Genomic DNA, 104,888 nt, shown 5'->3' with positions numbered 1-104,888 from the left:
TAGATTGTAATTTTTGACTTCCTTTTCAATTATAATATTCTTCTACATCGGTTTTTACTTTGTTCTGTAGTTTGTTTAATTTATTTTCTATTACAGAAAAGAGGTAACTAGAGATATTTAAAAAATTAACTTTAACCTAAAACTTTTTTACCATGTTTAACCTGGATGTATAGTTAATTACCTGATTACACACACACACACAAAATATATATATATATATATATATACATATATATATATATATAATTAGCAACTTGTTTAAGTAGCTTAAAAGTCTAATGATTAATGACTAGATTTCCAACCATCCCACTCTTTATACATCAGTATAAAAATATTTACACAACTCCTAAATATCACAATTGTAAGTATTTATGTATGTATTCTGATTTAAAGATTATTTATGTAATGTTATAAATGGTATATATATGTCACCTAATTAATTAGATGTATACATTTTCTATTTCCAAAAAAAAAAAAAATTGTAATAAAGCTTATGTATGACATTAATTAAATAATTAATTTATTAAGAAACTAATAGTAATTAAAATGGGTTAATTTTATTATTTAATTTTTACATATATAACTCAATTTCTTAACGAAAATATACAATATAATTTAAATCTATATTCTCATAAAAAGAATAAAAGTATTCACCAGCCAAGTAATTGTTAATATATATATATATATATATACTAATTAGTTTACTAATCTCAAATTAATTTTAATTTAAATTACTTCTAATCATTTTCTTATTGTAGTGTTCAGAACCAATCTGTTGGGTGATCATAATATTATATAACATATGTTGCTTGGTAGGAAGCTCTTAAATTGGGTTATCTTAAACCAATGGGTTACTTGAATTAGTTTTATATGCACATACAAACACATATATACATACACACACGCAGACAGAGACCTAGAAAACTCTATATGTATGTATACACACACACACACACATATATATATATATACATATATATAGATATATATACTTGACTTGCAATAATTGGTTTCCTAATAGACCACACCACCCTTCATAATCTTAATTAGGTTATCAAATTGGGGAGTAGTTTAAACCTTGAAAAAACGACAAGACCTCCATATGCAAACTATATATATAAAACTAATAATTCTGAGATTACTTTAATGTGCAAACACAGCTTTGAACTCAAAACATAATTTGTCTTTTACCTGTTTTGAATTAAGAAAACCCATTAACTGGAGGCACTCATAATATATTTATATATATATGTGTGTGTGTGTGTATTTATGTATATGTATATGTATATGTAGAGACTTCAGTATATGTATAGTTTAAGGTAAGACCGACCCTATAGCATCTAATGAACTTGGATATTTTGGAAAGGGCGTCTTGGTTCCAAAGCTTTAGAAAATGCCTCAACTCTTTATTCTATGACCAAGCCCCACATGCATGCATATATATATATATATATGTATCTATCTGTGTGGGATTAATTCTATATATATATATATATATATATATGGTTGTATTTGCATTAAGCTAGCTAGATTCCCATCATTCAGTCAAGATTAGGTATGTGATGAATCTCTGGAGACATTGCTTTCCAAGTGGCAGCTAATTTTGTGAGTAAGTTTACACCCAATTTCTAATTTATTCTCCCCCCCCACCCCCTTAAATTATGGCAAAAAAAAATTAAAAAAGAAAAATCATATGAATTAGAAGAATAAGTTTTAAATAAAAAAAAAAACAAAAAAAATTAATCACCCTAAATATATATATATATATATGTTATAAAAAAATTAAGATATCGTCATGCACATTCTGCGCCAACAGACACTCGTAATTGGATCTGAAGGTCTATCGATAGAGAGAAATGATCATTTGCCAATCAATAAATACATTTATTTCTTTCGCGACAGACGTATTGGATCGGAATTTGTCAATTTTGCAATAACAAATGCTTAATTATACGAATGAAGTCGAAGTACATATTAGATAGTTTCTAATTATATTTGCAATACAAAATAAAATACATTTCAAGGGTTTTTTTGTATTAAATATGAAAATATCAAAACAAGCTTTTGGTTTTTTATATAAATAAATTTATGTTAACTATAATATAATACAAATAACTTTTAAATAACGATATATATATATATATATATATATATATAAACTATATGTTATAACTCACGATCTCTTATAACAAAAACCCATTAAACTTAATTAGATTTAATATCAAATGCAAACATGCTTTGTATATAAAATATACAAAAACTTATGTGTAGATACAATCTAAAGTAGCTAGCTAGATCCCTATATAAATGCTCTAATCAAGATCAAATTTAATTCAAAGGTAAAGAAGTTTTAGTTAATTATTTTAGAAAGATAGAAAGAGTCGTCACCTCACATGACTTAAAAAGCTAATCTCCACCCAAACCCTCCTCCACCTATTATATATATATATATATATATATATATAATTAAAGAAGTAGGTAGTGTCACTTGGAATACATGGAGGGACTTATTGAGTCACACACCAATATTGTTAATTTGGATTTTTTTGGCTAAAAAAATTAAAAAGTTCTTTGAACGTATCCAACAAAGGGATTTTGAACTTGAAAACTATGTCATTTTCTTTTTGGATCCTTCCAAAAGTTAAATTGGGTTTTCTATAAACAAACAAAAGATGATTGGAAAGTTAATGGACTTCTCATATGATAAGGGATCATCTCTCTCTCTCTCTATATATATATATATATATACACACACACACACACAAATATATTATTGGGTCATGTCTATATATCCATATATATATATGTAATGTATAAACTATTTTAAGGGTAAAATTGATTAGAAAAACTCTTTGAATAATTTAAAATTTCCCCAATATACACTCGTTGATTAATTGATTAATTAATTAATTAATTAATTAATTAATTAATCTTAATCTTTAAGTTTAAATAACCCGATTGGTCTAATTTGCCTTGATTAACCATAACTTGGTGGGCCATTATTCTGATTCGGGCGATCTTATAACGATAATATCACCATCATTTCAATCAAACCCACATAGAAATCATGATTATATACACTCTTTTTATATATATATATATATTATAATATTTTTAAAATAGTTTATAAAATTATAAATAAATTGGGTATAATATTTTATTTTTAAAATTTATTGTATTTTTTTACAGAAATTTTTCTATAAATAAAAAAAAAAAAAAAAAAAAATCGAATATTTAATTTATACTCAATAGATTTGTGTATAATTTTTTTTCAAATTTAAAAAAATAAAATAAAATAAAATGGAGAAGAAGTTGATGGAAGTGGGGTCAATGCGGCTGAAGTTGTAAAATGTGGTCCCCATGTCGGGCAAACGTGGGTGGGTCCCACATGAGTTTTGTTCCTACCAATTAGATTTATGTTCACATGTGTCATATAGTCTCTCATTTTGGACTTACATTCGCTTGCTTATACATACATACATATATATATATATATATATATTTAGATGTGTATGTATGTGTAATTTAACTTGGAACTAAGAAATAAATAAAAATATTTACTTTGTCTTCGTTTTGTTTTTGGTCATATTCATGATTTTGATCAAGAAGTCATCCCAATTTTTGATTACCTTAAGATCTAAGTTTGGAATATTTTATAGTATAAGATAATAATATATATATTATATTATATTATATATTTAAAAAAAAAAAAACCCAATTGGGTATTTTCAAATTAGCTATGAAATTAAAATAAAAATTTCCTCAAAATTTTATTTTTTTAGGGTATAATTAGTTAAAATAATTTTACCCCATTCAACCTTTTCTATCATTAATTATCTTTAGAAGAAAATTGATTAATTGTTATTTAAATTTATTAATATGGATTATAAACATATAGAGACACATTTACATATGTTAGCCAATACTATTTAGCATTGATTACACAGTATTTTGAGTTGATATATACCAAAATCACTGTAACATATATATATATATTTATTTACTTTACGAAGAAGACAAGTACAAAACTTAAAATTAAAACCCTAATGTGACTTTACATGTGACATTTATGTGTCAATTTTGTTGAATTATTAGGCCAAACCTATTGATAATGCAATTAAAACAAAGTTCAAGGATTAGGTGAAGCCAACAATTAGTACTATCAAAAGAAGCTTTTTTTTTTTTTTTTTTTTTTTTTTTAAGTCAGGTCACCACACTTCAAATTATTTGGTCCCCAAATTAACCACAAGATAAACCCTAGATTTTGATTTTGATTTTGATTTTGATTTTGATTTTGAAGTACTTATAACACTTTTTAGCCTTTGTATATGAACATGACTACTCATGTCTATTTTTTTTTTTTTTTTTTGAAAATCACTTCAATCTTTTTTATTTATTTCTTGAGTGAGACCAACTCCCTTGACACCCATAAATAATGGTCCAATCCAAACAAGACTTTAGTTATTAATTAATTTCTAACCCTAATTCCCAAAAAGAAATCATTGGATCCCCCAAAATAAAGCAAACAACAACAAAAAAAAGTAGGTTAAGTTTAGTTATTTATAATAATTAATAAAGAGTTCATTCTATCATGTGAACTAATGGAAATCCTAATCTTAATCTAAGTCCTAAATCTATGTCATAATTATTTTCAAGACCTCCTATAAAAACCCATGTTAGGAACTTAATTAGTTAAAATGATTTGGGTCCTACCCACATACATTTTTAATTAAAAACAAACTATAATTATTCAAGAGTTCAAATGATCGATTAAAAAATTTCATATATATCATTTTTTATTCTCTTTTTTTCTTTTTAAATAAAAATATATAAATTAAACTAATTATATTTATAACAATTTTCTATCTCATATATATTTTTGAAATACATAATAAAATTTTTCAAAATTTTAAAAATAAATTGGAAACAAAAAAAATAATAAATCCCTAAGAAAGACAAGAATATAGAGATAGACCCACATGGGTATTATGTCAAGTAAAGAAAGCTTGACTTTTGTGTTGTGTTAATCCCCATGTCATGTTAGCTAAAGAGAAGGGATATATGTATATACATATATATATATATATGTTTGTATGTGTGTGTGTGTTTTAATGTGTGCATTAAAAATTGCCACATGGTTGTCTTAGTAATCATGATTAATTATCGAATCAAACGGTCTAAAAAATTTTGAGCTTTTCAAAGATGAAAAGAGGGTGAGAGATTTAGAAACTTGGGAAAGTTTTAAGTCAATTATTATTAATAATTCGAATTAAAATTTTGATTGGCTAAATTATTTAGTTAAATAATTTAATTTGTAATATTTATGATGAAATTTTGTAATGATATGATTCTAGACATTTATTTTATTTAATTGTGATATTATGAGTATGATTTGTTCATTTAATTTGTAATAGATTTATTGTAGATGTAAATTATTCACCCTAAAAAAATTGAATGATCAAATTAAATAATTTGCCATTAATTGGTTAATATTATATTGGTAAATCAAATTAATTTTTATTAATATTTTTACCATCATTTATTGTATTCCATTACTAATTTATGTTTATTTGTTTTTAAATTTATTTAAGTAAATTTATAATAAAATTGATGAATAATAATTAGTAAATTTTGGTATAACAATTATATAAATTTTTGACGGTATTTTAGATTTAAATCTTGATTTTTATCTGTTACGAGATTAATATATATTACTTTATATTAAAAATAAATAATTGATGATAGGATCATAATCTATATCTTAAGATATTTTTATCTAATTAAAGGAAAAGTTTTGACTAAACATTGAAATAGCCCTTTTGAGCACATAACACTATCTAACTATAGAAATTTTCTAATTAAAACCCCTCAAAAAAAAAAAAAAAGCATAGAGACAAGGTAGGGTCATGTTTGGAGTTTTGATGAAGACTTGGTGTGTATATATATATATATATATGTATGTATATACTTTGTGTAATAATAATAATAATAATAATAATAAATAGACATGCTAACACGACAATAATATCATAACAATAACAATAAAGATAGTTTAGTAATTAAAATTTTTACGTTTTATTTAAAAATTACGAATTCAAATCTTATTAATGACATAAAATTCATCATTTAACAAAAATATTATGAATTAAAACTTTTATATTTTACTTAAAAATTACGAGTTCAAATCTTGATAACATATAGTTCGTTATTTTATGATAATATTATAGATTAATATATTATAAGTTGATGGATATTTATCAGTCACACTTAATTTAATAATTTTATAATCAATATAAATAAAAATTTAACTCTTAATATATTAGTCGAACTGCAATGATTAAATTAAGTTAAGTTTTAGTCAATATATTATATTTTTATATAAAAAAAATTAATAATAATTAAGTTAAAATATTTATAATAAATTAAAAAAATAACAATAAACAGATATGTATTTAATTAATAATGTTGTCTTGTGTAAATTAATATAGTGATTTATTTGTTAAAGAAAATTAATAATATATATATATATTTTGGAAGTGGGGGGAGATTAAGAAAGGTAATTATTAGTATTAATAATATTATTAAGATGATTAAAAATAATTATCTCGTAGTTAGTAAGATTCGCAGAGATATGAAGCAAAGAAAGAAATATTTAAATAATTAGTAAAAGTTTTTTTAAAAATAATAATAATAATAATAAAAGGCTTCAACGTAAATCACGCAAACATCTGAACAAATTGTTCATCATCATCATCAACACGTAATGGTGGGGACCCAATCCCATAGTTGTAAACACCTGAACATTCACTCATCCATTATATATATATATATATATATGTATCTATCTATCATCTCTACCTTATAGCCTATATATATATATATATAAGTACTCATCAGTATACATACATCTATACGTATATAAATTTACCCATCAGTACATACACATCTAAATATGCATATATATGTTGAATGCAAGTGCATATATATATATATATCAGTATACATACATCTATACGTATATAAATTTACCCATCAGTACATACACATCTAAATATGCATATATATGTTGAATGCAAGTGCATATATATATATATATAAATATGTGTGTGTGTATGTTTTTGAGGTTCATTGCCTTTTTTTTTTTTTGTCACCGTAACCCTTCAATTTGACTTTTGAGGGTTTAAAAGTATATACACTTTGACCTTGCTTGCTTGGATTAGAAGGTCTTGAATTCAATAATTGTTTTGAAGTTTAAATTTCTTTGTAATTTTAAAATTTAAGAACGTTTTTATAATTTGTTCGAAAATACATATAAAATTTCGTTAACAGTTAAACATGTTAAATAAGTAAAAACAATCAAAAATCAAACAGATTACATAACTGATATTTTAATATTTTAACTGATAAAACTCGAAAATAAATCTAATTGAACTGATATTCTTGTACGAGTTTTTTGCTCTTAGTGGTAAAGCTGTACGGGCATGCTAACTAGGTTGAAAAAAAATCAAAATTAAAAATACGGACGAAATTTCGTTAAACAGATCAATTTTTAATTAGAAATAACAAAAAATCGAACATGTTATAGAATTGATATTTTTTTATATATTACGTTGTATAAAAAAGTAAATAAATTCAACCTCGGCCATAAAAAAATATTTTTATGTTTGTGAAAATAAGTTGAGGATGTTATTCTTTGGTTATAATGTGAAATTAAAATGTAGATCTTGAAGGTAGATACGATGTTGACACGTGTGGGCCATGATCAAACTGATTTGTGGGTCTTACCGTGCTAGATCTCTTCTCCCCACCTTTTGTTTTATTTATTTATTATTTTATTTTCAAACTTATGCTTTTGCATGCATGAATTGTTTGACTTTGTTGGGTATTTTGTTGCGTAGAGATGAGGCTTCACCGTAACCTCATTGGACCTCGCTCCACTCAATCTAACCAAAAGCTTTAATCCAAGATTTCATTACGCCAATTAACATTAATTAATCAAGGATTAATATTATAATCAAGTTTAAATTACATAATTAACCACCCAAACCTTTTGAGACTTGCCATCGTGTCTGGTGGAATACTAATTCCTTATTAAATTATTTTCGTTTTAATTTCAGCAAATTACATTATGTCACAGACTAATCCTCACGTGACAAATTCACTTAAAATACATTAATTAATTATAAATTATCAACTTAATATTACGAATTATTTGAAATAAGTTAATTAATTAGACAGATTATGTTTTATTATAACTAATTTCTAGTTATCATAATTTTTAAATTCTAAATAAAACTATAATATAAATGTTAAATACATGGTTGATTAAAATAATAATAATATACTAATTATAATATATAATCAATCACAATTTTGTTTAGAAAAAGTCAATCACATTAATAAGGAGTACTTGATTAATAATTAATTATTTGTATTTAAATTAAAAATTTGTTTTTTCTACTTTTTAAAGTGAAACCCATTACCCAAAACAAGAAGATATGATATTACACAAAAGTGAGATTCAAAATCACTCGATATATGTATATATATATATATATTAAAATGATTAATTAAGAGGAAATTATTTTATTTTATTTTAATTAATTAAGAATTAGTTGATCAATCAACTTTGTGGAAGACTTGTGATTAGCTAATATATGTTTAATTAATCGAGTAAACCGAACCAAGTTGGTCCATTTTTAGTTTAATTAATTTTCTAACCTAATCTAATTAATGCGTCGAAGCTACCGAGTTATAGCAAACCAATTAACTTCCAATTAAAGGAATCAAGGATTCTCTCCCACTTTTTTTTTTTTTTTTTAAAAAAAGAAAATAATAATTTAGAATCTTAATTTAGAATCAATAAATTAATTTTGAATTTATGGAACTAGCCTCACTAAAAGTATATATTATAATTTAAAATGAATATCTTATTGTAAAAATTAATATCGTGACAAATATATTTATAAAATATATGTGCAAATTAATGTGACAACTAATGTAAATGGAAAAGTCTATGTATTTTAGATATTGTACATCAATTTATATGGGTATAGATTATTTGAAAAGTAACCCACATGCATATATAACCTTGTCATATTCTTTATTCATGAAAAATCAAAAGATTATAATAGTAACACCCATATATACATCTGTGTATATATATATATATATATATATATATGTATATATGTATGTGTATGTGATGTCATGAGGTGATACTTTGATGAGTAAGTCCACTTGTTCAACGGTTGCTATGAATTTTGATGCAGCCCAACTGTCAAGTTCATTGAATTTTTGAACATAAACAAAATTAATCTCTATTTATTATATTACATATATATATATATATAAAAAGAGGGTCCATGAAGAAAAACAAGTACGTAGACAGAACTTCAATCCCTGCACCATACTCGCATCACATGCAGCACATTCTCCATCCTCGACCTCCATTTTTATTCCAGAATCCAAAAATATTATTATTTAATTATAAAATAATTATCACCAAAATCCAATCATGATCTAATACACTATAATTAATTATTAAAATTAAATATATACAAAAAAAATTAAAAAGGAAGTTAGCCCGAGACAAGTGCAATCCTATGGGTCCCCAAATGTTCTTGGTTTATTTTTCCTAAAACACCACTTTCGCTCTCTTCTTGGGATGTCCGCATCCATCTTACTTTCTCTCTGTATTATATATATACATACATATATCTACAGTAATAATGATCTCTTTTTAACCTGTATATATACCCCCGCTCATGAAACAACTCTCTTGGCATTAATCTCACTTCTTCTTCTTCTTCTTCTTCTTCTTCTTCTTCTTCTTCTTCTTCTTCTTCTTCTTCTTCTCTGTCTCCGTGGCCCTTTGCTTGTTCTTCTCTCGGAGCTACTGTTTAGTTTGTATATATATATATATATAGAGAGAGAGGGAGAGTGGGAGATATGGCAGAGCTGGAGTACAGTACTAGTAGCAGGCCAAGCAGTAACAACCCAACACGCTTAAAACTCTTTGGCTTCAACGTGCAAGAAGACGAGGAAGTTGCGGAATCGGTTCAGACCCAATCAGGGTCGCCGGAGCCAGGTGGATTTCCGGTCACCGGCGATCGGAAATACGAGTGCCAGTACTGCTGCCGGGAATTCGCCAACTCCCAAGCCCTCGGCGGCCACCAAAACGCACACAAGAAAGAGCGCCAGCAGCTCAAGCGAGCACAGCTACAAGCCACCCGAAACGCCGCCGTTTCCTACGGTAGAAACCCCATGATCTCCGCCTTCTCTCCTCCGCCTCACCTCCTCGCTGCCCCGGCCGGTTCAGTGGTGGTTCCAGCCGCCGCAGCTGGCGCACCATGGGTGTACCTCCCACGTGCCGCTTCCTCCCAGTTCCACGTGTCACATGGGTGCGTGATCCCAACCGCGGGCGGCGGCGGGAGAGGTGTTTCCGGGTTGGCGTACGGTGCGGGAGTGGCGGATCCGGGTCACAGGTTTAACGTAGTGGGAGTAGGTTCGCAAGTGGTTCCGGGGCGGGTTAGTGGGTTGGCCGTGGAGGGTCCGTCACTGAGTAGGTTTTCGAAAGGGGAGGGTGGGCCCAGTTTTGACGATGCATTGGGGTTGGACTTACATCTGAGTCTTGCACCAGCTGGGTCTTGAGTACTGGGGGGGTAAAATGGTAAATCCACTGTGTTGATTTACCTTAGACGCAGGCTAATATTGTACATTTTCAATTTTTATTTATTTATTTATTTTTCTCTAAAACAAAACCAAAAAAAAAAAAAAAAAAAAACTGATTTTAATTTCACTCGCACATATGTCAGATCTTCTTTTCTTTTCTCTCTTTTTTTTAATTCTTAAAATTTTCCAGCATTTTCTTCAACTGGAAAAAAATTCCTTATATATACATATTTTATATATATATATATATATATATATAGATTAGTAAACAATATTTTTAAAAATTGAAAGTGGCTTGTCTGACTTAGTAGAATCCTAGGTAACCAGCTGAAGGAATATGTTACAGAGATGTGTGTGTGTGTGTGTGTATGAGACTATACGTATACGTTTTGTGTGTTTGTGTGTGTGTGTGTGTGTGTGTGTGTATATGTATGGCTAGATATATCAGTTACAGTTTTACAGATCAGAACCCCAGAAAGTGGTTTATGCACTGAAAATATATATATATGATGAGGAGAGAGATGCTGCCCCAAGTTTAGGGGAGAGTCCTTAACCCTAACTAGCTTCTTGTCAATATATATATATATATATATATATATGTATGTATGTATGTATGTTCATCAGCCAGTTGTTGAAAGACTATAAGCTAATTAAAGAAAGCAAAGAAAAGCATAATTATAAAAATGGCCCAGTAGGGTTATGACATTATAACATCAACCACTTCTTATTGCCTTTGTCTTTTTTGGCACCATTTACATATTATAATTAATCAATCAAATCACAACATATATATACATATATATATGTATACACACATATATACATATATGTAATTCATCACAGCTCAGATTTCATTAACAGTTAAGAAAGGAGAAAAAGATGATTAGGACCAATTAATCAAACCAATTAATAATTAAATATAGTACATTTTCTTTTTGGAGTTATATATATATATATATATATGATATAGCATGTATAGGGTTTATAGTCCCCTAAAACCCCAACTAAGCCTTGATGGTGTTTCTTGTCACCAAAGCTTAAGATCCCTCTTGATAATGATAAGATACTTACTCGATGTGGGACCAAATATGTTATGGAAACATAACCGGTTCGAGATAATGACTCGCCTATAGATATACTTACATGCAACGGTGGTCTCAAAATATATAGTTTATGTGTACTGGAGTATATACTTCCTGAGTGTATACGTATCTGTTTCCCACAAGACCCTTGATGTTAAATTATCAAAATACATACCCTCTGTATAAACATATGTATAAGTATTACATACATATATATATATAATTGCATTACGAGCATCAAGTAAACAAGCAGCGAAGAGAGAAATAGAAGGAAAGATTTGTTGAGAAACAGCAGCAAGACAAGTGGAGGGAGCTACCTAATAATAGTACTTCATAGAAGTTAGTTGAACTTGACATTGACTGAAAAGTATACATACATAGAAAATGTAAATATATATGTATATATATATAATAGACTTAACCAAGAAATCATTAATTGCATCAGACCCAGAGAAAAAAAATCATGGAAAGAAAAGGTGCACGTTAAAGTAGTGTACGTATATATACACACACACACACCAAAATTGTCAATCTTTAGGGTTTGCGGCAGCAACTTTCAGAGACAAATTATTGAAACAGTCAAAAGGGTTGATGAGAGACAACTCCAAAATATCTTTTTTCGGTGCAAAACAGGAGATACATATATGTTTATACATATATATATATATATATGTGTGTGTGTGCGTATATACGTCTGCGTGCGTCAAAAAATCGGTGCACGATCTCTTCCGTATATACCTATATCATTTATGAGCATGACTTTTTTAAGCTTTCTATTTTTCTTCTTCCCTAAATTTTCTAATTTTAACCATGGTTTTGAGATGGAAAGAAATTTTTGTGTTCAAGATTTGCTAAATGGGATGCTACACGTATAATTGCTTTATAACAAACGTATATACAATGTGAATGTGAATGGTGTTGGTTGAGTAGTGTGTGTGTGTGTATATATATATATTTATATATATATTTATGTATGTACATATATAGTCGACAAAGATTGAAGAGTATTCTACAAAAAGAAACACAAAATAGATGATTGTATGCTTTTTGGCTTTTGCTTTACTCTTCAAAACTTTGTGCTAAAATTAATTTTACTTCTAGTCTTTAATAATAAACATACTTAAAATTCAGAGTTTGATTATTTAGAACAAGTTCTCGTATATTTTCATAAATGATTTATTCTTAATCAATAACTTTGATTCTTATAAGTAATGTTTAAACGTAAAATTTTGAATACATCACTCGAATTTCACAAAAACTTATCTAAATACAATTTCATCAACTTACCGAAAAAAAGAAAATTATATGGTTAACAAAATATCGGAGTAGGTTTTGGTGGGCATGTATTACGGTGATTAGGTTTGAAAACTTGCATATTAAAATGGTTTTCTTTTCTAGTCGATATAATTTGTTCAAAAAATTATCTAAATTTTTTTTTATATTAAAATTTAAAATCTAACTTTCAGAAAAAGATCAATACATAGTACGGTCAATATATACTATATTTTATTTAAAATTAAAAAAAAAAGATTTTCTTGTTAAAATTTTTCGAATAATTACACGAATTAAAACTCGATTTCCCACAACATAAGATTAGGCGGGTTTGATTGGACCCTCAATCCCTTGCTTCATCAATGGCATTATAAATTGATGTAGACACAAGCTTATAAACTTTCTTCTTTATAGTGGGACTCATCCTCCAACCAAAGCTACTTTTTTTTTTTTCTTTTTTAGTTTTATATTTTAATTAATTATTGTTAATTAATTAATTAGTTAAACTAATTAATTAATTAATTAGTTAAACTAATTACATTTTCTTATAATTAATTACCATGATCCAATCAAAATTAAGAAATTGGCAAAGTCTTGTAGGCATAATTGGGCGTGCCATGTTGAATTTAGGACCACAATATTTTGTTTAGTAGATATTGTTGTCTATATATATACAATTGCTATGTATCTATACATCCCCACCAATATATTGGCTAGAGCTTGAGGGACAAGAATTTTGTTGTTGGCACAACTTTATCTTTTTTTCTTAGAATCAAATTAAGCATGCAATTCCATTGGTTACCTTTTGATTTGTTTAAAGTTTAGTAAGTTAATTAAGCAATAGGTAATTAACATAAATTATATAATTAATTAAATTAATTATATATGTGGGTTTTAGTGGGTACATATACATCATATATAATTCATTAATTAATTAGTAATGATTACCGATATTAAAATGATTATGTTTTCATTGTTCAATAATCTAATTTCCTTTACTCAAAACTCTCTTTTTCTCCTTTAATTCACAAACCATATTTCTTTGGTAAATAATTTTGGTAATTAATATAAAATTTCTAGAAAAAATAAATAAATAATTGCGGGGAAAATACGTTCTTAAAATTATTCAAATAAAAATAATAATAATAATAATAATAATTTCTCAACCATAAATATAAAAATCCTCTCCAAATTTTCTTTAAAATTTTGAGTATTTAATTTTAAAAAATATAGAATACAAGATGATTAAATTCGACATGTTGATATTGGTGGTCCATATTTAGTACCATATAGTTGTCCTTGGTTGTTGGTAATAATTAATCTGTATACATATATATATTTATATATTTAGGCTAAAATAGTGATTTAATAATTGTATTCTTGATTTTTATTTAAATTAATTTCTATACTTTTAGAATTTTCAATTTACCCTTTTTTTATTAACAACTATTAAATTTGATGTTATATGTCAATTTGACAATGATATTTTCAAATTAGTTATGTATAAATAAATATCATATTAAATATCACATGATATCTGATATGACATTTAAAAAATTAGATTTTGACAAATTTAAACCGATCCATAAATTTAAAAAACTAATAATTTAAACAAAAGCCTAAAATCTCTATTTCCTCCTCGTCACTCCACACATAATCAATCATCTTCTCGTCTCTAAGAAGCTTAAGGTTATGTCTGTAACGACCCCAGAAACTTTAAAGGAGATAAATTATAAATTTAGTGCGGAAGCAAAATAAATAATTAGGTTTTATATTCCTTACACAATAATTGAAAGTATCAAATAGAGCTTACGGGCATAACCCTTTTAAAAGAACAACTAATAACCAAAGAAATAAATTAAAAGCAAATAAACTGAACGTACTACTCACAACCCTATTGTGAATCGGGTTCTGGATCCTGATCCTCTTGATCTGAAATGATTAATGAAAGAGTGAGCTACACTACATAAGTAAGAATATTACGCTACTCACCGACACAGAAATGAAGGTTGGTAGAAATCATAAAAATAATTAGTGGATCTCTTAATTAAACAAATTTGTTTATCATAAATAAAATTATTTACTGCCTAATTACCGTAGTGAGATTTATAAAAATAATCTACAGAGTCAATAACATAACATATATCATAATTTTATATGCAATCAGTTGGAACAACAATTTTCTCTTTATCAGCTTACTGGTATCTATTGGGATCTGTAGGGATGTCTCCATTACACGTGAACTCTTTCTTTTAATATTTTTAATTAATGGGTCGTCCCCATACTCTGTCCGGTATAAGCGCCAAATTATCAAATCTCGATACTCCGTCCGATATGAGGGGTGAAACTAGCCGTCCCCATACCCTATCCAGTATGAGCGCCAAATTACCGAATCTCAATAACCCGTCCAGTATGAGGCAACGTTTATGATAGTTTTCTCTATGTACCCGATCCGTCCACCATCTCCCAGGATATCCAGTAAGGCTATCGTTTCATCCATCCACTTAACCAAATAATTTTTCATTTACCTTTAATTTTCAGTGTCCTAATTCAACCGTAATCCCATGAGACAAACAAAATATGTATCAAATGAATACAATCGCATCCCATTTTTTCAATTTAACTGTAATCTCATAAGGCAAGCAATACATTCATTCAAACTATAAAATTAATCAATCAGGTATTATTATGCATTCAAACTGTAAAATCAATCAACATGATCAATAGTGAATAACTTCCAGTTCTGTTTCCATTAGTAACCTGTAATTAATTATGAATATTTTTTCAATTATACAAAATATTGTATTATTATTAATTAGACTTCAATTCTATAACAGAAAATAAGGTGAGAGATTCTACACAAATTGATGTTCGAAATGCTAAACTTTTGATTGCACCTATTGGCGGTCCTTGAGTTTTCTGAATTTTCTTTTGGAGATTAAAACGCGTTTGAAGTGCCTAAAAATATCTCAAAAAATCCAAAATCAGTGTTAGGAACCCTTTTTGGCCAATGGTAGAAGAATTACGCAGAACGAAAATCGGAAAGGGTCTCATCGGAGGCGATTTTTGTAATTTTCCGCAGCGGCATAGCCGGGACTTGTCCGCAGTTTCCGGCCAATCCACTGGTCATTTTGCTCAGATTTAACCATGATGGTGTTTAAAATTAAATTTCGAGCAAAGGAGTGTTTACCTCTTTTGACGGTCAGAAGTGGCTCTGGTACGGCGGCGGGCGGCTTCCTTTTTGGGGCTAGCTCTTCTTCTTCGGCAGGGGTGTCTGGCGGCTAGGGTTAGGGTTTGGTATGAATATGGTCATTTATATCCATCTCATTTTAATCTGTACCGTCTATTGTGTTTGATCTGAACCGTCCGATTACGATTAACTAGAAGTGAATCTGAGACATCCATCACGATTTAATCTGAACCGTCTGATCTCATTTAAATAGGAAGTGGATATGGACCATTTATCGCATTTAATCGTGGTCGTCCAATCGCGTCTGAGGAGGGATCCTTTTTGGCCAATTTCAAAATTTTAGCATAGCAGATCCGCTGTGCTCCAACGACGGTATTGCCGCCCGCGGCGATGGTTTGCTTCGAGTCGACTGTTTTTAGTCAGTTTTGTTCTAATTCCTATGAGAAAACATGTTAAGGGCCATCAGTTGACCGAAAAAAGTAGAAAAACTAAAACTTACCTTCTTCTATGCTGTTCAGGATCTAGGTCTCCTCAATTTCAGGTCGTTTCAGTTTCTATTGTCAGAGAAATTTGGACTTGTCATATGTTTGCACTTATAAGTATAAGAAAAGGTTCCTCGACTTCATTCATCTAATTTTTTGGATTAGTAGGAAAGAAAGGAATATGAGAGTCTTTAAGGACATTTGCTCTGTTTTGATAGTACTAGGTTTTACTGGTCTGTAATCTATTTTGTTTACAAGGCATCTATGCTTGATGACATAGATGTTGTGACCCTTGTAGACTTCCTGGCCTCTGATCTCTTGTAATTTTTTGTATGTGGATTGCACTCTCTTGTGCCATTCAGTAGTTTTTTCTCATCTGGAAAAAAAATTGTGAAAAATGACTAGTAGATTTCTTATGCAACATTTCCTTTTTGTTTTGTCAAATACATTTCATGATTGTTTATCATTGCCCTTTCTGCAATTTATGCCGCCTGGGAAAGGGGCTTGGTGTTGACTTCTTCCATTGCATGAAATGCAATTGTTGTCTAGCAATGAAGCTGGTGGACCACAAATGCCGAGAAAAGGGTCTAGAAACAAACTGCCCCATCTGCTGTGATTTTTTATTCACATCAAGTGCATCTGTAAGAGCACTTCCATGTGGCCATTTCATGCACTCAGCTTGCTTTCAGGTCCATTAAGTATTGAATTTTTTCTTCTTCTATTTGTGGTTTTGCTATTCTTTTAGTTTTCGTCTTGATGCTACTGGAACAATGTTCGTAATGCTTGATGGTAACTTAACTTCTGCTTGCATTTTGTTGTTACAGGCATACACATGCAGTCACTACATCTGCCCCATCTGTAGCAAATCTTTAGGAGATATAGCAGTAAGAAAAAAATTCTACGTGCTAAACTAACTGTAATGTCAATTTTCAGCAAATAATCCTCTTCTAGGGTCTTGTCAAGGAAATTTGATTATTTGTTGTTGTTCCATGTACAAACTAGGTCCATACGCGCGGAAACAAATCTGGACCGTCCGATCGTGGGCACGCGGATTACCAGTGTGGCCTCCCACGTGGCACCGCATTAGCATCCCTTACCACGTGGCCCTCTCCAGTTCGTCGGGGCTGTTGATTTGGCGTTATACGTGGCGTAATTTTTTTAAATTACGTTTTAACCCTTACTTTCTGATTTTTCTTTCAAAAATACCTTCAGAACTCAAATTTTCACATTTTTTTCCAAAATTGTCTTCAATTTCATCCTTTATTTTTACATTAAATCAGAATTAAAAAATTAAAAAAATTATATTTATTCATTAATTTTAATTACAACTAAAATTTGTTAGCGCATTACAATGCCTATTATGGCTGAAGCAGAAATTACGCCTAAATATGGGGTTGAGTTTCTGGTTATGCTTGATCTTGACAGCCAAAAATTGCTAACATGCCACAAGAATTCATTTACCTAAATCCAATAGTAATGATTGAATCGTATAATATCTTAAACCCACTGTTAAATCTCATAAATTTTGGTTGTTATAACGGTTGATGTTGTTGTTGCTTATTATAAACTCTAAACATGTAGTGATGGTGCTGTTCTCTCACTGTTTTAACCGCATGTAAGGGTTGAACTTCAAATATTTATTGGGAATGATATTGGTGTTGTTGTTGTAGGTTGCGAAAGACTAGCTCTCGACTACCATATAAAAAAGAAAATAGGCAGCAGGCCGATTGGTCCTAGTGAATAATAGTTGCAACGCAGTTATTGTTGCTACTTTATCATTCTAGAATGTAGGGGAGTCGTAGTTTTGGGAGATAGCCGGTTCAAGGGAGGATGGGTCCAGGACGATCCAAAGGGAAGAATGTAAATACATGATTAGAGAGACTAAGGAGGTTTAAAGCAATTTAAGGTGGGGTTTAAAGACATTTAACTTTCTATTATTGGTTCAAACTGTTTTATGTATATTTTTAAATATCACGTGATATTCATTTATATATGAATTAATCAGAATGTATCACGTGTTATCAAATTTGATAAATAACATCAAACAGTGGTATCAATTTATAATAGAGAATGATGAATCAAAATTAAAAAAATTAATTTGATCTAAAAATAAGATATATGCTAATTTCAATAAATGTTGAAATTAAATAGACTAAAATATTGTTTTAACCTATATATATATATTCAGAGACACATATGTATATATGTGTATGACATGGTGAGAAAAATCATATTATAATTACTTCATTAATTATAACACAGTGTGTGAATATTCCAGTGAAGTGGAGACACGAGCCTTTGAAATTGGAATAATTTAATTTATGAATTTCTTTGGCCATTAATTAATCTGATTGTTGAAAATTCAAATGACTAATTATTAATTAATGTTCATGACTGAAAAAAAGTGTACGGGCCGGGTCCTGTTTACCCAAAAGGCCAAGTGGGCCCTACCGTCCTAAGTACTACTCTTACCACTTTCTCGTAATAAAAAACTATACACACACACACACACACACACACACACACATATATATATATATATATATATATACATATATGTACTTGTATACATTGATATACTTGTTTATTGGGCCGAAAAGGCTGGATCCGGGTCGGGTTCGTTTAATTCCAATTGAATTAGGCAGTTCATGGGAGGAATCTGATATTTGGAAAGAAAGCCCAATATGGTCTGAGTTAACTCAAATGGATTATAATTCTTTTAAAAATATAATATACATATTTTATATATTTGATATATTTATATATATATATAATTTTTTGTTAATTTTTTAAAAAATAGTTCAATCCATATAATTCAATTACTTAAATAGTTTTAATCTTCGGTAAAAATCGTGTAATTATTTTAATTTTGATATGGGTTAATCCATTCTAATCCGATTTTAGACAATTTGAAATTAATTTTGTGTCGGGTTATAATTTCGGTAGGTTTACGAATAAAATTAATTTTAATTTCGAGGCTAATGGTTCAATTTGTTTAACCCAATTTAATCCGGCAATAGATAGGCTTAGGCTCGGCCTATTAACAGAGTTGACGGATTTGGGCCAATTTTGAAATTATTGGACCGAATAAGATTTGTTAAAAAAAAAATTTAATTAATTAATTAATTAAATTGATTTTAATATCGTGAAATAAAATATGTTTGATATTATTATATGGATTGCATATAATTAGTGTGTGGTGTATATTTCTTGGTCTCATTGTGCATGTACACTTTGTCTTCCATACAAAATTATGTGGTTTAAAACCATGTGACAAGTTGGTGAAGATTTCTCAAATGAGAATACTTACATAGAGTGATGAATGTATCATATGACAATATATATATATATAGTGTAATGCCATGTGTCATAATGGGTCGTCACAATCAATGTATACGTACACTTGTATTAAACATGAATTCGACATAGACACAAATCTCATATAAGAATATAAGAGAGTGCTCCAATTAAGCTTATAATCCATATTAAAGTCTTGTATTTATTGAAATTTGTATGTTTCTCCACATATAATTCGTAAATTAAGATTGAGTTTAAAACGATTTTTAAAAAATTTAAATTTAATTAAATAATAAAAAAAAAAGTTCGAACACACCGAATCTAAAACGAATTCATAAATTTAGATTGAATTCAAAACGATCTTTATGAAATTCAAATATAATCAAATAAAAACTCGAACACATCTGAATTTAAGACGAATTCATAAAAATCACATAACGAGTATGCAATATTTGATTCAATTTTGGTTTCTTGTCCTCCCTAATTGAAACTTTAGTCAAATAACTTCTCTTTATATTTGACAAATCAAAACCCTAACTTTGGATAAGATATATATATATATATATACACACGTATTAAATTAAATTTATAATAGACTATTCTTATTTTTTATAATAAAATATATAATATATGGTAGATTTATTATTTTTTATTAATATATTATAATAAAAATAAATAAAACTCCACAATTTAAAAAAAAAAATTCATGTGGAGGACATAATAATTAAAATAACAAATTAATTAATTTAATGACTAAATAGATTCCTGCCTTTGCAGCCTCATCTCTTCGTAAAACCACTCGATGAACTTCTCAGCTCTTTCATCAATCGATCCATCATCATCATTATCTTCATCTTCATCAAAATAATCCAACGGTTCCAAACACTCCCCTGAACTTACACCACCTTCAACGGTGCCCGGCAGACTCTGCACCACCCGATCCGATCTCTCATCCCCTTTACCTCTCCTTATTCCGCCCAAACACCTACAAAGAAACAACGCCGAGTAAGCCTCTCCAACCGTCCTTCTTCTCGCTCTTCCTCGTCTTCCTCCTCTGTTCTGCAACTGGGTTTTGTGAATGAGAGGAGATAACTGGTAGTCACGAAGGAAGCCATTGTTGAATAGCTGAAATCTCTTGAGCTTTCTCGAGGATTTCTTGAGGAATGAGAGTTTTAGGATGATGGGTTTTCTTCTTATTTTGGTGGTGAGAGCAGTTGAGACCTTCTGCAAGATTGGGAGTAGCAGCGCTCTGTTTCTTGCCATTTTCATCTTCTTGGGGGAAAAGAAGGGTGTTTGGGAAGTTTAGTTATCACAGAGGAGACATGAATGGAAAGTAGATTTAGGGTTTTTAAGGATTTGAAAAAGATGGATTGGTGGGAAAGATTAGATGAAGATTCAGGAGCCAACCTGTAAAAAGAGAAATGGTCGGTGGCGTTTTGAACTTATTATACATATATAATATAATATATATATATGTATAAGCTAAGTAGCCGTTGAGTCCCGAGTGGGGTTTTCTTCCTCTTCAACTTTTCTTTCCCTCTACGTATTGAATTTTAAAATTTTAAATGTTTTAAAAATAATAATTTTTTAGGATATGATGGAAGATATTTAAAAATTTATTAAATTTCCTTCGTAAATTAATAAGGTATTTCAACTATAATCTATAAACTTCACATTAATTTTAAAAAAAATTTAAGGCATAACATAAAAATTTAATTTACAAATATGATAATACGGTAGTTTAATAGTCAAAAATTTTAACATTTTATTCAAAAGTCAAAAGCACAAACTTCAATACATACATATAATTCATCGTCTTGTATGTATATTATAGTCGACCTATAATACTTGATTCAATAAGTTCAATAACTTCGCTGATTAATTTGTTTGTAGAATTACGGTAAAATGAGGTCAATAATTCATATTTTTAATGTATTAATACAATTAGAATAATAAAATTAGAATTTATCTCAATAAATTATAATACATTCAAAAAATATTTTTTTAAGTAATTATTTAATTATAGTGCGTGAAAAGTTAACTTATATAATATATTTAGACGCTAAACTAAAAAATTGACAATAATAATAAATTACGTATCTAATTGACATTATTAATTTAAATGAACTAATGAAGTTGTCTTAAAATTTTGGTCTTAGAGGTTATATTAATTTTAACTTAAAAAACAAGTAAAGTATTCAAATACATACATACATTATAGATTATTAAATTATTATTTACATATGTTTTTAGCAATTTTATTAATACCCATTATTTGTATATAACTTTTAAGTTATATAAAAACTATAATAGTTAAGTGTATATATATATTTTATTGTATTGTAAGATTTTATAACCATTATAAGTCTATAAGCCTTGATTAATTATGAGATAATGAAAAAAAAAGGAGGCCAAATTAACGATATTTAAATTTTTTCCACTATAAAACAAACTAAGATGGATACTACTTTCCAAATTAGTTGGGTAATAAATTTAGTATATTATTTCAATATTGAGCAAATTATATGGTTTTAATTTTTATATCAAAGTTTACCTAATATGAAATATAATGTTAGCAATTTACCCAACAATAAATCACATATCTAATGATGTTATTAATTTAATGAACTATGGGATTGTCTTCAAAAACTAGTTTTTTGAAGTTACATTAATTTTAATTATGAATAATAAGTGTTTAAAGACCTATATTATGGATTATTAAATTGTTATTATATATGTTTTTTTTTTGTTATTTTATTAACTTTTAAAATTATAAAAAAATATTTTACAAAATACTAATTATTGTTATAGAATTTTTAAGTTATGTGAAAAATATAATAATTAAATGCAATTTTTATTTGCTTTTAAATATTTTTTAAAATAATTATAAATTTATAAGTCTTGATCAATTATAAGGTAATACAAATTATTAACTTATAAAAGAATAGCAAACTGACGATATTTACAAACTTTTTTTCATCGAAAAATAAATTAAGATAGATATTATCAAATGAATCATTTGAATGGTAAATCTGATATATTATTTCGACATTTAGTAAATTACATGGTTATTATTTTTTTAATGATATTATTTAAAATTTTAAGTATTGGGAAATATAATAAATAATAATTAATATGAAATAAACTTTATAAGTAAACAACGAAGAATCATGCTATCTAAATTATCTTAATAGTAATTTTGGTATATTATCTCTAGGTTTAATAAATGATATAGTTTTAATTTTTAAACAACTATTCACAAAAAAAATGTATCAATGCAGATAATGATACGTCAAATATATCATAAAATTTAAAAAGAATTTTTGCATCAATACTTATAACAATCACAACACTTCTGAATACTTGTTAATAGTAAAATGTATCAATTTAAATGATAATACATTGAATCTACCAGAAAATTCAAATAAAAGTCTTAACTTAATAGTTATAACAATCACAACACTTCGAAATAACAGTTTACAGTAAAATATACCAATTTAAATGATAATACATTGGATTTTCTATAAAATTCAAATAGAAGTTTTGCTTCAATAGTTATAATAATTACAATACTTCGAAATAATTGTTCACATCAAAATATAATAATTTAAATAATGATAAATCATATTATCATAAAATTCAAATAAATATTTTACCTAAATAGTTATAACAATTACAATATTTATAAACAATTATTAATAATGAAATGTATCAATGTAGATGATGAGACACAAGATATACTAGAACATTGAAAGATAAATTTTGACTCAATAGTTATAATAATTATAACTCTTCCGAATAACTGTTCACAATAAAATGTATCAATTTATATTATGATATATCAGATTCATCAAAAAATTTAAAAGAATTTTTGTTTTAATAGTTATAACAATTACAATACTTCGAAATAGTTGTTCATATTAAAATATATCAATTTATACGATGATAAATCAGCTTCTCGAAAAAATCAAATAGAAGCTTTGTTTCAATAGTTATAACAATCACAATATTTCAAAATAGTTGTTCATATTAAAATATACCAATTTTGACGATGATAAATCAGATTCTCAAAAAATTCAAATAGAAGTTTTACCTCAATAGTTATAACAATCACAATAGTTATAAATATTTGTTAACAGTAAAATGTATCAGTTTAGATGATGATACACCGAATCTACTATAACATTGAAAGAACAATTTTGACTCAATAATTATAACAATTACAACTCTTCTAAACAACTGTTCACAATAAAATATACCAATTTAGATGATGATAGATCGGATTCACCATAAAATTTATATAGAAGTTTTGCCTCAATAGTTATGATACTCACAATACCTCTAAACAGCTGCCCGCAGTAAAATGTATCAATTTAAATGATGATACATCAAATCTACCAAAAAAATTTAAATAAAAGTTAAATTTCAACACTTACAACAATCACAATACTTGAAATTATTTTTTCCCTCCTTTTCAATTACACCATCATATTAAATATGATTTTTAATTAGCTTTCATTTTTTAAAATCTCAATGTAGTAAAATATATAATGTTAGTATATATATATGATATATATAACCATTAGATTTCTCAATTGTATATATATGATTGTATATAATTATGTAGTATTCATAAACACATAGGAGAGGTTGATATTTCCAAGGTTGTATACATAAAATAAATCATCTTATTCTTAAAAAAAAAGTTAGTTTAATATTTTTGCAATTTTGTTTTAATATATATACTCTTTTAACTCGCGAATTTAAAAAGGGTTTAGAATCTACGGCTAGGAGAAGAGATCTCCAAATGCGGCCTAATCCAACGGTGGCTACGCCAACCATCACTCAAAAACGACGTATCACCCGGGAAAACCCCAACTCCGGGTCTGTATATGCATATAGCGCATTTTAGCACTATCCTTCGAGGAATACAGAATGACTAAACTGTCCCTGATCTTCTTCTAAAATCCCACCACCCGAACGTTAAAACCGTCCTCTGGCCCTTTTACATCACTGACTCGTATATAAACTAAACGTTTCCCGGCGATTTCATAACATCACCATAAAACACAATACACCGGAGAAGAAACGAAGAAAAATCTCTCCGGAAGATTTTATCGAGAAAACTCCGACGAAAAATCTCGACGAGAGAAATTTAGAAAACTGCTTTGTTTGATCTTCAGCTGAGGTTGCTTGAGGAAGGCAGCGCAAGGGAGTGCCCCGATCAATGGTGTATTCTGGTGAGAAGGAGAAAGTGCGCGAGTTCATGGAGATGGGACCAGCGCGATCGACGCCTCTCCACAATTTCACGTTGCCGTGCTTGAAGTGGGGTAACCAGAGGTACCTTAGGTGCATGAAGGTGGAATCTGCCGCCGCCAGTGATCAACGACTTCGCCGCCGATCTCCTTCGGGGAAATTTGAGGATTCGTCGGTGGTGGCTAATACTCGTCGTAGGGAGCCTCAAAAGAGCGACTACCAGCACAACAACCAGAACCGCCGAATGAAGAAGGTGCCGTCGAGATCGAGAGTTGAAGACGGCGAGGAAGGGATCGACGAAGTGAGGGAGAAGATTATGTTGGATCTGAAAACGGCGGCGGATAAGATGAAAGATGCGATTTTGAGAGAGGAAGTGTCTGACGACGACGGAGAAGATGATGAAGTAGAGGAGAAAGCCAAACGGAAGGAGAAGGAGAAAGATAAGGAAAAGAAGAAGGAAAGAGAGGAATCCCCTGCGGCGGCTGAAGAGGTGAGGCCGTGGAATCTGAGGACCAGGCGGTCAGCGTGTAAGGCGCCGATTGGTGGAGCGGGAAACAACCACCAGAATGCCGACTACGGGAACAATTACAATAAAGGATTGAAGATTGAGGAGAGGAGACTGAATTGTTCGCCGATGAGGACTGAGGTGATGAAGTCGCCGAGGATGAGGGAAAGAGGAGGACTTACAGAAAAGGGGAGGGTGAAGTTCTCGATACCATTAACGAAGATGGAGATCGAGGATGATTACATGGAGTTGGTAGGCCACCGACCACCCCGCCGGCCAAAGAAGCGGCCAAGGATTGTGCAGAAGCTACTGGATGTAAGTTTCTTTTAATCCAAGCATTGAATTGTTTTTCCGGTTGCGGTTTCTGATTCATTATCTTCTTGAAAAGAATTCAAACATGATTTTCTGACTGTATTCATGCTTTTTCGTCGCAGCCGTTGTTTCCCGGGTTATGGTTGACGGAGGTCACTGTTGACACCTACAGGGTGGAGATCGCTGAGAACGGGAAGGTAATATAGCTCTGTTCTATGCCTTGGGTTTGGACCTTTTTCTTGTTTGGTTGCTAATAAAATGCGGGAAAAGAGAATGAATTGAAGCCTGAATCTCATCTGTTTTCTGGTATCTGTGTTATTATTTGTACCTTCTTCTAATGCGGCCGTGTTTTTGTTGCTTATTCTCTTCTCTGTTCTGTCACGGGGAATGTGAAATTCAGAGTAGTGTGTTTTTTTTTTTTGGGACTTTGGCTCTTTTGCTCTCTAACAAATATTATTTTGGCTTAATTTCAAACCGATGGAACCTTAATTTTCTTTGCAAAATTTTTTGCAGAAGTGGTGAGTGGAGACGGTGGCCTACATGGGAAGAAACAAGCTTCTATTTGCTGACTACTGGTAACATTGTGAATGGAGTCAGTGGTACAAACAAACTCAGATACACCATCATTGTGAATTGGGAATTTGATAAATTGTCAAATTTCCTGGTGTAAGCTCAGATACTTGAAAATGTTAATTTCATTTGTCCATTATTTTAATTTTTCAGAATAAATTTTGTACAAAGAAAGGGGATTTGTGTAGGTCTTGCTTAGATGGAGCATAAACTTTTCTTTCTATTTTGTGATTTTTGAGCACATTTTGTTATGTTGCTTTGATATCAATAATCCAATTTCCATCTTTAACTCTCAGATAGAGAAAGCATCAAGCCAGTAATAGTATTACCTAGTTCTCAGCTGTTTTGTACAGTAAATACTTCATTAAAATGAGCTAGATGTGAGATAACTTTTGCTCGTTTGCAAATCTTATCAAGCTATGTTTCTGTATAGCATGTATTTGCTTTCTGCTCTTGTCTACCCATTTTCTTGATGTATATTCAAGCTTAGACAATTCTGCCTATGATTTCTTCCATCCAGCTATCTTTTTGTTTGGTAGTTTTCGGAGGTTACTTCAAAACTCATAGAATGTGGAACACATTGACCTTGAGTCATTAATCCATGCTAACTGTCAATCATTGGCATTAACTCCCTTCTTGTACCTTCCTTCCTACGCATGTTTGTGCATCTAGCATTTTGGAAACTGAGACTGTGTTACATTATTAGGTTGTTCCATTTTACTTCTTGGCTACTGTCATCACATTGACAAGCCGGTGCAGCTTGGCAATTCCATGCAGCTGCTCTTTTTGTTATTAGCTCCCAAGTATATTGATCATAAGCTATTTCGGTCATTAATGAATTTGAGCAATTGCTTTTAGAGGTCCCATATGAGTACATTTTCGCCTGCTCCTACCTTCATGGAAAGTGTGCTCTCTCTTACCTACTTTGTGATTGATAGAATTTTCAAAATTTCACAAAGCAGTTTGTTGCCTGAGAGGAATTAAAGTGTCTGGAAGCTTGGAGACACCCAACCACGCACATGAAATGGTGAATGTAGTGTAGCATTAGCAGATATAGACACAGAGAGACACAACATGGGCATTGGCATTGGCATTGAAGAGTTTCATCTGGCCCATCATGCATGACTGTTGGATTGGATTTGGAATTTGGAATTTGGGATCTGGGTTATGCTTATATGCTTTTGCTGTGTCATCCCTTCCCATTTTTGAGTCTTGTGAAAAACTGAATTGATGGTTTTGATTCTGAAACTGGGTTGGAGACATATTTCATGTCAATTTATATATATATATATATTATCTGGGCACGTTCATATTTTAGTCTCAGTTTCTGGCAAAGTATTTATGTCCTCTATTTCTGTGAAATATACACAGACATGAAGTTTTGAGTGTGTTGGTGACACTTTCACAGGGCCACGGGCTCACTCTGGACAAAGCGCACATCATACCTGTTAGTCGGTCTGACACATCTCGTCCGCTAGCAAATAATGGAGATGACTCGGTATTTTTCTCAGATTTACACACACACACACACACACACACACACACACGCAAATGTATATAAAAGAATATGATGGAATACAAATTGGAAAGCAACCGCCAAGGTTGGTCTCTGACTTGGCATGTTGAACTTTGAATACGTGTCCAGGGACTGGCTTCTTTTGGGACCAACAGGAATCAGCAGTCTGACTTAAACCAAACTTGGGTGGTCTCTTTCTCTGCTTCATCTTCTTCTTTCTGATATGCAGAAATTACAACCTGATTTTACTTACACGTTTAAGTTCATCAAGAGAAATCCCTTAATTATAACTTTGACTTTTATATTTTGAACGAAGCCGCTGGGTGATTAGAAATAGAATGAATTGATCAGAGGGGAAAGACCAAATTCGATTCCCCATGCGTTGGAGGATCTGCGAATGGGATGCTGATGGGTTATTGGATTCCCCCCCGCTCCAGCATGATTCTAGCTTTTATCACACACACATATATATAAATATAATATAATATATACAAATATAATTTAATTAAAGAAAAATATATTACTCTAATTTTTTTTAATATTTATTTTAAAATTTATAAACATGTATGTTGTTATATTTTTATATGTTATTCAAATATTATTATTTTTTTTATAAAATATCAACGGTACAAAATATTATTTAATTAAATTAATTATAACGGATTAAAAAAAATAAATCAATATTTTTAAGAAAAATCTTTTAAAATGTCAACAGTAAATTTTTTATATTTTGAGATTTATATCACGTTTTTGTTGTGGGTTTTTTTAAAAAAAATTTTGAAATTTATATCACATTTTTATTGTGGCTTTTTAGATAATATTTTGGTTCAATTACCCAAAAAATTCGTATATATAATATTTATAAGTTAAGAAATTAAATTAATTAATTAATTAATTAATTTAAATTCATTCGTAATAATTCGTTGACTATGTTTGTAACCTCCACCAATTAAAATAAACTTAATTGACAAAAACTCTCACTTGCCCGATTCGAACACGGGGCCCTAGCTTTACCAGCCAACCTAAGGTCAGTTATTAACTAAATAATTTAGCAGATTATTACTATTAATTAATTAATTAACTAATTAATTCAAATTTTTTATAATTCTATAATTATAGATGATATTATATAATAATGAATAACATAAGACCTAAATAAAATGTGTATAATTGGCGTGAAATTGTAATTTTATTTTATTTATGTTGTATTAAAAATTTTAACCAAATTTAGTGTTGTTGTTTTCATTTTTTGTGCTGGTGATTAGTATCTTATTAGTTACTAATTAATTAAAATTAATATTAAGGTTTATACTCTAATTGTCATTATTTAAAATTTAACGACTATTCCTGTTTGACAACACGTTGAAAAGCCACGGTCAACGGTCAAAGGGGAAAAAGATCCAATTATACAATTGGTGGGTCACCACTTGATTTGGGTGTTGGCCTAAAGATATGCCCGATGACAATAACAACATCCCATATTTATTTTGGATCAAATTTTTGTATATATTATAATTAGTTTAATTAAAAAATTTATTAAAATATAATATGATTTAGTAATTATTGTTCTAATAATATATTAATTCATTCCTTTAATCAAATTTTTAAGTGTAACTGAATCAAGTAATATAATTTGATCATTATCAAATTTTCAACCAGTAAATTTTTTTATCGAGATTTAATTTAATCTAGTTATTATTATTCTACCAATACACTAACGAACTAAATTTTTATTCATGTTTAAATATCTATTCGTTGATATTATACAATATAAAAATTTTTTATAGTAGAATAATTTTTTATTGGTATTTTTTATATGAATTTATGTAATTCTATCTATTCGATGATATTACATTATATAACACGAAAATCTTATATGATAAAATAATTTTTGTTGGTTTTTATTGTATGGATTTATATTATTCGTCTCTACACTTTTTTAATTTTATAATTTCTAGTTATACCAATTACACACTTCCCAATTAATTTTAAAAGCACATTTCATGATTGATCCCACTTTTAATCTTGCTTTGATATTTTGTTTAAAAGAAAATATACTTGAGAAACAAAAGGGTAGATCTTATAGCCGTCAAAAAAATTTATAAGATTAGTATTGACATTTTTATATATTGTCTATAAAATTGTATGAAGCAATTTAATTTATGGCACATGTATTGTTTCCTTGGTTAGTATACATATATATATATATATGTATATTTTAACTACCCATTATAAATTTAAAAATCACATATATATATATATGTAGGCACACATTATTATAGTTGAATGATGACAATCTTAAATTATATTTATGTTTTGAAAATTTGAGACTTATTTCAATAACTTACAAAATTGCCATTCTATTTACTCTTAGTTAAAATATGAAATGAAATTAATATTTTAATACACATTAATAATAGCACACATATTATTTAAAAATATATAAATATTTTAAAATAAAAATTAATAGAAAAATATATAAAAATTATTAAAAGTAATATGACCCTTTTTTTTCATTATAAGAGGAAAACGAGCAAGAAAAGAGCCGAAAAATATCACGATTATGTATTATATATTTTAAGCCGGGAGATCCTGATGATATCTTCAAAATATCACAATTATATATTATACATTTTAGGTCGGGAGATACTGATGATATCTTATGTAAATATGTTTGTAAAAATAATAGAAACTTTTAATGATTAAAAATTCTTTTTCTAAAATCCACTTTCCTTTTTCAAATTGATTTGTCTCACCAAGATTCAAAGACACAACACCAATAAGACATACGGCTAAATCAAAGCAATTATTTTTGTTTAACTTTATTTTTTCTGAAAAAATAAACATCAAAGAGTATATATCATGTTTATATGTCTCCTACTCCTATAACATGTTGATATACATTAATTATACACCATTAGCTTCGACTTCGAACTGTATTTTCGTGTATTTTTATTTGAATGTTATTTTATATTTTATTATAATTTGTATTTGTATATTGTTTAATGGGTAAATGTATAAATTTTTTACTAAAATACATATATATATATGTATAGTGTAAATTAAACACAATAATAATCATAATAATTCATATTGATTCCAGATCTGATCTCTCTTCTTCACTATTCTCATCTCTTCTTTCAATTTACAGACAATGATCACATGCTAATTCATGTACCATATAACATTTCAAGCTAAACCCATCTTTAATTCAAAGATTCACACGAACCCAACTTAAAAATTCAAAGAAAACAATCATGATTTCTTCTTCTTTCTAGCTTTGCCATTACAGAGTGAAGAACCAAATCCAAACAACCTCTCAGTTGCATTAGAAATAAATGGCGGCGCTGGTGGAAAATTCAGGACCGGACTGATACGATTAACCCCATTACCATAAGCTCCACAACCGTTCTTCAATGGCGGCTTTTGACTCGAACTGTACATGAAATAACCATTACCGACAGAGGACTTTGATTTTCTGGTTTGTTTTTGAAAATTTGGTTTCTGGGTCTGAGTTTGTTTCGGAATCGGAACCGACCCAGTTGAGTTGCTACGTGAAAGAAACTGCAGTGATCGGATTAGCCCTCTGGTTCTGATTCGTTCGCAGTTCAGACTGCTGCTTCTCTTGAATTGCCAGAAGGGTTTTGAGGAAGATTTGTTGTCGTCGTCATCGTCGTCGTCGAAATCTCCGGTGAGTAAAAATTCTTTCAGTCTCTTTTTCTCGGTTCTGATTTCAGCTAAAGAAGAACCAGGAGTTTCAAAGGAGTTTCTACCAGGGAAAACAGAGGAGCTGGGTTGATGAAGAAGAAGAACTTGTTCTGTATTTACCACTACCCTTTTCTTGATTTCTACAGGAAGAATTTTGCCATTGGAGAAAAGCTCATCGGCTGAGGATATTTCCGGAGAAAAGCTCGTTGCAATGCCGAAATCGAAATCGGAATCCAGAAGCGACGAATCCAATCGATGATGATCTTCAATGGAGTTTACAGAGACGCCCTCTGGTTGGTCGAGGTCGTGAGAGAACGAGATTCGAGGACTTGAAATTTCAGAAGAATAAACATCGATCGCCATTACTGGTAGTTTAAACCGCCGGGAAAACTTTTCAAAAACTTGCCAAGTTTGGAGAGGAGTTTATATGAAAATCAAAGATGAAACTTTATTAGATTAAATGAAACGAAAAGAGTCAGAAATGGCAGCTTTGGCTTTCTCTTTTTCTGTGGAAACTAAAGAGGGAATAATAATGAATCAGGTTAACGGAAAGAAGAAGAATGATGGAGAGTGAAAACAGAGTTTGGCAGCCATTGATGTTTGAAGTTGTTATCAAAGGGATACAGAAAAGAAAAAGAAAGAGATTGAAAGCTGTAAAATTTCTGCACCGAAAGGCTATAAAAGGATCTTGTCTAGGTGGGTTTCCAGAGAAACCTTCACTTTGTCAATGGAAAATTAGAAATTAGGTGATAGAGACTGTTGTCTCCTACTCTCTCTCTCTCTCTCTCTCTCTCTGTATATATATCTCTATGTGTGTGTGTATATACATAGAGACATGATGATAAGAAGTAAGAGATGAGAATTTGGCAGCACCCTTGTGATCATGGAATATTTTAATTTAGAGGAAACAACAAATTTTCAATCATGGTCTATTTGATTTTGGGTGTTTATCCACATTATTAATTATGAGAATTGAATTTTGCATTAGATCTAAAAGCAACATAATTTGCTACTTCACCAATGTAATAATAATAATAATTTTTTTTTAAAAAAAAGATAAGTTGTATGTTTAGTATATCGTAAATATATCAACTAAATCAATTTAACTGACATTAAATATTTTGTTCATCTACAATTATAATAGGTTCGCAAATACTCAATCTAACTTAATTAATGTTGTAACTCCATCAATATATTAATGAGTTAATTTATTAGTTTTCATTAGTTAAATATTATATAACAATTATTTTAACTTATAATACATCAAAAAAAGTATTTAATTATATATTTTTAGTGAAATTTGAACTTTTAATATTGTGAAAAAAAATTATAAAAATCTTAATTGTGAGATAATAGTTGTAACGTCCTGTGAACTTGAAAGAAAATAAATTATGAATTGAATGCTGAAGCGAAACAATAAATTAAGTTTTGCATTCCTTACAGAATAATTCATGATACTCAATAGGACTACGAAAATGACCATTCTAAAAAAAACTAATAATAAAAAAATAAATAAAAAGTATACAAACTGAACGTTCTACTCGCAACCCTTTTATGGATCGGATTTTGGATCTTGCTCATTTTAATCTCAAATGGTTAATGAATTAGTGAGCTACACTAGCTCAGTAAAAATGTCACACTACTCACCGACACATAAATGAAGGTTGGTAGAAATCATAAAAAAAACTAATTGAACTACTAATTTAAGTAAAATTCGTTTATCATAAATAAAATCATTTACTGCATGCTTACCGGATCGATATTTTCAAAACCGATCTATAGAGTCAATAACATAAACAATATTATAATTTCATTTTCAATTAGTTGGAATAATAAATTTCTTATTTATCAGCCTATTGGTATCCATGGGGATACATATGGATGTATTTACTATGCGTAAACTATTTTTTAACATTTTCAACTAACGGGTCGTCTCTATACCCCGTCCGGTATGAGCACCAATAAATACCATCCCTCAATACCCCATCCGGTATGAGGGTGAAATGGACCGTTCTCATACCCCATCCGGTATGAGTGCCAAATTACCAATCCTTGATATCACATCCGGTATGAGGCAATGTTCACGGTAGAGTTTTATATGTACCCGGTCCGTTCACCATCTCTCATGATATCCAGTAAGAGTACTATTCATCATTTCACTTATTTCAACAATCTCCCGTTTACTTTTAATTTTTAATTTTTTAATTTTAACTGCAAATCACGTAAAATAAGTAATACATGCATTAAAAAAACACAATTGAGTTATCATACTAATTCCAGTGTATTATTATGTATTCAAATTGTAAATTCAATCAATCAGTTAAACATGACAAATAGTAATAAATAACTGGTTCTGACTCAATTAGTAACCTGTAATTAATTATGGATATTTTTTAATTTGTACAAAATACTACATTATTTATAATTAAACGTTAATTCCATAATAAGGAATAGAGTGAAGGATTCTTACTCATTTTTTGCCAATTTTATACTCATTTCTGCGAGAAAACACGTTAAGGGGCTTCTGTTGGTCTAAAAAAATTAAAAAATCAAAGCTTACGGGTGGCAGAGTTTTTCGGTGCGGCGGCTCCGCCGACTCACCTTCGTGGTTGGGTGTTTTACTTCAATCAACCTGTAAAAAAAGGAATAGTGATTATAATAGTAGAAAAATTATACAAAACGGGAATCGGAAAGGGCATCATCGGAGATAGTTTTTGCTTCTCCTTGCGATGGCGCTGCCAGGCTTTGCCCGTAGTTTTTGGCTTATACGCTGGTCCTTTACTCTGATTTGGCCATATGGGTGTTAAAAATAGAATTTCGAGCAAATAATTTTTTTTTACCTCTTTTGGCAGTCAGAAGTAGCTCCGGCGCGACGGCAGGCAGCAACCGACTCCTTTCCCAGCAACTGGCTCTTCTTCTCCGGTGGGGAGGTCTGACGGCTAGGGTTAGAGTTTAGTGTGAATAAGGGTATTTATATTCGTCTCATTTTAATATGAACCGTTCATCGCGTTTGATATAAACTATATGATCGTGTTTAAATAGAAATATAATCTGGACCATTCATTGCGATTTGATCTGAGCTCTTCAATCGTGTTTAAATAGGGAATGGCTCTGGACTGTCCATGCGCGCGGGAACAAATCCGGACCGTCCGATTGCAGGCACACAGATCGCCAGCGTAGCCTCCCGCGTGATACCGTGTCAGCGCGCCTTGCCACGCGACGCATTCCAGTTCATCGTGGTTACTGACTGCGTGTTCTATGTAGTACAATTTTCATAAATTGTATTTTGACATCTCAATTTTCGATTTTTTTTTTTTAAAATACAATCAGAACTCAAATTTTTACTCATTATTTTCAATTTCACTCACAACCTATTTTTCTTCATTTTAACATTAAATAAAAATTTAAAAATTTAAAAATTATATTTATATATTAATTTTAAATATATTAAAATTAATTGAGGATATTACAATAATGAATAATTTACAAATTAGTTATAACTTATTTGTATAAAGAATGAACTATATATACATCAATATCAACTTGGGTGGGATGTATTTGATTTGATTAATAAGTGATATAATATAGATGGTTAGAAACTAACTTGAACATTCAATGACAATTAATATTTTTTTAAAAAATAAATTTATTAAAAAATATAAACATTATTTACAGACTAACAAATCCTCTCGTATTATTAAAATAAATATTTTAATTACGTATAAATCATTTATCTTTTCTATAAAATTTAAATTTAATTTCAATACTCGGTTTAATTTTAACCAAATCGAAAATAATATAAATTGATTCAAACATTTCTAATGTTTTTTTTTTTTATTTTTGTAATTGATTAAACTTAAAAAAATAACCAATAATTAATAAAATGAAAGTTTATTTTGTCTAATGGAAGGAGACCAATAGGCTTTGATAATTGATAATGTCACGCGAGGTGGGACCCGGTTTCTTCTCAATAATAGAGAGATCCTTGTAATGGTGATTATCATTCTTGATAATGCCAATTAATTTGTATTCCTATGCTTACATATATATATACATACATACATACGATACAATAAGTTATTATAATCATAATTTAATTTATTAATATATTAGTAAGACCATATTGATCAAGTTAAAAAAAAATTCAGTCAATTTATTATATATTTAAGTAAAAAAATATACAATTCTTTAATTAGAATAAAAATATGCATACATGTATATATATATATATATATCTATATATCTCTAAATGAATCATTATTGCATTATACATGTAATATTCTAATAACAATTCACAATGACCAATATGTATTGTCCCTAACTTCACCAAATATATTTTAAATAATTTTAAAATTTATCCAATGTAACGACCCCGGAAATATTAAAATGAAATGAGTATTTAAATATATCAAATGCGGAAGCGAGATCAAAATTTCAGTTAACATCCCTTACACGAAAAACCAAAAACGTACTTAAAATATAAAAGATTAAACTAACTAAGAGAGAAACTCGAAAATAAAACTATGAGTATGACTACAGAGTCTCTAGGTATCCCATTCGTCGTCCTCCTGCGGAACGGGCTCGGGAACCATGTCTTCCTGATCTGAAATGGTTAAATAAGGAGTGAGCTACACTAACCCAGTAAGAACATCACGATATCTCACCGTCACGGAGGTAAAGGTGGGTAGAAAAACACAAAAAGACCAATGGAGCATAATTTACAATAAACTCGTTTATTAACATGAAAACCTTTACCATCCACTTACCTCGGTGGAATTTATGAAAACAATATAAGAAAAATAATAACATTATCACAATCATGGAATAATATAAGCTGTAAAACATAGCACTTATCACGCCTTTTGTAATTCAATCATTATACAACATATCCTATTCTCATTTACCAGCCTACTAGTATTCATGGGGGTCCCTAGGGGTCCCGCTACCCGTTAACCTTTAACATTCATAATCAGTTTCCAGGGCCGTCCCCATACCCCGTCCGGTATGGGCGCCAAAACCATAAACCTCAATACCCCGTCCGGTATGAGGGTGAAACGGGCCGTCCCCATACCCCGTCCGGTATGGGCGCCAAAACCATAAGATCTCCATACCCCGTCCGGCATGTGAGACCACAATCCCGGTAGGGTTCCCTACGGACCCGGTCCGTCCACCATCTCCCAGGATATCTAGTCAGGCTGACCCCATCATACAATTATCAGTCTACACAATGTTTCATTTTCCTTTTCCTCAATAAGCATCATCAATTCACATTTGAACAAGCAAATCGTAATTCATGCCGAACAGACAACATACAGTATCAGTTCTTCAGTCATTCAACCCATAATTAATAAAACAGTAATATATGCATTCGAAACTATAAAATGAACACATCAAACCCCATAATGCATTTAAAGCTGTAAAACAGTGTAAAACAGGCCAAATAACAGTAAATCATCAATCACACTAGACTCGGGCTCCATTAGCAACCTTAAGCAATTTCACACATGCGTTAATTCAAGAAATACCGTTTTATCATTTTGAACTTTAATACCGTGATAGGAAATAGGGTGAGGGGTCCTTACTTGTTTTCGAGATCCGAATACGATTCACAGTGCGCCTGCAGGCCGTCCCTAATTTTTCCCTGAATTTTTTTCGGGAAACTGAAACACACTAAGAGTACCTGCACGTGTTCCAAAAAAATCCAAATTAGGCCCAGGGCCTCTTTCGGCCCAAATCGCAACTCCGGCACGGCGGCTCCGCCGTGCTCCGGCGACGGCGCCGCCGCTGGCAGCGGCGAGTCACCTCGGGTTGGCTGTTTTCGGCCGTTTTCGGCCGAATTCGGCCACGCTCGCATTGGTCCTTGTCAGAAAACAACCCTAGGGCCCTCGGGGGGCCAAAAAATCACGGAAAAACGGAGCTTACCGGCGGCGGCGCTCTCGGGTGCAGCGGCTCTCCGGCGAGGTTCGTGTTTTGGTGATTCGGCTCCGGTCAACCTGTAGAGAAAAGAATGGTGATCACGGTGATATAAAAATTGCATCGAACGGAGGCCGGGAAGGGCCTCGTCGGAGGCAAAAACCGAGAGGGGGCGCGGTGGCGCCGCTGGGCTTCGGCCGCGTATTCCGGCCGTTTGGCCGGGATTTCGGTCTCGATTTGGCCATAGGAGGAATCAGCGGGGAAAAACGAGTCGGGGGTATGAAATTTACCTCGATCGGCGGTCGGAAATTTCCCTGGTGCGGCGGCGAGTGGCGGCGGGTGGCGGCGGTCGGCCTCTGGTTCGTCTTCTCCGGCGAGCGGCTGGCGGCTAGGGTTTGTGGTCTGGTGTGGGGGTTCTATTTATAACCCCTTGCCTTTTGATCACAGCCGTTCATTTCGTTTTAATCTGGGCCGTTCGTTTTTGATTGAATCTGGGCCGTCCGATCGCGCGATTGATCTGGGCCGTCGGATCGCACCCACGCGGATCGCCAACGTGGCTCCTTTCGGAGTGACGCGATCTTGCCACGTGGCAGGCCCTGGTTGGCCGGGACTGCTGACCGGGCCTGCTGACGTGGCTGCTGACGTGGCCCCCTTTTTTTTTTTTTTCCTCCTTTCCGGGTGCTACAACTCTCCCCCCCATAAAGAAATTTGGTCCCCAAATTTGCCTCATTACTCTTGATCAAACAGATGAGGATATTGGGCCCTAAATTCTGATTCCAGCTCCCAAGTCGCCTCCCTAGGCGTGTGGTTCTGCCACAAGACTTTTACAAATGATATTTCCCGGTTACGGAGTATTCTGCTTTCTCGGTCCGTGATACTGACCGGTACTTCTTCATAAGACAAGTCCTCTCGGAGTGAAAGCGGTTCATGAGCCACGACATGAGAAGGGTCCGGATTGTACTTGCGCAGCATAGATACATGAAACACATTGTGAACCCGGAAGAGCTCAGGGGGCAGTGCAAGTCTGTAGGCAGTGGTACCAATCTTGTCTAAGATTTCAAAGGGTCCAATGTATCTGGGGTTTAATTTTCCCCTTCTGCCGAACCTACTAATTCCCTTGAAGGGGGTGACTTTAAGAAACACTCGGTCACCTTTCTCAAAGGCCAGGTCTCTCCTCCGGGTATCAGCATAGCTCTTTTGCCTACTCTGAGCCGTCTGGATGTTCTTCTTGATCTTAACTATCTTGGACGTGGTTTCTTCCACCAAATCCGGGCCAAACAATCTTCTATCGCCCACTTCCTCCCAACAAATCGGTGACCTGCACGGACGACCGTATAGCGCCTCGTATGGGGCCATGCCGATGCTTGCTTGGTAACTGTTATTGTAGGCAAACTCTATCAGGGGTAGATGGTCGTCCCAATGGCATCCGGAGTCAAGGACACAAGCTCGGAGCATATCCTCCAGCGTACGGATTGTCCTCTCTGATTGTCCATCGGTTTGGGGGTGGAAGGCAGTACTAAGGGACAGCTTTGTTCCCATAGCTTGCTGGAGACTATTCCAAAACCGAGAAGTGAATCTGGGATCCCTGTCGGATACCACTGTTACTGGGACCCCATGCAGTCTGACTATTTCCCGGACATACATCCTTGCCAATTTGTCCAACGAATCAGTCATTCTGATGGCCAGAAAGTGGGAAGACTTAGTGAGTCGGTCAACAATTACCCATATGGCATCGTGTCCCGATCGTGCCTTGGGTAGTCCCGATACGAAGTCCATGGTGATGTGTTCCCACTTCCATTCTGGAATCGGTAAGGGCTGAAGCAACCCCCCTGGGCGTTGATGTTCTGCTTTGACCTGCTGACATACCAAGCACTTAGATACGAAGTCGGCTATATCTCTCTTCATCCCATTCCACCAGAATCGGGGTCGCATAGTTTGGTACATTTTTGTACTTCCTGGATGCATGGCGAACCTTGAACTATGGGACTCTGTCATGATGTCTCTTTTTAATTCATTGTCGTCTGGGACACACATTCTGTCCTTGAAACGAATCAATCCGTCGGCAGAAATCTGAAATTCTGAGTTCACTCCCTGTTCTGCATCCTTCTTGCGGTTTACTAGGGCGGGGTCGATTGACTGGGCTTCCTTTATTCTTTGGATTAACTCGGGTTGGACTGCTAGGTGGCTCAAACATGTGGCCCTCTTCAGATCTTGCAGTCGAACCTGCTGCGTAGCCCCAATGGACCTGCATTCCGAAACCATCAGATGGGCTAGGGTGCCTGCACTCTTCCTACTGAGGACATCGGCTACTACGTTGCCCTTACCTGGATGGTATAAGATGTCACAATCATAGTCCTTGAGGAGTTCCATCCACCTTCTCTGACGCATGTTGAGATCCTTCTGAGTGAAGATGTGCTTCAAGCTCTTATGATCAGTGTAGATCTGAAAGGTCTCTCCATACAAATAATGGCGCCAGATTTTCAAGGCGTGTATGATTGCGGCAAGCTCCAAATCATGGGTAGGATAGTTCTTCTCATGATTCTTTAGCTGTCTAGACCCATATGCTATAACCTTTCCATGCTGCATCAGGACACAACCCAGGCCCAGATAGGAGGCATCACTATAAACTGTATACTGAGGACATCGGCTACTACGTTGCCCTTACCTGGATGGTATAAGATGTCACAATCATAGTCCTTGAGGAGTTCCATCCACCTTCTCTGACGCATGTTGAGATCCTTCTGAGTGAAGATGTGCTTCAAGCTCTTATGATCGGTGTAGATCTGAAAGGTCTCTCCATACAAATAATGGCGCCAGATTTTCAAGGCGTGTATGATTGCGGCAAGCTCCAAATCATGGGTAGGATAGTTCTTCTCATGATTCTTTAGCTGTCTAGACCCATATGCTATAACCTTTCCATGCTGCATCAGGACACAACCCAGGCCCAGATAGGAGGCATCACTATAAACTGTATACCCTCCTGATCCACTCGGTAGAGCCAGCACGGGTGCAGTAGTCAGTCGCTTCTTCAATTCTGAAAAACTCCTTTCGCAGTTCTCATTCCAATCAAACTTTGCATTCTTCTTTGTGAGTCGGGTTAGAGGGGCCGCTAGACTGGAGAACCCTTCGACAAACCGGCGGTAATAACCCGCCATCCCTAGGAAACTGCGAATTTCCTTAACTGTTGTCAGCCTTTCTCAACCAAGTACCGCTTCAACCTTTTCGGGGTTCACCGACACCCCTTCCTTCGATATAACATGTCCTAGAAAGGCGGTTTGCTCGAGCCAAAATCCACACTTGCTCAACTTTGCATACAACTTCTTTTCCCTGAGTACCTGGAGGACTTGGGCAAGATGATGAGCATGTTCTTCTCTACTTTTTGAGTAGACTAAGATATCATCGTGAACACGATGACAAATTTATCCAAAAACTCTCTGAAGATTCTGTTCATTAGATCCATAAAGATGGCCGGGGCGTTGGTTAGCCCAAACGGCATAACCAGGAACTCATAGTGTCCGTACCTGGTTCGGAATGCCGTCTTGGGGATGTCTTCTGCTCTCACTTTTACCTGATGGTAACCTGATCGTAGATCTATTTTAGAAAAGACCTGTGCACTCTGCAACTGATCGAAAAGGTCATCAATCCGGGGGAGAGGGTACTTGTTTTTAATTGTTACATTGTTTATCCTTCTATAATCAATACACAGTCTCAACGTTCCATCTCCTTTCTTTGCAAAAGTAACCCCGGCACCCCATGGGGAAATGCTGTGTCTAATGAAGCCACTGTTTTGTAGCTCAGTGATTTGTTTCCTTAGCTCTTCCATTTCGATGCGGCTCATTCGGTAAGGAGCTACCGAGATGGGTTGGGTTCCTGGCTGTAAGTCTATGGTGAACTCGACCTCTCTGTCCCCTGGTAGACCGGGCAGTTCATCCGGAAATACGTCTGGAAAGTCTCGGACTACTGGAATCTCTTGGATACAAACTTCCTTCTTGGGTTTACCTAGTTAGGGAAAATACAATATCAACGCACTGGGAATTAAGAAGAAAAGAATTTGTCATTAGGGAGAATCAGTACCGAATAATTTTATTAACTTGTAAATGGCTCCTCGTTGGGAGGATTAAATACAATCTTTTTATTAAAGCAGTCTATGGTGGCGTGATACGTCGCCAACCAATCCATTCCTAGGATTACATCAAAATCCCCTGTGTCTAACCCTATCAGGTCTACCCTCAATTTCCTATCTGCTATCTCCACGGCACATGCCCTGTAGACAACCTCTCCTAGTAATGTCTCCCCCCCAGCGGTAGATACAAACAATAATGAATCAAGTCTATCAGGTGATACACAAATTTTGGAAGCAAGAACATGTGAAATAAAAGAATGTGATGCACCAGTATCAAACAAAATATGAGCAATGTGGCCAGAGATAGTATACATACCATGTACCACGTCCGGGTCTGCATCGGCATCCTTCTGGGTAAGGTTGTAAACTCTGCCCTGGATTGGAGGCCTCCCTTGATTCTGGTTCCTAGGGCACTCCCTTGCATAGTGCTGGGCACTGCCGCATATGCGACAGGTGTTGTTGAGGCGGTAGCAGGGTCGGTCCCCATGATCCCTGCCGCAGTACTGGCAGATCTTCCCACGAGCTGCCCCCATAGCCTGAGGAGGGCCCTGAGCGGCAGGCCTGGGTCTCTTACTGGGTTGGACAGGCATGGCAGGCGCTGGCCTGCGGAGCGGGGCTGAAGGTCGGGAACTTCCCGCTAGCTGAGGGCGGGTGTCGAAGCTCCTTTCTATGATCTGCACCTTTGCCAGGACTGCCGAATATGTCTCGAGCTCCATCACCAACAAGTGCTGTCTGATCGCCGGGCGGAGACCCCACTGGAATTTCCTGGCCTTTCGGCCCTCATCCAACAATGTCTCCGGGGCATGTCGGCCCAGCTCCAGGAACTTGCGGGCATACTCCGACACTGTCATATTACCCTGGACCAACTGAGCAAATTCCATTTCCTTTAAATGTTGGATGTGTTTAGGGAGATACTCCGCATGGAAAGCCGTTAGGAACTGCTCCCAAGTAACTGGTACAGGCAAGGTGGCCCGCTTGAGCTCCCACCAGCGTACTGCTTCCCCTACCAGCATGTAGGAGGCAATGGCAGCCCTCTGCTCAGGAATTACTCCCAAGGTCTCAAATGCTCTCTCAGTCTCCGCCAGCCAGTATTGGGCCTCTTCGAAAGAGGATCCCCCTGAAAAAGTAGAAGGGTTCAGTCTCCTGTACCTCTCTATGAAGCCGGGGTCGATCAAGGAGGGAGCGGGGTCCCGAGGTAGAGGGACTGGGGCCGGCTGAGGGTGAACTGGGGGACCCTGTGGTGGCGCCTGCTGATGGGGTGGGGGCACTAGAATGTGCTGTGGCGGTACCTGTTGGTACTGTGGAGGAACAGGCTCCTGCCGGGGTGGCTCGGGATCAGCCTGCTGTAACGGGGGCTCAACCTGCGCTAGCGGGGGAGGTCCGGGTAACTCCCTTATCTCCTCTTGCCTTCGCTGAGCAGCTACGAGAGCTTCCACCATCTCATATAATCTGTCCAAATCCTCCCGAAGCGAATTATCTTGGGCCGCTCGGTTTAGTGGGGGCCTTCCTCTCCTCATTTCTGTGTACCTGCATTTACAAGGAATGGTTGAGTAACGACCAATCGGTGAGTATTTCTTTAAAGGACTATAGTGTAAGGGATGGGTCCGAGGAAATGCGGCTCTGATACCAACTGTAACGACCCCGGAAATATTAAAATGAAATGAGTATTTAAATATATCAAATGCGGAAGCGAGATCAAAATTTCAGTTAACATCCCTTACACGAAAAACCAAAAACGTACTTAAAATATAAAAGATTAAACTAACTAAGAGAGAAACTCGAAAATAAAACTATGAGTATGACTACAGAGTCTCTAGGTATCCCCTTCGTCGTCCTCCTGCGGAACGGGCTCGGGAACCATGTCTTCCTGATCTGAAATGGTTAAATAAGGAGTGAGCTACACTAGCCCAGTAAGAACATCACGATATCTCACCGTCACGGAGGTAAAGGTGGGTAGAAAAACACAAAAAGACCAATGGAGCATAATTTACAATAAACTCGTTTATTAACATGAAAACCTTTACCATCCACTTACCTCGGTGGAATTTATGAAAACAATATAAGAAAAATAATAACATTATCACAATCATGGAATAATATAAGCTGTAAAACATAGCACTTATCACGCCTTTTGTAATTCAATCATTATACAACATATCCTATTCTCATTTACCAGCCTACTAGTATCCATGGGGGTCCCTAGGGGTCCCGCTACCCGTTAACCTTTAACATTCATAATCAGTTTCCAGGGCCGTCCCCATACCCCGTCCGGTATGGGCGCCAAAACCATAAACCTCAATACCCCGTCCGGTATGAGGGTGAAACGGGCCGTCCCCATACCCCGTCCGGTATGGGCGCCAAAACCATAAGATCTCCATACCCCGTCCGGCATGTGAGACCACAATCCCGGTAGGGTTCCCTACGGACCCGGTCCATCCACCATCTCCCAGGATATCTAGTCAGGCTGACCCCATCATACAATTATCAGTCTACACAATGTTTCATTTTCCTTTTCCTCAATAAGCATCATCAATTCACATTTGAACAAGCAAATCGTAATTCATGCCGAACAGACAACATACAGTATCAGTTCTTCAGTCATTCAACCCATAATTAATAAAACAGTAATATATGCATTCGAAACTATAAAATGAACACATCAAACCCCATAATGCATTTAAAGCTGTAAAACAGTGTAAAACAGGCCAAATAACAGTAAATCATCAATCACACTAGACTCGGGCTCCATTAGCAACCTTAAGCAATTTCACACATGCGTTAATTCAAGAAATACCGTTTTATCATTTTGAACTTTAATACCGTGATAGGAAATAGGGTGAGGGGTCCTTACTTGTTTTCGAGATCCGAATACGATTCACAGTGCGCCTGCAGGCCGTCCCTAATTTTTCCCTGAATTTTTCCCGGGAAACTGAAACACACTAAGAGTACCTGCACGTGTTCCAAAAAAATCCAAATTAGGCCCAGGGCCTCTTTCGGCCCAAATCGCAACTCCGGCACGGCGGCTCCGCCGTGCTCCGGCGACGGCGCCGCCGCTGGCGGCGGCGAGTCGCCTTGGGTTGGCTGTTTTCGGCCGTTTTCGGCCGAATTCGGCCACGCTCGCATTGGTCCTTGTCAGAAAACAACCCTAGGGCCCTCGGGGGGCCAAAAAATCACGGAAAAACGGAGCTTACCGGCGGCGGCGCTCTCGGGTGCAGCGGCTCTCCGGCGAGGTTCGTGTTTTGGTGATTCGGCTCCGGTCAACCTGTAGAGAAAAGAATGGTGATCACGGTGATATAAAAATTGCATCGAACGGAGGCCGGGAAGGGCCTCGTCGGAGGCAAAAACCGAGAGGGGGCGCGGCGGCGTTGCTGGGCTTCGGCCGCGTATTCCGGCCGTTTAGCCGGGATTTCGGCCTCGATTTGGCCATAGGAGGAATCAGCGGGGAAAAACGAGTCGGGGGTATGAAATTTGCCTCGATCGGCGGTCGGAAATTTCCCTGGTGCGGCGGCGAGTGGCGGCGGGTGGCGGCGGTCGGCCTCTGGTTCGTCTTCTCCGGCGAGTGGCTGGCGGCTAGGGTTTGTGGTCTGGTGTGGAGGTTCTATTTATAACCCATTGCCTTTTGATCACAGCCGTTCATTTCGTTTTAATCTGGGCCGTTCGTTTTTGATTGAATCTGGGCCGTCCGATCGCGCGATTGATCTGGGCCGTCGGATCGCACCCACGCGGATCGCCAACGTGGCTCCTTTCGGAGTGACGCGATCTTGCCACGTGGCAGGCCCTGGTTGGCCAGGACTGCTGACCGGGCCTGCTGACGTGGCTGCTGACGTGGCCCCTTTTTTTTTTTTTTTTTTTTTTTTTTTTTTCCTCCTTTCCGGGTGCTACATCCAAAATGTATAATACATCATTATCCTTTATGGGTATTGCCGATTAATATATTTAATAAATTGAATTGTTAATATTAAATAATACGTTTTAAACGAAAGATAATAAAAATATTTAATTTAATGATTATTTTTAATATATTATAATTGATATATATATAATTTTATATGTGATATAAGACGTGATATTTACTTGCATATATTTATAAAATTTATTTAAATATATATATATATCTATTCCTAAACATTGTAGAAATGAATTTTATTAATTTTCATTTGTGGGCACATGTCACATGTTTTATTAATTTTCATTTATACCACGTTGTGTGGTATAAATGATCTCCTAGGAAAATTTTATTGAGCTGTTATTCTCTGCATTTTCAAGTACCATACGTCTTTTCTGTCGGGATTTCTACACCGTCCGATTCTCGTCATATCGTCGCCTTATATTCCGGATTTCTGTTCTACGCGGTCGTCACGTGATAATCACAGATAACAATGGTGAGTCTAAGCGATGTACGTAAGTGAAAATTTCGTATGCAACCAACTCCACAGCAGTCGTAATAATGGTGGCGGGAGAATATAAAAATATAAATATAAGAATACTGTGATAATATATACAGAAATTTACATATTCGAAAATTTTAATATATAAAAATAATATTTAATATTTAACATATATATATATATATAATAATTCTTCATTTAATTTTTAAAATAATTGTACACTTTATAAATTGTGATAATACATAAATATTATTTATTTAATATTTTAAATATAAAAATAAGATTTAATTTTTCTATTACCTCCAATTTATAGGTTATACAATTAATTTTTAAAATTATAATCTAATCTGTTTATAATAATATTACAGAAACAGACAAAATTACCTAAATGGGCTCGGAGTCTCGCACGTGAGTCCGAGTCAAGGCCCAATGAAAGTTTACTCCGTCAACGGGCTTTGACTTCAACCAATCACCGTCAAATAATGAATCGGATTCATCTCAGTCTTACGTCGGATTGACCCGACCCGACCGGACCCAATAGCAGGTCCACTAAGATATTTCCAAAGCAGGAAAAGAAGAAAATCGAGTTGTATGTCCAAATTCCAACCTCGTTGTCAACGGATTCTACTTCCATAGAATCTTTCTATCCCGGTATTTCCCTTCCACAGCCCCGAAACGCATTCAGATTCCATTTATTTATTAGGGTTTCTCTGTGTTTAGATAGTGTGTTCTCTCTAACTTTCAGCTTCGGCTCTCTGACTTTTTAAACCCTAGCTTCTTCTGTCTTTCTCTTCTCGAACTTCCCGTTTTCCAATCAGTGACAATGGTGGTCAAAGACGAGAAATCCGAGAAATCATTGGAGCTGTTTCTGAAGATTGGTTTGGATGAGCGAACTGCGCGAAACACCGTAGCGAATAACAAGGTTACTGCCAATCTGGCGGCCGTCATTCACGAGGTGTGTCTATCTGATTTAATTTTTTCTTTTTAATCTGACATGCAAATGCTCTGTTGTTGAATTGGAATAACTGGTTCTCGGTTGCTTTATTTGTTTCTGGTAGAAATTTGGTTATAGTTCAGTTCAAAGAAGTGGAAGCAGAATTGAATGTAAAAACTTATTGACCTTGGCGAGTTTGTAACTTGGCATTGCGGCTTATTTCTGTCGAGGAATGCATTTCTTCTTCTTGTGATTAATTTCTGCAGTTTGGGGTTTGGTGTAGCTGGCAAGAGGAGTTTTAATGCTGGGAGTATTAGATAATTTGCTTAATTGGGATGCGCCTGGGATAAATTTAGGCTTGAACTCTTTCTATATTTCTTCATTTACTAGTGTTTTTGGTGTTCGAATTTCTTTCAATTTTTTTTCTCCTATGTTTCTCAAGCTTACAAACTGCCCATTTCTAATACCATTTTCTTGTTTCTCTTTTGTTATCCTATTCTGCTGTCTGGATCAGAATGCTTATGCATGTCATAATTGTCTTTGTTATGTTATTTTCAGGCTGCTGTTACAGATGGATGTGACCGCGCCATTGGGAATTTACTTTACACGGTACGATATCAAGTTACTCGTGTCCAGCCATTTATATGCTTTTCCCTTATGAATTAATTATTTGAATTTGGGGAAAGTATTTTGTAAATCCTAAATCTCAACCCCTACTTACTGGTCAAAAGGATTTATTTTTAAGTTAATTTGAGTGTAAACAAATATTTAACAGGTTGCCACGAAGTTTCCAACAAATGCTTTGGTGCATCGCCCAACTGTGCTTGAATATATTATATCCTCTAAGGTTTGCAGCTGCTCTCATTATTTTTAAGTTCTATGCCTTTAGGATTGACTACAACAATAATTTCTTTTGGTTTTTCTATGTTTGCTCTAGTTTACGGTGTTTGTTATCAAAACTGTTTTTGAAGTATCCGAACTAATTATTCTTTTCTGGTAATAATTTGCAGATTAAGACTACAGCTCAGTTGGATGCAGCATTTTCATTTTTTGCAGCTACTGGTTCTGAGAATTATAAGTTGAATGAATTTGAGGAAGCGTGTGGTGTTGGTACAGTAGCAGAACTAATCAATTTGATTTGATGCATCTATATTTTCTCTTTCTGGGTTCTTAGTGGGTTTATTGTGTTTCTGATCACAACATTTTTTGTTTAATTTATAATACATTAATGACTACCAGTTTATAATATAGTCTTTCCATTTACTTGCGTTTTGCCCATTGTACTTTAGAGATATAGACACTGATTACTTCTCTGGGGTTGTAAACAGGAGTTGAAGTCTCAGAGGAGGATATTGAGCAGACTGTTAAGGAAATTTTTGAAGAGAATAAAAGCACAATTTTGGATTTACGTTACCGGACTAATGGTTAGCATTTTCTTCCCCATATTTTTCCCTTTCTTGCATGCAACAAGTTACATCTATGACTTCAGAAAGCATGGTTAGTATGTTCTTACTGTTATATTTTCCCATCTGTTTCAGTCTGTTCTCTGCATTTTATTTTGATAAAGATGATTATTGGCATTTGACTAGTATGTTGCTTCGGTGATTTGTTCACAAGTGTGCAATCTAGAAATATGAAATGACTGTTTAAACTCTTCATTTTAACTGTTCCATTTTGCTCAGTATTCTAACGTGGTGTCTATACTTCTTTGTAGTTGGTGAATTAATTGGGCAAGTTAGAAAAAGGCTTCCATGGGCTGACTCAAAGTTTGTTAAGGTGAATGCTCTTGCTTTTTGATGTGAAAATTCATGTTGAAACAACTGTTATTGGTTGTTTTAAGTGTCTAGAAATTTTTGAAACACTGCTGATTTCTCATCCTTTTTTTTCTCTTACAGCAACTCATAGATGCGAAGTTGTATGAACTTCTTGGTGAGAGAACTGCAGCTGATAATGAGAAGCCTTCAAAAAAGAAAGAGAAGAAAGAAAAGCCTGCCAAAGTTGAAGTGAGTCCTGTGACATGTTATTAATAGTATAAAGCTCTTGCATTATAGTGTTCCATAGTGGATCTGTGATATTCCTCCCATTCTATTCTTCTTGTGTAGGATAAGAAGAGTTCTGAGGATACTCCAGCACAGCCATCTGAAGAAGAGCTTAATCCATACTCAATATTCCCTCTGCCAGAAGAGAATTTCAGGGTAATTAATTCCCTAATTTTTGTTAATCTATGTTAAGATATCTTTTTTTTTTCACCCCCTTGGTGCTTGTGAATTGATACTATTTTTATTTCAAACAAAAATCTTTTTTTTTTCTTCATAAAGTTAATGCATCATTTATGACTAACAATACTTTTCCTGCTCTTTTGTTGAATGATGGACCTCTGTATATAGTTTTATGTAAAAAAGAAAAGGAATAAGTCCAAGATATTCAAAGAGCCACTTAAGGTTATTGATCTAAGACTTGTGATGATATCCCATAAATATGAAAAAAGGGTGCTATTTACTAATGGAGGAAAAAAATGATAGATGAATAATTTATGAGTTGGAGAAAGATTTAGATTAGCCATTGAGAACGTTAATTTCACTTTATCCCTTGGCTATGGTCTCTGCACACGTGTAATTGTCTTTGATGCTTTAAATTCTCATACGCAGCAATATGTTGGCATTATGATGACTCTCTTGTGTATTATCAGGTGCATACTGAAGTTTTTTTCAGTGATGGCTCTGTGCTAAGATGTAGCAATACGAAGGAGATGCTTGACAAGCATCTAAAGGTGACAGGGGGGAAAGTATTCACTCGTTTCCCGCCTGAACCAAATGGATATTTGCATATCGGACATGCGAAGGTAGGATGTGTTATTAAAACCAACTCCTAAGAAGAATTGTATAAAGTTACTGGTAGACCCTATGTTTTTAGGTTTTCGTCTTCCCTCATTCCAGTAGCTTTTTTCAGGCAATGTTTGTTGACTTTGGTCTGGCGAAAGAGAGAGGTGGGTGCTGCTACTTGAGGTGAGAATTTTGATTTTGTGCTTTGATTTAAAATAGAGTTTGTAGATGTTTGTTGTTCAGATTCCCTTTTTTCCGTTAAATCTTAAATAAAAAACATGTTCTAATATATTTATAATATTCTAAAAGCAATAAGCTAATATCTATATAGTTCCATTTATTATTTCCGTGCAGTTCTACCGTGTTGTCATCTGAGTAATCTACTTGACTCCTTACTGCTTGTGACTATAGTGAATGGGTGTTACATTCACAAGTCAATACAATGCAGCATATTTGAGACTGTTAATTTTTAAAATTGTGATTTCACTTCTTCCTTTTCCTCTTGTAGTTTAGCATTTTTTTATAATATAGAAGGAATATGACTCAGAACTTACTTGGTTGTAAAGGTCCAGATTTAGTATTTAGAAAGCCAAATGAGTGAACAATTAGAATTTAGTGGCTGATGTATATTTTTTAATATGATGTTTCTCTTCAGCTGTATTCATTTCTGAATTTTGATTTCTTATTTAGATATGATGACACGAACCCTGAGGCTGAAAAGAAAGAATATATTAATCATATTGAAGAAATTGTTCAGTGGATGGGTTGGGAACCTTTCAAGGTATAACATATGCTACGTGAAACTGTTTTCTTGATCTGGAAAAGCTTTTTAATATGTACTACATTTGTGAACAGATTACTTACACCAGTGACTATTTCCAAGATCTGTATGATTTGGCAGTGGAGTTAATACGAAGAGGCCATGCTTATGTTGACCATCAGGTTTTAATGCGAATCTTGATGATATAGCTATCTATATTATTGCTTTTGTCTTCGCTTTTCCTTTTCCACTTTTCCTTTTTAGAACTTTTATCAAGGGAAAGGAATGAGAAATTATTATTTTTTGAAATAAGAAAGGAATAAGAAATTATCTAGCATGTTTCTAAGTTATTCACAAGAAGCATCCTTATTATTTGCTTGACTGCAAAGCTTCTAGGGTGAACTTTTTTGTATCACAGTCACATTCTAGCATTTTAGCTAGTGGATATTTTAATGCTGATATAGTCCACCCAAATGGCTAATGTTTTCTCAGACCCCTGAAGAGATAAAGGAGTACAGGGAGAAAAAGATGAACAGCCCTTGGAGGGATAGGCCAATTGCAGAGTCATTGAAACTTTTTGACGAAATGAGAAGAGGCATGATCGAAGAAGGCAAAGCCACTCTCAGAATGAAGCAAGATATGCAGAGTGATAATTACAATATGTATGACCTAATAGCCTATCGTATCAAGGTAATTTTCGACGATTTATTATAGAGCAAAGTAGTATCTTTTAGCCCTGTGCTTTGGCCTTATTGTTAGTATATGCATTGTTTTTCATTTTGTGACAATTCAGACCATATATTTTTTTCTTATTATTTCACATAGAACTGTTAGGTTTTTAGAGGACATAAAGACGCGATGCATGGTTCAGATATGAAAGGTTTGTGTTTTGGGTTTTAAGAGAAAGATAGAGATAGAAATAGAGAGGAGGATCAGAAGAGAACAGAAGGGTTTGAACGAATAGAAACAGAGAAAGAAACCGAGAGAGAAAAAGAGATTTCCGAGGGGAAGAGGATAGAATATTTGAGATTTAATCTCCAACAAAAACTTAGGTCCTTCAAGGTTACAAATGAAGAACTTAAATACAAAAATGGTGCATGAATATTTGATGCCAAACACCAAACACCTCCATGGAACGATGTGGAAGCTGTTGGTCCGAAGGGATGCATCATGTTGATTCCCAAACCCTAATCTTAATTAGTCTGAAATGTCCCTCCCGATCTCCATCCACATGTCCAAGCTGAGGAATGGATGTCCAGGATCTTTCCCACCATTTTTCTTTCTGTTCATTATTCACTTATCATTAACCTAATTTTATTATAATGAAAAGACAAAACTACCTCTACACAAACTTTCCCATTTTTACCCATGGTTCCTTACAATATGCATGTGTCTAGGCTTCTAAACAGAGAATTGTATGGCAATAAAACAAGAAATTACTAGATAATAGCCTAAAAAAAATGATTTTATGTGAAATGAGAAGCCAGTGTTTACACTGCAATAAGGCCATACAACAGGAGGTCAGACTGTAATTTGCCTGTTAACATAATTACTGGACATTTTAAACTCTATATATTCTAATTCTCCGTCTTTCCTTTGTACTATGCAGTTTACTCCACATCCACATGCAGGGGACAAGTGGTGTATATATCCAAGTTACGATTATGCTCATTGCATTGTCGATTCTCTTGAAAATATTACGCATTCAGTATGTATTCTTATTTTTTGTTTTTTTTTTTTGCATTTAATCTTCTTTCTATAGCAGCAGATCAAGGACTGCAATTTGTTGCTATGGCTAAATAACTAGCCTGCAGATCCCTTTGGTTATTATGTCCAAAATAATAGCAATCTTCTGATGATTAACTGTGGGTCCAACTTGGTGTTCTTTTTGTTTCATCACCTGTAATGATTATAAGACAGTGGTTCATTGTCTATCAGATTAATCATTTTGCTTGTTTTAGGATACAGAGTTGGATGGAGGATTTTTTAAATTAGTATTTGTTATGGAAGTTCATTTTTATGAGTTTCTGATGAGTCCCTCCTGTGTATGTCTTTCTTATGATTGATTTCATTGCTTTCGTTTTTATTCAAAGAAAATCTCGTCTTTGAGCTTACTGTGTCGTGACTGTTTGAGCTAGGGCTTTTTTATTTGTAGCATACATGTGAGACTTGTTTTAACCAAAGTATATTTTAAAGTCATTCGTTTTCTCTTATTTTTATTACTATAGCATCCTATGTTTGCTTCATCCATGTTGTCTGTTATGCTAGATTGTTACCGTCAATAATTGGTAGAAGATTTGACGACAATAAATTTCCAGATTCTGTTCAGAAGAAGGGGGGGGGGGGGGGGGGGTTGTATGTTTGTGGGGGTTAGGTTGAGTTCTGGTTTCAGAGTCTTTGTTTGTCCTGCTATTGTAGTTTGCTTTAAGAAATATATGCTGGCTATTGTAGGTTGAATACCATTCTCGCTAGCAAGAAGTTATAAAAGTAGTTTTGAGGTGCTTGTATGTAAATTTTATTTTATGATCCATGCTAGGAAGGTTACCCCTTGGTTTTTTTCTGCAACTTGCTGTTGCTTTGGATAAATGACTTTCCTAGCAGGTGGCAATCTTACATGCGATGTTTATTTTTGGTCATCTTTTTCTGAATCTACCATTTCTGAGCATTTATATTAATCATGTGAAGTTTCATTGCTTCTGTTTAACTTGCGTATACTTTTTGTAGCTGTGCACCCTCGAATTTGAGACACGCCGTGCATCATACTATTGGTTATTACATGCATTGGGACTTTACCAACCTTATGTATGGGAATACTCGAGACTCAATATTACAAACACTGTAATGTCAAAGCGTAAGGTGAGGTCATTTTTGGCAATTTTCTATGGAAAGCTGAGATGTTTTTAACATGTTTTGCTATTGAAAAATATAGTAGTTGACTTTACCGTGCCTCTCCAGCTCAATTTCTTGGTGACAAACAAGTACGTTGATGGATGGGATGATCCCCGCCTTATGACCCTTGCTGGGTTACGGCGTAGAGGTGTTACATCAACTGCAATCAATGCCTTTGTTCGGGGGATTGGAATCACTAGAAGGTTGAATTTTGTACGATATTGACATATCATAGGGACAATATTTTTGAATAGTTTTTGGTCACTGTTTTAACAAATACTTGCCATATTATGTTGCAGTGATTGTAGCATGATACGTTTGGACCGGCTTGAGTATCACATTAGGGAAGAACTGAACAAAACAGCAGCTCGCACTTTGGTCGTGCTACATCCTCTCAAGGTGGTTATTTTTGGATTGGATCTTTATATGACATCTTATAGAAGTGCCTGGCTTAATTTTATTTTATTTTTTCTACATTCCTAGGTGGTCATTACAAATCTGGAGTCTGGCACAGTTTTAGATCTTGATGCAAGGCAATGGCCAGATGCTCAGACAGACGTTTCATCTTCTTTTTACAAGGTGACTTAATTAGGAGTTGAATTTACCTCTTTGAAAATAAAGTATGATTCCATAAGTTCGAACAGAATTTGCGTGTTGGCATGTTGTATTTTATTTTAGAAAAAAATGTTGGCATGTTGTATCTTGTGCACTATAGCTTCCTCTCAATTCTCTCTCTCCCTCTTCCTTTCTCCCCACTTGACATCTAATAATTCAGTTTAGTGTTGTAACCATCCAATTTTCTCTCTCTCCACTTGACATCTAATAGTTGTTCAATTTGGTGTTGTAACCAGCTAACAGTTGTGTAATTTAGTGTTGTAAGCATTCCAATGTCAAATAAAATTCTTGATTCTGTTTTCCAAATAAGGGGCCATATAGCATTATCGTTTCGTCATTGTTGGATTTCTTTTCTTGATGCTTTGAATGTCAGGTAATGTGAATGGTGTATTTGTTAAATGCCAATTACAACATCTGGTTGGGCTTAGCATGCGCACTATTTCTTAAAACAGGGTTTCAATATAAATATGATATTTTAAAGCAAATGTTTTTGAGGTTTTATTCTACAACTTTGTGCTTTCCTTGCTGTTGTTCCAGGTTCCCTTTTCCAGAGTTGTATACATTGAGCGTTCTGATTTTCGTATGAAAGATTCAAAAGATTATTATGGTCTTGCTCCCGGTAAATCAGTTCTTCTCAGGTATGCATGGCGTTCCTTATTTATTTGTTATATAAATGAGGAGACCTGGTTCTGTTTTTGGTTATGAGCCTTTCAATGCGCACAGATATGCATACCCCATAAAATGCACAGAGGTTATCCTAGCTGAGGATAATGAAACTGTTGTTGAGATCCGGGCAGAATATGATCCTTTAAAAAAGACAAAGCCAAAGGTTATTTTGTTTCTTACTTTCTTTTCTGTCATACTGGAATTTGATGTTGATAAAAGATTTGTTTTTGGTTGCAAAATATGCTCTCTTTTTTCCCCATAAACGGAGTTTCCATCTTTTGTGCAGGGAGTTCTTCATTGGGTTGCTGAGCCTTCCCCAGGGATTGATCCGCTGAAGGTGGAAGTCAGATTATTTGAGAAACTTTTTAACTCTGAGGTTTGTTTTCTATTGCTTTTTAGGACCGTAATTTTTTCTTTCATCATTTTTTTTGCTTTGAAAACATGATGAGATATAACAATTTCTTGAACTTTGCTTCAGAATCCTTCTGAACTTGATGATTGGCTTGCCGACCTAAACCCACATTCCAAAGAGGTGATACCTGATGCATATGCTGTACCATCAGTCCAAAATGCTGCTGTTGGGGACGGATTTCAGTTTGAAAGGCTAGGTAGGTTTCAGAAACCTTGTCTTTCCTCATAGATGAAAGATTTGAAAGTATATAAAACTTGAATCATGATGGAGTGATATCAAAATCAATCTCTTCTGAGCAGTTGTCTCAATATCTAATTATTCTATTTAAGCTATGGAATTATGGAATCTGAAAGTCAAAAATTTCCTAGAAGGTTATGAGGGTGGAAATCCATTTGAACAACTATTAACTCAATATTGACTAAATTTACGTGGATAGAAAATTTATCTTTTATTTGCATTTTAGGAATCATGTCTAAGCTGATGGATCAAGGATAAAGCTGGTTTTACTCTTAAAGAAAAGGAGCATGGTGTTTGTTTTAGTCATTTTGGCTTACAAGGAGAAAAAAACTAAACTAAATTCTTTTGGCCTTATGAGGCATGAAATGAAGCCTATTTCGTCTTTTGTGCTTTTTACACATATGCATCCATTACAAATTAGAATAAATCCATTTCAGTCCCTACTATATTTGTCATGTTACATTTAGGTCCTAGAATCTTTTTGATAATAATTTTTGGTCCTTAAACTTATGAAAATTTGTATTTTTTTTATACAAATGTGAAACTTTCGACAAGAAATGGAAGAAATCCTTCTTATTTTTCCATATTTTAGTTTTTATTTAAGCCATGCAAATGAAATAACATATATCAGCAAAAAGAGTAGGGCTAAAATAACCATTTTTTGGAAATTATTTTCAAATCCTAATCCTAAATAAAAACGACATATTTTTTGAGTCATTATGGCACTGATGAACAACTAATTTTGTTACTTTTGTAAAAAAATTTATTAAAAAAATTACTTTTGGAACTATGAGTTTAGGGACTGAATTATGATGAAAAAACTTTTGGGACTAAATTGCATTGTAGCTCATAATTCATACATTAAATTGGTAATTTACCTTAAAAGTTGTTAAAATTTTGCCTGTGATGTTTTTAATAATATTTATTAACTTTCTCAACTTATGAACACTTTTGAACCTAACACTCATTATTCGTGTAAAATTTGCCAAACAACCTACAATAACCAAACACATTTTTTATTCTTTCAACATGTTTTACGAGGTTATAATCCTTACAGCCTATACCTTGAAACAAGGCCAAACAAATTGGCCTTAAGAATTCACTTGTGTGCTATCTGTAGTAGGAATAAAAGTTACAGTTTCCTCGGACGTTGTTGAATAATAGGTGAAATAATTATGTAGGCAAATATTGACTGTTCTGTTGGAATTTTGTTGTGAGAATTGCTTTTTGGATGGTTAAATGTATGTGGACTGGCTTGTTAATTTTGTTGTTGGATAGAATACTTTGCCTGTATGGTTGTATTCTATTTCTGGCAACAAGTTTTCCCCAGGTTGGTTGGTTCTGGATACCGTTGCATACTACAAATCACTGGGTTGAAGTCTAACTTTTCGTGCTTCATCTTTGCTCGTCTGTTCTGGCAATATTTACTTCCATGTTTCTTCTGACTTAAGACATATATCTCTGATTTGCATATTGATCTTCGTTATGTTTTTCTCGGCTGCCTGACGTTCTGCTTGCAATTCCAGGCTATTTTGTAGTTGATAAAGACTCCACCTCAGAGAGACTGGTCTTCAATCGAACCGTCACGCTCAAAGATGGATATTCTAAGGGTGGTGGGAAATAGAAATCTATCAGCATACGGAGCTGGGAACAGAAAGGGATGTGCCAGGTGATACAAATTAAAAGTCGATGTTTTATGACTACTTTATACATCTGTAAATTACTATCTTTATTGACCTCAGTTTTTAGATATAAAATCTACTTTGCCCGGCTGTACTTACCTTTTATATCAATTATATAGATAACACTCTTGTAACTTTTTGTTATAACTTATATTATCCTTTGGTTGCCTATCTCGAAATTATCATGTCAAATGCTGTGGGGCTCCTGATGTAGCCACTCCATGATCCCTTTTGAGACTTAGAGAACCCACTGATAATAAATTTTATCATCCGTACAAAGGCTCCTCGTGCATTGCATTGATTGAGTAGGCTCCTTTTCATGGACTTGTGGACCAAAATTTGCTGACTTCTTGGTTGAGTTAAAACTATTTATTTATTTTTTTTTATCTTTAAAGTTTCAACCGACCTCTTGGTGGAATTATGAGTCAGTAGTATTTGACACCTTTTATCCGCATGATCTCTTCTGACTTCCCCTGGTAAACCATTCTAATTTAGGTACCCATCTGTTTTAGGTTAGTGGAATTTTATTCACAGCCCAATGTGTCTTAAACCTTATTCTTCTCAATCTTAGGGGGGGAAACGTGAGTCTCACATGGTTTAAGGCTTTTTTTTTTTATTTTTTTTTATTTTAATTGAATATTCCTTTTTAATCATCTGGGAATTTATAAGATTTAAGTAATATATTTTATAACTCGTGATATATCAGAATAAAATTATATCTACTCTAACCCTTGAAATATTCAACAGATTATATGATTTTATTTTCCAATTAATAAATTATGTTGTATTTCTTTACTTTGTTTATTCTGGAGAATTCAGAAAGAGAAAAAGGAAGAAGCATCATAAAGTAATGCGAATGCAGGGGCCAACGCAAACCAAGGGGTTGCGTCACAAATCTGACCAACATGGTGATGCTTACATCAAATTATGCAGTCAGACCCTATGACCCAATCTTGGCTGGTTGCTATCTTGTGGGGAATCACTCCTACCACGGGCAGCACAAGTCTCTCTCTCTCTCTCTCTATATATATATATATATATATATATATATATACATATAAAATAGTTTCTTCATATTGAGATTTAAGGTTACTGTTATTGGAGCTAAAGAAGGTGATAGGCTTAAAGAAGAAGTAGAGAATTTAGTGAGAGAATTTCTTTGCAAACTCAAGTAAGAGGAAAAAAAGAATGCAAGTCTTGATGTTACAGTAGGTTTAAAGTATATGGGGCATGAGAGGAGATGGTAAAACAATGAACAAATGGCAGGTTTAGATATAAGGTAGCGTTTCGTTTCGTTGGACCTACCCGAGGAGGTTACGAAAGAAAAGAGAGGGTTGAATTGATTCATGCATCATAAATATGATTTGGGTGCTGGTGAGAGTGGTCCCGGGGGAGGGGGGATTGTTGTGTTAAATGAAAAAGTACCAATAAGAGAGGTGAACAAGTACTCTTCCCAAAGGGCAGAAGCATGTTGAGACAGAGAGTTTAGTCTCTTCACGCTTTGAGATTGAAAAGGAAAGCCATTGAATTGATTTGATTGAAAATGTGAGTGATAGGATTGAGTATCTAATGAACTTGGAGACTATATGCTAATGCCCACCTCACATCATACCCTTTTCCTTGTTTTTGTCACATGCACCTCTACTTCCACTTTTCTCTAATAGGATCTTTTTTCTTTTTCTCACTTTTCCAAAAAAAGATAGGGTATAGTTTTATTATTATTTGCCGAAAAGAAAATTATATTCGTTGTTATCCCGACTAAAATAACTTAGTCGTTACAAAATTTTGATCATCGTAAATCCACCAAGACACTAGTTAAGTACTCAGCTTTCAGGGATTAGAGATACGAAAACTTTAGTTTTGATTGATCAGAACCAATTTAAGAACATCCTAATTGCTAGTTCGTGAGAAAAAAAAAAAATGTAAACTAACAACTATAATAGGATTTAAAAACTGTCCTAAAAGATTTATTTCCCCACTAAAATCCAAATAGTAAACTAGTATCATATGCAAATCTGTATGTATGTTAATATAATTGATTAAGGTATATACTCCGGATTGATTCGACCTCAGAGAATTTCTTTTTAAGTTTCTTTTGGGTTGCTTTTTGAGAAACCAATTATATGTAAAGAATTAGATACTTGATTCTTTGAGGAATCAGAAATTCACTACAGCAACTCAATTTGTTTCCTCGACATCATCACATTCAGAATATATATATACATATATATACATATACATACATATGTGCGTGTGTATGTATACTGATGATAACTGGGTTTTTGATCGATCATTCGTGTTACTGGAAAATGGTAGATTAGATTCCATCTTACAACTTACAATTTGTTCCGTTGACTTTTTCTTCACAAGACCCTTTCCTATTATTCTCTTCTTCATTCCTACTCTGCTCTCAACCCTAGCTTTTCACTTCTTTCAAATCTCTCTCAGTCTTGGGAATGGAAGTATCTTATCAATTCACTCCTGAGATCGAACCAGAAAAATTTAGTATTACCCCCATAGCCTAGTCTGCATAACACTGCAAAAAATTCATATCATAAAATTGGTTCATAATTACAGTAATAAGTTTGACCTCGCAAGAACTTCGTTGTGAGCACGAGCTGTAAATTATGCTGGGTTGAAGGATTAATCTTTCAATATTTATAATCTACCCTTTATAGCTCGTGGGTAAATTTTTTTTTTTTTTTTTTTTTGAAAAAAGAATTAAATTCTTTAAATTTTTAGTAAAAATTTATATATTTTATTAATTAAACAAGATATAAACACCAATTATAATATAATATCATATTGAAAACACCTAATTTCTTATAGAAAATACCAATTATCTTATAAATTTTCTTTATTTATTTTTGTTTTGACTTTTCACATTTAATATTTGTTCTTTTTTTAAAGTCTGCAACTGTAGAAGCTTATGAGTTAGGAAGCTTTTTTCTTCATACAAGCTCTCTCTGTATGACCTTAATAGTTTAGATTTTTATATTTTAAAATACCAACATATATATATATATATGTATTACTATAATTTTTTTTTTTACTGAATCTCAGTTTCATACAAAGCTTATATAGGGTACCCTATAATGTTTAATTGTTAATTTGTCCACACACATTTTTGTTTATATATATGTATATATATATATATATACAAATTATTTGATCTTGCAATTTTGTTTTGAGCATTTTGGTTTTATGGCAAGACATGCTTGCTGTGTATTATATTGACTAATAATAATAATAATAATAAATTAATAAATAAATAAATAGAAAAAGATGATATAATAATTGAAGCTTACTATTAAGTAATCAACTCAAACAGTTTAGAGTCTTAAAGAGATCCTTTCTCCAAATTAAAAGCAGGCAGTCCAATTTCTTGCACTTAATTAAATTTTGTTGTGTCATTGTCGGTCATATCTATGACAATCATTACCTTAATTATGCTGCATAACTATAACTATGCATTCACACACACATATATATATATGTGTGTGTGTGTAACATGTAAATATGAAATTTAACATTTATCATTTATCCATTAATTAAGCCAAGATTGAAGAAGTTTCATATTTTACCCATCGAATCTTTTCTAAAGTTATGATTGGATTGGACCATCTGCAAGATATGTGATCATCATTCAACTACTCGTATCTTGGAAAACATATGTATATATGTATGTACACCCCATCTTCTTAATAATTTCAGATATGGTAATTTTCTTCAGGATGGTTAATTTTTCTCTTTCAAAAAATGGTAGAATTCCGAGCAGAAGTGTAAAAGTATTTTCTTCTTGTTGCCATATAAATTATTGGGTTTGTTCTTTTCTTTCTTTCAGAAAAGAATGGCATCTGGGTTTCAAAACGTACCAAATGAATCACATCACCTGCAACTATTTTGATCCCTTCTTTATATACACACGCACACATATGTATATATATATATATATATATATTGTGAAGTTCAAGTACATACTTACATACATACATACATATATAATTGGATGTGACTCCACTTTTGATCCTATAACTTGTCACTTCTCTCCATCATTTCCTTGAAATTGACCCTCACCATTGAATTCTTCTGCTCCTATCTTTTTATTTGCCACTTGAGGGGTCAGTCAAGCACCATTTTTTTGATTTTGATTGATTTATTTCTTCTACAAATTACACACACAACAAACCCACCTCATGCATACACATATACATACACATGCACAAACATTGATGTATATGATTCAGAATTGGGTATGACATGATCATAATAAACACTTCCTTAAACTACAATTCTTTTTAACTAATTTTCTTTTCTTTCTTCAACCAAAAAAAAAAAAAACAAAACCCAATTATAATTTAATCAAACCCAAAAAGAGTTACACGAAGAAACTGGAAATATATATATATATATATAAATATGAATGTTCATATTTTCTGTGTGTCATAATAATGATAATGATAGAAGCATATTAGCTTAGGCCTTTATAAGGTACTTCAGAAAACTATAGCATATAAAATCTAGAGTTTCCACATATTATCCCCAATGTGGATCACCACATACATATACATATACATATACATATACATACACATATATGTATATGTATGATTGTCTTAGTCAAAGATTTATGGTGGGAGTGGACCCTGGATAAATAACAGAGACCATCTACAGAAGAAGGGGTCCTTATCCCCTTCACTCCCTGAACTGCCATATGTCATCCATGTTCCAGAAAGCATCTGCCATGTCATCGTCAATCACCCAACCACCGTCTGCCATCTGGCACTCCGTTGGCGCCAAAACCTCATAATTCCCTGTTGCTGCTGACATGGCATACCCCTGTTCCATCTCGTAGTAATTATTACCTTCTTCTCCGACCTGACTGTAATTGTTGCCGTAGACATTGCTGTAATCGAATTGTTGACACCCCAGATACTGCTGAAGAAACTGTTCATCACTCTGAACTGAACTCAAATTCGAATCTTCAATTTGATGATTTGAATTCTCCGTCATGATTTTTGGCGAGGAGATTGACGAGGAAGCGATTGAAGATGAATTATCGGAAGGAAAATTAGGGAAAGATGAAGAGGATTGATGAGAACTAGGGAAAGATAGCTCTATTTTTGTCGAAGAAGACGAAGACGAAGACGTCTGTTCCATTTTCTGAATCAATCTCGGCATCCAGAAACATCGAACAGCATCGAGAAATCTCTTGCTGTCCGACTCGATATTCAGCTGACGAGCCTGTTTTTGAACCCTAGTTCTCCAGTAATTCTTAATCTCATTATCTGTTCTTCCCGGTAGATGCTGTGCAATTTTTGACCACCTGAGAATGAATTTTCCCCATCAAAAATCTTAAAACTGTGTTCTGTAATTCTTATACACACACACAGACACACATATATATATATACATATACATTATCTGTACTTATAATTATACCTGTTACCCCATTTTGAATGGAGTTCGAGGATCAAGAGCTGCTCTTGCGGAGTAAGATTTCCTCGCTTAATATCTGGTTTCAGATAATTCAGCCATCGCAGTCTGCAACTCTTTCCGGTCCTCTTCAACCCTACAAGTCAATTCAAATTAGAGTAATCATCGATTCGTTGGAGAACATATACACACACACACACACACATATATATACATTATGTGTATGTATAATTATGAATCTGATTATTTGAATGATTCGGATTAAGTATAGAATTTTTACCGGCGCATTTGGCTAACATATTCCAGCGACCTTCACCATGGCGAGAAATGTAATGAGTGAGCAGAGTGTCTTCTTCAAGAGTCCATGGACCTCTCCGCAGCTGATCACTGCTACTGTCTTCTTCATTAGAAATGAACTCCATCTTTACATTGCTACTGGTAGTCTGATCAGCTGCTGCACTTCTCATCATTTTTCCGTTAATGGTTTGTTTGGTGGGTTGTAATGGCGGAAAGGGTTTGAAGTAAATTGAAGGTGGAGAGAATTGATGAGGAAAACAAGATTTATAGGGTGTCCCAAACAAGGTCCAAAGTGGAAATAGGAAAGTAGAAAAAGGGAAGCCAGTTGGAGTTTCCCCTCATGCTATCTCCCTTGCCCTATATATACACACACACACACACATGTATGTATATGTGTGTGTGTATATATATATATATATATATATATATGCAGTTCATGAGAATGGAATTTCATGGTATTGGGTTTGTGTTATTTATTCCACAATTTGCTTCTCTAACTCATGATATCTCCCTGCTTAGGTGGCAAACCTATAGATATGCCCTACTTTATCACTCCCTCTATATACATACCTACAACATTAGTCATACAATAATGAAATGTCATTATAGTTAAATTTCATTTTATTTTTTTATAAAATTTTCTTAAGATTATTATCATTAGGGTATTTTTTTTTTTTGTGTGGTCATTTAAAACATTTTAAAATTAAAATTTTAATATATATATTAAAAAATCAATCATATTTAAGAGTTATGTACTCTTCGAATATCTAATAATTATATATTTTATATGAAACAATTATAAATAATACGGTTTGATAAATTTGTAAGAGTAATAATAAATATGTCATATTTTTTTCGTTAAATACTCAGAAATAAAAGAGTTACAGTTTTACTTGATGACATTGTCGTAATAAAAAATAATAAAAAATTACAACGAACGTTAAAATAAAACATAATCAAAGAATTTAAAGTCAAAAAATTATTTTTAACGTGGTATTACATATAGAATATAGAAATTAAAATAACAAAAAAGAAGTATTTTAATATTGTGATAAATACATGTTAAATATAGATAGAGTTGTATGTATATGTATGTATATATATATATATATATTTCAAAGATTTTTGGATCAAAATTATGATTAAGCTCAAAATCAAATTAGAGAAATGTAAGATTTTTCAATATATAGCTGGAAAACAGTGATGATACAAGTGATGGGGGACTAGAAATTGCAACATTCAAAGTATTTTCTTAATAATCAAATCAAGAAAGGAGAAGCAAAATCAGTCGAAACAAAAGTGGGTCCTGTTCCTTTTTTTTATATCTATAGACTGTGGATACACGTATGTAATATGTAAGACTGGTTTAGGAGATACCCTTGAATTACTGTAACAACACCCATCTGATTATATATATATATATATACATATAGATATATATTATATATTATATGTAGCACATGTATATGTATAAGATAAGGAAACTTAAAAAAGCCTATGGACCAGGAAGAAAGACATGGTTGAAACCGAAATCTCAAGTGTTTCATATTAGGATTCATATAATTAATTAATTTTTATATAATATATTGTGTTTAAATTCTTCTAGATAGATTCACTTTTACAGAAACGTGCTTGACTAAACAAAATATATTATTTGAATTATTAATTAATTAATTATTATATGCATCTAAATGTGGAATTTTGTATTTTATAAGTTGCAAATCAAATAAAAAATGTGGATTTAAAAATGTTATTTAGAAAAAGTTTTTAGGGTCTAAGGGTTTGATAATTACGAGATAATCTTAAAGTGATTACGAGACATTTGTACAATTTATCATTTTATAAATATATTATACGTTAATGATATTTAACTTATAATTACTGATTCAGTTAAATAAATAAATTAATTCGTTAATATGTTGATAATATTATAATGATCAAATTTAATCGAGTCTCAACAAATTTATTACGTTTTATTAATTGAGGTAGCCGTAATAAATTAAATATGCGATCTAACTTTTAAAAAAAATTAAGATAATATGTTAGTACTATTTTTATGTTATGTTATAGTTTATTTTTTAATTTTTTTTAATTAGTTATAAGTAGAATTTAATCCATAATATATATATATATATATGATAAATCGACTTCATTCATATTTTTTATCCGGTATTGATAATTTCTTTTTATATTTATTAATTAAAGAATTATGACATAATTAACTTAAATTAAATATAAAATTGAATTAATTAAAATTATTGAATTATTAATATTTTATTGTATAAAAACTAAAATTTCAATCAAACTACTCGTATATATATATATATATAAATATAAAATATATTACATAATCATATTCGATGTCTTTATTAGTTATATAATCTTGTCTCTCAAGATCCATAATCATGTATATAATAGTTTATAAATATACACACACATATATATATATATATTATACATGTGCACATACACAGACACACACACACACACATATATATATATATATATATATATGTTAAGAGAGGGAAACCAAAATCCTTAAAAATGACAGTGCAGCTAAATTTGACTACATCATACTGTGTTAAGTTCCAATGTATGTCATTAGGTCATAATTTAATATATTTTTTAATTAATTTTTCTAGAAGTAATTAATTATTATTAATTTTGTATAAAAAGAAATTGTGAGAAACAGTCATATTAATTAATTTCTAATTTATTTTTTTCTTTTTTCTCAATTGGGTATTGGATTAATAATTTGAAAATTAAATTTTTAATTAATATATAAGTGTACTTATATTATTAATAAATTAAACATTATTTTAAATTAATTTTTTTTTTTAGTCATGACCTTCGAAATGAAGTTCATGCTGAAGATAATTGGAGTTTGTACGTCTTTCTACTTTTATATTTTCCATTAATGTATAATGTGTTTTGTGCATGCATGTAAATGTGAATTTGAAGTACCATATATATATATATATATAAATGATTGCATGTATTTATATAATGTATGTATACAATGTAACATTTTTATTATTATTATTTTTTTAAAATGAACTAATTGATCGTCCATAGGAGGAGTCTCAAATTGAGACGAAATGAATCTACTACTAAATTTAGAAATACAATTAATTCGTAGAAAAAAAATAAATAATTAAACTCTATATTTTAACAAGGCAAGCTACCTATATAATTTATATTATATATATATATATATGTATATGCTGCATGTGGAACTGTAGAAATAAGTGGAGTCTTGAACTTTTTTCTTTTGGTCTAAATAAATTAGGTGATGGGGGCAAAAAGAAATTCAAAGATGTAGTGATAAAAATTATATATTTTTGAAAAATTGAGGACAATAGGTTTAATTATTTATTATGTACATATATATATATATACAAATATGATTGTTACCCTTAAATTAAATAAAATCAATATTTTAGTCAAACCCAATTGAAATTCCAACCATATCAAATTTTAGTCACATTAATATACATACAAATATATATATATATATAAATTATAGTTATACCTTAACTATTTTTTAATAAAAAATAATCATACAAGTATTAAAGTATTCTTAACTCATGTACTTACAAGTCAAGTACATCATCACCATAAATCTAAAGATCATATAAAAAAATATATAAATATATATATGTGTGTGTGTGTGTATATATATATATATAATCATTATAAAATGATTGTAATATATAAGTCTTGTTAAAACTTAATTCTTTACCTAATCATTAATCAAGGAAAAGACATCATGAGAGGCAATAATTGAAGGGAACATAGAGAGAAAAAAAAGAAAAAAGAAAAAAGAAGAGGGGGATATAATATAAGGTACTTTTTAGTTAAAAGAAAAATTATTGAATGTGAGAAAAAGTTTTGCATATCTAATTGACAATGCTTCGTTATATTCCTATACTTATTTTGTTTATATACAAAGAATTGAATTTTTTCTAAGTTAAAAATTTATACATTTCAATAGTTAATTGATATATATACATTAACAATAACATAATCAATTTTATTAAAATGCTATCAGTTTAAATCCACAGAGAAATATTTCACGTGAGAAATTAGCAGTTCAGACAAACGGTTTGTCCCACATGCAAAATAGTTACAAGATTATGTGTATGTATGAATGAATATATCAGATTTTAAATGGAATTGATTGTGTCTGAGTGAAATATACGTGTCGTTGAATATTATCCTAATTATAAATAATCATTTTGTGTAATTAAGAGGCATCGAGAAACAAAATAAAAGAAAAACAGAGAAAACCCTAAAAGGTTTCTCTCTTTCGTTGATGCTTTCTGCTTTAATCCTACAGTATTGTATAGGTACATAAAAATTCTCTCATTAGCATATTTCTAACACAAATTATTTCAAATCTCTTACTAAAAATAAATATGAGATATATTATAACTCAAATTTTATAAAGAAGGATGGAAGTATTAACTATTCAGTCGAATGATATTTAATACAGTAATTGAATATTATAATAGTACTTAATGATAAATATTTTATTATAATTTCATAATAATTATTTATCGAGTTGTATTATATCATGGTTTTATAAAAATTTTAAAATATCAAGAATCATTTATAAAATTATAATAATTTTTGCATACTTAGATCCTAACTGCGATGAAGTGTATTTATTTTATTATGTAAGTCTAATTTTGATAAATAATCTCTTAAATGTAATGAATACATATAATATTCAAAATTGACGAGGAGCAAATTTAATATCTATATGTAAAAATTGACTCAAACACCACATTATATGTTATTGCTAAAAACTCAAAAAATATCATAAATATATGAAATAACAAATAATTACCTTGTCGGCGGGGGACTCAATTAGCATTAATGGGTATACATCCATAATATATCATCAACTTAAAATTGATTTGAAGGTAGGAGGAGTAGCAAGAAGGTGGGGTTGGTTTAAGTATATATATATATATATATATATATATATTACACAAGAAGTGATGGGTGATTTTGTTGTGATGATTAATGACTAATCAAGTGCCCTAATCATGTGTATATATATCTAATATATATGTCTATGCATACATAATTATTTCGAGCAAAATTTGTAATTTTCTAAATAAATTCATACAACACCAACACCCATTTGTTAATTAAGAGTTTTAGCTACACTAATCATAATATAACACAAAAATTTATGTTTTTTTAAAAAATACAATACATACAGCAGTAGCATGATCTGATCCGAATTTACAATTTCGAAAAAAAAAACTATCGAATTTTTTTAAGTCGGCCATTATTAACGTACAGAAAGAAACGAAGAAAGAAACTAGTAGAGTAAGTATTAAGCTGTGAAGCACTAATTAGCAAATTGATTGATTAAGTTGACTAATTACAATGATTAATGGGTAAAGTTTAGCTTTTGTCTTGACTCCTTGTTCTTGATTCCCCATAATTAACATCAAAGTCAATGCCTTGCTTTAATGAAACAACAAATTTAAACCCATTCAATCAAATTCACTCTCACTATGGATGAAATAATTGTTAGCATATTACTTTTTTAGATTGGGGTATTTTGAAATTTACCATTTGATGCCTATAAATAACTTTAAATATCGATTAAAATTTACAATTTTTTTAGTAGAAAACGCATATAATTATATTGATTGAATAAAATATATTAAAAATAACGTAATTAAATAACTTTCAAAGTAAAAACACACATAGAAATATGTATATTACCTTCAAAACAATTTTAGTATTTTAATATGTTTATTATGTATATACGCTTCAAAAGGATTTTAGTATGTATAACAGAATTGTAGCGACTAAATTAGAATAAATCTCACCAAAATTATTATACATCTCGATAAAATAAATATTTTATAATGATTAAGTTCTTTTAATCGCGTTTAATGAGTTGAAAATCTAACCTATTCCATGGCAAATAATTTTAGGCTTTTAGGGTTCAAATTTTGTGTAACCCATTAGGGAATGGAGCCTATTAAATAAAGTGGTGTGGACTAGGCCCCAATATATGTGCTTTAGCCCAATCAAATTATTATATTAGTTTTGGAAATTTATTTAAAAATTATTTTCTTAATTTTTTTTAAGAAACCCAAAAAAAAATTAGGAATTTTTAATTAATCTTGATAAGAATGAGTTTGTTCCCACCTAATTTTTTTTTTTTCTAAAATCTTAATGGTAATAGCAAATAACATTTGCATATATACATATGTATATGTATGTATATATATAAAATAATAAATCATTTAAATTTATTTACCATGTGAATCAAGTTAGCAATACCATATCTTTTGTTTGGACTATTTTGAGGTTATACATGCTCTTAACAATTTTGACCCAAAATTTTCCAAATGTGGAATTTTCATTCATCAAATTTTGGTATCCCATTTTCAAACTATATGTAGTGTAGGCCTTTTTATTGAGCATTGATTTATCTTTGGGTATAGGGGTATGAAATTATGGGATGAGTAAGTACAAAAATCTTATATAGATTTGGGCATTAATTAATTAAATTATTAGCCCATTCTTTACCATAATGAGGATTTTGATTAACTTTCATGCCCATTGCTATACTAAATTCTCGTAACTTCTTTATTTACGGGATGTTGATTAAATTGGGTCGTACTTAATTAATGGTCTTTTTATGAAACTCATCATGAGTCCGTCGGTGGTATTCAACCATCTTATCTCTTTATGATTTGTGCGATGACAATCTGTACGAAATATGATAATAAATAATATAGATAGATCGATAATTATAAAATTAAGTTTGATCCGAATTAAAGTGGAAATAAAAGTGAATTTTATATCTAAATTAAATTAGATTTATTTATTTATTATTATTAATTCATTATAAGATGAAAATACAAAACTTGTAATTTTAATTTAATTATGTACCAAATTATTAAATTTAATAATTTGATGAGAAAAAGATAATTCTAAACTAAACTTAATTTAATAAATAAAAATTTATACAAAACAAGTAGCATATTTAACTTTTTAAAAAAGAAAATGAATAACAAAGGGTATGGTTTCACACATGTATTTGAACAAACTTAATATTTTTTGAATAAAAATTTATATATTTTATTAATTAGATATCACATATACATCACTAATAAATACATTATAATATGATAAAAAAAATTAATTATGATATAACAAATAAATCTCGATTTTTTTACTAATAATCAAAGTAGAAAATCTTTATATATGTTGTACACTAAAGTGCTACAATCCCATTATTATATATACTCATGAAGTTTTATGGGTTTTTCCTCCAATGGCGGATCAGTTTAGTGAATTAGAATTCCAGACCTTTAAGCATTGTTTCAAAGATACACTGAACCAGACTGTTCTGGAGGAGGTGACTGGTTCAACTCATCACCATCTTCGTGGATCATCCATGAGTTTCTCCCATTCCACCTTCCTCCATAGCCAACTTGCTCAACCTACCATGACCTTCACTGGTACATATCCAGTAAACTCTTCTTTCTCCTATTTTTCTCTCTTATTTCTCATGATCCCGCAACTTCCTAGGAGTCACGGATCTTATAATAATTATAAGCTTGCATGTCTCTGCAAATTTTTTTCAGGTGGGTTTGGGGAAGAAAGAAAGAACGGAAAGGAAGCCATGGGCGGAGTTGGTCAAAACTTGTTACTCGTGAATTTGTGTCCTCCCCCAGGATCTGCAACTGGGTTATTCACCGGAAATGATAGTAAGGTATGTTTTGGTGGTTGCATGAAACATGGTTTGATTATTTATATTGTAATTCTATTTTTCTTTCTTTGTTTTGATGCTGGAATTTGGTAATGATTAATTAGGGTAATTCACAAGGAAGAAAGAGGAAGAAGAAGAGCGAGATGGATTTACAGAAGCCAAAAGAGGTTATTCATGTGAGAGCAAAACGAGGACAAGCTACTGATAGTCACAGTTTAGCAGAGAGGGTATAAATATATATATATATATGTATATACTTACATATGTATGTACACATATTTAATTATGAATTACCCTTGTTAATTTTTCTAGTTTACGTGATAGGTAAGAAGAGAGAAGATAAATGAGAGGCTGAGGTGCTTACAAGACCTGGTTCCAGGTTGCTACAAGGTAAACTTAATTAATTAAGATTAATTACTTGGATATAAATGATTAATTAATAATTAGTAAACGAATTTGATTTAATTATAGTTCATACATATTGCAGACAATGGGAATGGCAGTGATGTTGGATGTGATCATCAATTATGTTCAGTCACTCCAGAATCAAATTGAAGTAATTAAGAAACTAAATCTAAGAATTATTATATAATCAGCTGTTCTAAAGATAAAAATAATTTAATGAATTTTCTTTTTCTCATTTTTCATTGTCTTCTTCCTTTTAGTTTCTCTCAATGAAACTTTCAGCAGCTAGCATGTACTGTGACTTCAACATGATGGAGATGGACTCCATGGAAACAATATTGCAGGTAGTAAGAATCTATACATTAACTTGGTATTAATTATATCTCCCTTATATACCCATGTGAGACTGAATCATGTATATATATATATATATATATGTATGTATGTATGTGAAAATGAGTAAAAGTAGTGTTGCATTGGATTTGCAGGGAGCAAGCACATATGGGTTACAAGAGATGGAGAAGATGATGAAAGAAGGGTATGGAGGAGGAGGAGGATCTTCTTATCTCAATTCAACATGGTCTTTTTGACTTAATATATTTGCAATTTTCTTGTATCTCATAAAATAAATAAAACCCAGAAAAATATATACCAGACAATAGAAAAATGGGGGGAAATATATATATACATATATATATATATATAGATACATATATTGATTATTGATGATATGATTGAAAATAGTTTGGTTGGTCTATTCAGAAATTAATGGTTGGGTGAAAAAAAATTATTTGACTGCAGATTTCAATTACCAGCTAATGGTGATTACAAAGTGGAAGATATATATATCTATATGTATATGTATATATATATATATTATGTTCATGAATGAAAGGCAAAAATGAACTTAATTTACCCATTTTATCTTTTGTAATCAAGTATTTTACAGTTCTCTTTCTTGTGTACATAATTATACAACCAAAACGACGTAGTAATGGATAATATATGATATTATCATATATTTAATTCAATTGAATATAAATATAATTTAAAATTTTATTTATCTCCCTTAGAACAAAAAATAATAAAGTTAAAAAATTATAAATTTAAATATATTATTTCCTCTAAATTTCTTTTAAATGAGAATTATTATTAAATATATTTTTGAAAAATATTTAAAATATTATTTTATTAGAAAAACATTTTTTCTATTTATTTTTCTTTTATGAACTCATAAAATTGAACAAACGCGCACAGTCGTACGCCGAGGCGTGGAAACCAAAACCCATCAACTCCCAACCAAATCACCACATTTGGCTGATCCACCCACCCTTCGTCTCCAATTTCTTCACCAAATGGCACCGATGCTGCAGGCTTTTGCTTGTCCCACTCACCTGGCCCTGCTTCCTAACTCGCGCACCATCTCTTTCTGCCCCAATCTCCGACGTCCGCCGGCAGTCCCTCCGTCCACCTTTCTAACGTACCAGGTTCGACCTTTTCCCACGCTCAAGAGGAACTTCACTACCCGAGCATTGCTTGATCTCAGAGGTGGTAAAGGGTACTTGGCAATAACAGTATTTAATACGAATAGCTTTGTCAATTTTTGGGTTTCTGGATTGTTTGGAAAGCGGAGTTTGATTCTATGTTTATTATTTGTTTGATTGAATTCCCATTTTATATTTGGTTTTATGTAATCAATAATGGATTTGGTTATGGCAATCGACATTTCTTTCAGTGGCAGCTCTGTTGTCTTTTTTTCTCGTCTTCTTGTTGGCTTTTTCCTTGGATCAAAATTTCGTTTTTCTTTGGATTTGATTCATGGGTATTGTAAAGATTAACAATTTATGGACAAACTCATGTAGTATTTATATGTAAAAATGCAAAGTTGAATTGAATTGAACTGAACTCCTTTTCTTTCTACTATTTGCAGAATGAGTGGGTTCCATGAAGAAGAGCTCAAAGTCCGGGACTACGAGCTTGATCAGTACGGTGTTGTTAACAATGCTGTTTATGCGAGTTACTGCCAACATGGTTAGTATTATATCTATATATAAATATAAATTTGAATGTCAATGACTCACTATCACTGCTGTGTCTTAACTTGTATTTATCCTAGAACTTGTGGTTGCTCTGGTGTGTTTTATCTCATTAGGTGTTCATATCCATATTACCACTGTGTAGTTTTCTTTCTTTTAGATGATCGGTTTTTAGTCGAATGGCTTAAATTCTGATGTGCCATCTTTATGTCAAAATTGCTTGGATAGGTGGACTCTTACAATTCAGAGCATCACATTGTTAATCCCACTCAATACAATGAGCTAAAAGAACTAATTTTAGAATGTAGCTAAAGATAGATAGGACTGTGTTTCATGGTGCTTGAGTTTCTGGAAATTTACTAATGGGAAAAGAGAACCTTACTGCCAGATTCTGTGCGTTTTTTTTTTTTTGTACTGACTGTGGATAGCGAGTAATGGAAGCTTCTGCGAACTTCTGAAATTGGTCAGCTAAGTTGAGATTTTTAGGAAATTTATGATCTTGAGAAACAATGATATCTCTGAAAGTCTTCCCACGAAAAGTATTCATATGCATGGGATATTTTACCAGACCTCTTATTAGACATTGGTGCCTCCATATATAACATGATACAGAATTTAACTAATTATATTGTTTTTGTCTTTAAATGGTAAATTCTTTATATATACTTTAAAGGTTGAAAGTCTCATAGTTAAAGGCAAAATGCTCGAACTCATTTCCTTCTGGTTAGTATTTGGAGAGCTCTTCTTTTTATTTCATCTTGAGGGGTTTCATATCAATATCTAAGCATGGTGAATGGAGATAACTGAAGTGTGTGGTACTGAAGTTCCGTTGACTGCTGCTAATAAATGAAGTGGATTAGAGAATTTAAGAGATTTTCCATGGATTTGTTCTATATATTCATGAATTACAGTTGAAACGAAACTCTTTTACGTCCGTTTTGCTAAAAATGAAAAAAAAATTTCACTGAAAACAGTATAAATTTTCCTTCTTTAGATACACTTGATGCAATTATACTGAATTGCTCCCTTGCTCTTGTCTTAATCAGGTCGTAGTGAGTTTCTAGAAAGCATTGGTGTAAACTGTGATGCAGTTGCCCGTTCCGGTGATGCATTAGCAATATCAGAGCTGTCACTTAAATTCCTTGCACCCTTACAAGTATGCCTCTCATTTTTGTCTGAATTATGTATTTATCTACTTGTTTAGTCAAATTTCTGACTCCATGCATTGCATTATCCTTCAAATATCCCTACTAGACTCAGTTTTCTTTGATTTCTAAGTAATGGGTCGGAGATGAATGACTTCTTAATTGAAAGCTATTGACATATTAGTTAGGGAAATTACCCAGATAAGAATGGGAACCAGTTGTATGAATGCCTAAGCTCCCAATATAGCAAACTTCAGTATTTGGATTGTCAAAAGGGAATGGCCTAGGGGTTGGAAGTGAATCATTTTACCCAGATTCGATGAAGTGAATTGCTTTTTCCGAAATTCCAAATATTTAGTTTGCATCTCTTATGAAACTTCAGAGATTTACCAAAAAGCAAAAAGCCTAGGCCTCAATTCATTGTAAAGAGTTGCTTTAAGTTCGAAATCTTGTATATTTTTCTATACAAAAACATGGGTAGTTGTTGAAAAACGAAGAAGTGACTTAACGCCATCCACTTTTACTAAACAGACCATGTTCTCTCACATTTCTACATTCATGCTGCAACTTGTGATAGCAAAATTACTCTTTAAAATCTTTTTTTTATAATGCTTTCTTGCGATTAGAGTGGAGACAAGTTTGTCGTGAAGGTGAGGATCTCCGGCTCCTCAGCTGCACGAATTTACTTCGATCATTTCATTTTCAAGTTGCCAAATCAAGAGGTTTGTTTTCCGTAAACTTAAGACTTCCATCATTCCACTGAAGATCATTGTGTTGGTCTAAAAATGCATCTTGCAGCCTGTTTTGGAAGCAAAGGCTACAGTAGTTTGGCTCGACAAAAACTATCGTCCTGTACGGATACCATCCGAAGTAAGATCAAAATTTGTTCAGTTGATTCGCCACGAGGAATCCAAATGAGTTTACTGCAACCAGACTGAATGTTTCAGAATTTTTTTTCCCTCTAATGTAAAATAAGAGCCGAGGATGAATGAACTCCACATACTTTCCATGAGTTACAGTGATACAATTCTTCTGGTTTGTTCTGTATTCATATGGTTTAGCTCCTTCTGTAAGTTTAAACTGTGATCATGGTGGTCAAATGGGTTTACTGTGACAATGAAGATCAGTTTATTAAAAAAAATTACACTTAATTTATACAAATTTATATTCGTTTAAAATTATTTTTAATTACATTATATTTTTGATAAATTTGAATCACCTTATTAATTAATATATGTATTTATTATTAAAAAAAAGTAAAACAAAATTAATATATTGTGGATAAATACATGTATTATAATTAATAAAATATTATAAATGACGAAGAGTCTTCACAAAATTTACTTCTATTATTTTATTTATCATAAAGTAACAAACAAACAAAAAAAAAATTTTTTTTAAGCGAATATAGGGAAATGGATAACATTTGGAATTTGAATATATGCATATACATACATGTATAAATTCATATATACGTGTGTGTGTGTATGTATGTGTATATATATATATATATATATATATATGAATCTATAAGATCTTCGTTGCATCCAATGCCAAGAACAAAAGTCTATACATACAAGATGCTTCTCTCTGTATCTTCTTTGTAATTTCCGCTTTAAAAAATCAGCATTTACATACTTACGTACTCCTTCATTATATCTAAATATATTATTATTATTACTTTGATTGACTTTATACGCAATTAACTCGGGAAATCTTGATAATGACGAAATTTCTTGTTAGATAAACTAAGATCCTCTCACCTAATTCCGATTAATTTAATTATATCGAGAAACGATTTTTAAATTTTAACAATCACTTAAAATTTATTATTTTATAAGTGTATTGTAGACTGATGGTAATCGATCGATAAATATATTGATCGGTTGATTTCTAACGATCAAATTAGATTTTATTATATTTAATAAAAAGAATTTGCACCCAAAATTTATAAGAAAATTTTGATTTAATTAACAAATGAAAAATTAATTTTGGGTAATTTTATTATATAATCAATTCAAATGTGTCTCGTCTAGGAAATGAAGGGACATTTGTTTAATCAAAATAATAATTCTATTTATTTAGTCTTCTAAAATTTGTGCTTCTAATCCCTAATTGATGGGATTTATTCATACTATATATGTATATGTATATGTATATGTATATGGATACACCTCAATTTTTTACTTACATCTTGTTCTTACTATATGTTCCATTTTAGGAAACCTAGAGAATTAATGGGTGCTAAAAGTCTAAATGAATTATTTAATTTTTAATAAAACCATTAGATTTATAATGTTTTTGTATTAATCAACTAAATACTATATAATATTAAAAATTTTACTTATTTAAATTTATTTATATAACTACAAAAACGAGTAATTATTAGAAATATAAAATTTATTATTTTACTATAATAGTTTAGATCGAGTATCATCGTGACTTAGTAATTTTGGAAATCAAACCATGTCTTGATCGTCAAGATTACATCCATCAAAGATCGCAATCAAAGCCTACAAGGCACGAGCAATCATACTAATGTAGCTTCATGTATTGTGATACTATTTTTTTTTCCGTTATTGGTATATAATAATTTTTAGAATTAAATAAATATTTTAAAAAATTCTAAGTTCTAAGTAATGGTAACGTGTAACTTAAGATTTTATGTAAAAATTAATAACTATATACATTTTAATATGCAATTAGATATACATGTCAAATTCAAATATTACCGACTTAATAATTTTTAAATTCTTATTGGAACTTCAAATTTTAAATTTTAAATTGTTAATAGTATATAACTAAAAATCAGACGTAAAATTCAAAAATTATATTTATTTTAAAGTAAGATGTTCGTGGATTTGCAATCAATGAGATTGCAAATCCGGATTTTCGTATATTTTGTTTTTTGTTTCGTTAATTTTTAAATTTAAATTTTCGTTATATATTATTCTTTTGTTCTTATTTTTTATCAAATTTTATTATTTTTTTAATTTATATTGAAAATTCAATAAGATAAAAAAATAAAAATAAAAATAAAAAGAACAAGAAGTCATGTAACTTCACTAGCACAAGACAGATTCGCGGATAAGAACAATGCACGGGGATATTTACGCCTATAAATTCCCCCTTACCTCCCCCCTCCCCCCAAATCCCCAATTCCCTCGTTTTTCTCATTTGTCACAGTCTCACAGACATGCTGCAAAGTTTGGCCTCTTCGTCGCACGAGGTAGTTCCCGTCTCACGTGCGAACTCTTCGGCCCTACTCGACCCTCGACATTATCTATCGAGCACTCGTCTGCTGTCCAAGCGATTGCTGTTGTTGCCACCACTATTACGTGCCGGTCCGCTCCGAATTACCGCGAGGCATTCGGACATACACTCAATTCTTCTTCATCCTCCAGGAGGGGGCAAAGGGTATTAATACTACTCTTTAAAGCCGAATTTAAATAACTAAGTTAGAGAATATATTATACGTGATAGTAATTTAAATGTAACAATATTATGAACATGTATAAAGATTAGTGTAAAGAGTAAATTTTTTAATTTTGATGTTTCAAAAGTTGTGATATTTAATTCTTTCTTTTCTTCCTTCCCCCTTTTCCATTGAAACGAATTGTATGTATACATGCAGATTCAGTACGAGATTCCATGAAGTTGAGCTCAAGGTTCGGGACTATGAGCTTGACCAGTTTGGTGTTGTTAACAATGCTGTTTATTCCAGTTATTGCCAACATGGTGAGTCTTATATACATATATATATATATATAATAATGATCAGATGAATAAAATTTAATTTGGGATTAATTAATGTTAATTAATCAACTAGGTCGACATGAATTCTCTGAGAGAATTGGCGTAAGCTGCGATGAAGTTGCCCGGTCCGGTGGCGCATTGGCTGTATCCGAACTGTCGTTCAAGTACCTTTCTCCCTTGCGAGTATGCTCTTATCTCTGTCTGTGAATTGATACAATATATACAATATATACGTATATATATATATATATAGACTAACTGTTGTTATATTGCGATTTGCAGAGTGGAGATAGATTTGTTGTGAAGGTGAGAATCACTGGTTTCTCCAGTGTCCGACTCTACTTCGAGCACTTGATCTTCAAGCTCCCAAATCAAGAGGTCTGTTTCTTTTCTCTTTCATTAATCATATTATTAATAAATATCAAATTCTAAATATTAATTAATTAATTAATTAATTAATTAGTATGTTTAATGAAAAATTAACGTGACAGCCTGTTCTGGAAGCAAAGGGTACAGCAGTTTGGCTGGATGAAGATTACCGTCCCGTTCGAATTCCATCAGACGCAATATCCAAACTCCGTCAGTTCCGTCAGTTGCAGGACTCTCATGGACTCAACGGCACCGCCAACACTATGGCAGCTACTCTTTCCTAATTACACATTTACCCCTTAATTTGTAAAAAAAAAAAATTAAGAATGTGTACTTTATGCAATAACCAAACTTTGTTAATTAATTAATTAATTATTTACATATTTCTGAATTTTATCTTTTTAATTTCGGTTAGCTTCAAATCAAATAAATTACAGCTTGGAAAAATTGAATATTTTTGTAAAGTTATTATATATGAAGTGATGGTTAATACAATTATCCCCTTTATGAATAAAATAATTTTAATTTCTTCCAGGGCTTTTAATTATATATATATTAAAATAAAATTTATATAATATAAATATTTAATTACATTTATTTTAGCGATTTTAATTGTTTGTGGAGAGTAGTGTCACCGACGAATCACGTGCCCCGCGATGAAAGACCCGGAATGGCATCGAAACGACACCGTTTTGATACTGTAAGTCCGCGAAGCACCTGATCACGAGACATTTGGCACTAACCAGTTCTGCACACCAGAATCCGGAAACCGAGAGAAACTGCCAGATAAACCGTACTGCGTTTCTTGATTTTATATAACACGGCACTCCGGATCGACTTGAAAACGGTTTAAGCAGAGAAGAAGACAAGAAGTAATAATGGAAGAGGGAAAGAGCGGCGAGGGGAAGAAGGTGATGGTGGCGATAGACGAGAGCGAGTGCAGTCACTACGCTCTGCAATGGGCGCTTGACTTTCTGGGAGATACAATCGCCACTTCTAAACTTATTCTACTCACTGTGCAGCCCCTTGTTGAGTTCGGCTACGTTTATGCTTCCACTTATGGTGCCGCTCGTGAGTGCTCTCCTCTTCCCTTCCTCTAATTTTTAGGCATTTGATCAAATCGTTGCTATATACGCATATATCTGCACACACAAATGCATGCATGTACCGAATTTTTATCGAATCCATTACACGCGGTTAGGAATTTTGCTTGTTTCGATTTCAATGTTAGGAATCGTGTTTGTTTCGATTTCAATGTTAGGTATTGTTCTTGTTTCGTATAGTTTTGAATCTAATTTATGGGAATTTGATGAAATCTAGCTATGTATACACGCACATGTGAGGTGTTATATTGATTTTGTTTAGTTCTCTCAAATATTCTCATCGAACTCTATGAGAGTAAAGTGATCAGTCTTCAAGCTTGTTTCATTTTCGGTCTTATACTCTGTTTTGGGTGGGCGATTTGGAGCTTCTAAATGACCAAATCATGGTGTCAATTTTCTGATGAAGCAGCTGTGGATCTGATTGCGTCTGTGCAAGAAAATCAAAAGAAGGTGGCACTGGCTTTGCTAGAGAAAGCTAAGGAAATCTGTGCCAATCGTGGGGTATGTATATATTTCTTAGCTGATATTTTATTCTGTTTATGATAATTCCATTAGTGAAACAACAATCATATAAAACTGTGATTACACGATTTGATTATTAGTTTTTTTGCTTATCTTTTTCAGAAACCCTTCAAGAACTATTTTCATTTATTTTTCCACTCTTCCAACTCAAAGGAAGAACAAAAAGATTTACATTTATATTTCTTAGTTTTTTTTAGGTGATAATTGTGAAATGTGTAAGTAATTATCTCATTAGGCAGATAGAGAAACAGTACAATCTATTATTTATAATTTAATTCATCCTTCTTTACAATTGACTTAATATCACATATATACAGCAAAAATACTATTGTTTCCTTCTCTGCAGGTTGTTGCGGAGACGATCACAGAATCTGGAAATCCTAAAGATGCCATATGCGAAGCTGTGGAGAAGCTTGATATCCAACTGCTTATAATAGGCAGCCATGGTAAAGGAGCTGTACAAAGGTAATCAATGAGTCTTGACGCCTGCATACTTCAATTCGTTATTTGTTAAAAGATTAAATCTCACATCGACCAAGTATGAGAACATACACTAGTTTATATATCTATTGTTCAATTTTCTCTAACATCATGACTTTATATAAGAAGCAAACATGTCCTTAGAGTCAATTTCATTGCACGCGAACATGACCCACATGAGAAATGGTGACCTATGTTAGTTTATGTGCTTGTTGAACAATTTCTCTTTTTACTTCCTCCTATTAGCAAGTCCTATTATCCTCAAATATATGACCAACTTTTCTTTTTCTTGAATGTCTGAGAGGTCTACCAAGTCTATATATTAAATGGCATCTCTTTCGAGTTAACAATGTTTTATGTTTGAACTATATGAAATTGAGACTCAAGTAAAGTTCTTGTATCCCATAATTGAATTCGGCATTGACAAACTTCAATTGTCAAAACCTGGCCTCTATTGTCTTGGCTTCGAGACATTATAGATTTTTCCTAAGCTCTATATGAATATTTAGGTAACAAAAAAATACAATGTTTTGCCTTGTTGCAAGGAATATATAGTGGAGAAGCATATTTGATTCTTCAAATGCTGAAGATGAAACTTGTTTGAACAGGGTTTTTCTAGGAAGTGTCAGCAATTACTGTGTTCACCATGCCAAGTGCCCCGTCCTGGTGGTGAGAAAGACTGCTTGAATGAATAAAGCTACTTCCAAATAAAAGCAATTGGCCTAATTATTTTCAATCCGCCTCGTTAGGTCAAGCGATTAACAGAACATGTTATGTATTGTAATACTGTATGTTATGTTATGTATGTATATATATATATATATGTAATTAGTGCTTGCTGCAGAGATAGCTCTTGCATCTTTTGTCAAAGCATTTGACCTTACTTAATCTTTGGAATAGACCAATAAACATATGATTTTTAATTATCTGTACATAGGAATAAGTAGTTACCTTAAAAGAAATAAATTATTAATTTAATCTTTAAATTATAGACTTGATTACAATTTGATATTTGAACTTAAATCTTTGAATTATATACAATGTTATAATTAAAATTTATTTTTAAATTATTTTTTTTATAAAATTAACAAAAATTCTTTTTTTTTCCTTACTTCAGTGATAAACAATAACTTAAAAATATTATTATTCTATTTAATTACTTGAATTTGGAGTAAAAATATTTAAAAAAATTTCAAAAAATGTTTATTCAGTCTTTTACTTTGTTAATATTATTATCAATATGTATATCTTACAGAAAATAAAGTAATTGTTTGTATTAAGTTCACTAAATCTTCTGTTATTATAATTTTAAAACTACATAGAAAATAAAATATAAGAAAAGAGAAAGTATTTACATATGTTATTTATGTCAAAGTATTCACAATTTTATGAAAAGCTCATAAATTGGAATAATTATTAAAATATTATATAATTTATTTATTGCTATCATGGGTTTATGGGGGTATTAAAATAAAATAAAATAGGAACTTTCCCATATGGATCTTATTGTAAATTTTAGATATATAGTTAAAATATTTCGGTATATACGAGCAACAAATGTGTTAATGTGCAATCTTAAAAAAAAATACATCTAACATTGTGTATCATCATATATTTTCAATGCATTCACTTAGTAGTTAAGATTTTTATATTTTAATTAACAATTACGAATTCAAATTTTACTGAGAACATAAAACTTATAAATTTGTATATGTATTATGTACGTTATACTGATAAATAATTTATATTACTTAATTTAGCGAAACTAAGAATTAACTTATTAGTGTATTGATGATACTATAATGATCAAATTGTATTTAGTTCCAACAAGTTATGTTGTGTGTTGATAATACTGCGATGATCAAATTAGGTTTAGTTCAAATAAATCGTGTTATATTCAGACGAATGAAAATATTTTATGAAAATTAAATTCTCTTAGTTAGAATAACACAATGAAGCAAAAATTCCGACTTAATTTTTTTTTAAGAAATCGTTGGTATCAAACTATGATAAGTGATTATTAAAACAGTTTACTTAACAAGCTTCCAAAAAAACTTTTAAATAAGTATAAAGACATGCTTAGATCAATGATAAGACACTTTTGATTGACTCGGCCAATGTCAACCCCAAAAGATGAAGATCAGAACAAAGGTAACAGAACACACCAGCCATGACTTAAAAATTTACTCAGGTAGAAGTTTGAAGATGAGACTGAACTCACCATGAGAAATTGTTTGATATTAGGAACCAAGATTTCCACTTGCTGTTCTTCCCCTTATTTTACAATGTATAGAGAATTGCCAAGAACAAAAGCATGTGTGTGTATATCTTTCCTACTTATATATGCATTATACTTAATCGAGTACCTCCGACCCCAAGAAGATGTCGTGATAAGAAACAATACCGGAGAAGAAACTTGGTTCGTGGTCAATATTTTAGTTAATATATATAGAAGCTCATATTTTTGATTGGACTTTCTCAATGAGCAATCGTCTAAGGATTTTCCCAGAAGCTGATTTGGGCACGCTATTTATGAATGTAACCCTTCGTAATTTCTTGAAAGGGGCAACCTGTAACCCAAAAAAGAGATGAATTCAGGGATCAATTCATATATAAGCATCTGACATTCGTACATATCATGCAAGTACTAAAACAGAGGAGTTACCTGTTTAGCTATGAAATTCTGAACATCTTCTTCTGTCAACGAGCTGTAAGGCGAGCGGACAACGTATGCAACTGGAACTTCACCAGCTTCAGCATCAGGAAACCTACAAGGTGAAAATTATACGACACATTTGGATAATCAGAATAAGCATGAGTTTCCCAGAGTTTTAAGTGATTGGAAGTAGTAAATGCCTTGCATGACATACGGAATGACAACTGCGTCTAATATTTCTGGGTGAGAAACAAGCAATCCTTCAAGTTCTGCCGGTGCAACCTGGTAAGAACTTATGAAGCCGATGAGATTTTTCCATAAAGCTTTTTGATGACTTGATTGTAGAAATTCCAGTCAAGTAACATACTCTCAAGTTCAAAGTCTTGAATGTGACTAAAAACAATACATCAACCCTTGGTTACCTGAAAACCTTTGTATTTGATGAGCTCTTTAATTCTGTCAACAACAAATAGGTATCCATCCTCGTTGAAGTATCCAAGATCCCCAGTGTGTACCCAGCCTTTTTTATCGATAGTCAGCTTCGTGGCTTGGGGATTATTATAATATCCTGAAATTTTAGAAACACCACTGTTATTTGTCACCTACATAAGACCGTCGTAGAGAAATCAAAAGGGTCTAACATGTGTGTAGAATTTAGAAAAGCAATAGACTTCTTTTGCTCTTTATTGAGCTAGCAAATCATATGTTTAGATCCTGTATCAGTCAAAATTCGAACTTCCTGATTTACCTTGTGGGTGATTACCTTGATGAAACCCATGGTAATTTTGGATAAGGGAAAAGTAAAATCATTGGATGCTCTTAGGATTCTGATAAACATGTTTTTATGTTCTAATTTGAATAGAGAAGAGCTAAGGACCAGTAGTTTAGATAAATTCCATTGAAGTTCAAAAGAACCATATGCTATGTTTCGGCAACAAAGACTCTGCATAGAGATAGTAATGCTTTTGTTAGCATAAGAATTTTTGGGAAGCTTCAACCTCCCGGTGAGTAATACAAACTTTCTCCCGTTTTTTGGGCTGCCAATGACTTCACGTCACTGGCGCTCTGGGAGAAGGCTAGTATTAGCAGTATGATGTTAAACATGAACCTTATAGATGAATATGAAAGGACAAGAAGTTAACAGGCAATACCTTGCATCATATTAGGTCCTCGAACCCATATTTCCCCCAACTGATGCGGATGAAGAGGCTTTAGAGTATCTACACTGACTATTTGGGATTCAACTCCTGCAACAAGCCGTCCTGCTGAACCAGTATTTAGTTTACCTATTCTTGGATTCTCCAGTGAAATGATGCCACAAGTTTCAGTCATTCCATATCCCTGAAACCACAGGTAGCTCCCAAATCAGAAGGAAACTTGATGTGAGTACAGACGGGTTAAACTATTTAAGAAACCAGCCAAGCCAAGGAGACCATGACTTGGACCCTTAAAGCCTTGGAGGTCATAATTTGCGCTATCCAAAGGAAGCTACAAGTGGCCGAGCACGTTCAGAGAAGGATCCAAACGGCAAAGAATAAGATCCTCGCGATAAAGTCAATATAAGTGAGAATCGAGTTCCAGAGTAACAAAATTACAAAGTTTTAGCTTTCAACTTGTGAGGTGTTCTTTACGATCCTCGTGACAAATTCTATCTAAATGGGAATATCAATCATATTTTCCGATCAAGCAGCGAATGAGAAGCTAAATCCATGGCTCATCTGGTAAATTGATAACAAAAGACCAGTAGCATCACTTCTATCACCCCAAAGACTAACATGAACAGGATCCTACAACTAAACCTCACTGCTTCTCATTGTAATTGACAGGAAGGACCCACTACAAAAACATTCAGCTCAATGAAGATTTAAGTATATGACAAGACACCCGCATAAAAAACAGACAGATGATTTTAAGATTGGATTGGAATGTGCAATTGACAATTCGAAAAATCAGAAAGCCAAGAAGAGAAAACTACCTGCATAACAACCCCATGGCCAACATTCCTTGCACACTCCTCCATCAAATCTTTCCCCAAAGGTGCAGCCCCTGACCCAATTTGCTTCAATGAAGAAATATCATACTTCTTAACTTCATTTTGCTTAGAAAGAGCAAGTATAATCGGAGGCACAACCCACAAATTCGTCACCTTATACTTCTCCACAGTCCTCAAGAGCATATCAAGATCAAATTTTTTCATTGACACAACAGCATTTCCCTTTTGCAGCTGCGAGTAGACGATAATGCATAAGCCAAAGATATGAAACATGGGCAAGACGCACATGAAAACCAGGTGCTTATCTCCATGGATTTCCTGATCCATTGTCATCATCAAAGATGCAGCAATGAAGTTCTTGTGAGTCAATATGACACCTTTGCTAATCCCCGTCGTGCCCGATGAATATAAAAGCGCAGCAACATCTGTTTGCTTAACAGCCACAGCTGGAAAACCGGAGGGAGACCCAGATAACTCAAGCAAATCTTGGAAATGATAGATTTTTGAATCTGATTCGACATGGGGAATCTGCTTAGGATTTTTGGAACCCAAGAAGACAACCGGCAGCTTGAAATCTTTGACTTTATCCCATAACTCAGGAACGGTTATAATAAGCTTCGGATTGGAATCTTTGACTTGTTTCGAAAGCTCAGTGACGGTGTACAGAGGGTTGACGGTGGTGGCTATTGCGCCGATGGCAGTGACGCCGAGGAAGGAGAGAGGGAACTGGATAGAATTAGGGGAGAAGATCAAAACTACGTCTTTTTTCTTGATACCCAGATGGAGAAAACCATGTGAGAGCTTGATGGCGGTGGATTTGAACTGGGAGAAAGACAGAGACTCGCCGGAATCGGCGTCGATGAGGGCAGGTTTGTTCGGGTAAGAGGAAGAGTTTCTGAAGAGAAATGAGACTAATGAGAGATTAGGGTCTTTGGGAAGCACAAGAGGAGGCCTTAAGGACCTGTAAATTCCATCTCTCCCATACCCAGATCTCTCCATTAACGATTCTTGATTGGAAAGTGACAGAGAGCAACAGAGAAATCTTATCCTGTGAGGATGAGGAAGAACCCTTCTTGAAAATCAAAATAAAAAGGGAAGTAGAAGTTGTAAAGTCCTACAATCTCACTTCTAAAGCGACCCCCTCCCCCCCTCCTTATTTTCATCAAGTTCTCATCTTTGCCTCGATGTTGATCGTTCATGAATCATGAAGCTCCATGTTTTTTAACAGAGGAGAAAGATACATAGGTGTAGTGTATGTACATACCTTATCTGTCTAGGAACGTGAAATCAAGTTTTGTTTTCATGTAGAAAAACAAACTTTCTGTTTGTCGATAAAAATGGATTCCTTCAGATAATCTTTTGGTTGAACTTTTTTAGGTAGATCTTCTCTCCAATGCATGAGGGTATTATTGTATTCAAATTATAAGTAGACTTTTGTAATTTTGCTCAACCATGCGAGCTTTTTTCAATATAATTCAACTTTTTGAGATTGAAATTAAGAAGATAGATAGTTTTTATATGTTAATAATATATTTTAATTTTATTTAATTAAAAAATGATTGGACAGATACTTATATCTTTACATACACACTTGCATACATCTATAATTATACTTCCTGTTAAACTTCTCATCTATAATTATATTACTTGTTCAACGAGAACTCTTCTTAAGATTTTTCTAAAAGCTGATTTTTGGTATTACTTTCAATAAATGTCACTTCCTGCAATTTCTTCTGAGAGAACCCGTAGCTCACGAAACTATATATATATAACATATACATATATGTGTGCGCGTGTGTATATATAGGAATGAAATAGTTATTTTGCTCCATCATTTTCATATTTCCCTTGAAATCAGAATGGCAATTTCTTAATTAGAAATGTAAATTGTTATTTTGTAATATTTGATTTAATAATATTAAATTTTTGGTTTTCATTTATATATATATATTTTAATTCTAAAGCTTATAAAAATGATTTAGTATTTTATAAACTTATATACATATATATATATATATATATCTATCGCATAATCAAACTAAAAGATATTAAAAATTAAAATCCTACTAACATAAATTGAGAGCTCTACATATTACATATGCATACATTTATAATCATACAATTTTAAGGTTTCAGATTACTTATATTTTGGATCGTACTTGGTTAATGAGAGCTCTTCTTAAAATTTTTCCAGAAACTGATTTTGGTACACTTTCAATAAATGTCACCTTCTGCAATCTCTTATAAGGGGATACCTGTAACCCACAATACAATATACATACGTACATACACACACATATATGTATGTATGTGTGTACGTACGTTATGCGTATTAGAAAAAGAATTACCACTGAAGAAAAAAACTAAAAATAATTACCTGTTTAGCTATGAAATTTTGAACATCCACTCCTCTCAATGAACTCTTGGGTGCACGAACAACATATGCAACTGGAACTTCACCAGCTTCAAGATCAGGAAACCTACAAGGTACAAATTAATAACCTCATATATCATGCACACACACACATATATATATACGTAGACATTTATGTTTATCATTATCTCTAAATTCTCTGTAGAAAACCAACATACGGGATGACAACCGCATCTAATATTTCAGGGTGGGAAACAAGCAATCCTTCAATCTCTGCTGGAGCAACCTGGTAAAATTTTACAAAAGTATATGATCAGATGAATGTTTCATATAAATAGATATAAACAATAGGAAGTATACCTGAAAACCCTTGTATTTGATGAGTTCTTTGAGTCGATCGACAACAAAAAGACACCCATCATCGTTAAAATATCCAAGATCTCCTGTGTGTAACCATCCTTTTTCATCGATCGTTTGCTTTGTGGCTTCGGGATTATTATGGTACCCTGAAGAACTGATCTTCAATAAAAATCTATACTTTTTAATAAATTTTATTATGTAGTTTCATATACAGTTTTGATTTAAATCAAATCTAACCCTGCATGATGTTAGGACCTCGAAACCAAATTTCTCCCAATTGATTGGGAGGAAGAGGCTTCAGAGTTTCTGGATTGACAATTTGACATTCAACTTCTGAAAGAAGCGATCCTGCTGAACCTGTATTTCGTTTACCTGTACTTAAATCCTCTAATGTAGTTGCTCCACATGTTTCAGTTAATCCATAGCCCTGAATTTAACCATATATGATATAAAACTTGTATAAATAACTTGATGTAATCATATATAAGTACAGCATTCAAAAGACTTCAAATTTATAGCTTTTATCCATTATTTATATGTTAAAACACTTTTTATGAGAAGTAAATTTTTTTAAACTTAAACAATAACATTTAGAAACAAGTAAAGATAATGCAAATCAGCATAAGAATTGACAAAACTTATACAATTCAGAACTCAATGAGAGTCAAAATAATAAATGAACAGATGATAAAATAGAGAGAAAGATACAAAATTTGATCCAGCACTCGAAATAAAATAAGAACATAATTAATCGATGTTGATTACCCAAAACCTTAAACCAATATTAAAATGATACATATATAGTTTATATATATGGAGAAGATATATACACACATGATCTTGGGTAAAGGGTCAATTAGTTTCAGGCATTACTATGGAGTTTTCACCTTCAAAAGGTGATCACTCATAATTAAGTCTAAACAAGCCACTGCAACTCATGGGAATCTGCAACTTCTAATACTATTAGGGCTAACCTTACCATGGCAAATCATGTGGTGCTAATATGCTTTGATTTTAAATATATTTTGATAATATTCTTATATATTTTAAAAATATTTTTGAAAAATTTTAATACTTTGTGTATTTTTATTTTTCATTATAGTAAAAAAAAAAAATTTCTAGATCTTATTCGTAAGCATAAACATCTCAATGGGATCGATTTTGTATCTTTTTAAATTTTTTTTCATTATGATTGCGTGCATATTTGAAATTAATTTTTCTCCACCTGTTGATATACATATGAATATATAGATACGTGTACAGACACTAAAGCAATTATACTCCAATAATGTCAAGCAAAAAAGAAAAAGCTACTCCACTAATGGGCTTATGGATTTACCTGTCCCACCATGACTCCACCACCAAGATTTTTCGCACACTCCTCCTGCAAATCCTTCCCCAGTGGCGCCGCTCCTGATCCAATCCGCTTCAACGACGATAAATCATACTTCTTCGCCACACTCTGTTTTGCCAAAGCCAGAACAATCGGCGGCACAACCGATATATTTTCAACCCGATACTTCTCTATACTCCTCAACATTCCCTCAAACTCAAACTTCCTCATCACCACCACCACATTCCCTACTCGAAGATGCGAGTACAATATCACCGACAACCCAGTCACATGAAACATCGGCAATGCGCACAGTGTCACCAGATGGGTATCTCCTCGGAGTTCTTGATCCATGGAAACCATTAGAGACTCGGCGATGAAGTTCTTGTGGGTCAATATGACGCCCTTGCTTGTTCCCGTCGTGCCCGATGAGTACATGAGCGCGGCAACGTCTGTTTGTTTGATGGAAACTGATGGAAAATCTGCGACTGACCCGGATAAGTTGATTAGCTCATGGAAATGGAGGATTCTTAGGTTTGATTCGATTTGACGAGTCTGTTCCGCTTTTTTAGGATCGCCCAAGAAGAGAAGTGGGAGATTCAAGTGTTTCACCTTGTCGGATAAGTCCGGCACGGTAATGACGAGTTTCGGGTTGGAATCTTTGATTTGTTTGGAGAGCTCAGTGACGGTGGAAACTGGGTTGGCGGTGCTGGCTACGGCGCCGGCGGCGATGACGGCGAGGAAACAGATGGGGAACTGGAGAGAGTTGGGAGCGAAGATCAAAACTACGTCTTTTTTTTTAATACCCAGATGGAGAAATCCATGGGAGAGTTTGATGACGAGGGATTTGAGCTGAGAGAAAGAGAGAGTCTCGCCGGTATCGGCGTCGATGAGAGCGGGTTTGGTTGGGTAAGAAGATGAGTTTCGGAAGAGGAAAGAGATCATGGAGAGATAAGGATCTGTGGGGAAAGCAATAGGAGGCCTCAAGGACCTGAAAATTCCATCGCTGCAATAACCAGATTTCTCCATTGTTGAAGACTCAGAGAGAAGAAGAGATAAGTAGAAATTTTTTGGCGAAGATGTCCATGTGCTATTTACTCGCTACGAAATACTAAAAAGAGAAAAAGGCCAACCAGTCGACATTTTAGGCGGCAGAGAATCTGAATGGAATGAAACGACACCGTAATGGTACGAAATATTTCATTAAAAATTTTAAACTTGAATATCTAAATTTTAAATTTTTAGCTTAATCATTTTTTATCTTATTTTCTTTATTAAAAATAGTAAATTTGAATACTCTCATATATATATATATATATATAGATATATCTCCGTAGAGATATATTATAATTTATTTATAAGAAATTGTGGGTTTAAAGTCGAATAGTTTTTTTTTTTTTTCTTTCAAAAATATAATTTACCATTAAAAATTCCCAAATAATTCTCATTAAAAAATTTAATTTTTAAGTATATAAATGGGCCGAATATTCAAATTTGAGGGCCCATGAAACGAATGGCCCATATTCAAAGTCAAAGCCTCGAAAAATCTGAGCTCGCCGTGGCCGGTGGAGACTTTTTCCGGCACTTCCGGCACGGTCGTCGTTCCCAAAAAATATACCACTAAAGGCACGTGACAAATCAAATCCTGGAACCTGAATCGAAAGGCTGAAACCAAACGACCCTCTGGAAGACTACCCAGAAAAAGAACTCACTCTGATTTGTATTCACCAAGGTAAAAATTTCTCTGTTCTCCTCGTGAAAAATGGCTTCCCTTTCAGTAATGACAGCTACCTTATCTCGTTTCTCTCCTCTAATTCGACTCGCCAAACCCTACTCTTCTTCACTATCTTCATTCTTTTTTACCAACACTAGATCAAAGGTTTTATTCAAGCATCAAATGCAATGATAGTTCCTCGAGATTGATTTTGCCCGATTGGTGAACTCTAAGATTGTGTTTTTATTACTGGGTTTTGGTGATTTTGCAGGATAATAATCGATTCCGGTTGTTCTCGATGGCGTCAGAACAAAAAGAATCGGCTGCCAACAATCCTGGTCTCTGCACAACCCCTGATGACGCTACCAATGGATATATCATGCAGCAAACTGTAAGTTTCTTTTTTTTTTTTTAATGTTATGTCTGTTACTTTGTATATCTGGGCATATAAATCTATACATATATATGTGTAAGTATATGTTTACGGAGTTTGATTTCTTATGACAGATGTTTCGAATTAAGGATCCCAAAGTCAGTCTTGATTTTTACTCTCGTGTGTTGGGAATGTCGTAAGTTAATATCTCTGTGTTTTCTGCATTCTATACCAAGTAACTAATAGATTCTTCAATGAAAACTAATGGATTTTATCTTTATTTTTTCCAGGTTATTGAAGAGGTTGGATTTCCCTGACATGAAGTTTAGCTTGTATTTCATGGGCTACGAGGTAAAGTACTTAAATATAACACATAAACACTTCTTCTATCTTCTTATAGAACTCCATTTCTGGTCTGTGTGTTTGGCTAGCAATACTTCTTATATCTTCTTTCTTGAGTGTTTTTATTGAGCTTTGGAATGTTTTTTATTTAGGATCCTTCATCGCCTCCGACTGACCCATCCGATCGAACAGTTTGGACATTTGGAAGGAAGGCTACAATTGAACTAACACAGTAAGGATTGTTCATCTTCCTAATGTGCTTTTCAGTCTCTTAGTAATTCATCTTTCTTGTAAGTCATGTTGCCTAGATTTATAACGCATGAATACTTATTGCAGTAATTGGGGCACTGAAAGCGATCCTGAGTTTAAAGGATATCACAATGGGAATTCAGAACCTCGTGGATTTGGTATGTGATATTTCCTCATGAATATAAATATGATATGGTGCATGTTTTGTGATTCTGTTTTGTGTCCTTCAAAATAAATAATGACAGTTAAATCTTTCTTTTAAGCTTGTGCTGCTTCATATAGAGACTGTTTTCTGGCGGTTGGGACCATCAATTTGATGGCCTAATTTATCGAATAGTACACAATACTACGCTATAGCAGGTTTAGAAGTAATCTTCCTGATTTGCTATATCCTTACTGCTTTAAGAATGTGGGTTTTGTTGCTTGCAAGAGTATTTCTGATTATTTTCAAGACTTTCGCTGGTGAATAAAATTGGTAGTCTGGTCTTGGCATGTGAAGTTGTATTGTTTTTAGTTTAAGTTTTATGGGTTTGGTGCCTTACACAGACACACTCTCATGCACACACACCAAATATTTGGTTCACTGTTCGGTTGTAGTTGTCCCCGGGACAAAAAGTGATGGACCTAAAGGGGAATCTACATGATTCCGGTGCTGTCTAGAAATAAAGAAGGATTATTATACACATTTGGTGATATTTAGGTAGTGTTTATCACGATTATCATACACTGGACATTACAAAACAATCAAGTCCTATCTTTAGTGGTAGAAAAAAAAAACCATGATTCAAGGAACAAATTGGTTCCTTCATTTTAGCGAGACAAAGTTATTTGCAAGTTGTTAGAAACTCAGTTTTTTAAGTTTTGAAAATATCCTCAAAACAATCACTTAACTCATTTTTGTTCTACCCTCACCTCCTTTCTCCTAAGTCTTGAGTGCATTTAGTGCACTTTACTTTTTTTTTTTTTTTGTGAGAACAATTTATTCATATGAAATAATGTGATATTTTGTCAGAAAGAATTGTTACCTGAGTTAAAAATTAGTTAAAGTTTTGCTCTTATTATTAAAAATAATATAATTCTTATTTAGTATATTATTGTATATAATATACGTAAGATAATGTAAAGGATATGTTAGTAATTGTACATCATATTTTGTGTTGTTCCTTAGTTACCAAGCATAAAACTGAACAAACTTGTTCTGTCCAATCACATATGTACTAAACACTTTGTTTTTATCGTGTCTTGCCCTATACTGTCCTGCTTAATTCCATATTGTTCAGTTCTTTCATTTCATCAAACACTAGCTAATATTTTGTCTTTCGTTCCTACTCCAAGTTCAAAATTTTAGTTTATTGTGATAATAGAACTAATAATCAATTGAGTGCATATTGTTACTTATTGATTCTTTACTCCCACATCTTTTAACTGAAAATAGTGCCTTTTGTTAGCTACGTTTTTATATTTTTCGCTTTTCGATTTTTTTGCTTTCATACGACTTATTGTGTTCAAACTGTGAATTACAAACTTTTTACTTTTTATATTCAGGACATATCGGCATCACCGTTGATGATACATACAAGGCTTGTGAGAGGTTTGAACGTCTGGGCGTGGAGTTTGTTAAAAAACCAGATGATGGTAAGGGACTTCATTTAGATGACGGAGAATGAATCACATCAAGATTTATATTTTATGACCATGACTTCATTCCCATGTTTTGACAAAAGAAACCTCAGTTCCCTTTGTTTATAAACTATGGCTTCGGGAATCAGTTTCCTTTTCAAGCCTCTTTTTGGTATTGACATACCTCCTCTAAGCAAATATTCTTTGTTTATATGCTATGGCTTCGAGAATCAGTTCTCTTTCCATGCCTCTTTGTGGAATTAAGGCTGTTCCTTCTGGCAACTGGTACTGTACTGAGTTCATGTATCTTGGCACATGGGTGAAAGGTTTTCATAATGTAGGACTCTTTTCATTCTCTATTCTCCTGCTCTCTCTTCTGTCTCCATGTGAATGCAGGCATATGTAGCGTGCATTGGAGACTTCATTGACCAGTCCAATCGTCAATTCCTCGTATACAATTACATTTTCTGCTTCCATGGCAGAGGAATCAAGAAGGAACCTTTCTATTCTTAGTTACCCTTTTCATCTAATTGGCTGATGAACAATTGCTACCGGATATCACCTTCCTCTACATCTCTCTCTCTTTTCTCTAGCTATCGTGGTGAAAACTTTCCGTTTTCTTTTTATTATGGACACAATTAACTGGTGATCCTTTTAATCAATTTGAAAATTATCCTAAAAAATTGTGCTTTAACTGTGTAATTCAATTGATTGCCTAAAATTAATTGAACTGGTTGCAGGACAAATGAAAGGGCTAGCATTTATTAAGGATCCTGATGGCTATTGGATTGAAATCTTTGACCTTGAGAATATTAGGAGAGTAACCAGCGCTGCTACTTGAGGCGATGTCACACAGATGTAAAGTGATCTAGTTCCCTTCTTTATGTTCCTTATTGCTGATTTCTTTTGATTATCGATCAAAGCAACAACAAACTTATTTTGGTTCCTTTAGCTTTTAATAATTATCATATATATGTATGTTTTTCATGGCATGACTTTGGAGCATACACTTCCCCTGTCTAAGGCAAAATATGCTTGAAAGAGAATGAAGGGACGACCTTGCCTGAGGCTGTGTTTTGATCAAATTAAAAAATTTTAAGGGATTCAGTTTGCAAATACACTCTTAGTTTAACTAGATGATAGTGATAATCATCTTTACAAGGAGTGAAAGATTGATGTCATGTGGAATCAGTACAAATATATTTTAAATGCTACCACTTTGATAGAATTTAGAATGTATTAGTTCATTTCTCGTAAATTATATATCAAGTCAGTTTTATCATATTCTGATAGAATTTGTATTATCTCGTATTTGATCTAAGCGCAATTTTACGAATGAATTCTACAAACCTTGTGAATTTAACAAAACGTAGATGTGTTCTTTTAAGCAACCAAATACTCAATTAAGAAAAGCAGTTACACTGGCACTTCATTACCGAAATATTGGAAATTTTGTGATATCATCTCTCTTTTTAGGGGTATGTTGATTGTGCCCTATCAAATTCAAACCACTGGACAAAGGTTCTCGGACCATCCTTCCTGTTTGACAGACATAATTTTACCAACCAGAAGATAATAATGACTTGTAGGAATTTGTCTTTAGGATGGGGATAACCATTGAAATTTATCTTGCCGAAATAATTTGCTGTGTCTTTTTTTAGCATATTACTTGAATTGATAATAAATCAAACTGTCAAAAAGCCTGCTCATAGGCTTGAGACCCAATTGAGTTTTATAGCCCTGTATTAGCAGTTGCTCTTCCTCTGGTGCTGCTAGATGTTTAGCATGTTTTAAGCTAATCACCAATAGTTGTATGTTTGAAGAGCAGAAAAAGTGAGCATGAATAGTTATAAGGATGCTCTTGAGTCAATTCTCATTCCATCACTAGTCAGTTTTTAGTTTTGGTTCTCTTAGTCTCCAGTAAGAAACAATATTAGGAATCGGATGAGAATCAAATCAAACACAATAAAAGAGTAGATGAATTTGCAACGCTGGATACTCGACCCCGTCTTTTTTTATGATTGTTTCTTGTTATCCGTTTCACGTACTGACATCAATGTTAAAAATAAGAAATGTTTGGTTTTGATGCAGAAAAACAAGAGCGTACTCATGCATCGTGGCGAACTTCATTGAATTTCCAGCTGGAATGCATTTATGGATTTATATAGTAATGCCTTCGTCTGTGTCATACAACGGTATATAAGTTTCAATTTCGGAACTCACTGTTTCCAGTGTGTTCTCTACCCTTATAAATGAATAAAACAAGAAAGACTGGCATGTTATGTCAACTAGTAGATTTGGCAGATTACCTGTTTTTTTTTTTTTTTTCCTCCATTGAACCAATAGAGCTTGTTTTGGTTGATGAACTGGTGAATGAAGTAGATGTTTTGGTGGGTTTCAACTCTTCATCCTCTTGTGATTGTGAACTGGATTTCTAGAATCTTGGACAATTATCAGCCTAAAGGTATCACTTAGTCAAACTCCTACAATCCTAGATGATAAAGGTCAACTTGGATATATATATATATATATATATACATATGTTTTTCTAATATGATTTGTATAATTTTGGATAAACTTTTTATTTTATTTAAGTTCATAAACTAATATCCACTTTCTTACAAGTCAATTACAAGTGCCATTAGGTTTCAAAAAAAATAAGATTATGTAAAGTTAATTACAATTTTTCTTGATTAGACAGTCAATGCATTGAATCCCTCATGACCAACACCCACATTTAATTTAATTAATTAATTAATATACAATTATTGACAATTGTGTACAAAATACTTTATAATAAATTAAATTATTATAAAATGTTAGAAAATTATCTCAAATAATGTTGTGATATGATGGACCCTCAAACTTGTATATGTACAAATAAAAATATACATGTACTAGAATTTACAGTCTTTTAAAGAGGAAGTGATGTATATACACATTTCTTTAAATTATATATATATATATATATAAATATATAATTTAACCCATTAGTTTTTTCTTTTAACACCTTCAAAATTCAAATATGTAATGTTGGTGACAGATTGATTTCAAGACTTGTTTCAAAGTTGGTTGGTTACTTGAATTTTCAAACTTTGTTGCTTATAATTCATCATCTATTTTGTAATTACATGTATGTAGTCCAAGATTATATCATATCAAATCAAATTTGAACGTGTCTTACAACTCGAAAAATTGACTGAGAGTTCGAGAAAAATTGATTCAAGAGATAAAAAGAGAATTAAGAATACCCACAAAAAAAAATATTAATTTATTTCGTAACGACGTACTAAAAGATATAATATTGTGTCAAATATAAATCTAAAATTATAACTTGAATTAACAGATATAATTAAGATTAGTTGGGAAAAAAAGATAATTAATAATAATTTTATAATTTATTTTTAGAATTAATTATATAAAATTGAATATAATTTGATGTATCAGGCTGTCAGTATGTTTCCACACCATTGACTCAGAGACTTCACTAGAAAAGACATTACTGCTTTCCTTAGTCTACATGAATATGATATAATCAAAACACAAAATTAATTAATAAGTACATAAAATAGCTGCCATACTTTTGATCTAATTGGAACCCATACATACACACATACAAACATATATATATATATATACATAAATATTGAAAATAAATTTATTTCCAATACTAAAAAAATAAAAAATTCAATTGCTTATTGACCTTCTCTTTCTCCTTCTCTTCCTCCCTGCAACACCAATCAAAAAACCCTAATTACTTTTATCCAACATATGCCAAACCCAACGGACCCTTTTTACAAGTGAATATATATATGTATATATAATATGTAGATGATATATATATATATATATATATATGTCAGTGTATCTATGAGATTTCTTATTAGGATTCCTCTTATACAAAGTATTTTTTTTCCTTTGGTTTTTTTTTTCTTTTTGGCTTCATTTTTTTTTCATGGTTTTATATATCCTTTAAATTAATCGATCTTATCTATACTGATTCAACAAGTCTAAGACCTCCACTAGGTAAAAGTCAATCATAAGTATGCTATTGGGTTCCAAAGTTATTACACATATACATATATATATATATATATATATATATTATAATGGGACCCTTTATGTTTCTTGCAAGACCGTCAATGCATCAAATCACCATGATTTTTATATAAAAGATTTGTATGTCTGTGTCTGTGTGTGTGTGTGTGTGCGTCTGTGCGTGTGTATGTATATATATATCAGTTCTCTGTGAGTTCATGCCACAAACCTATAGGCTACGACCTTCTTCGGTTTCTTCTTCACCTCACCTTCTTCAGTAAATCATAATTATATATACTTGAGAATGTAAAAAAAAAAATGGCAGATTGCTGATCATCTTCTGACTACAAATCTCTATGCATACTGACACCTTAATGCATTCTTGTTTTTGTTCTTCTTTTGTTGATTATCTACTTATATACGTGTGTATTCTATACACAATACTTATATAGACTTATAATTGTTCCTGTAAATTATAAAATATTCATGTATGTTACCATGGTTTTAATGAACTGTGTAAAATTAATTTATAGATTTGATTAATTATGTCACTGTATCATATTGAAAAAAATGATCATGATGCGTATAGAAACAAAGTTAAATGCTTTTTCTTTTAAAAAAAAAATCTAAGAGAATGTATTCTAACGATTAAAATTATTGTATTTTACTGAACGTCACAAATTTAAAATTTATTCGATCTATCTCTACGAAAAAATAATTCTATAGGGATTTTATTTTTTATTTTTTGAATTGTATACGGGTTTACAATTTAGCTGTTCTAAACTTGATCTGATCATTTTATTATAAATATAATTGTATTTATATTAATAAAAAATTAAAAATATACTTATTAGTATATATAATATTATATACTAATTACATATATACGGTTAGGTTCATACGAGTTCTGGAAAGTCAAACTCAAACTTGCATCGTCTTGCCCCTCTTTCCCTATTAACTTGAACCCCAACCTGATCCAAACCTGCACTTAAACAGAAAAAAAAAACTATATTAAATAACGTTCGAATATGTCAAATTAAGCGAGTTCGGATATACAATGTCATACATAAGTGAAACAGACGACTTAATTTATTAATGTATTTGTGATACTTTAGTAAATAAATTAGATTGTGTCATGAGTATATCTTATTTTCCTGTTAACTTGAACCCAACTTGATCCAAACTTGCACTTAAACGAAAAAAGAAAATCATATTGAATAAGGTTCGAATATGTCATATTAAACGAGTTCGGATATACAATGTCATGTTTAAGTGAAACAAACGACTTAACTTATTAGCGTATCGATGTTACTTTAGTAAATAAATTAGAATTGTGATATGAATATATCATCTTTTCCCGTTAACTTGAACTCAGTCTGATCTAAATCTGCACTTAAATAAATAAAAAAAAAAAAAAATCATATTGACTAGGGTTCGAATATGTCAGATTAAACGAGTACAGATATACAACGTCATGTTTAAGTGAAACAGATACTTAACTTATTAGTGTATTGTTGGTACTTTAGTAAATAAATTAGACTACGTCACGAATATATCATCTTTACGAGCAAAAAAAAGACATTTCATGACGATTATGTTTCGTTAGTTGTGTTAACTCTAATAAATTAAAAACTGATTCTTTGTTTATAAAAAAGAGAGAAAAAAAAAAAGCATAGTTAATGTTAAACCAAATTTTTCCACATAGAAATAGGATATAATATAGAACAATATAGTAAATTAACTTTTATCTATTTTTATAATATTACAAATGGTGGATTCTTCTATAAGTCTTAAGATACTGAGATTTTACTATATATTTTTATATCAGTTCCCCATATTTTTCAAAAGCTTTTGCCTTCACAAGCCTCCAAAGTTTTCTACCATCATCTCTTTTCCTTCTTTAAAAAAAAAAAAAGAAAATTTTCCAGCCCTAAAAAGATTCTGAGGTGCTTCGTATATATTATACCCCTACATATAATACCACTAATACCCTTCCTTTAATGCTAGGGTTAGAAATTTAAGCCCTAATTCATAGGGGTATAAATGTCTTTCACTGATACTGCTCAGAAGAATAAAGTAATAGGGGAGGTGCAGAGGTGCTCAAGAAATATTCACTGCATGCCAGAAAATTCAATCTATATAACTGGTAAAAATTAATTACTCAAATTTTCTTTTTGAAAAAGTAACTTCTTAATTTGGGTTAATTTTACTTTTTACTGATTCTTTCTTTATTCAAACATATATATATATATATATGTGTGTGTGTGTGTGTTTGTGTAAGTAAGTTTTAAGTTTTCTTGATCACTCTAGTTTTCATAACAATGAGTCCTGAATGGGGGAGATAGGGCCGTACAACCTATAACATCATCATGGCACAAAATGAAAAGCTTTCTGTGCTTGTTTTTTTTTTTTCTGGGTGCTTTTTTTTTTTTTTTTAACATGTACTGTCGAAAGAAGAAATGTTTGATTTCATCAAAACACAAAATCCCAGAAACTGAAAGTCTTTTCTGAGATATATTGAAATAAATATATTAATATATATATATATTATATAATGCATAATAATATGTTCTGATCTGATCTCTCCACCATCCCTACTCCCTTACCCCATCAAATCTCACTGATTTTACTTACAGTCAGTCTTCCTCCATGAATAATATATATCAGTAGTTGTAGAAGTACATCATCACCTTCTGATCTTCTTCATCATCTCCTGCTTCCTGCTGTGTCTTGTTTTCATCAATGTTGAAGAAGAAGTAGTTGTTGCTATTATTATCATCATTGTAAACAGTATTACTACTATTAACCAGTTGCTTAACATCTTGATCAAGATCAACATCACCATAATCTAATCTGCTTTCTTCTCCATTAAAATTTTGATTCTTATCTTGATCAGCCCAGTACTGGCAATTATTATTATAATTTGCTAAGCTCATGTTCTTCAACAGCAAGCTGTACTTTTGATGATCTTGATCTTGATGATGATGATGATGATGATACCCATTTGACATGAAGCTCCGATGATGATGATCTTCTTGCTTGATCTCTCTTGGTCCATTGCTGATATTGTTCTGGCTGCAACTTCCATCAGATGAGCTACAACTTGCAGTTTGATCACTCCCAAACACTAGGAAATTACTCTGATCTTTGACATTAGGATAGTAAGATTGTTGCATGGAGCTGAGCAGGAAGCTCTGGTCTTGGTTTTGGAGGAGAGAATTAGCTGAGCTAGAGTTGCTCAACATTAGATTTGGATTAATTATGGGCAATTCAAGACCAGTACCACTGAAAGATTTAGTTGAGTTGGTATAGAAACTACTGTAAAAATCTTTGTATAGTGATGACGATGATGGTGGTGATGGTGGTGGAGGAGGAGGAGGAGCTTGAAGGGAAGACGGCAATGGAGGTTTCCTGTGAGAATTAGGAGAAGCCGCCATAGCCATGAGCTTCTTCTTCAGCTTGGTGTTCCAGTAGTTCTTGATATCATTATCAGTCCTTCCTGGTAAATGAGCGGCTATTATTGACCATCTGCAACAATAAAATTGAACCTCAGTTATAGTCAACAATATTACATATATAAATACATAAAAACACACACATATGTATTTAAGTTATATATATAATTAATATACGCCTGGATCTAATTATCTTTTGACATGCATGCAGAAGAATTATCCAAAAATAGCAGATTCTTGGTTTGAAAATCTTGATAAAAGGTAAGAAAGAGAGGAAAAAATTAAAGAGAACAGGTTCTTTCCTCTTTGTTACTCCTTATAGGTAGATTTCATCAATTGTTTTCTTCATAACAGTTGGTAATTGGGATAAAAATGGAAAGCAATGATACCCATTTTGATTCTTTTGAAATTTTAGGTCAAGAAAATAAGAGTGGGAAAGAAAGAGAAAAGAATAAATAGAAAATGAATTAATTTTTCTTTTGAGAAGCTAGAAAATTAGACTGAATTAAATTAACAAGAGAGAGTGTGTGTATATAAATATATATACACGCATACATATGTATGTACACAGTACCTGCTACCTATGGTGGCAAAGAGACTGCAGATTATTCTATCTTCTTCATCAGAGAATTCACCATGTTTGATGTTTGGCCTCAGGTAGTTGAGCCATCTCAATCTGCAACTCTTTCCACATCTCTTTAAACCTAAATCCAAACAAACAAACAAAAAAACATTAATTATTCCAAAGGAAGAAGAAGAAAATTCCAAGAAAAATAACAAAAACCCATCCCACGGAAGAAGAAGAAGAAGAAGAAGATTAACCAAGGAATTCAGAAAAGATCCCATTTCATGAAAGAAGAAAAGGAAAAAGAAGAAGAAGAAGAAGAAGAAGAAGAATCAAAATAACACCAAATTTAGGGAAGAAGAAAGAAGATCAAAGTAGGAATCCAAGAAAACAAAACCAACCCATTTAACGAAAGAATAAGAAGAATAATTAACTAAAATAATACCATTAACGCATTTCAGAGAAAAAGAAGTCCAAAAAAAAAATAATAATAACACCAACCCATTTCAGAGAAGAAGATCAAAGGATAAACCCAAAAAATAAAAATAAAACCAAGCCATTTCATGAAAGAAGACGAAGAAGAATAGAGAGATCCCATGTTTTCAGGGTTTACTATATAATTACCAGCTTTTTGTGGGAGAGCAATCCAATTTCCTCCAGTTCCATATTTTTCTATATAATCCTTGAGCTTTGAATCTTCTTCAGGTGACCATGGCCCTTTCTTCACATTTGCCTTGTCACAGCAAGGAGCTCTCCCCATATCTCTCTCTCTCTCTGTCTCTCTCTCTCTCTCTCTCTACACCTCTAAACCAAAACACAGAGAAAGCTAGCTCTCACTTTCTAGATGACCTTTGTTTTTGGACTTATGCCATCTCCTTCCTTTTAATATAAACATATACTTGGCTTTTTGAAAATAAAATAAAATAAAAAGAAAGAAAGAGAGAAATAAGAAAATGAAAATTTGGTTTTGTTTTATATATTCAATTAGGAAGGGAGATAACACATAAGTCAAAATGGTGACAGGGATGTTCAATCAGTTTTCTTCTAGCTCTTTGTTTTTTTCTTTACATATATATATATACATATACACACACATGACAATATATATATGTAAGTAGCTAGCTATATATATCATAAGCTAAACTAAGCCAATTATAGTAGAACTTTCTGTGTTTCAAAGGTCTTATGTCATGGTTTTTCAAGTAAAACCTTTCTCAGTCTTTGCTTGTAGGTATACATATACATATGTATATATCTCTATTTATGTATGTATGTGTATATATATGTATATCCATTAAGCATCCAAAGTCTAGACAAGTAGAAACACAACAAAAGGCTGTTGATGAAATTGATAGCCACATGCCTTTCAATTAATGGTGACATTTTCCAAATCACACACTAATTTATTATGTCTCTGGCAAGATAAATATATATATATATATATATATATATATATACTTAACTAATTAACTGGCTGGCTTCAACTTAAGTGCAATTTTCAATACATACCAACAAATTTGGAAAATATAGACATTCACCCAAGTAAACATATACATACAATCATATATATATGTATGTGATCACTATTATTTATATGTGTATATATGATAATTTTATACATCAACGTATTTTATGAATCCAAAAAGCCTTGTAGAAATTGAAGAGACCAGGTCAAGTCTCAAGGCACCAAAAATCTTTGCATTTAAGTCAAATTGCTGGAGAGCCGTTATACATGCATTCCTATAATATATACACACATAGGATGTTTGTCTCTGTAAATATATACATATATATATATATATCGATATAAAATGGTTGGGTGTGAGATGGTAAGAATAGATCACCAGCCATATTATGGCATACAAATAAACCGACAAATCATCCAGTTTTGAAGGAAAAAAGAAAAGGACCAAACTGCAAAAGACTGTTTATCATTGTCATGAAGAAGAACATATCATCTCATTTCATGGAATTTGTGTGGTTGCGAATCATATATACACATACATATATATATATATATTGTACCTATATATAGTATTTAGATATGATAAATATTTATATATATATTGTACCTAACTATCTATATAATTTAGACATGGTAAATAGTGATAATAAGCATGTTGATGGGCCCATTGAACCCAGATTTCTTTGTCCTTAAACATTATCTGATCAGGTGCTCAATGAGACTGACTATATAGCTATATCTATAGGCGCCACTGACTCATCAATGCCATCGTCCTGTTCATCAATGGTTGACGCATCATAGCTACTACTAACACACTGTGCAAACTAGAGAAAAAATAGGCTAACCAAGAAAAATTCACCTTCTTACATATATATATATATATATTTGCTAAAGGACACATGGGTAGAGAACTAAGGCTCCAGTGGAGGGTTCCCTTGATGGAAAATACATATATACATATATTTATATACTACATAAAAATTTAAAAGAAAAAGAAAAGAAATTTGTTCAAGGTTTCTTGGTCCTATATATTTATGCTTTTAACTAGACTTGCTAAGATTGTATTATGATGAATTCTATAAAGAGAAATAGTAATGTAGTATGTACTTTCTTCTATTCAGCACTTCAGGAAACATTATGTTTATATAGGCCTATACATATAGTAAACACAGGCTTAGCTAGGTTTCCTCTTTAATGAGCATGATGGGATTTAATTAATTAATTTCAGATATATATATATATATATATATGTGTGTGCGTGTGTGTGTTGTATGTGTATGTGATTTTGCCACATTGCGTACACAAGTAGATTCATGATATCATAACATGCAATCTTACAATCTTAATATATAACTATATATATTATTTCATACACTCATCACGATATTATATTTGTTCAATATATGTCTTTACGTGCGTGTGTATGTATATATATATATATATATATATATATATATATATATGGAAATAAGCGTACATCATACTGTCAAAATTTTTTTTTTTGCTACAATAATGGGATATAATTTTAAAATTTCAGATTAAATTATATTTTGATGTAAGAAAATTATTATTCATATATGTGTGTGCGTGTGTACATATTTTATTGTATATGTATTCTATTAATTCGTCCATCAAGAAAGTATACCATTTATCTCACCAAAAAAGTGTGCATTATATGTCTATGTGTGTGTGTATATAAATACATATATATATATGTTTTGTTTATAATGTCGCATTGATTTTT

At 32.4% G+C, this 104,888-nt stretch overlaps 15 protein-coding genes across 21 annotated transcripts; 8 read left to right on the top strand and 7 right to left on the bottom strand.

Annotated features, from left to right (window-relative positions):
- Positions 1–9,713: 9,713 nt before the first annotated feature.
- LOC110813450 (C2H2 and C2HC zinc fingers superfamily protein) lies at positions 9,714–10,801 on the top strand. The gene has a single exon (XM_022040594.2). It carries the CDS (start codon positions 9,952–9,954, stop codon positions 10,651–10,653), a length of 702 nt encoding a protein of 233 aa, XP_021896286.1. The 5' UTR covers positions 9,714–9,951; the 3' UTR covers positions 10,654–10,801.
- Positions 10,802–20,596: 9,795 nt separating this feature from the next.
- LOC110813347 (cotton fiber protein) lies at positions 20,597–21,427 on the bottom strand. Its single transcript, XM_022040432.2, has one exon. It carries the CDS (start codon positions 21,264–21,266, stop codon positions 20,751–20,753), a length of 516 nt encoding a protein of 171 aa, XP_021896124.1. The 5' UTR covers positions 21,267–21,427; the 3' UTR covers positions 20,597–20,750.
- A 3,578-nt stretch (positions 21,428–25,005) lies between these two features.
- Positions 25,006–26,935, top strand: LOC110813476 (uncharacterized). Its single transcript, XM_022040639.2, has 3 exons — positions 25,006–26,073; positions 26,193–26,267; positions 26,584–26,935. Exons 1-3 carry the CDS (start codon positions 25,225–25,227, stop codon positions 26,590–26,592), a joined length of 933 nt encoding a protein of 310 aa, XP_021896331.2. The 5' UTR covers positions 25,006–25,224; the 3' UTR covers positions 26,593–26,935.
- Positions 26,936–31,218: 4,283 nt separating this feature from the next.
- On the bottom strand, positions 31,219–32,748 carry LOC110813346 (membrane-associated kinase regulator). Its single transcript, XM_022040431.2, has one exon. The coding sequence runs from the start codon at positions 32,225–32,227 to the stop codon at positions 31,412–31,414; it is 816 nt and encodes a 271-aa protein (XP_021896123.2). The 5' UTR covers positions 32,228–32,748; the 3' UTR covers positions 31,219–31,411.
- Positions 32,749–41,165: 8,417 nt separating this feature from the next.
- LOC148269021 (uncharacterized) lies at positions 41,166–45,722 on the bottom strand. The gene is made up of 2 exons (XM_088212292.1): positions 42,217–45,722; positions 41,166–41,776 (listed from the first exon to the last, which is right to left on the bottom strand). Exons 1-2 carry the CDS (start codon positions 43,415–43,417, stop codon positions 41,166–41,168), a joined length of 1,812 nt encoding a protein of 603 aa, XP_088068418.1. The 5' UTR covers positions 43,418–45,722.
- Positions 45,723–46,875: 1,153 nt separating this feature from the next.
- On the top strand, positions 46,876–57,484 carry LOC110816836 (glutamine-tRNA ligase/glutaminyl-tRNA protein). The gene is made up of 23 exons (XM_022045163.2): positions 46,876–47,243; positions 47,781–47,831; positions 47,998–48,069; positions 48,233–48,332; positions 48,551–48,646; positions 48,937–48,998; positions 49,118–49,225; positions 49,325–49,417; positions 49,912–50,064; positions 50,172–50,227; positions 50,735–50,825; positions 50,900–50,986; positions 51,297–51,494; positions 52,414–52,512; positions 53,529–53,660; positions 53,760–53,896; positions 53,993–54,092; positions 54,177–54,272; positions 54,846–54,946; positions 55,032–55,137; positions 55,261–55,350; positions 55,453–55,582; positions 57,150–57,484. Exons 1-23 carry the CDS (start codon positions 47,112–47,114, stop codon positions 57,245–57,247), a joined length of 2,388 nt encoding a protein of 795 aa, XP_021900855.2. The 5' UTR covers positions 46,876–47,111; the 3' UTR covers positions 57,248–57,484.
- A 4,247-nt stretch (positions 57,485–61,731) lies between these two features.
- MYB62 (myb domain protein 62) lies at positions 61,732–63,431 on the bottom strand. Its single transcript, XM_022045157.2, has 3 exons — positions 63,022–63,431; positions 62,748–62,877; positions 61,732–62,631 (listed from the first exon to the last, which is right to left on the bottom strand). Exons 1-3 carry the CDS (start codon positions 63,209–63,211, stop codon positions 62,001–62,003), a joined length of 951 nt encoding a protein of 316 aa, XP_021900849.1. The 5' UTR covers positions 63,212–63,431; the 3' UTR covers positions 61,732–62,000.
- Positions 63,432–70,334: 6,903 nt separating this feature from the next.
- Positions 70,335–72,111, top strand: LOC110813455 (transcription factor BEE 3). The gene is made up of 7 exons (XM_022040597.2): positions 70,335–70,540; positions 70,667–70,794; positions 70,896–71,018; positions 71,116–71,181; positions 71,279–71,347; positions 71,457–71,540; positions 71,685–72,111. The coding sequence occupies exons 1-7, from the start codon at positions 70,354–70,356 to the stop codon at positions 71,784–71,786; spliced, it is 759 nt and encodes a 252-aa protein (XP_021896289.2). The 5' UTR covers positions 70,335–70,353; the 3' UTR covers positions 71,787–72,111.
- Positions 72,112–72,432: 321 nt separating this feature from the next.
- Positions 72,433–75,538, top strand: LOC110813345 (acyl-acyl carrier protein thioesterase TE3, chloroplastic-like). Of its 3 annotated transcripts, none has more exons than XM_088214524.1 (5): positions 72,433–72,754; positions 73,127–73,227; positions 74,279–74,388; positions 75,004–75,099; positions 75,176–75,538. In XM_088214524.1, exons 1-5 carry the CDS (start codon positions 72,552–72,554, stop codon positions 75,293–75,295), a joined length of 630 nt encoding a protein of 209 aa, XP_088070650.1. In that variant the 5' UTR covers positions 72,433–72,551; the 3' UTR covers positions 75,296–75,538. The 3 variants fall into 3 exon arrangements, with proteins under 3 accessions (XP_088070650.1, XP_088070652.1, XP_088070651.1); XM_088214526.1 differs by having other exon boundaries at positions 72,543–72,683; XM_088214525.1 differs by having other exon boundaries at positions 72,604–72,744.
- Positions 75,539–77,511: 1,973 nt separating this feature from the next.
- LOC110813343 (acyl-acyl carrier protein thioesterase ATL3, chloroplastic-like) lies at positions 77,512–78,893 on the top strand. Its single transcript, XM_022040429.2, has 5 exons — positions 77,512–77,794; positions 78,012–78,115; positions 78,207–78,316; positions 78,416–78,511; positions 78,625–78,893. Exons 1-5 carry the CDS (start codon positions 77,574–77,576, stop codon positions 78,784–78,786), a joined length of 693 nt encoding a protein of 230 aa, XP_021896121.2. The 5' UTR covers positions 77,512–77,573; the 3' UTR covers positions 78,787–78,893.
- A 343-nt stretch (positions 78,894–79,236) lies between these two features.
- LOC110813402 (Adenine nucleotide alpha hydrolases-like superfamily protein) lies at positions 79,237–81,530 on the top strand. Its single transcript, XM_022040510.2, has 4 exons — positions 79,237–79,573; positions 80,015–80,106; positions 80,474–80,592; positions 81,216–81,530. Exons 1-4 carry the CDS (start codon positions 79,381–79,383, stop codon positions 81,292–81,294), a joined length of 483 nt encoding a protein of 160 aa, XP_021896202.1. The 5' UTR covers positions 79,237–79,380; the 3' UTR covers positions 81,295–81,530.
- A 1,248-nt stretch (positions 81,531–82,778) lies between these two features.
- LOC110813404 (putative CoA ligase CCL7) lies at positions 82,779–86,740 on the bottom strand. 2 transcript variants are annotated; one of them, XM_022040513.2, is made up of 6 exons: positions 85,239–86,740; positions 84,415–84,604; positions 83,686–83,831; positions 83,464–83,545; positions 83,273–83,375; positions 82,779–83,177 (listed from the first exon to the last, which is right to left on the bottom strand). In XM_022040513.2, exons 1-5 carry the CDS (start codon positions 86,253–86,255, stop codon positions 83,308–83,310), a joined length of 1,503 nt encoding a protein of 500 aa, XP_021896205.1. In that variant the 5' UTR covers positions 86,256–86,740; the 3' UTR covers positions 82,779–83,177; positions 83,273–83,307. The 2 variants fall into 2 exon arrangements, with proteins under 2 accessions (XP_021896205.1, XP_021896204.1); XM_022040512.2 differs by having other exon boundaries at positions 83,478–83,545; positions 85,239–86,738.
- Positions 86,741–87,281: 541 nt separating this feature from the next.
- Positions 87,282–90,471, bottom strand: LOC110813387 (putative CoA ligase CCL7). Of its 3 annotated transcripts, none has more exons than XM_022040482.2 (6): positions 89,330–90,471; positions 88,363–88,417; positions 87,991–88,136; positions 87,849–87,916; positions 87,634–87,736; positions 87,282–87,511 (listed from the first exon to the last, which is right to left on the bottom strand). In XM_022040482.2, the coding sequence occupies exons 1-6, from the start codon at positions 90,350–90,352 to the stop codon at positions 87,398–87,400; spliced, it is 1,509 nt and encodes a 502-aa protein (XP_021896174.1). In that variant the 5' UTR covers positions 90,353–90,471; the 3' UTR covers positions 87,282–87,397. The 3 variants fall into 3 exon arrangements, 2 of the variants coding, with proteins under 2 accessions (XP_021896174.1, XP_021896173.1); XM_022040481.2 differs by having other exon boundaries at positions 88,228–88,417; positions 89,330–90,468; XR_002539469.2 differs by having other exon boundaries at positions 87,458–87,511; positions 87,991–88,144; positions 88,228–88,417.
- A 427-nt stretch (positions 90,472–90,898) lies between these two features.
- On the top strand, positions 90,899–96,022 carry LOC110813388 (lactoylglutathione lyase family protein / glyoxalase I family protein). 2 transcript variants are annotated; one of them, XM_022040485.2, is made up of 9 exons: positions 90,899–91,055; positions 91,309–91,428; positions 91,545–91,606; positions 91,701–91,761; positions 91,905–91,984; positions 92,089–92,159; positions 93,547–93,636; positions 94,362–94,479; positions 95,713–96,022. In XM_022040485.2, the coding sequence occupies exons 2-8, from the start codon at positions 91,336–91,338 to the stop codon at positions 94,460–94,462; spliced, it is 558 nt and encodes a 185-aa protein (XP_021896177.1). In that variant the 5' UTR covers positions 90,899–91,055; positions 91,309–91,335; the 3' UTR covers positions 94,463–94,479; positions 95,713–96,022. The 2 variants fall into 2 exon arrangements, with proteins under 2 accessions (XP_021896177.1, XP_021896176.1); XM_022040484.2 differs by lacking the exon at positions 90,899–91,055 and adding an exon at positions 91,062–91,202.
- A 4,082-nt stretch (positions 96,023–100,104) lies between these two features.
- On the bottom strand, positions 100,105–102,541 carry LOC110813445 (uncharacterized). The gene is made up of 3 exons (XM_022040588.2): positions 102,304–102,541; positions 101,689–101,818; positions 100,105–101,187 (listed from the first exon to the last, which is right to left on the bottom strand). The coding sequence occupies exons 1-3, from the start codon at positions 102,437–102,439 to the stop codon at positions 100,323–100,325; spliced, it is 1,131 nt and encodes a 376-aa protein (XP_021896280.1). The 5' UTR covers positions 102,440–102,541; the 3' UTR covers positions 100,105–100,322.
- Between the last annotated feature and the right edge of the window lie 2,347 nt (positions 102,542–104,888).

Source organism: Carica papaya, chromosome 2 (assembly GCF_054855325.1).
Source record: "Carica papaya isolate Zhongbai chromosome 2, ASM5485532v1, whole genome shotgun sequence".
NCBI classification, from domain to species: domain Eukaryota; kingdom Viridiplantae; phylum Streptophyta; class Magnoliopsida; order Brassicales; family Caricaceae; genus Carica; species Carica papaya.
The sequence above is the reverse complement of the archived record's forward strand: the minus strand, read 5'-3'. Positions and strand labels throughout refer to the sequence as shown.

Bases quoted from the DNA above. Each gene is read 5' to 3' on its own strand.
- LOC110813445 (XM_022040588.2), bottom strand. From the start codon at position 102,439: ATGGGGAGAGCTCCTTGCTGTGACAAGGCAAATGTGAAGAAAGGGCCA. The intron at 101,819-102,303 runs GTAATTATATAG...GTTTGGATTTAG, and splicing joins TGCTCTCCCACAAAAAGCTG to GTTTAAAGAGATGTGGAAAG. The intron at 101,188-101,688 runs GTACTGTGTACA...TTATTGTTGCAG, and splicing joins TTTGCCACCATAGGTAGCAG to ATGGTCAATAATAGCCGCTC.
- LOC110813455 (XM_022040597.2), top strand. From the start codon at position 70,354: ATGGCGGATCAGTTTAGTGAATTAGAATTCCAGACCTTTAAGCATTGT. The intron at 70,795-70,895 runs GTATGTTTTGGT...ATGATTAATTAG, and splicing joins TCACCGGAAATGATAGTAAG to GGTAATTCACAAGGAAGAAA. The intron at 71,541-71,684 runs GTAGTAAGAATC...TTGGATTTGCAG, and splicing joins CCATGGAAACAATATTGCAG to GGAGCAAGCACATATGGGTT.
- LOC110813450 (XM_022040594.2), top strand. From the start codon at position 9,952: ATGGCAGAGCTGGAGTACAGTACTAGTAGCAGGCCAAGCAGTAACAAC.
- LOC110813343 (XM_022040429.2), top strand. From the start codon at position 77,574: ATGCTGCAAAGTTTGGCCTCTTCGTCGCACGAGGTAGTTCCCGTCTCA. The intron at 77,795-78,011 runs GTATTAATACTA...GTATACATGCAG, and splicing joins CCTCCAGGAGGGGGCAAAGG to ATTCAGTACGAGATTCCATG. The intron at 78,116-78,206 runs GTGAGTCTTATA...TTAATCAACTAG, and splicing joins TTCCAGTTATTGCCAACATG to GTCGACATGAATTCTCTGAG.
- LOC110813388 (XM_022040484.2), top strand. From the start codon at position 91,086: ATGGCTTCCCTTTCAGTAATGACAGCTACCTTATCTCGTTTCTCTCCT. The intron at 92,160-93,546 runs GTATGTGATATT...TTTTATATTCAG, and splicing joins TTCAGAACCTCGTGGATTTG to GACATATCGGCATCACCGTT. The intron at 93,637-94,361 runs GTAAGGGACTTC...AACTGGTTGCAG, and splicing joins TGTTAAAAAACCAGATGATG to GACAAATGAAAGGGCTAGCA.
- LOC110813345 (XM_088214524.1), top strand. From the start codon at position 72,552: ATGGCACCGATGCTGCAGGCTTTTGCTTGTCCCACTCACCTGGCCCTG. The intron at 73,228-74,278 runs GTTAGTATTATA...TGTCTTAATCAG, and splicing joins TGCGAGTTACTGCCAACATG to GTCGTAGTGAGTTTCTAGAA. The intron at 75,100-75,175 runs GTTTGTTTTCCG...TGCATCTTGCAG, and splicing joins TCAAGTTGCCAAATCAAGAG to CCTGTTTTGGAAGCAAAGGC.
- LOC110816836 (XM_022045163.2), top strand. From the start codon at position 47,112: ATGGTGGTCAAAGACGAGAAATCCGAGAAATCATTGGAGCTGTTTCTG. The intron at 48,070-48,232 runs GTTTGCAGCTGC...AATAATTTGCAG, and splicing joins AATATATTATATCCTCTAAG to ATTAAGACTACAGCTCAGTT. The intron at 53,661-53,759 runs GTGAGGTCATTT...GTGCCTCTCCAG, and splicing joins CTGTAATGTCAAAGCGTAAG to CTCAATTTCTTGGTGACAAA.
- LOC148269021 (XM_088212292.1), bottom strand. From the start codon at position 43,417: ATGAGGAGAGGAAGGCCCCCACTAAACCGAGCGGCCCAAGATAATTCG. The intron at 41,777-42,216 runs GTATGTATACTA...TTCCCTAACTAG, and splicing joins AGACCCGGACGTGGTACATG to GTAAACCCAAGAAGGAAGTT.
- MYB62 (XM_022045157.2), bottom strand. From the start codon at position 63,211: ATGATGAGAAGTGCAGCAGCTGATCAGACTACCAGTAGCAATGTAAAG. The intron at 62,878-63,021 runs GTAAAAATTCTA...ATTGACTTGTAG, and splicing joins TATGTTAGCCAAATGCGCCG to GGTTGAAGAGGACCGGAAAG. The intron at 62,632-62,747 runs GTATAATTATAA...ATTCATTCTCAG, and splicing joins CATTCAAAATGGGGTAACAG to GTGGTCAAAAATTGCACAGC.
- LOC110813387 (XM_022040481.2), bottom strand. From the start codon at position 90,352: ATGGAGAAATCTGGTTATTGCAGCGATGGAATTTTCAGGTCCTTGAGG. The intron at 88,418-89,329 runs GTAAATCCATAA...GGTTAAATTCAG, and splicing joins GTGGAGTCATGGTGGGACAG to GGCTATGGATTAACTGAAAC. The intron at 87,737-87,848 runs GTATGTTGGTTT...TGTACCTTGTAG, and splicing joins TTAGATGCGGTTGTCATCCC to GTTTCCTGATCTTGAAGCTG.
- LOC110813404 (XM_022040512.2), bottom strand. From the start codon at position 86,255: ATGGAGAGATCTGGGTATGGGAGAGATGGAATTTACAGGTCCTTAAGG. The intron at 84,605-85,238 runs GTAGTTTTCTCT...CTGTGGTTTCAG, and splicing joins GCCATGGGGTTGTTATGCAG to GGATATGGAATGACTGAAAC. The intron at 83,832-84,414 runs GTATTGCCTGTT...CTAAAATTTCAG, and splicing joins AGGACCTAATATGATGCAAG to GATATTATAATAATCCCCAA.
- LOC110813402 (XM_022040510.2), top strand. From the start codon at position 79,381: ATGGAAGAGGGAAAGAGCGGCGAGGGGAAGAAGGTGATGGTGGCGATA. The intron at 79,574-80,014 runs GTGAGTGCTCTC...CTGATGAAGCAG, and splicing joins TTCCACTTATGGTGCCGCTC to CTGTGGATCTGATTGCGTCT. The intron at 80,107-80,473 runs GTATGTATATAT...CCTTCTCTGCAG, and splicing joins AAATCTGTGCCAATCGTGGG to GTTGTTGCGGAGACGATCAC.
- LOC110813346 (XM_022040431.2), bottom strand. From the start codon at position 32,227: ATGGCGATCGATGTTTATTCTTCTGAAATTTCAAGTCCTCGAATCTCG.
- LOC110813476 (XM_022040639.2), top strand. From the start codon at position 25,225: ATGGTGTATTCTGGTGAGAAGGAGAAAGTGCGCGAGTTCATGGAGATG. The intron at 26,074-26,192 runs GTAAGTTTCTTT...TTTTCGTCGCAG, and splicing joins TTGTGCAGAAGCTACTGGAT to CCGTTGTTTCCCGGGTTATG.
- LOC110813347 (XM_022040432.2), bottom strand. From the start codon at position 21,266: ATGAAAATGGCAAGAAACAGAGCGCTGCTACTCCCAATCTTGCAGAAG.